Raw genomic sequence first — 144,179 nt, forward strand, 5'->3', positions numbered from 1 at the left:
CTTCCAATGTTTAACACAGACATGTTATCCGCTTTTATGCATAATAATTAATAGGTGTTTCCATAATAATAAACTGAAAGTAATAATTTATCGCATTAGTCATAAGGAATTATTAGTCATAATAACAGGGGCTTCACTTTTCAACTGGAAAGAAATCGCGCTAAAGCAACAGAGTAAATTAAAAAATATATATATACTGATTTTTTCGCGTTTATGAATGCCGAAATTCAAACATTATCTAAACGGATAAGTAACTTGTATAATTTTACCGCCGACGGTTTCGTCGGAGGACCGTCTCAAAATGTATCAGTTTTCGTGAAAATATGCATACTTCTTCATATATTAAATAGAGGGGTGGTCCTTGTCTGAGCAGACATATCTTCATAATCTGATGTCCGATTTTAATAAATGGTACTTTGTTGCAAAGGGCAAGCCAGTACCAAAAGAAAAAAGGCCACGTCAGGTTCGAACCCGTCGGCTAGGGGCCAAGGCCATAGGTCAAATTCCGGTAATTTTCTCAAAATATGAACTTGTCAGAGCAGTCAAGACGGTCCTGAAAGTGCAAGCACTACCTTCACTGAGTCCAGTGACACCATTGGAGCAATTCTCACGGCTCCCCGGGTCGGGTCAGCTTAGTCTTGGCCAGCACCTTACCGTATATAACAAGTTTAATCATTTTCTGATACCTGTCCAGAGCTCTGATGGCCTCATATGGACTTGTAAGCAGCTTAAATGTAAAGCCAAGTCATCTACGAACATATTCATATATATATATGGTATAGGTAGGTACCTGGGATGTAGAGACTCGAACAAGGGTCAAAATCTAACATAGTGTCATTATCAACTGAAATTCAGTATAAATTACAATAATAATAATTTAAAAAAAGTAGGACAGGTATCAGACAATGATCAAACTTTTGTTATATGTGGTAGGATGCTGGCCAAGACTAAGCTGACTCGACCCGGGAAGCCATGAAAATTGCTCCAATGGTGTCATTGGACTCAGTGAAGGTAGTGCTTGGGTTTTCAGGACCGTCTTGACTGCTCTGACAAGTTCATATTTTGAGAATATTACCGGATTTTGACCATGACCCCTAGCCGACCGGATTCGAACCTGACGTGGCCTTTTTTCTCTAGGTACTGGCTTGCCCTTTGCAACAAGGTATCATTTATTAAAATCGGACATCAGGTTATGAAGATATGGCTCCTCAGACAAGGACCACCTCTCTATTTAATATATGAAGAAGTTTGCATATTTTCACGAAAACTGATACATTTTGAGACGGTCCTCCGACGAAACCGTCGGCGGTAAAATTATACAAGTTACATATCCGTTTAGACAATGTTTGAATTTAATTTATAAAAGTTATTTCATTAAAATATCTTGTGTTTGGAACATTCTACAATTATTTGAAGTTAATGAAAACATGGACATTTTACGTACGGAAAAGTACGGAAATACAGCTTTTTATTTTACCCTTTCACCGGTAGACGGGCGACATGCGATACGACATTATGAAAATGTCGCTTCGTATTGTCGAGTGTCACTTCGCGTATGGTGTATCGTTTGGAATTGTCGCGCGTCGACCCTCACCCAAACCCGCGACACGCGACATACGATACGACATCTGGAAAATGTCACTTCGCGTTGTCGAGCGTCGTTTGTGATTATCGCATGTCGTTTGAAAATGTCGCCGTCGCGTTTGCAGGGTCGACACACGACAACGCGAAGTGACATCGCGACAATACGAAGTGACATAGCGACAATGCGATACGACGCTCGACAACGCGAAGTGACATCGCGATATATCGTGCTTTTGAAAGGCGACATTTCAAAGTGGATACCGCGACATTGTCGTTTGGGATTGTCGCCGTCGTTTGCGATTGTCGGGTGTCACTTCGTAATGTCGCTATGTCACTTCGCGTTGTCGTGTGTCGACCCCGCAAACGCGACGTCGACATTATAAATGGCCCCAACAGGATTCCGTAACAAAGTCCAATATCGACGTATCAGAAATAGCACCAGGTCAGCTGAAAGTATGCATTTGTGAAAAAATAGACTGTTGTACCGTTTAAAAATATATGATAAATAAAAACTTATTGAGTTTACTTGCTAGATAACTTGTCGTGTCCCGTTCTGTAACGACGTGACATACATGTAATGTCCTCAAAACGTCGCGTTTTTCGGCAATTACCTACGACCTTTTAAAGTTTGCTAGCAAAATATCCAACGAGAACACACGCCTTTCTTATTTGATAATTTTAAAGTGCACACCCTGCAGCAGACTGTTTCAGAAAATGAAAAACGTTGGCCGCACGGAAAAAATGTTATATAACAAAATGCATAAATTTGGACGTTAATATTTTATAACAATTTCGGCGTGTGTTCATTTGTTTTCATAAAAATGGCGGTCTATAAATGCACTAAATATATCTAGATTTTGTCACATACACTGGAACAGTCAACTCAATGCGCAATCGAAAAAAAGGTGAAATCACCAAACTTTTGATAAAATTATGACAGAAAAACGAGCAATTAACAAGAAAAATCAGGTGCCACCAGATGGCGCTTTTAACTTGAACGCATAAACGTCAAAAACGAAAAATATATATATATTCTGAAAATATAGAGACTGATCTAACTGTGTCAAATTTCATTCTTTTCCGTCAAATTTCTACATTCCGGTCCTAAGGTGCGGATCGACCTTAAACACGGTAAGTGTGTGATAAAAATGAGTTTAGAGTAAAGAGGTGCGTCCATAAGATTCGTCACCGACTGGATCAGCTCAGGTAAAATATCGGTAATTGAAATCGAAAGTAGAAATCAAAATGACTGTTCTTAAAGATTGATATACACAAAAATAAGTAAGTGTTTCATGTAAGCTATTTTAAAACACTATATTTAAGCAAGTTTTCAAACATTTGTAGTGTTAATCTAAATGTGTGAGCTTGTATTTTAACCCAACGACATAAACACGAATGACCTAATTATTTTATAAATACTGTAATAGTTGTCGGCTAATATTTCTATGTATCTACTTTTCCTTTCGTAAATTGAATTGGAACTTGACGTGTGATCGTTATGATAAAGATCTGAATTAATATTTAGAAAACTATGATAAAGACAGATAAAGATGTGATGGTTGATATCTTATCACAATACAGACCATTTTTGACAACTAATTAAATTTAAATTTACATATCCCAAATGAAAACAACAGGGTAACAAACTACTATAACAAACAACTAATCATATACAGTATACCATTACATGCAAATGAGACAAAAGTATACTATATAACAAACCACCATCAAGGTATTATTATTAAAGATCTGAGAATGATCATTATAGCACTCAGATCTCACACTAAGGCCTTAACAAAAAAAAATCTTTGTTTCCGGTAACATGCTCAAAAAAATTAGGGTAGGTAGGTCTGAAATTTTTTTTTTTTTTGATTTTTTTTATTAAGGGAGACTTTTCGGAATTATTTTTTTTTTGGTCAAAAAATGATTACAAATAAGAGGGTTATGCCTTTAGAGCATCAGTAAGTTGATTTCTAACATCACTGGCCATGTTTAAAGCATAAAAAGTGCAGTTTTGCATCTTTTTGTTAAAAAGTAGAAAACAATATTCTCCAAGGCCATAAAAACATTTAGGGTCGGGCCAAAAAATTTAGGGTAGGTCGGGATACCGGAAACAAACAATTTTTTTTACGCCTAATCATAAAAAGCCTACCATTGCAACCCCTTAGTTACAGAATACCGTAATTTCTGTTTGACAATTCACTAAGACAAAGCAGAGTTGACCAGAAATAACTGTTTATTCCTACAAATGTTCCCGTGACATAATTTACCTAGAATTACCTAGGATATTTATGGAAAAAGTCAGATTATTCTCAAGTATTGCAAAGGCAAATATCAAACTCCTACGCAGTGATCTCCCTTGCCCCTACGCAACATTAGCGTAGATCACTGCGTACGAGTTTGGGTAAGTATAATGGTTTACTAATGTTATTCACAATATTTTACGATGTAAAAATGGTATACTAATGATATACAAAAGCAGCGCACAACCATTGTTTACTAGTATAGTTAGTATCATGTTGAGGGTCAAATAGTATACAAAACTTGTAGGCCTAATGCTACACTATAGATATCTACTGTAAAATCATTTAATTTCGTGGGCATGAATTTTCGTGTTTTTGGACAAAACAGCAATTTCGTGGGGATATAAATTCATGGATTTGAACATATTAAAATGAATGGGAATTTTACTTGTTCGTTGGAATTAAATTTCGTTGATTGACACAACCACGAAAACCATGAAAATTAGTTCCCCGCGAATATTAATGATTCCACAGTTTACTAAATCGCATAGAATTACTATAAAACTGATATAGAATTAGTTGTAAAAAATATTTTTCCGGCCGCAGGCAGGCATTGATTTCACCTTCCTTTACTTCTTGTAAATATGGTCATTTAACAACTGATTTCAACTGTAGATTTTGATTGGTGGATAAAAATTCCTACGGCTTTCTAATGGAATAGATACTATTTTCTTAAGGGTAGTGCAGGTGCTTGGAGCTGTATTGTTAGACAGTATAATCCGTTGCAAGACTCCTGTGGAAATAGCTTACGTCATAAAACCGAATCTCCTCGGTTGTGCAACTGCGGCATAGTTCTACTACAAATCTGCCAACTTTGCAACTCTGATACGGAGTGACCTCCCGTAAACGATTTACAGTCAACTCGTTCCCAAGTCAACTGGTCCCCCAATTCTGGCCATTCCGTATCCCTTTTCGATTTCAAAAAATGGTCATTTCGTCCCCCACTTTCCGTCCGTGTGTCCGTGTTCTTGTCTAGGCTGTAACTCTGCCATCCATAAAGGGATTTTGAAATAACTTGGCATAAATGTTAACCATAATGAGACGACGCAGGATTCAGACCCTTGGCACCAAAGTCAAGGTCACACTTAGAGACCAAAGCTTAACAGGGTCAGTTTCGTGTCCGGTCCATAACTCTGCCATCCATGAAGGGATTTTAAATTGACATGGCAGATATGTTTACCATAATGAGATGATGTGTCATGCGAAAGACTCAAATCCCTAGCTCAAAGGTCAAGGCCACACTGAAGTCAAAGTTAACAGGTGTCCGATTCATAACTCTGCCATTCATAAAGGGATTTTGAAAATACTCGGCATAAATGTTCCCCATAATGAGACGATGTGTCATACGCAAGGCTCCTCTTGCTGTACGGTCAAGGTCACACTTAGAGGTTAAATGGTAACATGGTTTGTTTCTTGTCCAATCCATAACTCTGACATCGATGAAGGAGTTTTAAAATTAGTTGGCATAAATGTTCTCAATAATGAGATGGCATGTCATGCGCAACACACAGACCCCTAGCTCCACTAGCTCCAGGGTCAAGGTCACACTTAGAAGTGTCTTTCTCCTGTCTGGTCCATAGCTCTGCCTTTTATCAAGGGATTTGAAAACAATTGGACACAAATGATAACCATATTTAGAAAATGTGTTGCTCTTATGACCCGGGTCTCTCAGGTCAAGGTCACAAAATTATTCATACCTAAACCTATCCTTGCATATTTTGCGCAGACAACTGTGGCTTTCTTGGGCAAGCTTCGGGGGCATTTGTCACTAATAGTGACAGCTCTTGTTAGTCTTACTTTTGGGTCAAAGTTTCCTAGAGTATGAATAATATAATAATGATGTAAAATATGTGTTCTGTGAAATATGTTCTACATGAAAACATTTTTTTTTACTACATTTTGTTTTGCTTTATAAATACCCGATCATATGTTCATATGTAAAAGTACACAGTGCATGAACGTTTCGTAGCTTAAAGTGTGCATTGACAAATGCGGCCGTGTATCATTTTTAAAGGTACTTCTTGTTTTTGTTTGGTTAGCATTAAAATGGCTGCAGAAAGACTCTCCACATCAATCAGAGACGGTTCGGATGCGGACTTTGACTACACATGTACGCCGTGTGGGGAAGACCATATAAGGGAGGAAGCTGTAAAGTACTGTCCGGAATGCGAGGAGTATCTGTGTGCAAAATGTACCAACCAGCATGGCCGGAGAAAAGCTACTCTTTCACATAAACTACAAGACAAAGACGTCACTAAACGAGTGTCTATAATAACTATAGCTACAAAATGTCGTTACCATATAAACAGAGACATTGAGATGTACTGCGAAACCCATGATATGGTCTATTGTACGAAGTGCATAGCAAAGGAACATAGGTACAACCTCTACTTTGTTTTACTCCTGTAGTCGCATCGCTCATTGTACCCCCCGAACAATGCAGTTGTAAGGGGTTTATACTGGTTTCAGGTTGTCTGTCTGTCTGTCCGTCTGTATTTGCAGAGTTGTGGGACTTTGTTTTTGTTACTATCCTAAAAACATAGAATCTGCATAAATTATGCAATATTGTGCGCGCCTAATATCCCGAACCACTGCACACAATTTAATGAAATTTCACACAAGTGATAAGTAGTAACCCTAATTATGCATAATCACGTAAAGTTCTTTCAGAAAAATGCAGAGTTACGGGACTTTTTTGTTTCTTTACTATATACATACAGTTTGCATATGCAATCTTGTGCGCGCCAAATCTCCCGAACCCTTGCAAACAATTTACTGAGACTTCACACAAGTGATCAGTACCAGCCCTAGTTGTGCAAGATGCATGTAACGTTCTTGTAGACAATTTTTCTGTAGAGTTACGAGACTTTGTATTTTGTTACTATACTATATACATACAGTTTGCATATGCAATATTGTACATGCCTAATATCCCGAGCCATTGCACACAATTTAATGAAACTTCACACAAGTGATCAGAAGTAACCCTAGTTGTGCATGGTGCATGTTTAGTTCTTTCCGGAAAAAAATGCTGCACAGTTCATTGTATGGGGCTTTGTTTTTAGTTAATATACTATATACATACAGTCTGCATATATAAATTTGGGCGCGCCAAATCTCCCGAACCCTTGCAGCACACAATTTGATTAAACTTCACATAAGTGGTCAGTACCAAACCTAGTTGTGCATGGTGCATGTTACGTTTATTTAGATAATTTTTCTGCAGAGTTATGGGATTTCGTTCTTTGTTACTATACTGTATGCATACAGTCTGCATATGCAATATTGTGCGCACCTAATCTCCCAAACCTTTGCACAAAATTTAATGAAACTTCACAAGTAATCAGTACTAACCCTAGTTGTGCATGGTGCATTTATGAATGTCAGTATCTTTTTAATTCGCTTGAGCACAAAGTGGTCGGAGTGAACTATTGTGACAGCTCGTCGTCCGTCCGTCTGTCCATCCGTCCGTCTACATTTTCCTCTAAAACCTATACTCTGGAGCCTTGTCGTGGAAGATAATGAATCTTCGTCTATTTGTGCCTTAGGTATTTGTTTCTCAAAAGACTTAAAAATCGTAGAGCGGGTCCGGGTCTGGCCGGCCATTGGCAGTAACTGGCCACTGCGCAAAAACATCTTTACGCAATGCCGTTGTAAGGTCTGTTTGCGCAAATACCGAAGCAAATACCGATGGTTTCAGTCCGCCCGCCATTTTAAAAAATTGGAAAATTAAGAATCTTCAATACGATTTCAGTAATTTAACGACAGATTTAATTTTAGCAGGAGTAATTTATCTATATTCAACTTTTGACATGTATGAATTTTATAAAAACTCCAAGGTCGAACAAATGCAGTTTCGAGGAATATAGTTTACTGTCTTGTCGATATCCGTAGACACTTGAGGGAGGCTGTAGATGTTGCAGTGGCAGAGTAAGCCCGACGAAATCTTAACAATTCTTGACAATTCGGACACTTGCAGAAAAAAATATATTTAAGCAAAAAAATTGTTCCAAATAACTTTAAATATTATAATGAATTCTTTGATTAAAAGTTATATTCAGATATATAAATAATTGTTCTAATGTCATAGCAATCAATTGTACTCTGTATATCAATGATTTTTATCTTGGCGATCTCGTTTCGAACCCCACACTGCTGCAGTTTAGCTAAGATATGAACCGAACATGTTATCACATCTACTTTTTGTGTTTTGCTATAAAAATAATTCGTTCTTTGAGATATAAGTCGGCATTTAGATGGTAACCTGTGTCAAAATTGCACATCATATTTCGTGTCAAGAGGATAACTAAAAAAATATTTGGAATATAGGCAGGTGCTGATAAGACGATGTGCAGACTGCAACAATCTACATTACAAATTACCCCCAATTACCCCTACCCACCAATCACCCCCCCCCCCCCCCCCCCCCCCCCCCCCCCCCCAAAAAAAAAAAAAATAATTAAATTCATTCAGTATCATGCCCTTTATTATCCTGTCACCACCACCGCACACACATACCCTGCTTTTCCCCTCTCCCCTCCCAACCACCTCTCCCCCCACCCTCCGCTCTCCTCCCATCGGAACAAAACATCTTTAAATTTTACTTTTTCTTTAAAGTTTGCTTCCGTCCTCTTCTGATATATCCCTTGTATCATATAGGTATATAGCGGAAATTTTAAAAATCTACCTGCCCGACTTCAAAGTACCGGTAATTTCAGACAAAAGTATTGCCGCATGAAATGTGGTCTCTTTCCATATATATATATATATATATATATATATATATATATATATATATATATATATATATATATATTATTGAAACAATAAGTTATTCTTGTCTGAAATAGCAGGCCCAAATTTAAAATAATTTTACACAAATGTTTGTTTTCTCTGGTGCACTTGGTGAAATTTGTTCAGTAATTTTTATTTAATATCTGATTTGTCAATTTTGAAATAGCATGGCCGTAAAGGGTCATGGTCTCTTTTTCCTATATGTATATAATGGAATATTTAAAACGCATGAATAAATTAATTTTAGCTTGTTAAAGGAGAGCAGCATACAACCTAAGATCATAATATTCAATATCTGGATTACTTTTATTAAACGAACTTTTCTTGTCTTTCTCATAATGTGGTTAATATAAAGTGCTCATTTTCACTTGTTTCTTAGGTCGTGTAATGGCGTCAGTGAAATTGAAGACATGCACACATCTCTCGTTCATCAAAAAGTGGTACAGCATTTAGAGATGCAGACGAGAAATATTCAAGAGCGTCTTTTAGCCGTTGATAGGAAAACACAGAAAAACCTGGATAGCCTTGAAGAGCAAAGGGTCGATATACTTGCCAAAATCGAGGAAGTTGAGCAGAACTTGATAGAACATATCCGAAAATTAAAACATGAAGCAATTACCTCTCTTAACAAGGGCTATACTTCGGAGAAAGAAGACCTGAAGTATACTATCAACAAGACGGCAGAAACGAAAAAAGAAATTGAGACTGTAAGTAGCCAGTTGCAGTCATTTACCAGTATGAAGGCAGGACAACAGTTTGTTCAGATGAAACTGATACAACAGACTGTAATTGATGCAGTAAAATTGATTGAAGAACGCGAGGCGACAGGTAGTAAAACTTTAGGTTTTACAGAAAATACAGACTTGAAGACCTCCATTTTGACAGCGACATCTTTAGGACATGTGAAAACAGTAACAGAAAATGAATGTCAAACTGCCAAAAGAATATATAAGATGAAATCAAAGAAGGAGATAAATATCAAAATGAAAAACGACCGTAGAGCGTGTTATATATCTGATGTATGTCAGCTACAGGACGGTACAATCATACTGGCTGACTGCAGTAATTATAAGATTAAGAAGCTTGATGTAAATTACAATATCAAGGATCACTGTAAACTAGAGTATAATTCCGCGGGTATCTGTTGTACTGGTCAGAATGAAGTCGCTGTGAAAATGGGCAACAACAAGGTTCAGTTTATATCAGTCGGCAGTTCATTGTCTAAGCTGAGAGAGATATCTGTAGAAGGTGGAGGCTATTTGGGAATGGCTTACTGTGCTGGAGAGCTGTGGATATCTACCGGAAGTGGTGTCAATGTCTACAGTACATCCGGTACTCTACTGAAAACTATAAGCCAAGATATCAATGGTCGGAATATATTTAAATCGACTCCACGGCATATGGCAGTCAGTGGGGAAACTGTTATCATAACAGACGACAGTGATGGCGCCATCTGTCTGGGAAGAGATTGTACGGTACAAAAAGAACTACGGGATAAAAGGCTTGCCTACACAAAAGGTGTTTGTGTATCTTGAGATGGAACAGTATTTCTGTCTGGATACAATTCAAACAATATTGTGATGTTTGCTAAAAATGGGAAATGTCTCGGAGAGTTGGTAGCCAAAGACTCTGATCTGAAGAATCCAGTTGCGTTGCATTATGACAGCAAAATGAATCGTTTGATCGTAACATGTGCTTCTTCTGACAAAGTAATTATTTTTGATATATCCGACTGATTTTACGTATTCATTTGTACTTCAAAAATTTCAAAGCAACTTAGATCTGTGCTTAATGACATCCAAATAATTACCAAACTAAAGTTCATTCTTGCAACCTACCTGCAAATAGTTTGATGTTAAAATATAACCATTACTGCAGTATATGTATTAAAAATAGTCAAAACTACAAAATAATACAAGTTACTTTTATTTATCACCTTAAATATTGCCATTTGAATACAATCTTATACGGTTTTCAATTTTTCTGAACTACTGGACACGGTAACGTTGTCACTTATGGAGCTTGTGCTGTGTCACACAGAATGTGCGTTTACAAAATTCATATAAATTGTCCGATGCTTCAGATATTAAGCGACATTATTGATCTTTAGTATTCGGCCATTTCGTGCAGCGAATCGGAACGTGTCGGCGAAGCGTGAATTGTAAAAATGAACTGCATATGAAGATTTTAAACATTACATTTCATAAAGAAATCAAACTTAATATTGTGTGCGTTTGTTTTAAATCACCGATTTTGTTTCTTATAATTAAGTACCTGTGCTATGTTTTTGTTTACTGATAAAACATGAAGAAGAGATAAGACTGAAGAAGAATCGAAGAAAGAAAGACAGTGTTGTAGAAGAGAAGTTACACGAACTAATGTAAATGATAAATAAAGTGGAACTTCTTGGGAAAAACAACATGAGGCAGAGATATCTAGACAAGGTTCTGAGAAAGAAAGACAATGCTGTAGATGAGAAGTTGCAGAATTGACAAATATGGTGGAACTACTCTAAATAACAAGAGCTGTCCGTAAGACAGCCAATGCTCGATTATTCGAGTTGTTGTTTAAGAAACAAGAATATAACCCTAATGTTAAATATCTACAGAGTTCAATCCAGTATCTGCATTAGCTTTGGAGATAGTAACTTGAATGCAAAACTTTAACCAGTCCAAAAGGGGCATGATTTGGCCAAAATACATGTCAGGGTTATGGGACTTGATTCTGTTACCTAGTTTTATATTCCCGAAGACACAAGTGTTGCTGTTTTTGTTTTGTTTTTGTTTTTGTTTTGTTTTTTGTGGGTTTGTTTTTTGTTTGTTTGTTTTTTCAAATCAACATCTGCAGTAGTTTTTGATATTATAATTTGCATGCAAAACTTTACCCAGGATTTTATAAGTCCTAAAGGGGGCTAATTTGACCAAAATACATGTCAAAGTTACGGAGCTTGATTCTGTGAGGTTGGTTATTGGCATAGAAGAAGAAAAAATATAAGTTTTAAAGCGATATACGCTTCGAATAGGCAAGCTAAAATGAGGAACTTTTTTGGAGAAAAATCACGTAAAACTAAAATACAAACAGTTCTTTTTGAAATTTTGATGCACAAAATCTGCGTGAAAATATGGATAGGGGAAAATTAAAGACAATACAGTGAAAACGAAGTCGGAGACCCCCGTATTTTTTCGTTTATTTTACAGTAAAATAAATTTATATGATAATTTTAGTGTTTTTGCTCTCTTTTTTTTTTAATCTATGGGACTGTTTTTACGCACTGCTCTGGCATGATTTTTGCATAAAGTAACCTTTCCGTCGGCGAATAGTTAGAGAACATATTTGAAAATTACATCATCGGGCTTGTTATATTAAAAGAAAAATAATTCTTTTTTAATTAAATGGACGCCCCGAAACTAAATTAATCGCCGTAAAAACAGCAACGTCGCAACTATTTAGGGCAAGGCTAAAACGTATTTTTTCGACGCCATTTGCGTAAAAAATGTGCATTTTACCTTTTTAATAATTGTAAATCAGGTAAAGATCAACTTTTGCTTTTATTTAAACATGTTATCAAGGATGCAATTTATTTTTGAAATTCTGCTCATTACGCCTTCTTTACTTTAATACTAATAGTACCAAACCGAAACAGTGACGACATTATATAAATATCGTATGGCAGCCTGTGTGACATTGATATTGTCAACCCGAGGGCAGAATGTCACCCGAGGCGAAAGCCAAGGGCAAACTTCTGGTTACATAAAATCGAAGAAACAAAAAAATATGAAAAAAATAATTTCAAGCAAATAATGATAGGCTAATGATAATGATGATAATATAGAAGTTAAGTTATTTATTCACTTGAGCATTTTTCTTTTATTATTTAATTTTCTGTACATTTATACATATATAGATCTAGTATAATCTATTAATTATTGTATAGGCGTAGAATCTGCGGAGGGTCCTCCCTCCTGAAGTCATGATCCGAGCAAAGGAAATGTCTAAGATTCTCTTGTGCATCTTCCATCCAAATAAAGTACAAGCTCTATCCAGGAAAGAAAAGCTTCACACTCGTCGCAGAGAACTAGGGTATCGCACCCGGATCCCTTGTACCTGAAGTTGTCACCCTGATAGATAGCACCTAGTAACACCAACGCGCTTTTCCAGTCATAATCGTTAATAAAACGAAGAAAATTGGAAACATTACTTTTGAGACAACTTGTTCCGTGCTGCAAATTCACCCTTATAAGTTATTATGCTGGACTGATTCTGCCTTTGCGAACAGTGTAGATTATGATCAGCCTGCACACCCGTTCAGTCTGATCATGATATACACTGTTCGCCATTCAGTCAGTAACTTTGGGAAAGCACCCCTTTTAAGAGTTAATGGTTCTGTACAAATTGTAAGATGATCAAGTTCGTTATAGATCAAAAGGATTTAAAATTACCAAGACAACACATTCTTTACTAGTTTCGACTTTTATGTCTTCGTAAGAAATATAACCGTATAATACAAACGACGTTATAGAAATTTAGCGAGGTAAGTGTAAAACATGTTAAAATATATTTACAAACTTTGGTTTAAACATAGTCTCACGCTTATTTAGAAAGATTATCCAAATCACCAGAGCATGAAAAGAAACTGCTGAAAAATTACTTGCATCGGCGTAGCTCTTATTAGTCTGTACTACACTAATAAAACACAAACAACACCATATGCATGACCAGACGTGAGTGTTTATTAAGGCAATGTAAGCAGCCGGATAATTACAATACATCACAAAATGAAACATTTTTTTTTTTTTTTTTTTTTGGTCACACAGATAATACCATACGTCTCTTGCCTTCAAAACTAGATGAAGAAACAAAACTAGTGTGTAAAAATCATAGCCAATATCTGATTTAATCCGAAGGCACGCTGTCGCGAACTGACTCGCCCAGGAAAAACACAGAGATCAAAACATTTTTTTTTTTTTTTTTTTTTTTTTTATGAAATTTCTCTGAGAAACCTTTGTCCTTTTGTCAAATGTCAGATCACTGAATGTTGGACCCCATTCATAATGCGTATGTAGACGTATGATATCATAATGATATTATAAATCAGTTAAAGTGAGATTTTACATCATTTGCTCAAATACTGAATTTATAGAATACTAGTAAAACAAAATAATAAATGTCAAGATGACTTCATGTATTAATATTTACTTCGTCATTAAATGACCTTGGAATAAGCAAACATGTCTTTGAAACGTATTTCATATTTGTAAGAATTTTTACACAATGCATTGAATATGAAAACTGAAACTAAATATAGATCAAAATGTTAAATATCAAGAAGACTTAATATACACATATTTTGACTTCGCCATTTAATAGATGACGTTGGAGTGTACAAAAATGTCTTTTGAAATGTACTTCGTATTTGAAAAGAAAGAAAAAATCACAATACATTGAATATGAAAACTGAAACTTAATATAGATCAAATCAAACAAAGTCATATTTTCTTTGCAAAGTACATAAGCCTTTATTCTACGGAAAATGATGTTTTAAAAAATATGCAAAAATTTTGCCGCCATGTATTTTAATAACTAACATTAGATCTTCCCCCTTAAATTTTTGAAACAAATTTAACTTGTTCGGAGTCGTCTGGTAGAATGGCCAGTATCTGATTACACATCTATTTATATGTACATACATGTACGCTTCACTGAAAAACCCCGTGCAAAATCCATACTGACCAATATCAATTATCACCCTTTGTAAAGCGTTCCGCGTTCAGACAAATATTTCACGCTATACTTCGAAACGCGTGAAATAAAAAATCTGTACTACACTAATAAAACACAAACAACACCATATGCATGACCAGACGTGAGTGTAGAATTCGAAAAGAGCGGGCTGGTGTTGTTATAAAAATAACTGTTTAGAAACTGCGAGTCTACTCTCTAAAGAATCAGCGACATATCCGTCCTTACTGTTTTCGCTTTTCAACCTACCGTGTCTTTTCCAACAGCGTTCATTTACACCGGAATTTGCAGCTGCTGAAGCGCCACCTGCACGAAGTGAATGCAAACTTAAATTTAAATCTCCAGCAGCTGTGTTTTCTTTAAGTCTAGAAACTATAGTTTCCCTGGCCCTTGTATAACTCAGAGGTTTGTTTTTATATATGAGACGGCTTTTGCCATGCGACCTGAAACAAGGTCTAAACAAAAACTGTTCACTATCAGAAGTTTGACCAGACACATCTAAATAACGCTGAAGCATTGCAAACGGACATGCTGAGGTAGAACCTTTTGAAACGACAACTTCGTTACCGAAACGATATTGGTCAGTTTTGCTTTTGCGAATAAATAAACTGAAATGATCTTCATGAAACTTTACATCATTACAATGAAGATTCCTGATTTCGTCGTACCTTAAAAAGGCTGAAAAACCTAAAAGAATCATGCACAAATCTCTGAGAACAAGAACATCTCTCGTATTTACATGTTTGCTACAAAGCTCTATCAACAACTGTGAAGAAACAGGATCCTTTTTATTTACAGTTCTGTGAGAAATACGTTTCGCAGAATCTAATAAATTCTTCACAAATAAATTGTCTGTTGGATCAGTAAGATTTCTCAATGAATGTGCCCACTTAATGCTATATACTGTCGATGAAATAACATTATCTGAAAATTTTTTATCCAAAAGATCTGTCAAATATAGACACACAATAATTGGAGAGGCAGGTATAGACTGACCTCCTTTTGAACTTGCGAAATGTTCCCATTTTTGAAAATAATGAAAGTACTTCTTAACTGTATTGTCACTCTTAGAGTTCACTAAAAATCCGGCCATTTTATGGGTGAGGTCATCAAAAGATCTGTCTGATAATCCAGTCTTCTCGACTTCACTGGCAATGCATTGCTGCAAGCTCAAACCTGAAGGATAAAAACAATTTCTGTTTCACAAGTTATTCAATTCTTACAGCAACAAAGCCAAACAATAATTGTCTGCCGTCAAAAATCCCGTTTCTACCTTTTCCTCTTTTTGTCAACTTTCCAGGCTGAAAATAAACACAGTCTTTAATAAATATAGCTTGACTTCCGCTCGGAAATAATTCTGGCCAGTATGGCGCAGACTTCCACTGAGGAACTACAATTGTACAGTGACATCTGTCGGCTAATATCTTACGAATACACTTCAAAATCAATCTAGGCGGAGGAACAATCCAGTTGTTCTCTTCAGACCAAATTTGCTTAAATGCATCAACGCCCGTTTTGCCAGGACACCAGTACCTAGAATTAAAATTACTGCATTTTGCGTTGTAATGACAAGCGAAACGATCTACAGAGTGTGGTCCCCATTTTTCGTCTAACGCCCAGAATATAGAATCTAAAATGGACCAGTCGTCACTGTCTGAACATCGACTAAGGTAATCTGCCTCAGAGTTATCTGCCCTTGGCAACCACTTAGGAAATAAAGAAATGTTATTTTCTGAACAGAATTCGTTCACTTTAATGAAACATCTTGCAAATACGGCTTACTACTGCCGATTCGTAAAACTGAGGTTGCATTTTTGTTATCTGTATGTACAATTACTTTTTTATCCTGCAAATTTGTAACATGACTTTTCATCACGCGGTAAACAGACTCTAATTCTCTCCATGTGGAACTCAAAATACTTTCGGAACCTAACAAACTTCCGGTTACTTCGCTATTCTCGCTTTCTTCGATAAAACCACCAAATCCAGCTCCACTGGCGTCAACAAAGACGTTAGCATATTCTACATATCTAGCTTCACTGGCGTCAACAGTGACGTATGCCCGATTAACAGATTTTGTTTCTAAATCATTCATGTTCAGTTTTCTCAAATTATCTTTCCAAAACATTATTTCACATAAGGCGGTAGAACTAACCTGAACTGGGGCGTTCCAGCCTGATCTGGAAGCTACACAATCATACAGTGACCTTGAACGTAACCTAACCGTATCACCTATAGCACTCTGCATAGAAATGAGCTGGCCTATCAAACAAGCTATTTTTCTCACGGGCACAAGAACTGAACCGTTACCAATTTGGTTAATCAAGTCATCAAGCAACTTTTAAGTTCGACAGATTCTATCTTCGGTCACTTTTAGGATACCATCCGACATGTACCATTCATAGCCCAACCAAACCGCATATAAACACGGTAACCAGTGACATTTGTCTTCTGATAATAAAAACCCGAAATTAAGTAAATCTTGCCTTATGAATTTTGCAGTAGTGAAGGCTGTTTCAAAAGTACTTGCTCCTCCCAAACCATCGTCTAGGAATAATACGATTTTGAACCCAATTTCCCTCCATTTTTTAACACAGATTCTTAAAATTTTTGTAAATATAAATCCGGCAGTAGAAATTCCAAATGGTAAAACTTGAAAAACGTAATAACGTTTCACACCGTTTTCCAGCCAAGCAAATCCGAGATACGTCGTATGCTCGGGGAAAATCATTATATGATGATAAGCCCCCTTTATGTCAAAACTGAATAAATAGTCTCCTTTTGAAAATATGTCTCTGGCTACCGAATGATTTTCAAAACAACATTTATACTTAAACAAATCTAAATTCAAGTGCCTACAGTCCAAAACGAGCCTTTTCTTGCCTGAACGATTGATTGCTACAGTAAGTGGATTTATCACCTTCGGCGGTGCTGATACTTCTCGAATACAGCCTTTTGATAATAAACTTTGAATTTCTTTTGAAACGAATGATGCATTATCACGGGCTGATTTATTATTGTTTAATTCTATAGAACTGGACACCTTCTGGAAAGGTAACTTGTAACCGTTCTGAATTATGTCTAAATATATACTCCCCTGCACCGGCATCTTGCCAGTGTTTGAAAGAAGACTTCAGTCTACCAACAGGAGATTCTGCATTTTTCGTCTGCGCTAACTCAGACTTACAATTTTTGTTTAATATTTTGGTATTTTCAGACAATTTTGAACTTAGCAGAAAATCATTTTCTCTCTCCCGGAGTTCAAATCTTTACAGCTAAAAGAACTAACAAAAGTACTTATCTGTACATTCTTGTCCGACTGAGACTCAGTCTGCGCCACACGACAATCAACCCTCCAGTGGCCTGGCTTGCCGCACCGGAAACAAGAACCTGGTTTCCTGTTTGCCGACAGCGTCTGTGGTCTCGTTGATATGGACGCAGTACCGCTGGACTGGTTACCGGGGTTTGTGTAGGGAACGTAACGTCTGCTCCTCGTACGTCTCTCCCGCTGAACTTTACGTTCTGCCTGCATTTGGGCTCTGTATATCTTTTTCTCGTCATCGGAATCGTCTGCCAGTGGGTGAGCTTCGTATTCGTGTACTACTTTCCAACCGTGTTCCGATGAATCAGCGAGCTTAATACATTTTTGACGATGCTGAAGAATATCAATACCTTCGGTAATTTTGCTGATGGCATTATCTGCGGCCTCGTTTGAAGAATCTCTGCTCGCCTCTTTTACAAAACCCTCTGCTCTACGCAATTTGTCTATAACTTGCGAATTAACTTTGTACTGTTGTTCATGTCCCTTTTTCTTAAATACGTAATTATCATGAAGATTTTCTTGAATCACTGAAATCTGTGACTGTGATAATTCCTTCTGGTTATCACTAATCCTTTTCTCAAAAGCCTCAAATTTGCTGTTTATCATTGTCTCTAAGCGCGAAAGCATGGCATTTTCCTCCTCCATTTTATCCGGCTACCACGTGTTATCTAACAAATTTAACTTGTTCGGAGTCGTCTGGTAGAATGACCAGTATCTGATTACACATCTATTTATATGTACATACATGTACGCTTCACTGAAAAACCCCGTGCAAAATCCATACTGACCAATATCAATTATCACCCTTTGTAAAGCGTTCCGCGTTCAGACAAATATTTCACGCTATACTTCGAAACGCGTGAAATAAAAATTATGCACCAATAACTAAAATAAATAATGAATTACATTTCCCCCTTAATCACTGTTGATAATGTGAACTTCGGAATGATAATATAAACGCATAAACTGAATTTTCTAAGATCCAACAAAAATGGAATGTCTGAGTTGTTATACGCCCGTCTCTGAAAGAGCGGGCGTATTATGTGAACACCCGCGGCGCCGAGTCCAAGCATGTCCGCTCTCTAAGTCGAACATTTTTCATCCGATCTGCACCAAACTCGCTCACAATGTTTTGGGGCATAATATCTCGGCCAAGTTCGATAATCATCACAGGCACTGGATTATGGCCCTTTAATTTCTCGAAAAAATCTGCAGATTTAACCTTGTCCGTCCTCTAAGTCGAAAAGTTTTCATCCGATCTTCACCAAACTTTGTGACAATGTTTTAGGTATAATATCTCGGTTAAGTTCGATAATCACCAAAATAGCCCCAGGCACCCTTAGATTTTGACCCTTGAATTACTCGAATTCTGCGAAATTAGCCTTGCCAGTTCAAACAGTTTCAGTTTCAGTCAGTCAATTTCTGATTCCTTTTACTCTATTTGGAAGGTTAACAAGGCGTACAACATCAACATTATTACCTTTGTGATACGTAACTGAATATTAAGACGGGCATATTTGGTGACAGTCTGGCACTCTTGCTTTTATGTTAGCGTCATTTCCCTTTGAATTATCCGTTAGGAGCCGCAATATTACGCTTTGCCACGGAATGGGCGTATATGATGAGTTGCTTTAACAGCACGTGAGCGCGAGAATCTCTCTATTAACATACGTTTTCTCTCCCGTTAAAACAGTCCCAAAAACTGACCGAACAGCAGTTTTAAAATAGAACACAGAAATAATTCATATATCAAAACAGTGTTTTTACGCTATATGGCGGTTTTAACACGATAGGTGGTTATTCGTCGAGTGTAATAATTTCACGAGGGCGTAGCCCGAGTGAATTATTTCTAACGACGTATAAACGACGGAGTGTATATATGGTGTTAAAACACGGCTTTGCGACCCCAAATGGTAGGTCGTCACACTCCTTTGTTTATGCACGTCCAGACCGGAAATGGTAATACGTCTTGTGGAATAGTTCAATCATCTTGCAAATTTCATGTGTCCTGGAAGCTGAGTAAAGTGTATAAATTTGACCCTTATTCTTTTATCAGATACTTGCACTAGCGAATTTAGAGGGGGCGCACCCGCCCCTCTAAAATCGCCGGAGCATAGGTAATTTGTCCTTTTTTCTGGGTAAATTAAGTACAAAATATGCATTTTTTTCTCGCTCGCTACGCTCGCGTACATCCTGTCTATTATTTCAAATAAAATTTATAAAATATGCATTTTTATCGCTCGCTGCGCTCGCATAGATAATTTATCTTTTGTTCTAGATCAGAAATTTGCATTTTTTTACGTAAAACGTAATTTGTCTTCTATTCTGGGTGGAGAAAAAATTAAAATCTGGATTTTTTTCTCTATAACATAGGTACTTTTTCTTTTTAAGATCTGGGTGAAAAATATGCATTCTTTCTCGCTTGCTATGCTCGCACATTTAAAATACGCACGAGCTTCTATGAAGCTCTTTACTTTTATGTTAAAAGTTCTAGGTAAACCCTCCCAAAAAATCCTCATTATTCGCGCAAAGAAATTCCGAGATAATTTTTTCATGACAATTCATAAAACATGACAATAAATAGCATTTTATTTGTGTTGATTTTGTCACAAAACATGTCACCTCAGAACGCCCAGACTGCACCAGATGGATCCACTGTTTTCCAAATTTGTCTGGGGAAGCATGCCACCGAACACCTTTCCCCCCCCCCCCCCACCTCTACACTACAAATATTTTACGCCCCCTCTAACACCAAATCCTGTAGTATCCGCCCCTGACTTGCGTTCTATTATTATTAATATTTCTTATGTTCCATCTATTTTCAAATCTGTAAATACATGTATGTCTTTTTTAACATTTCAGTGACGACGACGACGGTTACGAAGCGGATGATGAAGGTTCCGAATGTTCACTTATACCGTCTCCACCAAAAGTTGCACCACCCCATGTAACCTTCACTTTCTCTAAACCAGAAGTACCTGTAACACTTTTGAAATCTGATGGTCAACATATTTCAACTGGTATGCATTCTTTCCGGAACAAAATATTTTTTCAATTCTCAATTTTTTCTTAGTCTAGTTTTCTATGGAATGCCGCAATGTCACAGGATGAAAGATATGTGCAATCAGCCTGGGCACGAACCCATGACCCAACGCTTTCAGGGCTTGTCCTTTACTGGCTTAGCTTTCACACAAATTATCCACTTTTTTGTAATCAATAAGAGAAATATGAACATTCCTTCAAGTGTTAATAAGTTCTTTTTTTTTCAAAAAAACTGTAAATGTTTTTATCTAAAATTATGTGGTCACTTGCTAAAGTTTCTTTTCTTAATTCATTGAACATACTTTACTCAACTTTGATAATCGGTCACTTCAGTTATAAAACGGATGTATAAACATATAAAAATAAATGATCAATTATACTATGATTGTATTTCATATCTTTCATGTCTAAAAGTGTCTTTTCTTTCAACTTAAACATCACAGACTTAGAACCATTTGAACACCACATTCAGTTCAGCCAAAATTACAATATCATTACGTAACTTATACGCCCGAAGTTCGAATCGAATACAGTCTATGTAATATAATGGATTTTTGTCCTTATTTATTTATTTTATCGATTATTTGAAACTCCTAGATGACCGATTACGAAAGCAGAATAGTGTGTTATGTATTAAGGAAACAATCCCTTTATTTTTCAAATTAGAACAAAAAGGTAAGTATTCAGAGATCTGACTTTTCAGACATTCATTTGCCACCTATTCAGAATCAAGAAGGGCTTACTTATGAAGAATATGTAGAGTTGTTATATATCTTAATTCATATTCAATATTTCAGGTCCTAACAATAACAATAACACAGCAATCTTTGACCAGGAGCGTGGCGAGAAACGAAAGCTTGATGAAAATGGAAGTAACACGCCTACGCCCAAACAACAGAAAAGATATCATGTGCATGGGGGTTATATCATGGGGGTAAAACGTGAGGTTCAAGGGGAGTATTCGGTGGAAGACATTAAACGCTTGAAGCTGTCACCGGAAGAGGACAGTGAGACACGGTCACATGAAAATATGCATTTGCTTTCAAACAGCTTGTCTGGCACAGAAAGAGGCAATGATTTAAACATCACTTATAGTGCTGCCTCCTTTGTCTCTTCTGTGTCATTGCCGACTTCTTCAGATGGGAATGCGCCTTACAAAAATACCAAAACTGAAAACGCTGATAAAAATAACATATCTGAAAACGAGGCAACTTCCTGTCCATCACGCTGTCAGTGCAACGTTATTGTGAGCTCTTTTGTGCGATATCTACGAGAAGAGGCTAACTGCAAGGTTTATGCTACGCATGATGCCGTTTCCCGCGAATGTGATCATCCAAAATGGTAGGTATATATGTCAGTCGTGCCGTACTCATTCCATATTTTGCTATGATCATTTTATACAATCTGTTTTCAATATTTTCGTTTTGGTGTACGATGTAAATTGAATCAACCATTAGATTTTTTGTATCATTTTACTGTTTCGGTTTCCGTTCTATCGTATGTCCATATTTTTTTGATTTTTCAGTTTTACCATATATATTTATTTTCTATAACCTGGTTTATTTATTGTTAATATTTACATTCCGTTCTATATTGGTATAATTATTAGATTCACCACATTATTTTCTATACTATAATGTTTCATTCTACTTAATTTTAATATCGCAATGATATATAGACCAAGCGTATTATTTTATCAATTATTTTAATATTCATTCTATTATATTTTGTAATGAGGAACTGATTTACCGTATTATTTTATTCTCGACTGTATTTGTCAAATTGATGATAAAATAGGATTGTTATAATACTAGCCCGATCTAGGATGCTGTTTTCGGCTCGAGTGGATTTTTGCCAGATCGGATCTCACGAGGCCAAGTTGTCCCAGATCTAGCTACTGTTATAATGACCCTTTTATTAATATATATCTCTACCTTTTGTGGTCGCATTTTGTCCTTCGTCCGTCGTCCGTCCGTCGTTCGTTCACAGTTTCTTGTGAACACGATAGAGACCACACTTTGCAATTAATTTTAATCAAACTTGCAAACAACTTGTATTGGCATAATATCTCGGTTCTTTTCGGAAACTGGCCAGATCCCATCATGGGTTCCAGAGTTATGGCCCCTTAAAGGGCCAAAATTTGCTAATTTTGCTTGTGAACACCATAGAGACCACATTTTGCAATCAACTTTAAATTAATCAAACTTGCATACAACCTGTATTGGCATAATATCTCGGTTCCATTTGAAAACTAGCCAGTTCCCGTCATGGGTTTCAGAGTTTTTGGCCCTTAAACTTTAAAGGGCAAAAATTTGCTAATTTTGGCTTGTGAACACCATAGAGACCACAATTTGAAATCAACTTTAATCAAACTTGCACACAACTTGTATTGGCATAATATCTTGGGTCCTTTCGAAAACTGGCTATATCCCATCATGGGTTCCAGAGTTATGGCCCCTTAAATGGCCAAAATTTGCTATTATGGCTTTTGCAGCCATATAGAGATTTTATTTATTGTTTGATTTGATACAAACTTATAAAATATCTTCAACAACAATAAATCTTGGATTCCATGATGAAACTGTCAGATCCAATCATATGTTCCGGAGTTATGGCCCCTGATTGACCCCCAGAAAGAGACAAAATTTGTTAATTTTTACCTTGTGATTGTTTGTTGTTTTTTGGGTTTAACGCCGTTTTTCAACAGTATTTCAGTCATGTAACGGCGGGCAGTTAACCTAACCAGTATTCCTGGATTCTGTACCAGTACAAACCTGTTCTCCGCAAGTAACTGCCAACTTCCCCACATGAACCAGAGGTGGAGGACTAATGATTTCAGACTCAATGTCCTTTATCAAATAGTCACGGAGAACATACGCCCCGCCCGAGGATCGAACTCGCGACCCCGAGATCCGTAGACCAACGCTCTTACCTACTGAGCTAAGCGGGCGGGCTTTTTACCTTGTGAACACGATTTGATGACATTTTATATTTGATTTTAGCCACACTTACACACAACTTAAGTAACAATAACATCTCAGTTTCTTTCGAAAACCGGCTAGATTCCATCATAGGTTCTGGAGTTACTGTTCCTGAAAGCGGCAAAATTTTCTATTTTGGCGGTTTCAGCCATATAGAGGTTTCATTTATGATTTGATTTGAAACAAACTTGCACAGAATGATTATCTTGATGATTTCTAGGCCTGGATCGAACTGAGTCATGTTGGATCAAGAACAAGGTCATAAGGTCGAATCAAAGGAAAAGCTTGTTAACAACCTAGAGGCAACATTTTTGACCCTGTCTTCATAAAACGTGGTCAGAATGTTTATCATGATAATTTCTAGGTCAGGTTCGAAACTGGGTTATATGGGGTCAAAAACTAGGTTACCCGATCAAGTCAAAAGAAAAGCTTGTGAACACTCTCGAGACCCGCATTTATGGTCCCATCTTCATGAAACTTGGTCAGAATTTTTATCTTGATGATTTCTAGGCTAAGTTTGAAACTGGGTCATATGGGGTCAATAACTAAGTCACCCGGTCAAATCAGAGGAAAAGCTTGTTAACACTCTTGTTCATCTGATGTGCATGAAACTTAGTCAGAATGTTTGTGTGCATGAAATATCGTAGGAATTTTTATCTGAGTCATGTAGGGTCAAAAACTAGGTCACCAGGTCAAATCAAAGAATAAACTTGTTTACACTCAAGTGGCCATGTTTTTTGGTCCAATCTTATTGAAAAAAAATCAGAATATTTGTCTCAACAAAATCACTAGTTAAAACGTGTTTACTCTGTGATTGTGTGTTACTCAGGTGAGCACCTTGTTTTTTTTATTTTGTTATTGAACGAATATTTCAATGTTTATCGATATTAAAATGTAACTAAGTGTACATTTTTTATGTGTGCTATTCATAGAAGGTGACGCATATTAATGAAAGTCGTCTGACAGCATACAATACAAAAGGTACAATACGGACTTTTTCCTGTATATTCATTACAAGCCGTTTTTACGAAATTTATATAGGTATATAATAAAGTGAATAATTGTATTTTTTGTTGTCAACGTTTTCACCGTAGGTTTGTATTTCTACACTCTTCTAATGTAATAACGAGACTTCTTATTTTCTTACAATTTTCAGCGAGGCTCGGTCACAAAAAATCAGCGAACTAACCATGTCTGACAGTTCTTCCTCCTCCGTCGCTTCTGTGTCATTGCCGGCCATTTCAGTCAACAGTGTAGACCTGAGTGCGCCTGTCAACTTAATACCGGAGCCTATTGTGAGCACTTTTGTTCAATATCTACGAGAACAGGCAAAGTGCAAGGTTTTTGACGCATTTACCCGCAAGTCTGATAATTTGGAAGAGTGGGTTTATATATCAGTCGAGCCACAACAAACTTTCGATATTTTGCCATGTTGATTTTGTTTTTCGTTTATTATCCATTTTTATTTTCTCTCTCTCTTTTTTTTTTTTTTTGTTTGTTTGTTTGTTTGTGTGTTGTTTTATTTTTCATTCTACTGTATTTCGAATTAACAAACTTTTAATGGCATTAGACTTTTTTTTCTATTTATTTTACTGTTTACGTTTTCGTTGTAAAGAGTTTCGATCTGATAATTAGAATTTTTGGTTTTATTTCATTTTCAAAATTTTCAGTTCTACCGTATTTCGGTATGATTAGAGCTTTTATTTGGAAAAAGTGTTTTAAGATAAATAATATAACAAATTTTGCTATAAGTATTGGATTATTCTCTAAATTTTCGTTCCACTGTACATAACTCGTATTGATAATTTTAATCACCGTATTTCGGATTAACCCAAATTTGATTTTTCGCATTTTTACTGCTTACGTTTTCATTCTTAGACTAATGTATTTTATTCTGGTTATGTGATTTTTGGTTATATTTTATTTTCAAAATGTTCAGTTCTATCGTATTTTTGTATGATTATTTCAAATGATTTCTTTTATTTTGACAAATTGTTGTTAATATAATCATTCTTACGTGTAATTATTTCCCCCCAAAATTTTCTTCCGTTCGAAGCTCGATGCAATAATCTAATTTTTCCTCTTATCTAACATTTTATGCCCCACCCCTCCCACACACACACCAAAAGAATCTTTCGACAGTTTGCTTAATTTAGCCTTTTCGATATAATCAATTGATCTTTCAAATCAAAATCTCTTCTTTTCATTTTCATTCTATTGCATTTTAATGTTATAATCTGGTTCTTTATATAGTTTTCAAATCATTTTTTTAGGATTTTTAATTACCATCTGCTTTGATGATTGATTATTTGATTTTGATTTTGTCCTAGACGTTTTAATCATCATACAAAATAAATTTTCAAACCGTAATTGTGTACATATTTAACACATGTACAATGTAGTTTTTTATCGTTAAAGAAGATTTTTTTTAATCAGTTAAAAGGGGCTTTTTAAACAAAGCTTTGTAGAAACTGATACTCCAAAAAAGATATTATTTCCTGTGATCTCCAAAACAGATGATAATACTCTTCACACTCGGCCATTTATTTAAATCCTAGGCAAAATCTCATCCAAACTGAAGACCTCCAGTCCTGTTGTTCTCCCAGGCAAAGTCTCCTCCAAACTGAAGAGCTCCGATCCTGTTCCTTTCCGAGCAAAGTCTCCTCCAAACTGAAGAGCTCCAGTCCTGTTCTTCTCCCAGGCAAGATCTCTTCCAAACTGAAGAGTTCCAGCCCTGTTCTTCTCCAAGGCAAAGCCTCCTCCAAACTGAAGAGCTCCGATCCTGTTCCTTTCCCCGCCAAAGTCTCGTCCATACTGAAGAGCTCCAGGCCTGTTCTTCTCCCAGGCGAAGTCTTCTCCAAACTGAAGAGCTCCGATCCTACTCCTTTTCAAGCATAGTCTCTTCCAAACTGAAGAGCTCAGATCCAGTTCCTTTAGGTTAGAGACCACCAATTGTTTTCCCATAGACTTACATTGTAACATTATGGCGTGTACGGCCTTCCATACATCGAAACATGTATATCTAATTACAAGTTTTTCAAGAACTATCCTAGTTCTACCAAAATATCGGACGAAAAACATATGAATAGTGATACTTTATTTAAGTAATTTTCGTGTGAATGAGATGACCCCCTGTTTACATCATTGACATGGCGGGAGAAATTCGTTTGATAAAACTTTTTTTCAATACACATAAAATGTAGCAAATTTTGTCAAAATGTATAATAAAATACTGTAAATGCAGTGAAAAACTATCAATTTTGAAAAAATAATCACTTCCAGGGTTTGTTTACATGACTGACCAATCAGAACGCACAGACGTTACCTTATTCCCAGGTATACACTTACCTCATTCCCAGTAAGTTCCCTGTACTTTTTTGAATTGGTGGTCTCTGACCTATAGATGAATGTTTCGTATCACATTTTCCAATTTTACAGTGATATTGTGAAACATGATCCTATACCAGATGTCTTACAAAGTTTCATCAAGAAATGTTCAGTTTTATGAAAGATATGGACAGTTTAGTGAGGTCACCCCCTGTCGATTTATATGCCCAAACTCGGTCCCTGTCGTCGTCAAATTGCAATTTTTCGTAAAAATTTCACTTATCTGCATTTGATTTGACTTGGAAGCTGAAATACGATTCATTCCGTAAAAAATAGAAATAAGGTCTAATAATTTTGATAATTCTCTAACATTACAGAGAAAAAAATGATCCATTTTCGCCCAAAAGCTCAGATAAAAATGGGCACACCTGTTAAAAAAAAGAGGCCAAAATTTAACAAAAATCAAATTTCACGCTTATTTTTGCACGAAAACGTCTTTCTACATCATTTACAACAGATGTGTGGCCATTTACATTACCTGTGATTGCTTCCGACGAAAGTCATGTTTTAGCTCTATTATAGGTTAGAGACCACCAATTGTTTTCCCATAGACTTACATTGTAACATTATGGCGTGTACGGCCTTCCATACATCGAAACATGTATATCTAATTACAAGTTTTTCAAGAACTATCCTAGTTCTACCAAAATATCGGACGAAAAACATATGAATAGTGATACTTTATTTAAGTAATTTTCGTGTGAATGAGATGACCCCCTGTTTACATCATTGACATGGCGGGAGAAATTCGTTTGATAAAACTTTTTTTCAATACACATAAAATGTAGCAAATTTTGTCAAAAATACTGTAAATGCAGTGAAAAACTATCAATTTTGAAAAAATAATCACTTCCTGGGTTTGTTTACATGACTGACCAATCAGAACGCACAGACGTTACCTTATTCCCAGGTATACACTTACTTCATTCCCAGTAAGTTCCCTGTACTTTTTTGAATTGGTGGTCTCTGACCTATACAAGGCATAATCTCCTCCAAACTGAAGAGCTCCGATCCTGTTCCTTTCCCAGGCAAAGCCTCCTCCAAATTGAAGAGCTCCAAACCCGGGCAAAATCTTCTCCAAACTGAAGAGCTCCTGTCCTGTTCCTTTCCTAGGCAAAGTCTCCTCCAAATTGAAAAGCCCCAGTCCTGTTCTTCTCCCAGGCAAGGTCTCCTCCAAACTGAAGAGCTCCAATCCTGTTCTTCTCCCAGGCAAGGTCTCTTCCAAACTGAAGAGCTCCAGTTCTGTTCTTCTCTAAGGCAAAGTCTCCTCCAAACTGAAGAGCTCCGATCCTGTTCCTTTTCCCGGCAAAGTCTCATCCATACTGAAGGGCTCCAGTCCTGTTCTTCTCCCAGGTAAATTCTTCTCCAAACTGAAGAGCTCCGATTCTGCTCCTTTCCAGGCAAAGTCTCTTCCAAACTGAAGAGCTTCGATCCTGTTCCTTTTCCAGGCAAAGTCTCCTCCAAACTGAAGAGCTCCTATCCTGTTCCTTTCCCAGGCAAAGCCTCCTCCAAATTGAAGAGCTCCAATCCTGTTCTTCTCCAAGGCAAAGTCTCTTCCAAACTGGAGAGTTCCGAATTAGTTCCTTTACCAGACAAAATCTCCTCCAAACTGAAGAGCTCCGATCCTGTTCCTTTTCCGGGCCAAATCTCCTCCAAACTGATGAGCTCCTATCCTGTTCCTTTCCGAGGCAAAGTCTCCTCCAAATTGAAAAGCTCCAGTTCTGTTCTTCTCCCAGGCAAGGTCTCCTCCAAACTAAAGAGCTCCAATCCTGTTCTTCTCCCAGGCCAAGTCCCCTACAAACTGAAGAGCTCCCCCCTGTTCTTCCAACTGTCCATTGACCAGATTCAGCTATAACATACAAATTCTACCACCCGATTAAACAACTGCTTTAGATTCCTTCGTCTTTAGGAAATCCCTCAAACTCCCACACAATCTCTCCTTGATTTGACTTTGATTAATTGCTAATTCCTTCAGCCACATGTTTAAATTTTTGACTACCTTCATTTGTCGGAAATAAGCATTCATGTGATACACAGCTTATTCACAACTTCATTAATGACATGGCTGCTAACTATGCTTGGATAGCCAGTTTTCTACTCTATCCTTCAGAACAAGTAGTCATAAGTGATACTACTAGATAAATATCTTCCGTGACATATTCTTGGCGCTCCTCTTCTTCTTTTTCTTTTTCTTCTTCTTTCTTGTCTTCTTTTCTTCTTACCTTTGTCTTTTTCATCTTCTTCTACTATTTCTTCTTCCGTTTCTTCTTCTTCTCTTTCTTTTTCTTCTTTTTCTTCTCCAGTACATCAAAACTTCCCATCTGAAAGCATAAAGTTCTTCTTTTTTGCAAATAACTGTCTGTTGTACATGCCAATGATGAGCCAGGATGACCCCAGGTAGCGCTACTAATGAAACGTATATGGCACTTGTCTTTTTTAATTCTTACAACATTCCTGATACCAGTTCCCACCTCATTCCCTAACACCATCTTGTAAATGAAATTATTCTCGTTTTGAATGTGTCAGTCTGTGGTTTGGGAAAGCATGATATATTACTGTTACTGTTTTTGCATATGCACGGTATCATTTTGTCCACGATGAAGATGATATCAATGTACAGTTGAAAGTCGATATATCTCGAAAACGTTTTCAAGTCCCGTCCTGAGAAAAAAAACGTACACAAAATATCATTTTATGTCGAATTTCGGATATCTCGAAGTAAAACTCTCGATTCCTTGGGATTCGAAATGCCGAATTTCGATTGTATCTTATATGTCAATTTAGTGACGATGAATATATACATTTAATTATTATAAAATACCTAGATATTCAAGAATTTATTTTAGTCTATTTGCAGTTAAATTTTCAACTTTTAAAAACAGACTACGGGGTGTTACATATCAAAGTCCACAACATGGCTCAATATTTATCGGTAACATTTTGTATTACCAATATATATAAAGTCGTATTCCTAGGTAGTTGTTTTGATATTCATTATATCTGTCATCTGGGTACAAAGAATAATTGATTCCTTCTTGAGAATGCAGATAGTAAGGCAAAATTATGAACTTTAGAAAGGATGAGAACTAGAATATCTTTAGGTATTTTAAAATAACTAAGAACAAAAAAAAATCCCCAATCTTAGTGTCCAACCGCTGTGAAAGTACAAAGTTTTTCTGAGAAAAGATATGCTGGTTTAAATGATCTTGTAAGAGAATGTCAATTTGAGGAACGTTTAGTTTTAGTCGATGAATTTATTTATTTTGTGGGTTTAACGTTGCACCGACACAAGGTCATATGGCGACTTTCCGGATAAAAATGTGTTGGCGGAGGAAGACCCCAGGTGCCCCTCTGTGCATTATATCATCACGAGCGGGCACCTGGGTAAACCCAACGACCTTCCGTAAGACAGCTGAACGGCTTTCTCACATGCAGAATGTAACACCCCGAGTGGGCCTTGTACCAACATCGGTGTCATCGGGGCAAGTGATTGTAAGTCAGCGACCTTAATCAATCGGCCACGGAGGCCCCAATTTTAGTCGAATTTCATTGTCCGTAAGGTACACAGAGCCAGAATGTGTGCAGATATATCTAATATCAGACATAGCAACTGATAGTTAAATACAATGTCGCAAATGTCCGGCATACGAAAGCTCTGAGATGACTCGTGATCACGAGATGCTAAAGCGGTCCCCATTCGAGAAATGAAATACCATCTCGTAATTAAGGGTTAGTCATCTCCTGACCTTGAAATAGTATCTGAATCCATATATCAGTATCTCTTTGCCATAAGAAAAAAGAATTCAGTCTTACAGACGACTTACTAACTCCTTTGAACGACTTGCCGAGTCCTACGGACGACTTACTAACTCCTTAAAACGACTTGCTGAGTCCTACGGACGACTTACTTATACCAATTCCAGTGTCAAAAGGAAACCCTTACTGATTGGTTACAAGGTTAGTCTTTAAGTCGTCTATGAGTCAGTAAATGTACAGTACCGGGTGGCTGTATCAAAAGCGACTGTTGCTTGCTGTTACGCTACAATACAAGAAGTACCTCACTGAAATTATACAGTCTCATAATTGTATGCTAGAATACCATTACATAGAACATACATTTGTTTAGTTTCATATCCAATTTATTGTCTGTTATAGCAATAAATGTAACATCAGATAATTAGGCATAGCTTTTATTCGATCCGTCCGTTATATCATAAATTCAACTCGCCATACTCAAATGTCATATGGTGAACTTTAGCATAAACAGAAGCTTATTCTCACTATGTAAGTGGCAAGTAAAAGTGGAATGAAACTTGTAAGAAAGGACCTGTTTATTACATTTTATTTCTTTAGTTTCTAAACTGTATTGCCGATTTAAGAGTGCTTCTCTCACAGTTTATGAGTGTTCAATAAGTCTTCAAATATCAACTGTTTAATTGATTTTATTGTGAGGAAAGGCCTTCAAGAGACAGTAATCGGGGAAAAAACATGAAACAGCTAAGCTAGATTCTGTAATAATTGAAAGTGTTTGCATTTGCATGAGGTATATATATTGTGCAAACTCCGCTAAGGAAATAATACTTAAATTCGAGTTTACCAAAAATGTATAACATAGTTCGCCTTTCGAACACTTCTGGCATATGATCGATAAGCAGGTGTATTTATTCAGCGGAGAAAGTCCTTTGCGAGCTTGATTTTCTGATGTACACATGCGTATAGTGTTGTGACAAAATTGGACAAAAAACTTGTTATGCAAAATGCCATTGCACATCTGAACAGAATGACTTATCCGGGCGTTACATGTTGATTTCGAAGTCATTCAAGGGTCATTACTCTTCAAACTTTTGCAAAATACATTGTAGTGATTTCCCTTGATCTTCTTGGCAAAGTATTTATCAGAGTGTCAGAGCTTTAAAATTGAGGATGAATATTTCAAAGATAGTTACAATTACTACATAATGTAGTTTCATACTTTTAAGATTGTTTCTGTGTTGACAGTCAATAAATTCCAACAAGATAAACATATAACGATCATATACTACATATTTTTATAGATATACTTGTTGTTGTTCCGTTACTAACTGAATTATGAAACAATAAGTCTTGAAGTGTTTGGATTTAATAAAGAATGATTACATGTAAATATCTACTGTGTGAAATATGTTTATCGCGAGCTTACTTAGGCAATATCATAAAAGACGACCAAAATTATAGCTTATCCCCTTGGGTTCTATTGGCAACTTTTCAATTCGCTTTGCATTCGGCTTTTGGGGTTAAATGTTCAGTATGACAGGAACCACTTAATTCATTCGAGAAATAGCAAAATTTCCATTTAATTCCACTTCCTGGACTAAACCAAAGTATTAATAATGCCAAGTGCTGCCATAATAAGTTTAATTAATACCACATTTCTTGGATTACTAGTGTATGGCAAAAGGACACATATTTAATAAACACACAAGACAAAGTCTAGTTTAAGAAATCTATTTTAATCTTTCACTCACGTTCATAACAACAAAGATCTAGTATATACTTTATCAATCAATAAACTTCTACAGTCACAAAAGACTATTTAATACACAAGGTCTGCAGTTTCCTTCAATGAAAATATGTGTCAGTTTTGTCAGAAAATTTCGAAATCTACATATGAGCCACGCCATGAAAAAACCAACATAATGCGTTTTCGACCAGCATGGATCCAGACCAGCCTGCGCATTCGCGCAGTCTGGTCAGGATCCATGCTGTTCGCTTTCAAAGCCTATTGCAATGTGAGAAACCATTAGCGAACAGCATGGATCCTGACCAGACTGCGCGGATGCGCAGGATGGTCTGGATCCATGCTGGTCGAAAACGCACTATGTTGGTTTTCTCATGGCGTGGCTCATATAATACTGTCCCAAATAAAATTTCTGAAATCGATTTTTTCAAGATGAGATCCAATCCAAGAAGAAGTGTTTAATCTAAAGTGTAAACTAGCAAAGCAAAGAAATAGCTGATAACCCTGTATTAAGAAAACAAGCACTTTTTTCATTAAAATGATTGTTATCCGAAAAATGAATACATAAACATGAACTACTTGAACAAAATACATCTCATCGGTATATCACGACATAACAATAACGAAACAAAGAATTACAATAATGACTTTTACCATAAGAATATCGAACATACAATAAGAATAACGACATATTCAATAACAATAGCAAATTTTAGAATATGAATGACACGACATTGAATAACAATAACAAAGATACAATAATAACAACATACATATATAATTTAGCAACGTTTGATATGCCATAGTCCTCTTTCCACTTTGTTACAGGTACCAGGGAGAAAGGCGAGACTGAGAACACGACGAGCGAAAACCACAACGCGAACAGAGGAAATAGCGAGATTTTAACGCGCTGTCAGCGGCTCGTTAAAAATCTCGCCTTTTCGCCTTGTCGCCCAAGACAAAGTGAAAAGGCGATGACCCGCAAATATCAGAAATCTCGCCGAAGTTGGGAGAAGTTAGCAAACATAGTTTTCAGCGTAAGCTCATCTGTGCATAGCCTAATGGTACTTAGCAAATATTTGTTTTTGTTTATAAAATTGTGTCGTCACATTGATCAACTACGAAGCAGAAACAATGCCTCGAATACAATTATTATTTTAAAAGTAACAAATGTTTGTCTTTGTTTATACGAACGCAGTTTACCCATTTCCGGACCAATTAGTATGGTTTCACCATCAAGTAAATATTACTTAATCCTTTATATTATATGTAGTTAAAAGCATCAATATTTTTAACAGTGATATATAGAAGTGCTGATATTCAGTTATAAGAATAATTATATAAGAAAGGCTCACGAACAGGACAATGTCTAAATAAGAACGCTTATCATTAGACTTGTTGTTAGAACAATGTGCCAACAGATTGCCGATATAAGACACAATTTATCAACTGCTATTGACACCATTTTCCACGTCACAGGCCGACCTTCATCACTGACTTTGATGCGTTCTTGGGATGAATTGTCCAAACAATCTTTAGAATTGTCATTTGGCATCTGGTAATGTTCGTTTGATTTTGCGTTAACGCAACCAGCTTTGACAAAAGGCTTTAAGACCGCCGGTATACGGATATGACAGCTTGTCTCGCGATGAAAGAGATGTAAAGAGATAATTGTGAATATGATGGTGAGGGCGCTTCCAAGAAGTTGCAGACTTACGTAAACACTTAAAAAGGCGACTTCATCAGAGGATTCTGGCATCGAACTGTTAATAGTTGTCAAGAAAACAGCAAGAATGAGAAATACTGATATGGACAAAGTAACCCTCTCACCGCTTGTTTCGGAAGCAAAAATGAAACAATATTCAAAATAACGGTAAACAGAACCGGAAAAATAATGTTCATGATGTGATACAGAGACTTACGTTGAAGTTTCAAAACGAACTGAACAGTGTCAAAGTAATCAGTACCATAGGTTCTCTTTACGCTTTTTACTTCACTTCCGGTTAGATACCACTCACCACTTTCTGTAAAATCCCTCATATCCGGTTTCTTTTGTGAGCTGTTTAAAACAAGGACAGATGTCATAAGGCTCCAGGAAGCGAACGCAAATTCACATTTCTGTTTATCGAAAGGAAACTTTGCGATCGAAATTTTGCATGTAACTGTATATAACTTGTAAAGCCAGATGGTTACCAAGCCATCACTTTTCACATCAGCTTTTCCATCACCTTGCCCTAACTCAGTCAGTTGATCAGAAGTGTCAGTCAATACAACGTCCGGAATCCATATATCAGCAATTTTAATACTTATTCTAGTTATTCCTCGGTATTTTACAGGATCCCATGTGAGAAAGGCATATTTCCATTTCATTTCCAGATAAGCCTTGATCGTAATAGTTTGTGCTTTCTCATCAATGTTGTCAATAGACATCAAATACATATCGAGTGTAACGTTGACTGGCACAGATTTATTTTCTTGAGGCATAACATTTGGATTATAGTCCAAAAACAAATCCTTGTGCAGGTTTACTTCAGGTATATTCAAGCATCGTGTTTGCACCCAACAATGTAAAAACATAACAGTCAGTATCATATTTGTAATGACGCTTGCCAATGCCTTTTTGCCTCCTATTCTAACTGTTAAGTATTTTACTCGATTTATTGTCCCACAAAGTTACAACACCTAGTCATTATATGATGAAAATTAAAGAGAAAGCCTGCAACATACGGGGCGCTTGTCATGATTTACGTTATCATGTGAAAAGTTGACTTTCAGTTGGCCTGTGATTACGTCGGTATTGACAGTCAGACAGACAATGGAAGCTTTTAATGTATTCTTTAAAGTTGGCCGGAAATAAGTGCATCGATTATAGTAGGAATTATTGTAACCTACGTCACGGGTACCTGAAGGGCGGAATTAACATGTTTAGATATAGGCCATTTTAATGAATCCAAAATCTTAAAATCATAGTGCAATTAATTTTAATTCTTATAACATCTTTGCGTTGCATCTTTGGATTTTCTATTTCTTATCTGTCTAGTCGCAGTAGGGTCGTTCCACGACTTCTGCGCTCTATGATTTGGACATACTTGTTTCAAAAGTGTTTAAATCCTTTGAACTGAGCCTACATCAGTATATGTTAGATCCATCTTACAGGTGCCCATGACGCACATCTTACGTTAAACTTTTCTAACGCTTAAGGTGGAATGCGCCCCAAATTTTTTTTTGCCGAATTTCGTCCTGAAATTTATACTGTATAAAATTTCAAGATATATGCGATTGAGCTGCGGTTTTACTTTGTCGCCATATTGTTCATTGCTATTGTGTCACAAACATGGCCCCTGACGTCACTTTTCGTGTCACGCCCAGTTCCGGGTGCTTTTGGCATTTTTCCATTTCTGCGCTCTGAATGTCATATCAATGAAAAATACAAAATAATTGTCACTTTGCATTCAGAAAAGGCTACTGGTATGAAATTCAGCGAATTAAGATTTATGCCTAGGATGTGAGAGACGATATTGTGACGTCAGAACGGAAAAACTCACATCAAGTTTTGTAACAAATTTTGCCTTAAAATCCAGTTTATAAAAAATCAACTCGGTAAAAAAATGTATAATTTTTTATGATGTTGTTTCGCAGTGTGTGTATGTCTAGTAGACACATAAATACGTAGGGTTCGCCGACTTTAATTTTTCAATATTTGTCGATATTTTACCCCTACCCCATTAAGGAATGACACGTTTAATAGTCATTTTTTAACAAAATAATCTAAAGAACATGCGAAGCTGCATGTATTAACGGTAAATTCGGAATGAATTGATGAAATGAATCGATATGAAAGTATTGAGAGACATATGGTGATATTTGCTAAGAAAGCGTTAAAGAAAAAGTCGAAATTTTTAAAAACATGTAAGAACATTCAGGTGATTACGGACATATTCCGAAAAGAAGAATTGTAGATATGAAATATCTTAATGAGACGTTTGATAAAGGTGTAAATTACGTAAACGACATTTCGCATCTAAGGATATTATCGAAAAAAAAACTTTTGATCATTGGTTAATCAACATGTATATGTATTATGTGTGTTGGTTCCTTGATATGACTTAAAATTATTTAAATTCAAGTGTTCAGACTGTGAACTCGAAACTACAGTTTCTACATCTATACCCAGGGCATCCGGAGGAACAGATATGGCTTTTACTTTTTCCGTACTTCTTAAATCTGAAAGCTGCAACTAGTGAGTGTTTTATGAAATATTTTCTAGTATTCATTATTAAGAGCTTGTAACTGCACTTGATCAGAAGTTTCCCGCCAAGAAATAAATTATTTGCATCGGAGCAGCAGCTGTGCTTGATTGTAATAAAAAGACACTGTCTCATGAGTAAGTTCTTTGCGCCTGACCAGCTGCAATTCTTTATAATCATCTGAAGATCATTTTTTAAGAATAAAGTCTGTTCGCTGGACTAGCTACTTTGCCTTACTATGACCTCACTTTCTGTGTATCTTTGTCTCTCTTGTGCGGAATGTCGGGACTTTGATCGCTAGTCGTTTCCCAAGGATATAAAAAATGATACCAGTTGCTCAGCATTATGCGTATAGAACAGACTCTTCTCTCAACTCGAAATCTCGCACGAATGAGATGTGGAGATTGATGTCTAAACTGGTAGAATTTGTTTCATGGTTCACAATAAATTAGTCCGTGTAAAAAAATATTAATTTCATATAAGATAGAGGATCTGGTATACTATTTTCGTACTGATTATACATGTGAAATAGAGCAAATGTCCGACATGCGTCGATAAATATTTCTGGTAAAATCAGGCAATCCCTCATATCATAAAATAACATATAAATGCAATTTCTAAATGTTTAAAACATGTTTAAGTAACAATTTTCACGAAATTAAATTATCAACTGACCGCTTATTAGCTTTTTTTACAAAGCTAAGTTAGCATTTTGCATTAGACTGAGAAGATTAGTAACAGAAGCGACATCTATTCTTCAAGCTTCGAATTTGCATTTTGAAACTATCAATAGAAATAACAAAATGGATAGTAAAAAGTGGATATATTGTCCATAAGTATTGACCTGCCCCTCAGTAGAGAAATAACTGCTGCGTAAGTATTCTTAATGATTTAAAAAAAAATATCGCATATGCATGTAGCTGCGGGGACAAAACGATTAGCCATCAGTCTCGGAGTTATGGGTTGTATTCCTCAGTCTAACATCTTTTTTATTTTTTTTTTTTTTTCAAATTTCTCTACAAATTTTACAAGCCGGAAAATTAATACACTTATCTATTTATTTTTATGGTTCATTTATTGAAAGAAATATACTTGTGTTCAAGATATTTTGTAGTAAGTGTCGAATAAAATCTTTAGAGGTATCTTAGATAAAAAGATAAGTTACTCCCAAAAATATATACTACAAGAGAAAACAACTAGATTTCGTGAAAATCGTTGCAAAAAAAAACATTGTAAGAATAAAAGCAAATACGGTAACACTTCATTTTATTGAATTTAAAAAAATGGTCTGCGGAAATTTCGTACCCGTGGTAACGTGCGTGGAAGTCAGACGGTTAACTATAAAGGTTATTTGTGTAATTATAGATCTTTTCAGGATACAATATTGCGTAAAGTAACGAAAACGTCCGAAAATATCAGCGAAGATTGATGAGTGTCAGGTCAAATACTTACGGACAATTGTACAATAAAAACATTTTGTCAAAGGTGTTTCCTTTCACTAGTACATGGCATCTGAAGTTGAGATCGCATATATCGTAAAAAATTCTTATAATAAATTATACATCTCGTTTTTAACACGAACGTGAGTTGTGTAGGTTGAAACACATTCTTGTTTACTCTAACGTCATATAGCCACAAACCATGTGGGGATGAGGGTAAAGTTTTGTTATATTGCGAAAAATTAAAGTCGGTGACCCCTAAGTATTTATATGTCTACTAGACGTACACACACTGCGAAACAACATACCAAAATTATACGTTTTTTTAACGAGCGATTTTTAATAAACTGAATTTTAAGGCAAAATTCTTAGCAAAACTTGGTGTGATTTTTTCCGTTCTGACGTCACAAAAGCATCACTGACGTTCTAAGCGTCAATTTCATTTCACTGAATTTTATACCATTGAGTAGTATTTTCTGGTTGCAAAATGAACATTATCTTGCATTTTTCATTTATATAACATTCAGAGCGCAGGAAAGGAAAAATGCCGAAAACACTCGGAACTCGGCATTGCACGAAAAGTAACATCAGGGGCCATGTTTGTGACACAATAGCAAAAAACACGAACAATATGGCGAAAACGTAAAACCGGAACTCAATCGCAAATATCCTGAATTTTGTACAGTATAGATTTCAGGACAATATTCGGCAAAAAATTGGGGCGCATTCCACCTTAACTGGAAACGTGAACAGCTACCTGACCTGACGACTAGTTCTTTATTTCACTTAGCGCATCGTATTTATGTTCAGTGCTGACTGAATCTACTCTTTGTAACCATCTAGGATCCAAGTATGTGGGGAGTGTGAGCATTTTTGAAGCACTTTTAAATATCAAGAATTATTGTTGAAATCTTGGCAAAGCTCGCTGTCTTCGCCTCGCCTTTCGTCTGCTGCTAAAAGGGCAAATATAAAAGATTCAGTGTAAGTTATATTTCACTGGTACTGCCTGTTAGTGAGTTCATACTCGTCAGTGAAATTTGGGATGTTCTAACTGAATAAAAATGTTGGAGAAATTAGATTTTTTTTTCTTTACAAGAAACTTGCCGTTAGCTAACAAAGTCAATACACCGATAATCCGGAGTACTCCGAACATTTCATTGGAACAAAATTGTTCCAGTTCACGAAATGTAGTCGGGTAAAGAATAAGGGTACACTTACACTGCCTAGCTATAGCTTCTGCTGTTATAGTGAAGTTGTAGAGTGTCTGCCTTAAGTCTGTCTTAAGGGCCGAAGTTCGAGTCCCGGTCAGAGCTTAAATATTTGCGTTCTGTTACAGCATGTATTTGAAAGTTATCGGACTGTTCCAGATGTTCTACAGATTTTGCAAAAATTGTAATGGACCATTGTTTAGCAATCCAGATCACTGCTGAAAGTGAAATGAAATACACCCAAAATAGAAAATTTCCAGTGCTTAGTATGTACCTTAGATGTTTCTGCTCTACATGTCCAAGAAGAGTTACATTTCCTTGATCACAAAATTTTCTTTTATGTGAAAAATATTAAATGCTCATAACTGTGCACTTTTAGTTAAAATATTATAAACATTTCTACTTTTTGAGAAATATATGGACATTTGCTTTTTAATTTCATAACTGAGCTTTAGAAAATAAGTTCTGTTTCGATATAATTACACTTAGTGCAATCATATGGTGGAAAAAGCATCAAACCTGGTAGGTAGTGAGGATATGGTGTCTTATATGTATTCAAAACGAAAGGAAGTTGGAAAATATCAAAATGTCGAACATTATTCAAAATAGCCGCCATTCATATAAAATATGAAAAAAAGTGAGAATCTAACACCCTCAGTAAATCGGGCGACATTAATAGACCCCTACCCCCTCCACCCCACCCCACATAAAGGACAAAGTCCAACAGGGAAAGCCAGATTCAAAGAACGTAGCATTTCAGACAGTTTCTATGTCTACTATTGAATTAAACATTTTTGTACAAAAGGCATGGATAGAAGAACTCTCACAGTGCCTAGAAACTTCAAGAAAAACAAAAAATGATCACGAAGAAACTACAGAACATTAGAAGATGATACTAGAAACATACTAAATCAAATCACGTTGCGTTACAAGTTAATTTCGTTCAGTGAACTCAAGATGGTTGCTCTAGTTTTCATATATCAAGGTTAAAATCTTTGTCTTTACACTGTGTCTTTTGATCTTAGCTCCCTATTTTGGAATCCTGATGTACGGTGATTCACAACAAACGCAATTACCGAGGTGAAAAACTTCTATAGAATCTACCAAAATACTATCAGATGTCAAGTTCCTATCGCCGTGGCTCATTGTTTTGAGTCAATTAAAGGCTCATATTCTAAATGAAGGTCAAGAACCCAATTTGGTAATATATCTATAACACATTTATTTTGACGATGTTGACTCATCGGCAGCCAGGCAGATTCTGATCTCTTCGTGGCGCCGCACTCATATTTATAAGCTTCTTTCCAACTGTAATTAGTGAGCGGTCAATGATTATAACAAAATCAAGCTTCTAAATACAATGTTAAGTGATATGCTTAGTTTGTACTTATTGTGTGTATATGTCATAATAAGACCCTTAAAATATCGGTGATACCGTACCAACAGATAGAACTTTCTTCTTTTTTCCTGTAGTGCTGTATTGAGTTACACTTACTATATGGCTGCACTAACTTCCCAGTTTAGGATCACGTTTGTTTTCGATATGAATTCCATTCCATATTTTCTTGACTGTTCGTCTTGCAACCACACATTTACTGCTTCCTGTCAACTGGCGATGAGAAAGACTTTACTGTTAAATATACCCAATCTCACCCCTGACACCTAAAATTTAGCAATATTTAGTCAGTAAATATGCATTTTTAGAAAAAAAATACACCCTAAACAGAAGAATTTAAATATTTTTAGTTTTTCTACACTTTCTCTGCAAAATTTCACTGAAATTGTCTTTTTCTATCATAATCTGACCAAACTAACCCATTTACAGCCAAATCTAAACAAGTTTCAATGTTTACTCCTGCTCAGCTTCTAGTTTACATTCTACCAATTCAATTCCTTCTTAAAGTTTATTTCATATAAACAATGAAATATTCAGACCTCATGTTCAGCACTTTAAAGCATTTCAATGATATGAAAACTATATATGGTCATTTAGTATGACATGTCTTCTTGTCAAAAATAGAAAAATATTGACATGTTATATTACATATAAAAAAAATCTGTTCTGAGAAACATCACCCTCTAAAAATGCTCCCATGAAAATAGCCGTTTAGCAATTACGCGTATATAAACATTTTTTCAAAGAATAAAACTTATACCTGGAAATTCACAATGAAAACGGTCTAGATCTTTTCTCAATACAATAAGAAATAAAACTAAGCCACAATTATACATGTCACATCCTCATATGACGCATTATACCGCATGGAACTACATTTTGGACTACGTACTTCACATGTAACACTGAGTATTATTATTATTATTATACCAGATTTATATAGCGCCCTTTTCATGATCAATTTCACGTTCAAAGGCGCTTTACATAGATCAAATGCAGCCACACAGGGCGCATAATTCATCCTCTACTAGTACAGACACAGAGCGATCTGACCAGACGGACAGAGTGAGACAAAGCCCCCACGACAGAGAGATCAGAAATCAGATACAGGCTTGTCCGGCTAACTTAGCCTAGCTCGTTGCGAATAGACAGCCTGGTTCTTTAACGTGCCCAGTGTATAGCACTGACACACGCAAGGATTGCCTGGGTTCCTGACCAGTACACCTCTAGTTGGGTGGGAAACACTGAAAAGCGTTTCTGAACATTCCCGAGTAGCTGCCGGGGATCGAACCCCCGACCTCAGGATTGGAAGGCCAGTGTGCAAACCACTGAGCTATCCGTCCACCCATGATCACTTCCTGTTTGGTGTAATCAGTCCTTAAAGTAAGTAGGACCTTTCATTTGGATTACTCTGTTGTTATCGCTATGCTATTTGTAACAATATGGTGTAAATAAAGCTAAGATATTGATCTTCATGACTATTAATTTAATAATGTCTTCAGCTACATATTCTATAAACACACAAGTGTCTTAATTTTGACAATCAAGACATTTAATTTAACAAATATGCAAGATATCTCACACCTTAGAACTGAGATATAAAACAGCGATAAAGTCAGAGGATTCCAAATGATGGGACCAACTTACAATTTTATTATCTTGGACATAATCCAGTATGGGAGACAATTTGAAACTGACTAAAGTCCCTTATTTCTTCAAGCAAAATATATACTTCACTATTTTATGTTTTATAAAAAATCATGAAATTTATTATCCCGTGCTTCTTGAAGTTGGGGGCCTCCGTGGCCAGGTGGTTAAGGTCGCTGACTTAGAATCACTTGCCCCTCACCGATGTGGGTTCGAGCCTCATTCGGGGCGTTGAATTCTTCATGTGAGGAAGCCATCTAGCTGGCTTACGGAAGGTCGGTGGATCTACCCAGGTGCCCACTCGTGATGAAATAATGCACGAAGTGGCACCTGGGGTCTTCTTCCACCATCAAAGCTGGAAAGTCGCCATATGACCTATACTTGTGTCGGTGCGACGTTAAACCCAACAAAAACAAAATAAACTTCTTGAAGATATCACCGGTCTTTCATATTGCGAAAGATAACTAAACCATGTTTGCTTACTTTATCTGTGTTTGAACTTTGCTCGTGGCTGACACGCAAATCGTTATCATTTTAAGTTGTTCCGCGTTTCGAAAGAATTTCGTCGCGAAGTAGTGATGTTCTTTAAAACATTACCACTTTTTACTTTCTTTTCTATATTTCTTGTTTCGTGTAAATGCAAGAATTTGACTATAGAGGAATGTCTCACAAAGATTGAAAAACTGGATGAAAGACTCCAAAATCTGGAGAGTATTTCAAGCGGTAAGAATGCCTTCTTTGTTTGTATTAGAAAAAGTAACACAGTGTAGAGATAGACCCTAAATTTTTCAATGATAGTATTACATTAAATGAAGTCTAGTTATTAATTTCCAAGTCCTTGAAATAACCAAAAATGATTTCACAAAGGTGAAGTTTATGATAGTTTTGTTAATATCAATAACAGAAGTTTTAATTTTTAATTTAAAGTTGTGATCCACAAAGAATGGCAACTCCTGCCTTGGGCTAGTACTTATAAGTAGAGACCTATTAGTTTACTTCCCTTGCAATTACACATTTAAGTGGAAATTGAAAACTGTTTCAGACACAATATTATACTTTTTTACACAACAAAATCATTAAGGATTTATTCATTTGTGTTTGATTTACCCCTCAAGACATGGTTCCTATGATTCTGTCAACTTATATATGGTAAAAAATTAACTTTTAACAAGCCAATAATAAAATGAAGTACCAGTAGGTAAATAATAGTGCAGATAATACAGTTTTGCTTGTATCAAAATGTCACAATAGATCCACTTTTGTAATACAGAACACCTGGTAGGATTAGTAAAGGTGCAATTATATTGATCTCTATTTCCTATGCCTACACAGTGACAGTGTAAATATAGATATGAACAATGTAGGGTATATTACGGTGTTCCGTTTGGACCATCGCGCTTTGTATTTCGTGAATGTCGAAATCACGAAACTACGATGATGGAAGTTGAAACCACATAATTTATGAACGCTATAATAATAATAATAATAATAATAATAATAACTTTATTTAAAGAGGAAAATATATTTGGCTATAGCCAGTCTAACATATGGTCCTCTAACATAATAATGTAAAATATCATCCTAATATATACAGTGAAGTGAAAGACATGAATAAAAATAATGTATTATGAACAAATTAATTCTTAGAACAACTTGAATTTGCTATATGTCGCAATAGTTTGTACCACTGTAATATAATGTCACAACAAAAGAAGAAGAAAAAAGTGAACAAAAGTAAGTTTAACAGTCTTTACAATTTAGATATTACTTAAAATAATTTTGTACCAGAGATAAAATTAAAATGCATGTATCCATAACGATCAACTTAAAAACACGATCGATGTCGTAAGTTATTCGTCAAGGAAATAAAATTTGTTATGCTTTGCGCTCGTTTGCTTGATTTTAAGATATAAGGTGTGATTCCGATTTTACAAGCCTCCACAGACAATGAAGCTCGCAACAAAAGATGAAAAGTTTAGTAAGAGCACATTCTGAAAGGTAGAGTTGTATTTCTGAGTGTAGAATTTTTAGTGTGTGGGGGAAGGGAGGGGTCAAGGTGAAGAAGAAACAATACTGAGAAACACAATTAACTGGAAATAACATATATCGAAGCATGGGGGATGGTTGTGGAGAAATGAGATACTAAGACACAATCAGGAAACACAAGCAAATAAAAAATAGCGACATTTACTAGCGGTGGTTGCGACATTTAACGTCAAAGTTGCGACATTTAAAAGTGGTTGCGACATTTTGCAGTTGTGTAACATTTAATGGTGTCACACTGTTTATTATAATAACAGGATGGAGAAGAATAGTTCCTGTTAGTTACTACTGATGTAGTCTTATAACATCTTATTTATTCGCAAGAATAACATGTCTTATTTATTCGCAAGAAATAAAACTTGATTTAATTGATGGCATTTTGAATTGAAAAAAAGACGTATACTTTACGACTGGTGCAACCTTTATAAACGTTGCATAATATATAGTTGTAAACAGATACGGAAAAAAGTGTTCTACACTTTTTATTTGCAACAGATTCCCGCAGTATGTTACTACCATCCGGTGGATCAGTCCATTCTAAAGTAGCATTTTATACACAACTGTCTAAAGATGTCGATCACCTTGGCAACCATCAAACTATTGTATTTGATACCGTTACTACTAATATTGGAGGCGGGTAAGTTAAGATTCTATTTATTCCTGTTATTTTTTTTTTATGAAAGTCACAAGGCAGTTGAATGTGACTTCCCGGTTTGAATGAGGGAGGAAAATCTTATATGCACCGAAAGGCGTTCATTAAAGCATAAGCATACACCTGGGTACAATTGTCAACCTTCCAAATCAAGCGGGCTTTTCCCTTTAGGCGGCTACATTAGTTCTGCAGTTTTATTTTATGCTCTTCAGTGAAATACTATTTCAAACAGTGAAAATATCATTTTTATTTTTCACTGGTACGGAACTACACTTGAATGCGAAAGAATATGAATTATAAATGATAGACAATTCCTAGCAAAATATACTTCAGTAAAGGTATAGATGTATAATAAATATTTACATTCTATCATAATATAATGTAAAAGAAATCAGGAAACGTAATAGAACTATTTACATTTGTTCTGCAAAGATATGCTGACGTCACGATATTATGACGTCATGATGCGATGCACGAGACGTTGAGCGGACAAACTGGATATATTTTATTTAAAACCATTAAAAATGCATAAAATAAATAGAAACAAATATCCTCTATAAAGTCACCGTTACATTCTTTGATTGTTGCTGGTACATCTATATACTATAAGAATCTTTCGCTGGTTGAAGGTATGGATGGAAAGATCTGGCTCCAGGGTAACTGTTTCGGCGGTAACGAGACTCTGCCGAGTTACCGCAAAACAGTTACCAGAGAGCAAGATATTTCCATCAGCACCTTCTACCGGTGACAGATGCTTTTCCTTGCATACCGTATTCTTTAAGTAGCGTAAATTCATACGAGAAAATCCTGTCTGGCATGCAAGAAAACTTTGTAAGACCATATACCCAGTCATATTCGATAAAACATATCAATAGGGGTTATCTAAGGCATATATACACCTACGTATTCAATAATCTATCCGCCCTTTACCCTTTATAAAATAAATGTTACATTTGCATACACGCAGCAAATGTTTTTCAAGAATTTCAAGTTGACAATAATGTGTATTTTCCATCATTATTTAGGTACAATCCGGCCGATGGAATATTTACGGCCCCAGTCACAGGGACATACGTGTTTTTCTGGCTGAATACTAATAGAGATCGTAGTTCTATGGACACTGAGCTAGTGAAAAACGCTGTTGTTGTTGGAAAATCGTTTTCAGATGCATACCAACATCTGGATTATGCAGCGTCTTCCAACACAGCTGTTTTGCAAACCACAAGAGGTATTTTAGTTTATTAATGCCGAATAGCTATTTATATAAAATTTTATGATTACAGCCGATTGAGGAAATTGATGCAATAATTAATTATTACTGTGAGACTTTCTGTTAAAAAGGAAGATACGCAGGGTATATATGTAACTAACTAAACAAATTAGACAGAAATTTGAAGATTGTTTGGGGGTTGTTACAGGTTTAATTCCTTTTATAGTAGCAAATGATTGGTTATAACGGGTAAAAATGCTAATAAAGGAACACAGTCAGTTTTTTTTCATGATCAGATCATTAAATATTACCATCTATCTTAATTTAAGGTAGTGGACCCATAATAGCACTCGGCTTTTTCCGGTCGATTTAGGATTTCTCCGGTTGCTTATGTAAAAATATTTACAGCCAAAGGACGCCGATATAGTTTACGAGAATACGTCATCATACGGAAATTGACAAATTACGGTTCCACTAATCAAGCAATATATATATGCATGTTACAGTTATAGCGTTTATTAATTTTACCAATGGTAGAAGCATTAAATTAGTGTATGACAAAATATGAATAGAGACACCATATTCAGTTAACAGTTAATATATATAAACAAGTACTATTTACTTGAACATTGACCGTATCTTATATTTGTCGAATTATTGAATATTTCTCCAGGAGACGAGATCTGGGTTCGGTCTGGGACTCGGCACAGCAATGTGATCACTGGAGAGTACTTCTCAACGTTTTCTGGCTGGCTCCTGTACGAAGGCTGAATTGAATAGCTTCCTGTCGTCTGCAACACTGTATGTATTATATATACTGAACAAAACAGCTATCCCACAATTTGCTTTTTTGCCAATATCTTAAAATTACTATAAATTATGCATACGTTTAAATCAGTATGTTGTTAATAACAATCATAATTTTAAAAATATGGAAATACGTAAAGATATAACTTTATTCATTTCCCTTTCACGCTCATTTTTTTTTTAAAAATCACAAAATACACGTGCATAAAAGCTATGTTTTGATAAACGGATGAATACAATTTATTAAAATAAACAGATGTATTAATTATTATCTTTTTACGAGGAAATGGTTAAATATCATAAAAGCATCAACTTGGTACGACAACGATTTACGTAAATCCTTACTGGCTATAGAACCGTTGACTTAAAGACGCGCCACAATATAACTGTATTCTTTTTTATCTCGCCTCCTACAAGTTCCTTGCATTTCTGTTGGTCAATAGACGTCAAGAGGAGACCGTACCTACCGGTCCCGTACGATCTTTAGAGGATGCAATAGTAGGACATCCGTACGGACATCGCAGGCAAGTTGTGCGGAGCTCGCAGGGAGCCCGGTCGTACCTAGTACGGTGTTCGCGAGTTCGTACGGCGTTCGCACGGCACTCGAACGGTGGCCGCACGGTGTCCTTGCGAAAAGAATAAATCAGCTCGGCGACGTCTGAAAAATTTGCATTTACAATCGTAGGATATCCGTACGAGCATCGCAGACAAGTCGTACGGAACTCGCAAGGAGCCCGGCCATACCTCGTGCGATGTCCGTTGGCTTCTACGGCGCTCGTAAGGTGTCCCTGCGACAAGAATAAACTAGTTTTGCGATGTCTGAAAAAAATGTACTTTTGTAGCCACTAAGCTTTTAAGACTTTTCACCCCCAACTTCATTAAAGGTATTAAAGAATATCATATAACATGTCATATCTTCTATGAGTTACAATGACGCTCGTACGAGTCAACGATGTCCGTACGGACGCCGTACGATTTTGCCAAAATTCGACTGAAAACCTTCTCGTACGGAGCTCGTAGCGTTCTTGTGACCAGGGTAGAACCCAGATTTTGACATATCAAATGCAGACTGATTTCTTCTGCATAAGAACGCTACTGCTCCACAATGCCCATACACTGGTATCAGCTACGACGTGCAGTATGCTATGTACTTCAGCATTGTGCATGTCGTCTGCAGTGCCGAAAATACACTCTGGTGAGAAGTAGTAACGTTGAGACTTGTGATGTGAAACTGTATTAAAGTCATTCGATTGATTATTTCATCTCTGGAAGTGACACATCCCAGTCATATTCACTCTGGTGAGAAGTAGTAACGTTGAGACTTGTGACGTGAAACTGTATTAAAGTCATTCGATTGATTATTTCATCTCTGGAAGTGACACATCCCAGTCATATTTCTGTCGCTAGATATCTTAAAACAGCTTCTTCTTATTGTAACTGGGCTCAGAATCACAAGCGGATCGTACATATTTGCCTTCCGTGGTAACATTTCTTGTTTTGAGACGAAGCCACCTTTAGGGAAAGTATGGCGTTGAAGGAACAATATCTTTGCGTCAGTATCCCTCCGTAGGCCCGGACTTTTAGTCGTCTTATCTACATCCAGTACTTTCTCTAAAGAGACAAGTTTCCGTAAGCGGTTACTCGTAGAGTTCTAGGACCGGAAGTTATAACCAGCAGACGACATCAGGTTACGAGTCACACGAAAAGAGAAAATAACGTCTGCTTCTGTATCGAAACTGGAAAGAATATTGTCCACATACAGATCTCTCCGTAATTTAGCACTTATCTCGACGGAAGCGTTATCGTCGAGATCGATCTTTCTGTACAATTAGATTGAACTAGATTAGATGAAATAAATAAAGAAATAAAAGAATAAATAAAAAAATAAATTATTAGATTAAATAGTAAATCATAATGTAAGTAAATATATTTTGATAGATTAGCTGTTTTTAGCGTAAGCGTTTCTTGCACATTGAGGGCTGAACGGAAAACTGTCATAAACCCATCTTTGTTTAATTTTAACAAGAGTTACGGCAGGTTTGTGTTAAACCATTAAAGATTTACAGTTTAAACTTTTAAAAAAGAAAACTTCGTTGAAATAAGAAGTATTTTCTAATTTCATTTGAGTGCATCAAAATTTACACATAATCTCTATTGCAAATTAATAAAAGTTAAGCATAATTGAGATTAACTTTTTATCGAAAGTTTGATTCACCTCTCTCATTACAATGTTATGTTGAGATATGTATTCAACACTTGAAAATTTAATTCAATACAAACATATAGAAGTAAAGGATTTAAGATATTATTCAATTCAAAAAAGGAGAAACATATCTCTAACATTAAAAAATATGTCATGACTCAAAATAAGACCGTTATGAAATAAAACATATCCTAGATACTTGTTTAACACGTGTAGTCCTAATTACCGTATAAATGACCTTACTATAAGACTAGTGCACCTAAAACCATTATTAGCTGTACTTTTTACCAGTCTATAAAACATCAAGTAATAAGATATTGATCAAGATTTATTTAAACAAACAATCAAGGCCTTCAAGTGGTTTGTCGTCTAATTGATCACGGCTCAAAGTTCAGATGCGCTGGAATTGAACTAGGAGGAAGTTAGCCTGAGTGGTTTACATTAATATCTAAGCATCTGAACGATGAAATATTTTGATGAAAATTATGGTGGACTTCATCTTTTCAAGTAGTAATGAACTGGACGTCAGGCGGTAATTTGACGTCATAATTGACGTCATGATGCTCTCTGAGCGGTCCACGCATCAACCGTTGTTTATTGTAGATTTGCTCAATTTGTCTGCCAGTTAAACAAAGAAGAAGTTCAAGCTCTATATATTCTGCGATAAACACTGGTTGACGCACGGACCGGTAAGAGAATGTTATGACGTCAAATCAATACAAGACGTTCGGTTCATTTCTGCTCATATATATATGAAACCCAATATACGTTTTATCAAAATATTTTTATGTCCATGTAAGAATGAAAACAATCAAAGCCTTCTTGTGGTTTGTTGTCTAATTTACCACTGTTCATCAGATGCTTGAATATTAAACACTCGAGCTAACGCCCTCTTGGTTCTATTCCTGCGCACCTGAAATCTGAACCGTTATAAATTAGACAACAAACTACTCGAAAGCCTTAGTTATCTTTTAAGTATATATAGCTTGACTTTCTTCATTGTGTAACTGCATGGCAATCAAATCGAGACATGTTTGAATGGTATTTATATTATGTACGTAACGAGAACATCCAATTTTACCATACGATAGGGCCTATAATAAAATTCTCTCAATGGGCTGACAAGCGTCATAAATTTATTTCCTTCCACGAATAGACTCAGTCAAACCGATTCTGTTATTATTTTGTTTGGTTGCGTTCTACGGTTCAAAAGGATATATATCCTCATTTATTGTATTGGTATATATTTAAAATAACATTTTGGGACCTTCTTGAGGAAAGCTGTCTCACTATCTTCACGTTAGAAATCACTTTGTTTATTATGGCTGTGACTAAAAACAGATCTGGTGCGCCTGTGATATATTACAGAATCCAGTAGCCCACTATACCGGTTTAAAGCAATTTGAACGAAAAATATCATAAATGTATATATTTTGTAACCATGGTGATACTTACCCTAACCTCTAGTCAGTATATTATGCATATTATGCATTAAATGCGTGTGGACATGCAAAACAATGCGTAATTTTGCCCTGTACTCCAATTGATAATCATTCCGGGCATGTGCAGAACGGCTGCACCAGATCTGTAATGAATGAGAAACATCCGTTTACTATACAATGTTATACTAGATCTACCATGATTTAAACACGGTCTGAAGTGTGTGATAAAATGAGTTTAGAGTAAAGAGGGTGCGTCCAAAAGATTCTTCACCGACTGGATCCGCTCATGTAAAATATCGGTAATTGAAATCGAAAGTAGAAATCAAAATGACTGTTCTCAAAGATTGATATACACAAAAATAGGTAAGTGTTTCATCTAAGCTTTTTTAAAACACCATAATTAAGCAAGTTTTCAAACATTTGTAGGTGTTAGTCTAAATGCGTGAGCTTGTATTTTAACCCAACGACATAAACATGAATGACCTAATTATTTTATAAATACTGTAATAGTTGTCGGCTAATATTTCTATGTATCTACTTTCCTTTTGTAAATTGAATTGGAACTTGACCTGTTATCATTTTGATAAAGATCTGAATTAATATTTAGAAAACTATGATAAAGACAGATAAAGTCTAGGATGTTAAGGTTGATGTCTTATCACAATACAGACTATTTGTGACAACTAATTAAATTTAATTTACATATCCCAAATGAAAACAGTTAACAGGGTAACAAACTACACTAACAAACAACTAATCGTATACAGTATACCATTACATGCAAATGAGACAAAAGTATGCTATATAACAAACCACCATCAAGGTACTATTATTACAGATCAGAGAATGATCATTTAGCACTCAGATCTCACACTAACCATAAATAGCCTACCACAGCAACATCTTAGTTACCGTAATTTCTGTTTCAATTGACTAAGCCAAAGCAGATATGACCAGAAATAACTGTTTATTCCGACAAATGTTCCCGTGACATAATATACCTAGGATTACCTAGGATATCTGTTGAAAAGATCAGATTATTCTCAAGTATTGCAAGGCAAATATCAAACTCCTACGCAGTGATCTCCCTTGCCGCTACGCTCTTAATAGCCTAGTGCAATCTGACTGAAGTACATCTCCTATTACGCTACGCATAGGATCTGAGAACGACCTATTCATAGCCTCGTTCTGGCGACCCTTTCGCTAGCCAATCAGAGCTTAACTTACAACATTTTGCAAATCTACCTGTAGCCTTGACTTTTGATATTTACAATTCTTATATGGTAGTGTGTCAGATAGCCGGTTAGCGCAGTCGGTAAGCCACTCGCTTTGTAAGCGAGGGGTCCCTAGTTCGAGCCCTGAAAGGGCTACACATTTTTCTTACTCTTTGACATTCGAACAAGTCGTCTGATTGGTTAAAATAAAAATAGCAATACTGGAAATCCAAAATATACAGAAGACGTATGTGAATGGGTCGTTCTCAGATCTTCGTTTAAAAGATCAAGTACTTTAGTCAGATTGTAGCCTAGTGGTAATCAAGATCACTGCGAATGTGTTTAGTGAGTATAATAGGGTTATTATAACAGTAGCCTGATCTGAGATGCAGTATTCGGCTCGAGTGGATTTTGTCAGATCGGATCTTACGAGGCGCGCAAGCGCCGAGTGTGATCCGACCTTGCAAAATCCACGAGAGCCGAATACAAATTCCCAGATCCAGCTACTGTTATAATGACCCTTTTATTATATACCTTTATTATATACCTATATAAATTCTGTAAAAATCGGCTTGTATTTCACAATCAAATATGAACAGACAGACAAAAATTCCGTATTGTACCTTTCGTATTCCGTATTGTACCTTCCGTATTGTATGCTGCCGGACTATTTTCATTAATATGCATGACCCGGCACATTTCTATAAATAGCGCACATAAAAACTTCACTAAGTTCCATTTAATATCGATAAACATTGAAGATTTCGTTCAAGAACAAAACAAGAATCAAAATGGTAAAGGTATATAGTAAAAGGGTCATTATAACAGTAGCTAGATCTGGGACTTTGTATTCGGCTCACGTGGATTTTGCCAGGTCTGATCACACTCGGCGTTTGCGTGCCTCGTGAGATTCGATCTGGCAAAATCCACACGAGCCGAATACTGCATCCCAGATCAAGCTTCTGTTATAATAACCCTATTTTACCATTTGGATTCTTGTTTTGTTCTTGAACGAAATCTTCAATGTTTATCGATATTAAATGGGAACTTAGTGATGTTTTTATGTGCGCTATTTATAGAACTGTGTCAGGTTATGCATATTAATGAAAAAAGTCCAGCAGCATACAATACGGAAGGTACAATACGGAATTTAGAAGGTACAATACGGAATTTTTGTCTGTCTGTTCATATTTAATTGTGAAATACAAGCCGATTTTTTACAGAATTTATATAGGTATATAATAAAATGGTTTACAAATGTTATTCGCAATATTTTACAAAGTGAAATGGTATACTAATAGTATACAATACTTGTAATGCTATACTAATGTAAAATCATTTAATTTCGTTGGCATGAATTTTCTTGGTTTTGGACAAAACTGCAATTTTGTGGGGATATAAATTCATGGATTTGAACATAAAATGAATAGGAATTTTACTTGTGCGTTGGGATTAAATTTCGTGGATTGACTCAACCACGAAATCCATTCACAGTAATCGTATAGAATTGATATAGAATTAGTTGTTTGTTAAATTTTCATTACCCGCCGCAGGCTGGTATTGATTTCACCTTTATTTCTTGTAAATATGGCCATTTAAGAACTCATTAAAACTGTAGATTTTGATTTGTGGATGAAAAATTCCTAAGGTTTCCTAATGGAATAGATAATATTTTCTTGAGGGGTGTGCAGGTGCTTGGAGCTGTATTGTTAGACAGTATAATCTGTTGCAAGACTCCTGTGGAAATAGCTAACGTCATAAAACTGAATCCGCTCGGTCTTGAAACTGCAGCATAGTTCGACTACAAATCTGACAACTTTGCAACTCTGATACGGAGTGATCTCCCGTAAACGATTTACAGTCAACTCGTCCCCAAGTCAACTCGTCCCCCAATTCTGGTCATTCCGAATCCCTTGTCGATTTCAAACTGGTCATTTCGTCCCCCATTTTTCCGTCCGTGCGTCCGTGTTCTTGTCTGGGTTGTAACTATGCCATCCATAAAGGGATTTTAAAATAACTTGGCATAAATGTTCACCATAATGGGCACGTTAAAGTACCAGGCTGTCTATTCGCAACGAGCTAGGCTAAGTTAGCCGGACAAGCCTGTATCTGATTTCTGATCTCTCTGTCGTTGGGGCTTTGTCTCACTCTGTCCCTCTGGTCAGATCGCTCTGTGTCTGTACTAGTAGAGGATGAATTATGCGCCCTATGTGGCTGCATTGAACTATGTAAAGCGCCTTTGAACGTGAAATTGATCATGAAAAGGGCGCTGTATAAATCTGGTATAATAATAATAATAATAATGACACAACGTGTCATGCGCAGGATTAAGACCCCTAGCGCCAAGGTCAATGTCACACTTAGAGACCAAAGGTTAACAGGGTCAGTTTCGTGTCCGGTCCATAACTGCCAATGACAGATGGATGAAGGGATTTTAAAATGACATGGTAGAAATATTTACCATAATGAGGTGATGTGTCATACGAAAGACTCAAACCCCCAGCTCCAAGGTCAGTGTCACACTCTGAAGTCAAAGTTAACAGGTGTCCAGTTCATAACTGCCATTCATCGAGGGATTTTGAAATTACTCGGCATAAATGTTCCCCATAATGAGACGATGTGTCATGCGCAATGCCCCTCTAGCTGTAGGGTCAAAGTCACACTTACAGGTTAAATGGTAACATGGTTTGTTTCTTGTCCAATCCATACCTCTGACATTGATAAAGGGGTTTTAAAATCAGTTTGCATAAATGTTCTCAAGATAGAGATGACAAGGCATGCGCAACACCGAGACCCCTAGCTCCAAGGTCAATGTCACACTTAGAGGTGTATTTTTCCTGTCTTGTCCATAGCTCGAGATCTGCCTTTTATCAAGGGATTTGAAAACAATTGGACACAAATGATAACCATATTGAGAAGACGAGTTACTCTTATGACCCGGGTCTCTCAGGTCAAGGTCACAAAATGATTCATACCTAAACCTATCTTGCATATTTTGCGCAGACAACTGTGGCTTTCTTGAGCAAGCTTCGGGGTAATTTGTCACTAATAGTGAAAGCTCTTGTTAGTCTTACTTTTGTGTCAAAGTTTCTTAGAGTATGATTAATGTGATAATTATGTAAATATGTGTTCTGTAAAATATGTTCTACATAAAAACATGAACATTTTACTACATTTTGTTTTGCTTTATATATACCCGATCGTATTTAAAGTACAGAGTGCATTAACGTGTGCATTGACTTATGCGGCCGTGTATCATTTTTAAAGGTACTTCTTGTTTTTGTTTGGTTGGCATTAATATGGCTGCGGGAAGACCCTCCACATCAATTAGAGACGGTTCGGATGCGGACTTTGACTACACATGCACGCCTTGTGGGGAAGAACATATAAGGGAGGAAGCTGTCAAGTACTGTCCGGAATGCGAGGAGTATCTGTGTGCAAAATGTACCAACCAGCATGGCCGGAGAAAAGCTACTCTTTCACATAAACTACAAGACAAAGACGTCACTAAACGGGTGTCTATGATAACTATAACTACAAAATGTCGTTACCATCCAAACAGAGACCTTGAGATGTACTGTGAAACCCATGATATGGTCTATTGTACGATGTGCATAGCAAAGGAGCATAGGTACAACCTTTATTTTGTTTTACTCCTGTGATGTAATCGCATCGCTCATTGTACCCCCAAACAATGCAGTTGTAAGGGGTTTATACTCGTTTCAGGGTGTCTGTCTGTCTGTCCGTTCGTCTGTATTTTCAGAGTTGTGGGACTTTTTTGTTACTATACTTTATACACAGAATCTGCATAAATTATGCAGTATTGTGCGCCCCTAATATCCCGAACCATTGCACACAATTTAATGAAACTTTACACAAGTGATAAATAGTAACCCTAATTATGCATGATCACGTTAAGTTCTCGCAGAATAATGCGGAGTTACGGGACTTTTTTGTTTCTTTACTATATATACAGTTTGCATATGCAATAGAATCTGCATAAATTATGCAATATTTTGCGCACCTTATATCTCGAACCCTTGCACACAATTTACTGAAACTTCACACAAGTGATCAGTACCAGCCCTAGTTGTGCAAGATGCATGTTACGTTCTTTTAGATAATTTTTCTGCAGAGTTACGAGACTTTGCTTTTTGTTACTATACTAGATTTTTTATATACATACAGTTTGTATATGCAATATTGTACATGCCTAATATCCCGAACCATTGCACACAATTTAATGAAACAAGTGATCAGAAGTAACCCTTGTTGTGCATGGTGCATGTTTAGTTCTTTCCGAAAAACAATGCTATACAGTTATGGGGCTTTGTTTTTAGTTAATGTACTATATACATACAGTCTGCATATATAAACTTGTGCGCGCCAAATCTCCCGAACCCTTGCACACAATTTGATTAAACTTCACATTTATATAAGTGGTCAGTATCAACCCTAGTTGTGCATGGTGCATGTTACGTTTACTTAGATAAATTTTCTGCAGAGTTACGGGACTTTGTTCTTTGTTACCATACTGTATACATACAGTCTGCATATGCAATTTTATGCGCACCTAATCTCCCAAACCTTTGCACAAATTTTAATGAAACTTCACAAGTAATCAGCACTAACCCTATTTGTGCATGGTGCATTTATGAATGTCAATATCTTTTTAACTCGCTTGAGCACAAAGTGGTCGGAGTGAACTATTGTGACAGCTCGTCATCCGTCCGTCTGTTCGTCCGTCTACATTTTCCTCTAAAACTTATACTCTAGAGCCCTGTGGTGGAAGATAATGAATCTTCGTCTATTTGTGCCTTAGGTATTTGTTTCTCAAAAGACTTAAAAATCGTAGAGCGGGTTCGGGTCTGGCCGGCCGTCGGCAGTAACCAGCCACTGCGCAAAAACATCTTTACGCAGTGCCGTTGTTAGGTCTGTTTGCGCAAATACCAAACAAATACCGAAGGTTTCAGTCCGCCTGCCATTTTAAAAAAAATGGAAAATTAACTCTGTAGATCAATGATTTTTAGCTCGACTATTCGAAGAATAAGTAGAGCTATCCTACTCATCACGGCGTTGTCGTCGGCGTCACACTTTGGTTAAGTTTTTCGTACCAGTCCACATTTTGACAAAGTCTTTTGAGATAAAGCTTTGAAACTTTCAACACTTGTTTACCATCATCATGGCCAGTTATAGGCAAGAGCACATAACTTCATCAAGGATTTTGGCTGAATTATGGCCCCTTTTGACTTAGAAATCATGGTTAAGTTTTTCGTACCAGTTCATATTTTGACAAAGTCTTTTAAGATAAAGCTTTGAAACTTTCAACACTTGTTTACCATCACCATGGCCAGTTATAGGCAAGAGTATATAACTCCATCAGGGATTTTGGCTGAATTATGGCCCCTTTCGACTTAGAAATCTTGGTTAAGTTTTCCGTACCAGTTCATATTTAGACAAAGTCTTTTGAGATTAAGCTTTGAAACTTTCAACACTTGTTTACCATCACCATGTCCAGTTATAGGCAAGAGCACATAACTCCATCAAGGATTTTGGCTGAATTATGGCCCTTTTTGACTTAGAAATCTGGGTTAATATTTCGTACCAGTTCATATTTTGACAAAGTCTTTTGAGATAAAGCTTTGAAACTTTCAACACCTGTTTACCATCACCATGTCCAGTTATAGGCAAGAGTACATAACTCCATCAAGGATTTTGGCTGAATTATGGCCCCTTTTGACTTAGAAATCTTGGTTAAGTTTTCCGTACCAGTTCATATTTTTTGTAAAGTGTTTGACATATGGCTTTGAAACTTTTATCACTTGTTTAATATAATAATCTCTATCTGTAGGAAAGAGAATTTTTACATATTAACTCTGTCATCTATTTTGGCTGAATTATGGCCCTCTTTGGACTTTGAAATTGGTTCTGTTTTCATACAAGTCCATGTTTTGTCAAAACTATTTGACATATGGCTTTTAAACTTTGAACACTTGCTTATCATTATGATTTACATCTGTAGGCAAGAGTACATAACTATTTTGACTGAATTATGGCCCTTTTTGGACTTTGAAATTGGCTCATATATTGCCATTTAGTGCAAGACTTATCGAAATCAAAGTAATACAGGAACATTGTTTGTCTAATCTATTTATTTCTTTTGTCTGAATATCCGTGGAAATATTTTGACCCCATTCTTCAATCAATTCTTCGAATAGCCGAGCGCGCTGTCATCAGACAGCTCTTGTTATCTTGGTGATCTCGTTTCGAACCCCACACTGCTGCAGTTTAGCTAAGATATGAACCGAACATGTTATCACATCCGATTTGTGTGTTTTGCTATAAAAATGATTCGTTCTTTGAGATATAAGTCGGCATTTAGATGATAACCGGTGTCAAAATTGCACATCATATTTCGTGTCAAGAGAATAACGGAAAAAAATATTACTTGGAATATAGGCAGGAGGTGATAAGACGATGTGCAGACTGCAACAATCTACATTACAAATTACCACCAATTACCCCTACCCACCAATCCCACCAATCACCCCCCCCCCCCCCCCCACCCCCCCCCCAAAAAAAATCAAATTAATTCAGTGTCATGCCCTTTAATATCCTGTCACCACCACCGCACACACCCTCATTTCCCCCTCTCCACTCCCAACCACCTATCTCCCCCCTCCGCACTCCTCCCATATGAACAAAACATCTTTAAATTTTACCTTTTCTTTAAAGTATGTTTCCATCCTACTCTGATATATCCCTTTATCATATAGGTATATAGCGGAAATTTTAAAGATTTACCTGCACGACTTCAAAGTACCGGTAATTTCAGACAAAAGTATTGCCGCATGAAATGTGGTCTCTTTCCAGATATATAATTATATTATTGAAACAATAAATTATTCTTGTCTGAAATAGCAGACCCAAATTTAAAATAATTTTACGCAGATGTTAGTTTCCTTTAATGCACTTAATATTTGTTCAGTTATTTTTTATTTAATATCTGATTCGTCAATTTTGAAATAGCATGGCCGTAAAGGGTCATGGTCTCTTTTTCCTATATGTATAGAATGGAATATTTAAAACGCAGAAATAAATCAATTTTAGCTTGTTAAGGGAGAGCAGCACACAACCTAAGATTATAATACTAAATATCTGGATTACTTTTCTTGTCTTTCTCATAATGCGATTAATATAAAGTGCTCATTTTCACTTGTTTCTTAGGTCGTGTAATGGCGTCAGTGAAATTGAAGACATGCACACATCTCCCGTTCATCAAAAAGAGGTACAGCATTTAGAAATGCAGACGAGAAATATTCAAGAGCGTCTTATAGCCATTGATAGGAAAACACAGAAAAACCTGGATAGCCTTGAAGAGCAAAGGGTCGATATACTTGCCAAACTCGAGGACGTTGAGCAGAACTTGATAGAACATATCCGAAAATTAAAACATGAAGCAATTACCACTCTTAACAAGGACTATACTTCGGAGAAAGAAGACCTGAAGTATACTATCAACAAGACGGCAGAAACGAAAAAGGAAATTGAGAATGTAAGTAGCCAGTTGCAGACATTTACCAGTATGGAAGCAGGACAACAGTTTGTTCAGATGAAACTGATACAGCAGACTGTAAATGATGCAGTAAAATTGGTTGAAGAAAGCGAGGCGACAGGTAGTAAAGCTTTATGTTTTACAGAAAATACAGATTTGAAGACCTCCATTTTGACAGCGACATCTTTAGGACATATGAATACAGTAACAGAAAATGAACGTCAAACTGTCCAAAGAATATATAAGGTGAAATCAAAGAAGCAGATAAATATCAAAATGCAAAACGACCGTACAACGTGTTATATAGTTGATGTATGTCAGCTACAGGACGGTACGATCATGCTGGCTGATTGCAATAATAAGAAGATTAAGAGGCTTGATATAAATTACAACATCAAAGATCACTGTGACCTAGGGAACTATCCCTTTGGGATCTGCTGTACTGGTCAGAATGAAGTCGCTGTGAAAGTGGTCAACAACAAGGTTCAGTTTATATCAGTCGGCAGTTCATTGTCTAAGCTAAGAGATATATCTATAGAAGGTGGAGTAAGTTGTTATGGAATGGCTTACTTTGCTGGAGAGCTGTGGATATCTACCTTAATTGGTGTCAGTATCTACAGTACATTCGGTAGTCTACGGAAAACCATAAGCCAAGATATCAGCGGTGGGGAAATATTTGAATCGAGCCCTCAAAATATGGCAGTCAGTGGGGAAACGATTATCGTAACAGAGAACAGTGATGGCGCCGTCTGTTTGGGAAAGGATTGTACGGTACAAAGAAAACTGCGGTATAAAAGGCTTGTCAACGTAGAAGGAGTATGTGCATCTAGTGATGGGACTGTATTCCTGTCTGGGTTTGATTCAAACACTATTGTGATGTTTGACAGGAATGGGGAATGCCTCGGAGAATTGGTAGCTAAAGACGCTGATTTGAAGAAGCCAGTTGCGTTGCATTATGACAGCAAAAGGAATTGTTTAATTGCAACATGTGCTCGTTCTGAAAAAGTAATTATTTTTGATATATCCGATTGATTTTACGTATTTTTATTTGTACTTCTAAATTTCAAAGCAACTCAGATCTTTGCCTAAAGACATCTTAATAAATTACCGAACTAAAGTTCATTCTTGGAGTCTATCTATAAATAGTTTGGTCTTCAAATATAATCATTATATATTGGTATTAAGAATAGTCTAAACTACAAAATAAGACGTTTTTATTTATCATCGTAAATTTTACCATCTGAATCCATTTTTTTTCTTACTACTAGACGCATTAACGTTGTCACTTATGAAGCCTGTGCTGTGTCACACAGAATGTACAGCGTGCGTTTATAAAATTCAACTAACCTTACAAAAAGTTGCTTCATAATTGTCCGATGTTTCAGACATTTAGGTCATTATCGAACTTACCATTGTTAAAAGTAGGCATTTCTTAAAATATTTCGTTAAAGCGCTATAACATATTGTGTTCTGATAGACCGGTTGTATTGTTGCACAGTCGACCCCTTAAGAGGTAAGGACGATAATACGATAACACGGTGCAACAACACCACAACAGGAACAGGATATGACAGCACGAAAATACAATCATGCTAAAGTAACACGATGCGACAGCACAATAACACGATGCGATATCACAGCGCGATGCGACAGTACGTCTTTTTGTCTTGTATCATCATGTTACTGTACTATCGAACCGTGTTGTCATGTTGTCGCGGTCGAATATCGCATCATAGCATTGTGCTGTTGTGGTGTCAAGGTCAACAGTACGACGGTACGACATAATATCGCACAATAGCAGATTGTGGTGGTGCAAAAATCATTAATACCGAATACGACGGTACAATTTTAATATCGTTATTAATCTGGTTAGACATGTGTAGTTACAATAACATAGTAGATAAAGTTTGGTTACAAACCTTTAAATACAATTAAATATTACAACAGTAACAGTAATGTTACAACTGGAAGTTAAGGACGTAGACCGATATTCAAATTTAAACAGGTCGTAGATCAACGTTCATATTAAGCCAGAGTCAGCAAACTGGTGATCAACATTCGAAACTGTTCAGGTAGATCAACGTTCATATTAAGCCAGAGTCTGCAAACTGGTGATCAACATTCAAAACTGCTCAGGTCGTAGATCAACAGGTTTTTGTTTATTTGTTCAATAAAGTCAAGTTTAGAACGTGTATCTAGGTCTGCAATTACTGTTCAACAACCGAAAATTCACCCTAAAATTGCGAAAATGAACTGAATATGAAGATTTTAAACATTACTTTCCGTTAATATTATGTGTGTTTTTGTAAAATCACTGATTCGTTTCTTTGAGATATCTTATTAAGTACCTGTGTTATGTTTTTGCTTACTGATAAAACATGAGGAAGAGATAATAAGACTGATGAAAAATCTAAGAGAGAAAGACTGTGTTGTAGAAGAGAAGTTACATGAAGTGGAACTTCTTTATAAAAACTTGAGGCTCCACCTCTGATAATTCATGTGGGGAAGTTGGCAGTTACTTGCGGAGAACAGGTTTGTACTGGTACAGAATCCAGGAACACTGGTTAGGTTAACTGCCCGCCGTTACACGACTGAAATACTGTTGAAAAATGGCGTTAAACCCAAAACAAACAAACAAACAAACAAAAACTTGAGGCAGAGATATCTAGACAGAATAAAGTTCTGAGAAAGAAAGACTATGTTGTGGATGAGAATTTGCAGGAATTAACAGAAATGACAAATATGATGGAACTACTTGAAATACCAAGAGCTGTCCGTAAGACAACCAATGCGCGACTATTCGAGTTGCTGTCCGAGAAACAGGAATATTAACCTAAATGTTAAAAATCTATCGAGTTTCAGTCCAGTATCTGCATTAGTTTTGGAGATAGTAACTTGCATGCAAAACTTTGCCCAGACTAAAAGGGGGCATGATTTGGCCAAAATACATGTCAGGGTTATGGGACTTAATTCTATTACCTAGTTTTATATTCCTGAAGACACAAGTGTTGTTGTTGTTGTTGTTGTTTTCAAATCAACATTTGCAGTAGGTTTGCAGATAATAACTTGCATGCAAAACTTTACCCAGTCCTAAAGGGAGCGTCTAATTTCACCAAAATACATGTCAAAGTTACGGAACCTGATTCTGTGAGGTTGGTTATATTGACCTAGAAGAAAAATAAATTAAGTTTCAAAGCTATATACGCTTCGAACAGGCAAGCTAATATGAGGAGCTTCTTGGAGAAAAACCATGTAATACTAAAATACAAAAATTTCTTTGTGAAATTTTGATGCACAAAATCTACGCGTGAAAATAGGCTCATTTTACAGTAAAATAAATTTATATGATAATTTTAATGTTGTTTTTTTTTTTTTTTTTTTTTTTTTTTGTTGGTTTTTTTTTGTGTTTTTTGTTTCTGTTTTTTTTGTTGTTGTTGTTTTGTTGTTGTTTTTTTTTATCTATGGGACTGTTTTGTTTTTCTTTTTGCTTTGGCATGATTTTTGCATAAAGTAACCTTTCCGTCTTTTTTAGCCCACCATCATGAGATGGTGGGCTATTAAAATCACTCCGTCCGTGGTCCGTCCGTCCGTCCGTCATTCCGTCCGTCCGTCCGTCCGTCCGTCCTTCCGTTAACAATTTCTCGTTATCGCATCTCCTCAGAAACTACTGGGGGGATTTTGACCAAACTTTGTCAGAATGATGTATTGGTACCCTAGTTGTGTCCCCCTGAAAATCAGACTGGTTCAACAATCTATGAGTGAGTTATGGCCTTTTGTTTATTTCTATATTTACATAGATTTATATAGGGAAAAACTTTGAAAACCTTCTTATCCAAAACCACAGAGCCTAGGGCTTTGATATTTGGTTTGAAGCATCATCTAGTGGTCCTCTACCAAGATGATTCAAATTATTTCTCTGGGGTCAAATATGGCCCCGCCCTGGGGGTCACATACTTTATAATGACTTATATAGGGAAAAACTTTGAATAACCCCTTGTCCAAAACCACAGGGCCTAGGGCTTTGATATTTTGTATGTGACATCATCTAGTGGTCTTCAACTACGATTGTTCACATTATACCCCTAGGGTCAAATATAGCCCCACCCTGGGGGTTATATGGTTTACATAGACTTACATAAGGAAAAACTTTGAAAATCTTCTTGTCCAAACCACAAAGCCTAAGGCTTTGATACTTGTAATGTAGCATCATCTAGTGGTTCTCTACCAAGTTTGTTAAAATTATCGCCCTAGGGTCAAAAATGGCCCCGCCCCGGGGGTCACATGGTTCATATAGACTTATATAGGGAAAAGCTTTTAAAATGTTCTTGTCAATAACTAAAACATTCAAATTTGGACCACATGTATATTTGTGAGTGGCAAGATGAACCTTGACACGAGTTGACCTTGATTTTGACCTAGTGACCTACTTTCACATTTCTGTAGCTACAGCCTTCAAATTTGGACCACTTGTATATTTTTGAGTGGCAAGATGAACCTTGACATGAGTTGACCGTGATTTTGACCTAGTGACCTACTTTCACATTTCTGTAGCTACAGCCTTCAAATTTGGACCACATGCATAGTTTTGTGCACTGGAAAAAACTTTGACCTTGATTTTGACCTAGTGACCTACTTTCACATTTTTGAAGGTACAGGCGTCAAATTTGGACCATATGTATAGTTCCGTGTTTCAAAATGAAATTTGACATTGATTTTGCCCTAGTGACCTACTTTCACATTTCTCAAGCTATAGCCTTCAAATTTGGACCACATGCATAGTATGTGTGCCGAAAAAAACTTTGACCTTCACATTGACCTAGTGACCTACTTTCACATTTTTAAGGTACAGGCTTCAAATTTGGACCACATGCATAGTTTTGTATTCCGAAATAAAATTTGACCATGATTTTGACCTAGTGACCTACTTTTACATTTCTCAAGCTACAGCCTTCAAATTTGGACCACTTGCATAGTTTTGTGTACCGAAATGAACTTTGACCTTTACATTGACCTAGTGACCTACTTTCACATTTTTAGGTATAGGCTTCAAATTTGGACCACATGTATAGTTTTGTATTCTGAAATAAAATTTGACCTTGATTTTGACCTAGTGACCTACTTTTACATTTCTCAAGCTATAGCCTTCAAATTTGGACCACATGCATAGTTTTGTGTACCGAAATGAACTTTGACCTTTACATTGACCTAGTGACCTACTTTCACATTTTTGAAGGTACAGGCTTCAAATTTGGACCACATGCATAGTTTTTGTATTCCGAAATAGAATTTGACCTCGATTTTGACCTAGTGACCTACTTTTACATTTCTCAAGCTACAGCCTTCAAATTTGGACCACTTGCGTAGTTTTGTGTACCGAAATGAACTTTGACCTTAAGATTGACCTAGTGACCTACTTTCACATTTCTGTAGCTACAGGCTTCAAATTTAGACCACATGCATAGGATTGTGTACTGAAACAAACTTTGACCTTGACATTGACCTAGTGACCTACTTTCACATTTCTCAAGCTACAGCTTTTGAATTTGGACCACATGCACAGTGTTGTGTACGGAAATGAAATTTGACCTTGAGGTAGTCAATAAGTCTTGAAATTTGGAACACTCAAAAATGGCACATTGGTGGGCGCCAAGATCACTCTGTGATCTCTTGTTAATTAAATGGACGCCCCGAAACTAAATTAATCGCCGTAGAAACGGCAACGTCAGAACTATTTAGGGTAAGGCTAAACGTAATTTTTCGACGCCATTTGCGTAAAAGGTGTGCCTTTTACCTTTTTAATAATTGTAAATCAGGTAAAGATCAACTTTTGCTATTATTTCAACATGTTATCCAGGACGCTAGTTATTTTTGAAATTCCCGCTCATTACGCCTTCTTTTATTTAATAGTACCAAATTGAAACAGTGACGACATTATATTATCATATGGAAGCGTGTGTGACATTGATATTGTCAACCTGAGGGCAGAATGTCACCCGAGGCGTAAGCCAAGCGGTGACATTCTGTTTCGAGAGTTGACAACGTCAGTGTCACACACGCTGCCATATGATATTTATTTTATTTACCGAACAAAATTTAGTACATAAAATGTTTAAAAATGTTTTTAATTAATTAAATTTAACAGTGTCATCTTTAGCGCGGTAATCGCCTGTTTACACATTGAATAGCGACGTCACTACTGTACAAGGGAGGCAATCATATGGCTAGAAATTGAAGCAGTTAATTGCCCTTAATAATTACCGGTATATGACATTCAAAATATCAGCGTGGTCTCATGACCTGACAGTCACTTTCGCTTGGTCACGTGTCAAAAAGGTTGAAAATGTGAAAATGTTTTTGATAGTCAAAATATCTCTTTCTCGGGTAATGGGATTTTATCATTGTAGACAAAAGAGAGGTATGATAAAAATATTACTGCATATATCTCGAAATACTAATAGTAATTGACACACGTGCATCGTATACGAAGTTGTTTAAAATGCGATCAACTAAAACAAATCGCAGCATTGTATTCCATTAACGTCAGAAACAAGCGATGTGAACGTTGACTTTTTATTCATAGTAAAGTAGTTTGTGTCTCTTTGGAAGTACAGAATGAATACGCAGAAGATCTTATTACCTTCAAACTCCCAAACTATGTAGTTTTAGAAGAGCATGTGTTTAAGAACTTTAACTTATTAGTCCTGTGAACAAAACGCATGGACTGAACTCGGACTACATTTAACTCTAGTTGAGACTGATTAAAAGCTGAAAAGTCGCTTGAAAATCAGTATCAATTTAAAATTTAATTTCAAACATGCAATCTAGATATAAATGAGAATTAGTGTTTTTTATTTATTTAAAAATAAAAATAAACGAGCATTTTAAATAAGTTAGAATTGCTAATTCGTGTACGTTCGTAATATTTTTTCGGTGACTTCCGTAACGCCAGCGTCTTGACGTCACAGTTAATCCGATGACAACAGTAACTAAGAAACAGGAACGCACAGTTCAGCAAACACAGAACAGAATTATGGATGAAAATCCGGGAAAAATACAGACAAGAATGAAAATATGAAATCAACTGAACATTCATCAAACCGCAGGTAAGTGGAAAATTTTCTGTACAATAACATATTGCACTTCAATGTAGATATAGAAGACCTAATTAATGACAAAATATCATACCCCGTACTATTGCATGACCCATTAAATCACATTCGGACCCGTCAGTAAAATCTTGCTGGATTATTGAACTGCAAGTACAATGTATGATATACTCATTGGCTAGTTCATGCGAAGGGCTGTATATGAAAAAATAATTTCAAGCAAAAAATGATAATGTTATTTCATGTTAACATGGTCTTGATGTACTGATAAACTGAAATAGCACCCGAGAAGAAGGCAAAATATGAAAAATGGCAAATTCAACCCCGTTCTCCCCAAATAATAATAATATAAGTTATGTTATTTATTCACTTGAGCATTTTTTTTTTCTTTTATTATATCGACAATACACTTCCGTGGAATATACAAATAGATAAAATATGTTTGAAAGTTAACTCAAAAATTGCACTATTGAAAAGGATTGTTTATTTTTTAACAGAGGATATGAAAAAATTATTCTACAATGCACATATTTTGTCTGTTTTTAGACTACTGCTGTACAATTTGGTCTATATGCAGTAAAGACTCATTAAATAAGATGTTTGCACTTCAAGGAAGAGTTGCTAGGATTGTTTTAAATAAAGAACTGCAGACAAATATATCTGAAATGTTAAAAGAACTCGGATGGATGAAATTTTCTGATCCATGCAAATACCATACTGGAGTAATGATATCTAAAACTACAAAAAAAAAAACTGGTACCATCTTACATATCTGATATTTTAACATTTTCCAGCGATGAAATTTATGGCCTTAGATCAGTTGTACAGAATGATATTTTAATATCTAAATGTCGCACGAATTATATGAAAAGTTCATTTGGCTATAGTAGTGCTAAAGTATGGAATATCATTCCACATAATATTCGTTGTGTGGATTCACTTACTTCTTTCAAAAGCAAATACAAAAAATACTTATTAGGATCTGAATAAGCTACAACTTTTTTCTGCAATTGCTATTTATTTATTTTCTTTTAATGGGTGAATGCATATCTGACTGATTTTACTTTTTATGATTGTATACTTATTTTTTTCTAATTAAATGAAGTGTTTGTCAAGAGTGAATGCTGTATTTAAATGTTCATCATTCTAATTCTGTCTTATATTATAATTAGATAATCAGTTTTAATCTAGTTTTGTGTGTTGAACTGTTTTTATTAATATTACAGAAGGCCACATTGAAACTTAAGATATTTAATATGTTCTAACACTGTTGTATATCTTTATGTGTTACCTTCTTTAAATAAAGTTATTATTATTATATTATTATTGTTATTTAATTTTCTGTACATTTATACATGTACAATATAACCTATAAATTATTGTAAAGGCGTAGAATCTGGGATGGGTCCTCCCTCCAGAAGTCATGATTCCAGCAAAGGAAATGTCTAAGATTTGCTTGTACGTCTTCTATCCAAATAATGCATCAGTGCAAACTCTATCCAGGAAAGAAAAGCTTCACACTCGTCGCAAAGATCTAGGACAATCTGACTGAAGTACATCTCCTATTACGCTACGCATAGGATCTGAGAACGACCTATTAATAGCCTCGTTCTGACAACCCTTTCGCTAGCCAATCAGAGCCTAACTTACAACATCTTGCAAATCTACCTGTAGCCTTGACTTTTGATATTTACAATTCTTATGTCGTAATGTATCAGATAGCCGGCTAGCTCAGTCGGAAGGCCACTTGCTTTGTAAGCGAGGGGTCCCGGGTTCGAGCCCTAGAAGGACTGCACATTTTTCTTACTCTTTGACATTCGAACAAGTCGTCTGATTGGATAAAATAAAAATAGCAATACTGGAAATCCAAAATATACAGAAGACGAATGTGAATGGGTCGTTCTCAGATCTTCGTTTAGAAGATCAAGTACTTTAGTCAGATTGAGATCTAGGATATCGCACCCGGATCCTTTTGTACCTGAAGTTGTCACCCTGTTATATAGCACCTAGTAACACCAACGCGCCTTTCCAGTTATAATCGTTAGTAAAACGAAGAAAATTGGAAACATTAATTTTGAGACAACTTTTTCCGTGCTGCAAATTCACCCTTATTACGCTGGACTGATTCTGCCTTTGCGGCCAGTGTAGACCATGATCAGCCTGCACATCCGTTCAGTCTGATCATGATTAGCACTGTTCGCCATTCAGTCAGTATCTTTGGGAAAGCACCCCTTTTAAGAGTTAATTGTTCCGTACAAATTGTAAGATGATCAAGTTGGTTATAGATCAAAAGGATTTAAAGAAGGTTCACTTTTGCACCAAAATGGCCTAAAAATCGAAAGTCTCTAAATTTAGTAAAGAAAATGTTTTCTTTCATCAAATAGTATTATTTTATCAAACTGCACAAAATATGTTAGAATGTATTCATTATATGTGAAAATATCGGACATAGCTGAAAATAATTTTAACATTATGGGTATGGGAAACCTTCAGTTTTTAATCGAATTGTTAAACATATCTGAAATTTTCGTTACGAGCTCAACTGTCGACCACAATAAAAAAAATGACCATAAATTCTGTGAAATAAGCTGGACAAATGGTCAAAATATTTGAGGTCCTTGAGTGTGCTCACTACTAAAAACTTTCCCATAAGACCTAAATATGGTAAAAAAACGCCCGTTTTCCCAAAATTCTGCGGTTTCAGTAATATTCAATGACATGTTGTGAACAAAATAATAAATTTATCTATAAAAACTAAATTCCTTGCAGTAGATAAACATTCTGGTAGTTAACAATATATAGTTTTTTTTGTTTTTTTTTCTGTTTTTTTTTTTCCATATTATAGCCAATTTGAAAATTTTCAAAATTGCATAGGCCATATAAGGCTTAAGGACACTCGTTACAGTTTCGTATTTTTTTTTCTCAATAATAGATTTTGATGAAATGTTTTGTATTAAAAGATCATGTTAAGATGTATTGAAAAATGAAATAAAAGAACTAGGTCACCAGCTTTGTTTCAATTTAATTTACCCCTAGATATGGTGCTATTTTAAACATTTTTCAAAATTTCTGTAATCATAAAATATCTTTCAGTAAAGTACAATAATCAGCATAAATTTGATTATCTAAGCATTTTTATAACGGAAAACAATATATCTATTTGAAACATGCTGAACATGATTTTGTAAAGAAAGGAATACTTGTTCAGCAGACCCAAGGGCTATTTTTGCATATTTTTGTCAGTTTTAAGTTGGTACTCTTGCTATTTTATCGAGTTTCACATAATAGAATTTAATCAAACTCTGCACATACCTTTGGTTATGTCTACCTAATCTAAAACAAACAGAAAATTAAAAGGTCACCATATTAGATTTCGCTTAAATCAAATTACAACGAGTTGGGGTGTGGCGGGCATTTATACAACGCAGGTTGGTACGAGATACTCTTTCAGTGTTTGAGCAAATAACTTAGAAATACATATATAAAATTATCAAACGGCAGATTTCTTAATACGCGGATTTTAAGGTGTTTTGAAGCATTTTGATGGCATAGAACTTTCCGCCCTTTTTTTAACAAAACCTATAGTTTATGAATGTACGGTATGGGTACGGTACGGGATTAGAAACAGCTGTGACTCAATGCATAGTTTGAGCGCTGGTATAAATAACAGACTCCAGTATATGTCGGATTGAAGCAATTTGAACTAAAAGTACTTTAAATGTATATATTTTGTAACCATGGTGATACTTACCCTAACCTTTAGTCAGTATATTATACATTTTGTACATTAAATGCATGCGAACATACAATAATTTGCGAATTTTTGCTGTATGCAACATTAGAAAATCACTTCCGGGCATGCGCAGAAGACCGTACCAAGTCTGCAGTAAGCTACATCGATGAGATATAAGGCTGAACACCACTAAATCCAGCTTTTCTTTATTTCATATAAAATCCACTTACTTCATAACGTTTTTTCGACATTTTCTAGCATATCAGATTTTCAGAGACTTATATTCCCCTAAAGAACTAGGTCGTTACTTTACAAAAACAAAAAGAAAAGGGGGTGTTAACTTTTATATAAGAAAACTACAGTTCGGTAAATACAACCCGCTGAATTTACTACTTTTCGCTTCTTTCAATTTCTCTTTTCGAGACATTAAATTCTTAGGCCGCCATTTTTACCCAGCATGCGATAGAAACATGCTGATTTCAATAGAATGCAAAGTGATACATACTGAAACACGGTAGGGTAAAAGTAAGCATGTTGCTGTCGAGAAAATGCACTAGGAAAGGAGAAAGATTAAGTACTATTTATATTTGGACTACTTGTGATAGACCAGCGGAGGCTTACATTCTATTTGGTAGTGATCAGCCTATAAGAAACACAACCAAATTGACACGGTGTTGGGGTAAATATCGACCCGTCCGGAAAAAACTGTAGCGAGAGCCTTTAAGTGAACTTTGTCCTTACTAAGACAGCACATTCATTACTAGTTTCGACTTCTTCGTGTCTTCGTCAGAAATAACAACGTACAATACAAACGACGTTATAGAAATTTAAACATGTTAAAATATATTAACAAACTTTGGTTTAAACATAGTCTTTCGCGTATGTACAAAGATTATCAAAAGCACAAGAGCATGAAAAGAAACTGCTGAAAAAGTACTTGCATGGGCGCGGCTCTTCTTATTATTATGCACCCATAACTTAAATAAATAATGAATTACATTTTCCACTTGGCCACTGTTGATAATGTGAACTTCGGAATGATGTTATAAACGCATAAACTCAATTTTCTAAGATAAAAAAAAATGGAATGTCTGAGTTGTTATACACCCGTCTCTGAAAGAGCTGGCGTATTATGTGAACACCCGCGGCGCCAAACCAAGCATGTCTGCTCTCTTAGTCGAAAAATTTTCATCCGATCTGCACCAAACTTACTCACAATGTTTATGGACATAATATCTCGGCCAAGTTCGATAATCATCACAGGAACTGGATTATGGCCCTTTATTTTCTCGAAAAAATCTGCGAATTTAGCCTTGTCCGTCCTCTAAGTCGAAAAGTTTTCACCCGGTCTTCACCAAACTTTGTGACAATGTTTTAGGTATAATATCTCGGTTAAGTTCGAAATAACCAAAATAGCCCCAGGCGCTCTTGGATTTTGACCCTTGAATTACTCGAAATCTGCGAAATTAGCCTTGTCAGTTCAAACAGTTTCAGTTTCAGTCAGTCAATTTCTGATTCCCTCTTACTCTATTTGGAAGGTTAACAAGGCGTACAACATCAACATTATTACCTTTATGATACGTAACTGAATATTAAGACGGGCATATTTGGTGACAGTCTGACACTCTTGTGTTTTACGTTAGCGTCATTTCCCTTTGAATTATCCGTTAGGAGCCGCAATAATACGCTTTGCCACGGAATGGGCATATATAATGAGTTGCCTTAACAGCACGTGAGCGCGAGAATCTCTCTGTTAACATACGTTTTCACTCCCGTTAAAACACTCCAAAAACTGACCAAACAGCAGTTTTAAAATAGAATACAGAAATAATTCATATATCAAAACAGTGTTTTGACGCTGTAATGGGGTTTTAACACGATAGGCGGTTATACGTCGAGTGTAATAATTTCACGAGGGCGTAGCGCGAGTGAATTATTTCTAACGACATATATGGAGTGTATAAATGGTGTTAAAACACGACTTTCCGATGAATTATTACGATCCTAATACGTCTTTTATTGTAAAAATTAGTTCAATTGTGATAGAACTGTTTCTTCGCGGATGTAGGACCCCAAATGGTAGGTCGTCACGCTCCTTTGTTTATGCACGCCCGGACCGGAAATGGTAATACCTCTTGTGGAATAGTTCAATCGTCTTGCAAATTTCATGTGTCCTGGAAGCTGAGTAAAGTCTATACATTTGACCCGAAAAGGAAACAGAGGTATCCCGTTATCAGACACTTGCACTAGCGGATTTAGAGGGGGCGCACCCGCCTCTCTAAGATCGCTGGAGCATAGGTAATTTGTCCTTTTTCCGGGTAAATTAAGTATAAAATATGCATTTTTTTTCGCTCGTTACGCTCGCGTTCATACTGGCCATTATTTCGACTGAAAATTATAAGATATGCATTTTTCACGCTCGCTGCGCTCGCATAAATAATTTATCTTTTGTTCTAGATCAGAAATTTGCATTTTTTTACGCAAAACGTAATTTGTCTTCTATTCTGGGTGAAAAAATAAAATCTGGATTTTTTTTTCTCTATAACAGTAGGTAATTTTTCTTTTGATCTGGGTGAAAAAATATGCATTATTTCTCGCTTGCTATGCTCGCACATTTAAAATCCACACGAGCTCCTATGAAGCTCCTTACTTTTATGTTAAAAGTCCTTGATAAACCCTCCCAAAAATCCTCATTAATCGGGCTAAGAAATTCCGAGATAATTATATTCTTGACAATTGATAAAACATGACAATAAATAGCATTTTATTTGTGTTGATTTTGTCACAAAACATGTCCAAGTACCTCAGAACGCCCAGACTGCACTAGATGGATCCACTGTTTTCCAGATTTGTCCGGGGAAGCATGCCACCGAAAACCTCCCCCCCCCACCCCCCAACCCCCCAGTTACACTGCAAATATTTTACGCCCCCTCTAACACCAAATCCTGTAGTATCCGCCCCTGACTTGCGTTCTATTATTATTACTATTTCTTATGTTCCATCTATTTTCAAATCTGTAAATACATGCATGTCTTTTTTAACATTTCAGTGACGACGACGACGGTTACGAGGCGGATGATGAAGGTTCCGAATGTTCACGTATACCGTCTCCACCAAAAGTTGCACCACCCGATGTAACTTTCACTTTCTCTAAACCGGAAGTACCTGTAACACTTTTGAAATCTGATGGTCAACATATTTCAACTGGTATGCATTTTTTCCGGAACAAAATATTTTTTCAATTCTCAATTTTTTCTTAGTCTAGTTTTCTATGGAATGCCGCAATGTCACAGGATGAAAGAAATGTGCAATCAGCCTGGGCACGAACCCATGACCCAACGCTTTCAGGGCTTGTCCTTTACTGGCTTAGCTTTCACACAAATTATCCACTTTTTGTAATCAATAAGAGAAATATGAACAGTTCCTTCAAGTATTAATAAGTTAATTTTTTTTTCAAAAAGCTGTAAATGTTTTTATCTAAAATTATGTGGTCACTTGCTAAAGTTTCTTTTCTTAATTCATTGAACATACATTACTCAAATTTGATAATCGGCCACTTCAATTATAAAACGGATGTACTAACATATAAGAATAAATTTTCAATTATACTATGATTGTATTTTATATCTTAGTAGCAATGTCTAAAAGTGTCTTTCCTTTCAATTTAAACATCACAGACTTAGAACCATTTGAACACCACATTCAGTTCAGCCAAAATTACAATATCATTACGTAACTTATAACCCCAAAGTTCGAATCGAATACAGTCTATGTAATATAATGGTATTTTTGTCCTTAATTATTTATTTTACCGATTATTTGAAACTCCTAGATGACCGATTACGAAAGCAGAATAGTGTGTTATCGAAAACAATCCCTTTATTTTTCAAATTAGAACAAAAAGGTAAGTATTCAGAGATCTGACTTTTCAGACTTTCATTTGCCACCTATTCAGAATCAAGAAGGGCTTACTTATGAAGAATATGTAGAGTTGTTATGTATTTTAATTCATATTTGATATTTCAGGTCCTAATAATAACAATAACACAGCCATCTTTGACCAGGAGCGTGGCGAGAAACGAAAGCTTGATGAAAATGGAAGTAACACGCCTACGCCCAAACAACAGAAAAGATATCATGTGCATGGGGGTCATATCATGGGGGTAAAACGTGAGGTTCAAGGGCAGTATTCGGTGGAAGACTTTAAACGCTTGAAACTGTCACCGGAAGAGGACAGTGAGACACGGTCACATGAAAATATGCATTTGCTTTCCAACAGCTTGTCTGGCACAGAAAGAGGCAATGATTTAAACATCACTTATAGTGCTGCATCCTTTGTCTCTTCAGTGTCATTGCCGACTTCTTCAGATGGGAATGCGCCTTACAAAAATACCAAAACTGAAAACGCTGATAAAAATAACATATCTGAAAACGAGGCAACTTCCTGTCCATCACGCTGCCAGTGCAACGCTATTGTGAGCTCTTTTGTGCGATATCTACGAGAAGAGGCCAACTGCAAGGTTTATGATACGCATGATGCCGTTTCCCGTGAATGTGATCATCCAAAATGGTATATATATAATAATCGTGCCGTACTCATTCTGTATTTTGCTATGATCATTTTATACCAATCTGTTTTCAATATTTTCATTTTGCTGTACGATGTTACGATGTAAATTGGATCAACCATTAGATTTTTTTTATCATTTTACTGTTTCGGGTTTCCGTTCTGTCGTTTGTCCATATTTTTGATTTTTCAGTTTTACCATATATATATATATATTTATTTTCTATAACTTGGTTTATTTATTGTTAATGTTTACATTCCGTTCTATATTGGTATAATTATTGGATTCACCACGTTATTTTCTATACTATAATGTTTCATTCTACTTAATTTTAATTTCGCAATGATATATTATATTATATAGACCAAGCGTATTATTTTATTAATTATTTTAATATTCATTCTATTATATTTTGTAATGAGGAACTGAATTACCGTATTATTTTATTCTCGACTGTATTTGTCAATGTTATAACAGTAGCATGATCTGGGATGCTGTTTTCCGCTCGAGTTGATTTTTGCCAGATCGGATCTCACGAGGGCCGCAAGCGCCAAGTTGTCCCATATCTAGCTACTGTTATAATGACCCTTTTATTAATATATATCTCTACCTTTTTGTTAGCTCACCTGTCACGTAGTGACAGGGTGAGCTTTTGTGCTCGCATTTTGTCCTTCGTCCGTCGTCAGTGTGTCGTCCGTTCATAGTTTCTTGTGAACATGATAGAGACCACATTTTGCAATCAATTTTAATCAAACTTGCAAACAACTTGTATTGGCATAATATCTCGGTTCCTTTCGAAAACTGGCCAGATCCCATCATGGGTTCCAGAGTTATGGCCCCTTAAAGGGCCAAAATTTGCTAATTTTGCTTGTGAACACCATAGAGACCACATTTTGCAATCAACTTTAATCAAACTTGCATACAACCTGTATTGGCATAATATCTCGGTTCCTTTTGAAAATTAGCCAGATCCCATCATGGGTTTCAGAGTTATTGGCCCTTAAAGGGCAACAATTCGCTAATTTTGGCTTGTGAACACGATAGAGACCACAATTTGAAATCAACTTTAATCGAACTTGCACACAACTTGAATTGGCATAATATCTTGGTTTCTATTGAAAACTGGCCATATCCCATCATGGGTTCCAGAGTTATGGCCCCTTAATTGGCCAAAATTTGCTATAATGGCTTTTGCAGCCATATAGAGATTTTATTTATGGTTTGATTTGACACAAACTTACAAAATATCTTCAACAACAATAAATCTTGGATTCCATGATCAATCTGTCAGATCCAATCATAGGTTCCGGAGTTATGGTCCCTGATTGACCCCCAGAAAGAGACAAAATTTGTTAATTTTTACCTTATGAACACGATAGATGACATTTTATATTTGATTTTAGCCACACTTACACACAACTTAAGTAACAATAATATCTCAGTTTCTTTCGAAAACCGGCTAGATTCCATCATAGGTTCTGGAGTTACTGCACCTGAAAGCGGCAAAATTTTCTATTTTGGCGGTTTCAGCCATATAGATGTTTCATTTATGATTTGATTTGATACAAACTTGCACAGAATGATTATCTTGATGATTTCTAGGCCTGGATCGAAACTGGGTCATGTTGGATCAAGAACAAGGTCATAAGGTCAAATCAGAGGAAAAGCTTGTTAACAACCTAGAGGCAACATTTTTGACCCTATCTTCATAAAACTTGGTCAGAATGTTTATCATGATGAATTCTAGGCCAGGTTTGAAACTGGGTCATATGGGGTCAAAAACTAGGTTACCCGATCAAATCAAAAGAAAAGCTTGTTAACACTCTTGTTCATCTGATGTGCATGAAACTTGGTCAGAATGTTTGTGTGCATAAAATATCGTAGGAATTTTTATCTGAGTCAAGTAGGGTAAAAAACTAGGTCACCAGGTCAAATCAAAGAATAAGCTTGTTTACACTCAAGCGGCCATGTTTTCTGGTCCAATCTTAATTGAAATTTTTTCAGAATATTTGTCTCAAAGAAATCACTAGGTAAAACGTGTTTACTCTGTGATTGTGTGTGACTCAGGTGAGCGACTTGTTTTTTATTTTGTTATTGAACGAATTTTTCAATGTTTATCGATATTAAAATGTAACTAAGTGGACTTTTTTATGTGTGCTATTCATAGAAGGTCACGCATATTAATGAAAGTAGTCTGACAGCATACAATACGGACTTTTCCTGTCTTTTCATTACAAGCCGTTTTTTACGAAATTTATATAGGTATATAATAAAGTGAATAATTGTATTTTTTGTTGTCAACGTTTTCACCGTAGGTTGTATTTGTATTTCTACACTCTTCTAATGTAATAACGAGACTTCTTATTTTCTTAAAATTTTCAGCGAGGCTCGGTCACAAAAAGGCAGCGAACTAACCATGTCTGACAGTTCTTCCTCCTCCGTTGCATCTGTGTCATTGCCGGCAATTTCAGTCAACAGTGTAGACCTGAGTGCGCCTGTCAACTTAATACCGGAGCCTATTGTGAGCACTTTTGTGCAATATCTACGAGAACAGGCGAAGTGCAAGGTTTTTGACGCATTTACCCGCAAGTCTGATAATTTGGAAGAGTGGGTTTATATATCAGTCGAGCCACAACAAACTTTCGATATTTTGCCATGTTGATTTTGTTTTTCGTTTATTATCCATTTTTATTTTCTCTCTTTTTTTTTTTTTTGTTTGTTTGTGTGTTGTTTTATTTTTCATTCTACTGTATTTCGAATTAACAAACTTTTAATGGCATTAGACTTTTTTTCTATTTTTTTTTACTGTTTACGTTTTCGTTGTAAAGAATTTCGATCTGATAATTAGAATATGGCACTTGTCTTTTAATTCTTACAACATTCCTGATACCAGTTGCCACCTCATTTCCTAACACCATCTTGTAAATGAAATTATTCTCGTTTTGAATGTGTCAGTCTGTGGTTTGGGAAAGCATGGTACATGTACTGTTACTGTTTCTGCATATGCACGGTATCATTTTGACCACGATGAAGATGATATCAATGTACAGTTGAAAGTCGATATATCAAACTCGCTTGTATACAAATTCCGACTATCTCGAAAACATTTTCAAGTCCCGTCCTTAGAAAAAAAAACGTACACAAAATATCATTTTATGTCGAATTTCGGATATCTCCAAGTAAAACGCTCGATTCCTCGGGATTCGAAATGCCGAATTTCGATTGTATCTTATATGTCAATTTAGTGACGATGAATATATACATTTAATTATTATAAAATACCTAGATATTCAAGAATTTATTTTAGTCTATTTGCAGTTAAATTTTCACCGTCGATAAATCGGGAACTTTTAAAAACAGACTACGGGGTGTTACATATCAAAGTCCACGACATGGCTCAATATTTATCTGTAACGTTTTGCATTACCAATATATGAAGTCGTATTCCTAGGTTGTTGTTTTGATATTCATTATTTCTGTCATCTGGGTACACAGAATAATTGATTCCTTCTTGAGAATGCAGATAGTAAGGCAAAATTATGAAACGTAGAAAGGATGAGAACTAGAATATCTTTAGGCATTTTAAAATAATTAAGAACAAAATCCCCAATCTTACTGTCCAACCGTTGTGAAAGTACAAAGTTTTTCTGAGAAAAGATATGCTGGTTTAAATGATCTTGTAAGAGAATGTCTGCGTCAATTTGAGGAACGTTTAGTTTTAGTCGATGAATTTATTTATTTTGTGGGTTTAACGTTGCACCGACACAAGTATAGGTTATATGGCGACTTCCGGATCAAAATGTGTTGGCGGAGGAAGACCCCAGGTGCCCCTCTGTGCATTATATCATCACGAGCGGGCACCTGGGTAAACCCAACGACCTTCCGTAAGCCAGCTGAACTGCTTCATCACATGCAAAATGTAACACCCCGAATGGGCCTTGTACCAACATCGGTGTCATCGGGGCAAGTGATTGTAAGTCAGCGACCTTAATCAATCGGCCACGGAGGCCCCAATTTTAGTCGAATTTCATTGTCCGTAAGGTACACAGAGCCAGAATGTGTGCAGATATATCTAATATCAGACATAGCAACTGATAGTTAAATACAATGTCGCAAATGTCCGGCATACGAAAGCTCTGAGATGACTCGTGATCACGAGATGCTAAAGCGGTCAGCATTTGAGGAATGAAATACCATCTCGTAATTAAGAGTTAGTCATCTCGTGACCTTGAAATAGTATCTTAATCCATATATCAGTATCTCTTGGCCATAAGAAAAAAGAATTCAGTCTTACAGACGACTTACTAACTATTTGAACGACTTGCTGAGTTCTACGGACGACTTACTAATACTAATTCCAATGTCAAAAGGAAACCCTTACTGATTGGTTACAAGGTTAGTCTTTAAGTCGTGCGTAGGCATTAGTAGATGTACAGCACCGGGTGGCTGTATCAAAAGCAGCGAAATTGATGCTTGCTGCCACGCTACAATACAAGAAGTACCTCACTGAAATTATACAGTCTAATAATTATACACTAGAATACCATTACATAGAACATACATTTGTTTAATTTCATATCCAATTTATTGTCTGTTATAGCAATAAATGTAACATCAGATAATTGGGCATAGCTTTTATTCGGTCCGTCCGTTATATCATAAATTCAACTCGCCATAATCAAATGTCATATGGTGAACTTTAGCATAAACAGAAGCTTATTCTCACTATGTAAGTGGCAAGTAAAAGTGGAATGAAACTTGTTAGATAGGACCTGTTTATTACATTTTATTTCTTTAGTTTCTAAACTGAACTGCCGATTTAAGAGTGCTTCTTCTCTCACAGTTTATGAGTGTTCAATAGGTCTTCAAATATCAACTGTTTAGATGATTTCATTGTGAGGAAAGGCCTTCGAAAGACAGTAATCGGGAAAAAAACATGAAACAGCTAGGCTAGATTCTGTAATAAATGAAAGTGTTTGCATTTTCATGAGGTATATATATTGTGCAAACTCCGCTAAGGAAATAATACTTAAATTCGAGTTTACCAAAAAGGTATAACATAGTTCGCCTTACGAATACTTCTGGCATATGATCGATAAGCAGGTATATTTATTCAGCGGAGAAAGTTCTTTGCGAGCTTGATTTTCGGATGTACATATTTATAGTGTTGTGACAATATTGAACAAAAGAAAACTTGTTATGCAAATTGCCATTGCACATCTGAACAGAATGACTTGTCCTGGCGTTACATGTTGATTCCGAAGTTATTCAAGGGTATTTACTCTTCAAACTTTTGCAAAATACATTATTGTGATTTCCCTTGATATTCTTGGCAAAGTATTTATCAGAGTGTCAGAGCTTTAAAATTGAGGATGAATATTTTAAAAATAGTTACAATTACTATATAATGTAGTTGCTCACTTTTAAGATCATTGTTATTGTGTTGTCAGTCAATAAATTCCAACAAGTTAAATATATAACGATCATACTACATATTTTAACAGTTATACTGATGCTGGTCCGTTACTAACTGAATTATGAAACAGTAAGTCTTGAAGGGTTTGGATTTAATAAAGAATGATTACATGTAAATATCTACTGTGTGAAATCTGTTTTCTCAACATTTCAGTTTATCGAGCTTACTTAGGCAATATCATAAAAGACGACCAAAATTATAGCTAATCCAAACTATGTTTGGCACTTGGGTTCTATTGCTTACTTAATATTAGCTTTGCATTCGGCTTTTGGGGTTAAATATGCAGTATGACAGGAACCACTTAATTCATTCGAGAAATAGCAAAATTTCCATTTAATTCCACTTCCTGGACAAAACCAAAGTATTAACAATGCCAAGTGCTGCCATAATAAGTTTAGTTAATACCACATTACTTGGATTACTAGTGTATGGCAAAAGGACACATATTAAATAAACACACAAGAATAAGTCTAGTTTAAGAAATCTATTTTAATCTTTCACTCACGTTCATAACAATAAAGATCTATATACTTTATCAATCAATAAACTTCTACAGTCACAAAAGACTATTTAATACACAAGGTCTGCAGTTTCCTTCAATGAAAATATGTGTCAGTTTTGTCAGAAAATTTCGAAATCTACATATGAGCCGCGCCATGAAAAAACCAACATAATGCGTTTGCGACCAGCATGGATCCATCGCGCAGTCTGGTCAGGATCCATGCTGTTCGCTTTCAAAGCCTATTGCAATGTGTGAAACCATTAGCGAACAGCATGGATCCTGACCAGACTGCGCGGATGCACTACTTGAAAAAAATACATCTCATCGGTATATCACGACATTGAATAACAATATCAAAGATACAATAACAATAACGAAATAAAGAATAACAATAATGACTTTTACCATAAGAATATCGCACATACAATAAGAATAACGACATATTCAATAACAATAGCAAATTTTAGAATATGAATGACGCGACATTGAATAACAGTAACAAAGATACAATAATAACAACATACATATATAATTTAGCAACGTTTGACATGCCATAGTCCTCTTTCCACTTTGTTACAGGTACAAGGGAGAAAGGCGAGATTGAGAACACGACGAGCGAAAACCACAAGGAAATAGCGAGACTTATAACGCGCTGTCAGCGGCTCGTTAAAAATCTCGCATTTTCGCCTTGTCGCCTGAGACAAAGTGAAAAGGCGACGACCCGCAAATACCCGAAATCTCGCCGAAGTTGGGAGAAATTAGCAAACATATTTTTCAGCGTAAGCTCATCTGTGCATAGCCTAATGGTACTTAACAAATATTTGTTTTTGTTTATAAAATTGTGTCGTCGCATTGATCAACTACGAAGCAGAAACAATGCCTCGAACACAATTATTACTTTAAAAGTAACAAATGTTTGTCTTTTTTATACGAACGCAGTTTACCCATTTCCGGACCAATTAGTACGGTTTCACCATCAAGTAAATATTACGTAATCCTTTTTATTAAAGGTAGTTAAAAGCATCAATAATTTTAACAGTGATATATAGAAGTGCTGATATTCAGTTATAAGTATAATTATATAAGAAAAGCTAACAGGACAATGTCTAACTATGAACGCTTATCATTAGACTTGTTGTTAGAACAATGTGCCAACAGATTGCCGATATAAGACACAATTTATCAACTGCTATTGACACCATTTTCCACGTCACAGGCCGACCTTCATCACTAACTTTGATGCGTTCTTGGGATGGATTGTCCAAACAATCTTTAGAATTGTCATTTGGCATCTGGTAATGTTCGTTTGATTTTGCGTTAACGCAACCAGCTTTGACAAAAGGCTTTAAGACCGCCGGTATACGGATATGACAGCTTGTATCGCGATAAAAGAGATGGAAAGAGATGATTGTGAATATGATGGTGAGGGAGCTTCCAAGAAGTTGCAGACTTACGTAAACACTTAAAAAGGCGACTTCATCAGAGGATTCTGGCATCGAACTGTTAATAGTTGTCAAGAAAACAGCAAGAATGAGAAATACTGATATGGACAAAGTAACTCTCTCACCGCTTGATGATGAGAGAAAAAATGAAACAATATTCAAAATGACGATACACAGCACCGGAAAAAAAATGTTCATGGTGTGATACAGAGACTTACGTTGTAGTTTCAGAACGAAGTGAACAGTGTCAAAGTAATCAGTACCGTAGCTTCTCTTTACACTTTTTACTTCACTTCCGGTAAGATACCACTCCCCACTTTCTGTGAAATCCCTCATATCCGGTTTTCTTTGTGAGCTATTTCAAACAAGAACAGATGTCGTAAGGCTCCAGGAAGCGAACGCAAATTCACATTTCTGTTTATCGAATGGAAACTTTGCGAACGAAATTTTGCATTTAACTGTATATAACTTGTAAAGCCAGATGGTTACCAAGCCATCACTTTTCACATCAGCTTTTACATCACCTTGTCCTAACTCAGTCAGTTTATCAGACGTGTCAGTCAATACAACATCCGGAATCCTTATATCAGTATTTTTAACACTAATTCTAGAAACTCCTGGATATTTTACAGGATCCCATGTGAGAAAGGCATCTCTCCATTTCATTTCCAGATAAGCTTTGATCGTAATTGTTTGTCTTTTCTCGTCAATGTTGTCAACAGACATCAGAAACATATCAAGTGTAACGTTGACTGGCGTCGATTTATTTTCCTGAGGCAAAACATTTGGATTATAGTCCAAAAACAATTTTTTTGCAGGTTTACTTCCGGTATATTCAAACATCCTGTCTGCACCCAACAATGTAAAAACATAACAGTCAGTATCATATTTGTAATGACGCTTGCCATTGCCTTTTTGCCTCCTATTCTTACAGTTGGTTTTCAAATATTTTATTCAATTAATTGTCCCACAAATTTACAATACCCAGTCATTATATGACGAAAATTAAGGAGAAAGCTTGCAACACACGCTTGTCATGAAATGTTGACTTCCAATTGGCCTGTGATTACGTCAATGTTGACAGTCAGACAGACAATGGAAGCTTTTAATGTATTCTTTAAAGTTGGCCTGAAATAAGTGCATCGATTATAATAAGTAATATAGTAATCTACGTCACGGGTACCTTAAGGGCGGATTTAACATGTTTAGATATTAGTGTATTTGCTTAGAGCCATATTTTGGGTCCCGTGCGATTGGAAAAAAAGATTAATGGCGACATATACCAATCTGTTCCGTAACGTCTGCAGTTCATTCTAAGCCATGTCGCCAGTATGAATTCTGCGACTGGACCGAGTTATGACGTCATCAAAATGGCGGCCATTTTTTTAGAAATATAAAATATATTATCATCTTCAAATGATTGATTGAGTTGTTTGTTTTTGTTGCTGAAAGTGAATTTTGTTGTAGTTTATACTGTATTCATACATAATCATTAGCACTATCTTATTTTAAATAAAAGGAACGTCATTTATACAATATTAAAGATATATTATGCCCAAATTTCATATTTGAATATATGAACAATTATCGCATATCATTTATGGAATTATAAAATAACCATGTTTGTGAGTATGAAAGGTGGTGTGTAAGGTTTAAATACTACATACTAATTAATGTGTAAGTAAACACAGTATGAATATATTAAGCTACTAAAACTCTGGAAGTTTGTTTGAAATAAATGTTGTTACTTTACAGACATTTAATTATGATTGCACTATCCACAGTTAGTTCATACATTTTGCCAAAGTAAAGATGTTTAATGAGGATTTACTAGATTAAGATCAATTTGCAATGATGAAATATTTATGTAAATAGGTGAGCATAGTACATCTTTTAAGGGACATGAAATAAAGAAAAAGCTCTATTGAAGTAATTTCTGTGCTGCATCGTAATTATATGTAATTCAAAAATAGAAACCTGTTAACAATTATCTTATACAGTTGAACTTCAATGGCTCGAACTCGGATCTTTCGAATACCCGGGATCGCTCGAACTCTTCGCCCGGTCCCGAATTTATTCCTTCTTTATTCTATATAGTTCTACCTCGGATCGCTCGAACTTCGAAAATTCGAACTCTCGAACTCATTTGGTGGTCCCCTCGGCTCAAATACAGTGATAATTACATCTATTTAGTCGAACAGACAATTTCTCGCCGGAATGGCTTGTGTTTACAAAGTTTTTCACACCTCTGCCTGACATTCGCCAAGCTTCCCCTTTAACCGGCGCGTGCGTAATTTTCACTCGCTTATGTATTTAGCGTCGGTATACGACAAACAAATCAAGCAAAGTGACTTTCGTTCACTGCAATGCTTTAATGGGCTTTGATTAATACGAATAGAATTTTTTAAAATAATTGAGCAATGTTTGTCTTTATTTTTTCTGCATAAAAACGGGAGATCCGATGTCAACTTTCATACTGCTTTAGCTTGGCTGAACAACTTAGTAAAAGGACCCGGAAACGGGGGGATAGCTAAGTTGGCTACTGGAAAGCAAGGAACAACACGAAAATTAGATCCAAAAACTTTAGAAACAAAATATAACGCCATCATCGAATGTGAAAAAGGTCTGAAATCAAAAACAGAAATCGCTAAAATATTTGATGTTCCAAAAACCACGCTCTCTGGCTGGATAAAAAAAGTCAGAGTCGATCAAAGAGGGTTACGCTAAATTTGGTCCAAAACGACGAAATAAGAGAACGGTATTGCGAGTAAACTGACTTATGCCCTATTTCATGTGTCTATTTATAGCCTATGTCTACATGTGACATCATTTAGTACTGTTCTTAAATATTTCTGTGTACATGTCCGTGAATTAATTGTTTGTGTTTTAACGTGTTTATATTTGATAATATTTGTACTGGACTATGATTCATAAAGGTTTGCTATTCATGTCTTTTTGTTTGATGCTGTCTTCACCAAATTCTTATAATTATATTAGTGTTTTATCTGTGGTTATTCGTATCTATTTTCTATTTTGTCATGTTTGAAAATAAATAATAAAGAATATTTCAGCGTTCGTTTTTTATTTATCTGATCATCGTATCATACACACATTTAGGTACAATATGACAATATATTACGATGTAAGGTTTGTAACACATCATGCCCTCGAATTCCCAAATTCAAAATGGCCGCCATTTGGATGGCTCGAACAACGGAAAACTCGAACTAATTTCCACGGGACCCTCGAGTTCGAGCCATCGAAGTTCGACTGTAGTAATAATCTTACATAATTGAAAACAGTAAGATTACTAGTATTGTTGCAAAAGCAATAGAGCCAAATATGACTGAAAATAAACAAACGCCCCTTGTTCTAATTAGAAGTGTTATAATCATTCTTTTAGGAAACAAGAGCACCGCAATGCGGAGCAGTATACGCCCGAAGGTATGACATGTGGCCCAAAGTGTGACCTAGACCTTGAAGCCAGCCATGCACTCTGCATGTTCTCTCGGTGTGGTGAACATTTCATGTCTTTAAAATCCTTCAAGCAGTTCAAGAGTTACACAGCGGACACGAAACAGGAGTCATATTTGTAAACATTTGTGTCAATTTCTTCGAAATCCTTCAAGGGGTTCAAGAATTACAGAGCGGACACGGAATTGCTTACGGACGGACGAACAGACGGACACTGGCGTCATAATATAATACGCCCCCTTCGGGCGTAAAAAAGCTTGTATGTTTTCTGTCAGGACAGGCAATAGCAAATATTAGTTGTTGAAAGAGGCCAGTGCTCTGTGAGTGAAAAATTACAAACGGCGATCAAAAAACCTTACAATATTTCAAATACATGTACGTCTAAATTCGGCAATCAAAATAAAATATGCCAGTCTATTGTCGATGAAACGAATATATAGCAATTCAGTTTTTGGACGGAAAGATTAACAAACCAGAGCTTTCCTCTTAGGGTAAAATGATACTCATCCCTCAGGCTGATACTTAAAGGACCATGATAATCAAGATCTTATTTGGAAGTCCATACCTATTTCATTGCATGTTATCTATGTTGGTTGATTATGGGTCCTTCCGCGGAAAGCAAGAATGACAATTTGAACATGTCAAGGCCAGTCACGTTTCAATCTTGTCACAGAATCTTATGTGCTCGGCCCTTACATGTACGCATACATCCACAAACCTACTGCAACTTTTCGTTGTTATAACTAATAACATTTACAGGTTGCAGCCGGTGTATCATACATTAAACGTCAAGCAGTATAGAACTAAAATACTTCTTACACGGGTTATATATTTATGTAGACTACTCTTAGCCCATTAGAATTAGATAGCTATTAATAACCTTTCTCTCATTAGGTTGGTCTATATTCCAACTTGAAGAAACTTTGTGAATGGTCGCAATATGTTCTTTGCTGTTGACAATTGTGATTTCAAGAAAGACACTTTTGATAGCAAGAATTCTGTCGTAGAACTGTTATGAAAACATTCTCCAAAAATGTTATCAAATGTTGTGCCAGCCCTTGACAATTGACAAAATTATCACAGAACTTTCAGGAGTTCTCAGAATGCCAGGCGATGGCAAATGTTTCCTCACACAATCGTGATACCCATCATGAAAGGTTTCCTTCTCACAAACTGGGCTAAAATGACTGACATTCTAAAATGAAGGTAACAATCCAAACTATGGACATTGGAAAGTTTATTGTTTAAAGACTCCATTATTGTTCAGTAAAGTTTTGAGATCCTATGGAAACTATTAATCCTAACTTTTGAAAGGCTTCTATCAAAATAAAACGTATCTATCGGGAAAGAAACGTTAGAAAAAAAGGTAGGAATTCTAATCATTGCATTTGATTAAGTGCGAAAGTTTAAGGTCATTGTGGAGTTCAACGTGATACAAATGGATGGTCAGCAAAGTGGTACAGTGTTTATTTGTAGCAGAGACATAAAGCACACATAAACAGCTACAGCAGTATTGGAATATGATGATATTGGTATATTTTGATGGTAAAGCATATATCAAACAAATATATTCAACAAGAAAATAATCTGTTGAAATAAAGTGGGTGGGGTAAGATATATTTTTATTGTTTCACATTATTTAATTGTTTATATACTTCCATATTGTTATTACATTGACAACACATATTCTAGGATGGAAAACCAGAGATAATAAGATCAAGTTTTGCTGTGTAATATAAATAATTAATGAATTAAGCAAAGTTATATTTTCATATTTGGCCGCCATTTTGATGACCTCATAGATCGGTCCAGTCGCGTAACTCGGACTGGCGACATGTCTTTTTGTGACACTTAGACATGGTCTAACAGTTTGGTATATGTCGCCATTAATCTTTTTTCCGATCGCACGGGATCCTCGTTCTGAATACACTAAAAAATGAAAACTTCTCATTTGATAAGTGATTTCTTGCATTTCAAAGTCACTGTGAAAATACTTCTGAAACAGAAGGGGCTAGAGTTAGACATCTTTAAAAATACTGCGTTACATGCGATAAAAGTTCTCTATTTTGCTCCAGTCCTACCGTTTAACCTTAAATTGTCACTGAAAAAGCATGAAAATCCTGACTATGAGAGATAAAAGTTCTCTATTTTGCTTTACTCTTTAGATTACATATTGTGGAAGAAATGTAGGTAGGCTAGCGAACTCTGAACAAAACTTAAAACAGTTCCACAGGACTCGACCTTATTATTTTCAATGTTGGAGAATTCTGTCTCATTAAATCCTTAAACTTCAGGCACCCTAGAAAAAAATATATTCATAGTTTTACTTTGTGTTTTATAATTGTTTACTAATAGTTAAACGTTTCTTTTATCAAAATTATTGGTATAATGAATTCTCTACAAACGTTTTGGACAGTGGCCATCACCTTGAAATTTGTCTCCACTTGAGCTTGAGGAAATATCATGAATTATACATAATTCATGAAAAATGACACGATAAAAGTTGTTTAAATTTTGAATACAAGTCTCTTACTGGATACAATATATTGCTGTAACATTGTTTTGAACATTTGAAATATTCACCATTAGGTTGATCATACCTCAACCCTTACTCTGCTAAATTTCTATAATGAACTTTTCCATCTTTCATTTTGGACAGTACCATTAACTGTTAAAAGGGATTCTTATCAAAACAGATACAGACTGAATGGCAAAATGTGCATAATAAATGTGTCCGTGCGTTGATGCACGGTGCGGATGGGATTGGTCTATGGGTGGCGAACACAGATAAGAAAACTGATAAGTAAGGAACAGTACGTCTAAGTACGGGAAAACTGGTGAGAAACGGGGAACAAAAAATACAGGAAGCGAATAAGTACGGATTGGTTCGACGTACTACGTTGAACTACGTTTTTACCGCAGTCACACATACGGCGCGGATAGCTACGTCTAGCCACGGATTGACACGTAGTAATCCGTATCGATCCGTATTGATCAATACCTGAGCCGTACCTTAAAGTAGTAATCCGTATCAATCCGTACGGCTCAGGTACGGATCTGTACGGAGTACTACGTTTCTGTCCGTAGCCAGACGTAGCTATCCGCGCCGTATGTGTGACTGGGGTATTACTGCGCTTGGCAACTTGCTCAGCGCGTGGACGGGTCTGTGGTCGACTACGTTAAACTACGCTTAAGTACGGGACGCCTCCGATACGGATCAATACGTTCAGCTACGGCAAGGTACGTTTCAGTACGGATAACTGCGTTTTAGCACGTTTAACTACAGATGAATACGTTTCAACCACGTTGGACTAAAGTCACGCTCAAATGGCTACGGATCGTTCAAACTTTTGTGCATGTTCAAAAGATGGAGAAACTTGCAAGTTTGAGATAAGTATTGAATACGTTTTGACCAAGTTTTGGTACGGATTGATACGGATTACTACTTTGAGGTACGGCTAAGGTACGGATCGACACGGATTACTATGTTTCTATCCGTGGCTAGACGTAGCTATCTGCGCCGTATGTGTGACTGGGTTATTTAAGAAATAATATATCATGAGTGCCAGGTCAATACTTACGGACAATGACATGGTATGTGCAGGTTACCCCACCGAGTAGGAGGTGTTCATAAATTGAAAATACCCACGCTTGTGCGAATCGTGACACCGAGAGCGCGAAGCGCTTGAGGAGTTACCGCACGACCGCGGGTATTTTCAATTCATGAACACCGATCTAAGAGGTAAGTAACTGACTTATACAACGTCATATTAATTTGTTAGTTTTTATAATTCATTTATCAATAAGTCCTTCCTTCCCCCAGTCAGAAAAAAAAACGATTGTGGGAATTTCTTTAACTTCTGCCGGTAAATTGTTATACGTAAATCTTGTAAAATACATTTTTTATCATGGCAACGTTAACTTTAATTCTGCACTGACACGAATTCTTTCAATAATTCTCACAATAGGTCTCTTGCTGATTGTAGTTACCAAATTGTTTTGAAATATGATAAGTATTTGATAGTTTATTATTTTTTCCAATCAGTTATCACGGCAACCAGAATTCTGCACGGATATATTCTTTTAGTACTTTTCACAGGTCTCTAACTGATCCTTTGTGCCACATTTCTTTGAAATCTGGTAAGCGGTAGAATTTGTAATGAATTATTAAGGTATTGTTTAAGTTGGCAACCGGAATTCTGCATTGACTTGCATTATTTCACTATTTGATAATGATTCTTGAATTACTAATTTGATCAGAGTCACAATCGCAGCTAGTCGAATTTTTATGGCCAAACACATTATGTTAAAATTCGGTTAGGATTGCTTTCGAAATGAAAGGACTAGAGTAAAACAATGTCATATGTTGACGCACGACGCAACGGACATGTACTCTGTGCGATCACAAAAGCTAAAACAAGCATATAATAATTATAATGATTATTTTCTTCTCCTCCTAATTATTATTATAATTATTATTATTGTTATTATTATTATTACTAATAATAATACTTGAGGCCACACATGTGCAGATCCAGCCAATTTTCTGAAGGGGAGGTGTGGGGGGACGGGGAGGGGGTGGAGGGGGGTCCGACCGACCCCTTACTATGGCAAACATGTGTCTTTATACACTAAATAATTCGGTGTGTGTGTGTGTGTTTTAATGGATGTTAGCCGTTTACAAGTACAGGTTTATCAATAACAGGTTAAATAGAAAAGTAGGGTAGGGGGTCCGGGGGCATATGCCCGGAACATTTTAAATTTCAGCATGTAATTCCCTTTAATTTGGGAAGAATAATAAAATTAAGCTTTCAAAAAGGTAAAGAGCTAATTAACATAAATATGAATAACGTCGGGGTCGTATGTAGTAGCAGCCACATACACTTTGAATGCGGTCCTAATGTTGCCTTTTCGAAATCAAAATCGGCTCTTGATACATCTGGTCCTCGATGAAGGGCTAGGGCAAGTTGTTCAAGATCAATTTGACAAACTGGATGAGTTGGTTTTATTTTGCCTTTGTGAAAAACTATACTCACATTAATTACGTACCGTCACTTTTACTTAAGGCTAATTGTCAACCGGCGTTTTGCTTTTTCACAACATGTAACAAGGGATATTAGCTATCTAACCTTGGGAATATTACCGGCATTCACCTACAGTCTTAGAACTTTTCGAAAGTGAAATGGGCTGTTGATGTGTTTGGTCCTCGGAGTTGGGCTAGGTTAGGTTTATGGAGGTGGATTTTTTTGAAAGTTGTTAAAACTGGATGAGTTGGGTTTGTTTTAAGTTTGAATGTGATTAAACTATAATCGCATTAATGATGTACCGTCGGTTTTACTTGAGGACGAGTATCAACTGGCGTTTTGTTTTTCTCATAACACGTACTAATGGGCACTACTTATCAGACCTTGTTAAAATCACTGGCATTCACCTAACGTCTTGTACATTTTAGGTAAGGGTTAGGGCTTTGGGTATTTTTGAAAGTTGAATGGTATGTTGTTTACTGCACAGCATTGGGCAAATTACTGTGACAATCGATCTTGTTGGTTGACATAACATATCATAGCATAACATAACAAGCACATGTTCAGATTCAGTTTTATTCAATTCACTAATATGTATCAACATCAGTTTAGCCACGCGTGCCAATAGCTTTATAAATGTCCCCGAAACACGTTGCGTTTCTTCTAGGCGTTTGATAAAACACAAACGGTGGCATAGGCCTGTAATGTTTCTTATGATCGACTTCCTCATGAACCTGTCCGTTATCCCATTATCGACAAACGACAGTAGAAACGTTGCATTAGCCACAATCCAATAGACCCGTTCATTCCTCGCGACAAAGGTTTTGAGTTCATCTCTCCACAGTTGTATGTTCATAATAGTCTATCACAAGTATCAAGAATCTAGTATCATATTTCGACAAAGCTGTCTCGTAATTCACAAACAGGATTCGACAAGTCCGTAATGAACAGCACATGTTGATGTTCGATGTCGTCGTCTGAAAGAAATCCATACAGTTGTTCTTCCAAATAACTCTGGTGACATCTGCTGAGCAACAATGTATGCTCTGTCTCGTTGTAATTCTTATTTTCGTCATCTTCGTTTCTTAATAGCATATCCAGAGTTCGAGATCTCTGTCTCAGTGTTTCAATGCTAATAATGTTCACTTTCATCTCGCCAAATTGTTGAGAAGAATTATTTTGCATCTTGACAGTTTGAGAGCTGAAGATATAATGAAGCTCAAGTGCCGATTTCCCCGATACTGTACCGAAAAATAACTTTTTCAATCTTCTGCTTTCTGATTGGTCAGTACAAAGTAGGCGTGGTTTAAATGCCACATTCTGATTGGTCAAAACATTTTAGCTAGATATGGTTTCGGATATCCTTGAGGGGCCATTTCGTATGTTGGTTTATGTATTTTAAAGGCAAATATATTCAAATGGATTTTTTGTTGTTCGTAGAACATATTTGGGCCAGGGAGAGTATATTTGAAAATTCCACAAATATGCGCTGATACCAGTGCGGAGAAAAAGTGATAATAAATTCTTTTTTGACAAATTCCAGGGAAGTGTTGAGCGAACATATTGTATATTCTTAGCACTTCATCGTGTGACATTTTAAGCGTGATAAATCCGTTATTTCTATGATGATGTTGATGAAAACGAGTAAAACACCGGTTCAGGGCACCTTGCCCTACCGGTACCGTATTATTCACAAATGACTGACCTAAAACAGATGTATATCGGCAGGGCTCCAGATAATTTTCTTGGCCTATGAGTATTTACTCATCATAATTTTTGTGAATGAGTAAGATGGTAAAATCTGAAATTGACTAGGAGTAATTTTACTCCTGAGAATTTGTAAATGTGAAAAACCAGAAATCAGTTTTATAACATATTTGTTGGGTGTAACCCCCATGAATTTGTTCCCTTGCAGTTCACTACGGTTTCAATATTCAGCATTCAAGTTTTGGCTTCTTTTTTTTTCTCCCTTGGCATGCATTTGCTTCACCCTCGCTACTGAACCAAATAGAATATTTAATATATCTTTAACTATGTTTTGGGGATCATTTTAGTTGATTTAAAGAATGCGTAGTGTTTGTTCACTATTTACATTCATAGAAAGAGACATTTTTGTTGTTTACTCTGCACTAGAAGTTGCTATTTTAAATCGACACCGCTTTAAAATACACTATTGTACCATCCATATTAATTCCCATCTATTTGATTTATGCACGCATTGAGTGTATAATAACATTTAACCTAGGTGTATAGAGTACCATTCAATGCGTGTGTTTGTTCAAAGTGGAGGAATTAATGCCAACCGTTCTCTGTTACGTAAAGCATCCAGACGATTCAGATTTTGTTTACGCTAGTAAAAAGACGTTGCGAGCGTTTCTGCAATTTCATATACGTTTTTATACGTATAAAAATTATCAGACATGTGTATATGCATTATTTCAAAGCGTAATTTACGCTAATACGCATTTTATCTGGAGCCCTGATATCGTATAAGTTCTTTCTTCTGCGGGCTTAATATACAGTATATATTTTTTTTCCAAAAATGTGGTAGTATTAAATTTCTGCGTACTTTACTTTTGTGGTGTCTGTCTTCTCACGTTGATGGGATCTATTTCTGCGGTTCTGTATTCACCGATTGTTTCATTAATTTCAAACCGGATTATAATGGCGGCTTGTATTTTCTGCGAATTTCAAATATGCAGTCTTATTGTCTTGTGCAGAAAATGCAGAAGATTAATTTCTCAAGCGCCTAGAGAATTGTTGCAGGTTATTTTATACACTTAACAAAATTCCTAATTGGTCAGTTTATATTATATTACTATTTTGTTAATAAGGCATGTATTTACACGAAATTTCACATACCGACATTTGAATAGATACTGCAGCTGATTATTGATTTATTTTTTGCCGACTCACGGCCAGCGGAAACCGCATTAGGCGTTTTGACCAATATTGCATATTTTGCACGTGCAGAGCATGCACACCAATATGCACTTGTTAGTGAACATTTTTGGCATTACTGACAAAAGTCCTACTAGAAAAACACATTTCATTGTGAAATTGACACAAGGGCAACGCGCCCGGGCTGTAGGAATTTTACAACAAAACTCAAAATCGGTCATTTCAATGAATTGTCCTTGGGTTAAATTTTGCCAAAAGAGCGCGGATGATAGATAATCAACGATTGAAGGTTCTTGTAAACGGAAATAAGGTTAAAAATGGAAATAACCATCAAAGTAACAGCTACAAACAAATTGTATCAAAATTCTTTTGAAATTGCAAAAATAATTACACACGTGTCGTAAATGTGTCCCGGCTAGCAATATTTCGACAGCTCGATCGCGTTGCTTTTGTGTCAGTTTCACCATGATATGTGTTTTTCTAGTAGGACTTTCGTCAGTAGTGCCAAAAGTGTAAACGAATACGTGCATGTTGGTGCGCATGCCCTGCACGTGCAAAAAATGCAATGTTAGTCAAAACGCCTAATGCGGTTACTTTGGCTGTGAGTCGCCAAAAATAAATCAATAATTAGCTGGAGTACCTATTCAAATGTCGGTATGTGAAATTTCATGTGAATACGTGCATTATTAACAAAATAGTAATAAAATATAAACTGACCAATTAGGAATTTTGTTAGGTGTACAAACAGACACGGAAAAGGTACTTATACGATATTTTTAACGCATGAATATTTGTGACCAGACGTAAATAATGTTGGGAAAATAAAGTGCCTCAAAACCGTTTTTTTTTTCACAAATTTGAGCTAAATCTGGATGGATGGATGAATGAATGACAGTTTCCATACCGTTTAAGTTCCGTTACCTCATGTACGATTTTAGACCCGGCCGTTTGGAAAATGGATTCAAGCATATATTTATTTTACACAAGAATTACTTGTATGAAGGAATCCATAGTTTTATAAACACCATTAACAACAAGTTGAATATAAATGCCTTTAAAGTATATCTACCTGTTTCATTCTAAATATGTACCCGGGTCAAATACCAAACTGGACCCTGCCACTTGATTTTGCAATTAATAAAATTGAGAGTTTTTCTAGTTTCTGAACTTTTGTATATCTTTTTGCAAATTAAACCAGTCTGAGATAAATATGTTTTCAATAGCATGAAAAAATGTCTGTATAAGAGCGTCTAAACTTGCCTACCCTCACGCGCAAAATGAGCCAAAATTTACAATTTGTCTCTATGAGATAAAGAATGTAAAGTAAATCTGTTTTTATAGGTTTCTAGCGTAATTTAATATATTTCGTCATTAGGAATGATATAAGGACAGTTCGCATCATTTTGCGAAAATGAAATGTCCCATCTCCCTATTTGCATATTTTATGAGGTCCACACACTCTAAACGTCCCCTGAATGACGAAATGCCAAATATGCGCTATGATGGTTTAAAATATAAAAATGAATCTTTTACGTTACTAAGTTGAAGAATTTTTTAAAAAAAAAAAAAAAAAAACAACAATTTTGCTGCTGTGACGTCAATTAGCGTTTGTAGTCCCCAGAAATTTTAAAATATCAAACAAACGGTTCTTAACTATATACAAACGCGCAAAATATTTCACTTATAATTTTGCTATTTAAGCAAGTTTTACTGGTTTTAACTTCTATATATCATTCGCAAATTAAACCAGATGCAAGTGTTTTCAATAGCACGATAAGATGTCTGTATGTGAGAGTCTAAACTTGCCCACCCCTCATGCATAAAATGAGCCAAAAACTAAAATTTGTCGCTATGAGACAAAAATGTAAATGTTTTAATCATTTTCTGGCGTGATTTAACGTATAATGATATATGGGCATTTTCGCATCATTTTGAAAAAATAAAATGTCCCCATCCTCTAAATAATAAAAATGATGCTTTTACGGTACTATTGTACTATTTAATTGACCTGTCAAAACATGTTCCCGACTTTCATGTTAATCTTATATAGGCTCGAACAGAAAATAAGGAAAGCCGGGTCCATGTTTTGACAGGTCAAATAAATTGTACAATAAAACACTGTTAATGGTGGTAGAGTTAAACAGACATGTCTCAATATTGGATTTTTTTATGATTTTTTTTTTCGCACTGGTATCAGTGTTATTTTTGGAATATTCAAACTTACTGCCCCTTGCTCAAATAAGTGATTTTTTTTTCGAAAAAAAAATATAATAATTTGAGCTTTGTTGGTTGATTTTAGATATCTCGGGAAATTTGGACAGGTCTGTCTCTTGGGAACAATGTCCAAGCATTCATTCATTTTTCACAACATTTACTAATTCGTGGGAATCCCCTTTTCAAAAAGCATCATAGATAATCAGTTGAATACAAAATCTTATAACAAACATCTGGCTCTTGTATTCAAGTAACAATACAAGTAACAATACAAAATCGGCCATTTCTACTTACGAAACCTGATTTTTATGTACATGTTTTTCATGTCAGTTCGAAAATAACAGAATGATTAATTTTCCTCATGAAAGGAAAGCTTTTTCTCTCTTCGGTCAGAACTGTCAATACCTGATGGGTTGGGAAATATATGAAACTGTTCGCTGCATACCACTTTGAGGTAGTTTGGCTTCAAACATGTTCCACATTAACTGTGGGTAATCAAATGCCGATTATGTCTTTTCAGAGCATTTCAGACAAGACTGATAAACCTTGCAATCATTTCCCTAGGGAATATCTCCAGAACTGACTGGCTTTTGACTCCTGTGCAACTACATAATATTGTTTATAAAATTAAAGTTTTAATATCTTTGTTTATTTTCAGTCTAGTGTCTAGTTAATGGCTTAAAGAATTTATTTTGCTTTGCTTTATATTATTTGACAATACAATGATATATGATTTATAGCACACTTGTTGCAGTTCCACTTTAAATACCAAAGTTGGATATCATATGTTCCGGTAGTTATTATCTTGATTTGAATTGTTTCAGTAAAAGAAATATTATAAGGAACAAACATCCAATTAGGATTAGCCAGGTATAATACAAGAAATAATGAAACGAAATAAGTACCTAAAAAGTAATAAGAAATCATTTTTATTAAGGATACAATTCGAAATGATGATAGATTATATACATTTTACACTGTCAGTGTTGATTTAGGACGATCCATCGGAATGTTTATTTACACACGGATATGAACATTATACCATGGGAAATCGTAGCACATAATATTTAGACTCAAGTCGGAAACACTATCCTGAAACGATTATTTTTCGTGTTAAACCTTGTGCTTCCACTGATAATAACCAGGATGTTTATTTACAAGATTCTTATCATTACTTCAAACCAACGGACACTAGCCTATGTTCCCAAAATGTAAACAAAAAAAAAGAAAATCAACTGAAATTTATTTTGTAAATTAGGGCGCCAATATAAATTGAATTCATAAGAAAGTGCTAACTACAATAAACGCACTGGAAAGCTATTTCGGATAAAATACATCGGTTTTAGCGGACATTATTTATGCAGAATTACAGGAAATCGTTATTTGTTCTGGTCGTTTCTGAGCATGGATATTTTTCGGAAGGTTTGTATCCCTACATGTATATGTAATTAGATACTTTTTCTAGTAAATTTAGAAGAAAAGTTTGTTTTCCGTAAAATATTTTAAAATGAAGTATGTATCACTTAGTTATTTAAATGTTCATTATTTATTTGTACTGATCTGTTGTTCAAAAAGTGGGACTAATAATTATTAGCTTTCATTTAGTAAAAATTCATTGCTAGGACGCTGTATTTGTTACTTTGTGATTTGTGAAAGGTGTACTGTTAAATTTCAGAGTTCGCATGCTAGTTCCCACATACTGGATTCAGATTCATTGGTAATGGAGGCCTTGTGTACTATGCAATACAAAGGTAAGAAATTACAACTAGTGATCGTTTGATGCAAATAAGAATTGTACTTGTATAACAATTTCAAATAAAGAAATAAAGAAAATATGGAGAAAAAAATGAATTAAAATATTTTGTACCATAGCTTCATTTATTTTCGGATCTAAAAAAAAAATTCTAGTGCCTAAATTTACTAATTAACTAGATATATTAACAGTGTATGTAAAGATCATACCAGAGAAAACAATATTGCCTTGTTAGCTATATACAACACTTACAAACCGATTTTATCACTGCTATTAGAAGTTAACATAAAGTGATAAAATCAAATATATATTGTGTTTCATCCATAGTAAAAGTTACAGTGTATGGTTTTTAATCTAATTCAAAGTACTGTTAAATCAATGTATGCATTAATTTGGCAATATTATGTTTACATAGACTATAAGAGCGGTTGTTGATATTTTCAAATTTGGTTGCGTTATCTATTATGCCTTATCTGAAATGTTAACACAGTATAATGTATTATGAATGTACAAATAATTTGAGATTATAGAAAAATCTTTTAAATGTAAACAATGAAAACAAGAAATATATGTATAACATAGTGTTTCTGTCAATCTGCAAAATTCATTTTAAAAATCTAAGACAAACATCCGATAAGAAGTATGTCTTTATTTTGGAAACAAAAATTCACCATAAACTCTTGGTGTTTTCTAACATCTTTCTAAATTTTTCACATACTTCTAGAATAGAGTGTTATAAAATACTAGAATAAAATGGATGTATTTTATTTTCTCGTTTGCGCAGAAATTCAATGAAGAATATCTCAATTTACATTCTTTTCAAACAATAGACATATTTTAGTAAAGAACTTGGCGTCTAATGAAAACATCAAGCATACTTCCTGAAATATGGAAGAAAAAAAGATGGCGTAGTTTGATAATATTGAAATCTTGATATATGTGTTTTGTTTAGAAATACGATATGATTAAAATACACATGCGGCAGCTTCATATGTATTTGGTGTAGTTCAATACAGTTGCCGATAACACAAGAGTCAATAAATTACTGGAGCATGTAATACAAGAGTTGTAAAAATGATTACTCAACTGAATTTATTCATCTCAGATTTAAATGTATAGTCCAGTTTTTCTATTACAAGATCTAAAAAACATACATGGTACAAAAATATAGCTGCTGTCTTCAAAACCAATTTCTTCAAGAATTTTATACAAAAGTCAAAGGATATTTCCTGTATTGAACACGAAGCTATACATGTATTTTTAATAATATATTGATGTGAGTATTCTGTTCTAATTGTATTATAATCATTATTGCAGAAAACTACATTCATGTGTCAACATTTGCTGTTATTAACAGGGATATACACAGACCATTGTGGATTATAAATAAAAGTAAGTAAAATGTCTTCCTCCTTTATATTACAGATTCTGTTGATTCACTTTTGTCCAATAATAACTTGACATTCACAAATTTTATTCAGGTGTATAATAAATGATTAAAAAATGGTGTTTAGTCATTTTATTCAAAACGTTAATAGCGAGTTCGAAGAACAGGCCCGAAGGGCCTGCTCGAGAATCGAGCTTTACGGTAACGCAAGTATACTTCCACACTTGGTGATGGATTTGAAAAGTTTCGTCGGAAGTTCTTAAAAAGCGCACCCTAACGGATAGGTGCTCACAGGAAGTACTTCTTTCCGGAGTGAATACAGAACTTCATTCAATTGCTAAAAAAATATTCATCACTCAATAATAATGAAAGAATGCTTTCCAGTTGTTTGAAAAAAAATATTATTTTCATTTAAAAGATCAAGCATCGGCCAGAAAATGAAAAAAATGTCATTAATAAGCAGAAAGAAAACGGGAACGCGGTAATGACGTCACCGTGACACCGGCTTCCCATAATTTTTGCAACGTATGATATTCACTGTTACAGGTATGGTGACACTAAATGTAGACTTTTTCAAGTGAATGGGTTCTCCTGAATACTTGTGAGTAGGGGATAGTTTCTTTGTGACAAATAAATGATGCATATTATTTTTAGCTAAATCCGATTTCTTTGAGCTCGCTTTGAGGCTTTGCCTTATTTCATATTACTTCTGTAATAGCGAGCTCGAAGAGCAGGCCCAAAGGGCCTGCTCGAGAATCGAGCTTTACGGTAACGCAAGTATACTTTCACACTTGGTGATGGATTTGAAAAGTTTCGTCGGAAGTTTTAAAAAAGCGCACCCTAGCGGACTGGTGCTCACAGGAAGTACTTCTTTCCGGAGTGAATACAGAACTTCTTTCAATTGTTAAAAATTATTCATCACTCAACAAGAATGAAAGAATGATTTCCAGTTGTTTGAAAAAAATATTATTTGCATTTAAAAGATCAAGCATCGGCCAGAAAATGGAAACAATGTCATTAATAAGCAGAAAGAAACGGGAACGCGGTAATGACGTCACCGTGACACCGGCTCCCATAAATTTTGCAACGTATGATATTCACTGTTATAGGCATGGTGACACTAAATGTAGACTTTTTTCAAGCGAATAGGTTCTCCTGAATTCTTGTGACTAGTGAATAGTTTGTATGTGACAAATAAATGATGCATAATATTTTTAGATAAATCCGATTTCTTTGAGCTCGCTTTGAGGCTTTGCCTTAGTTCATATTAATACTTTAAAGCTGGTTTTGAACAATAAACTGCTCCGAAAATTTCTTTCACAATTTATACAATAAATGTTTGCATTTATAGAATGAAAGTGTGATAGGTGGTAGAAAATCATGCAGTCATATATTAAGAAACCAGGAATTCTCAAGCGTATAAATTGTCTTTATGTATATATATATATATAAGGGCTAAGGTATGTATTTTGTAAGTAACTACTTTTCTTTTAAAAACTCATATTTAATATTATGTTTTTATTACTTTCAGGTTGGATCTTTAAAAGCGACCACGTTACCTAACTGGAATAGTGTTTTCAAGTAGATGTATTTTCGTATTACTTTGAATATTACAAATATATGGACATTTGTTTTCGTAATGTGAAATGATAACGTTTCTCGAAAATGTAAGGTCAGAAACATTCAATAATTACATTCTAACCATATCAAGTTGTGTAAGATGTGCAAACAGTGACAAAAAAAAACCATGATGGAATATATTGAAAATCTTGTAATCTTTCACAATTTGTAATTATTTCTATGATGACTAATGGCAATACATGCAAACAACATGTATTTTGTCTGTTTTCAGAAAGTTAAATGCAAAAGGACTTGTATTCTATTTCACACAGTATCAGTTACCTTGGACATTCAGTTTTCTGATACTTATCAGAATTTTACCCGTTATATTGGCTTTCCTTTCCTTTTTTTTTTCTTTATTCAATGACATATACATGTATAATTACATAACACAGTGCTTAACACAGTGTTTGAATTCTGACACCAACAGCAATACTCATCTTTTCATCAGATTTCAGAATGTCTAGAATTTTGAGTGCAATGTTATCACTCATTTTATTTATCTGATTTAAGATAGATTCATACAATATCAACATAGGCCGCTTGTAACGGCTTATCGGAATTCGGATAGCAACATTGACACACATTATTTATTTCCTCTGTTTATAGTTATATAATTCAGATAGTAAAGTCAATGCTGTTTTTTCTACTGCCTGCTCTCAAATGGTGTTTATCTGAATTTTGATAGCAAACGCAACGCACAGTTTCTCTACTGTTCGGCTCCAGATCGTTTTATGCTATGGCTTAGGCGAATTCGGATAACAACGATAATACATACACAAGATCTATTTCATATATTCCTGATGAGATGCAAAACTTATAGTTATTTCAATTCAAATAGCAAAGCCAATGCTAGGTTTTTTGAACTGCATAATTGCTTATCTGAATTTGGATAGCAAAAACGAAACACAATTTTTATTCTGTCCAACTTTAGATAGTCAATATTGTATGGACTTGTCTGAATTCGGATAATAATACAAACTCACAATTTGGTCAAGTGTATTTACTTGTTCGTTTAATAATCAGGTACAAGGTTTCTTTCGTAAATTATCGTATTTGGTAAAGTGTATATTAGCTTAGGACAGTGTAGAATATTGGATTTAATCTGACAATATTTTGTATTTGTATATTAATATAAAATGAATTGAAGTTAATCAAAGTCTGCCTTTTATCTGTTTTCAGATAGAGCAGTTTTCTTATACATATTTAGATTTGTGGTTTCCTGTTCCCTGCTCGAGGTGTCTTGTATTATATTCATGATCATTAAAGTTATGAAACATTTACTTGTTCTTTTTGTGACTTTTTGATAAGTTCTCGATAAATCAAGCATTTTGACAGTTTGGAAACTGTCAAATACAATTGCAACGTGTTATCAGTAGTAGCTAACAGGAACTATTCTTCTCCATTCTGTTATTATAATAAACAGTGTGACACCTTTAAATGTCACACCACTGCTAAATTTCGCAACCACCGTTAAATGTCGCAACTTTGACGTTAAATGCCGCAACCACCGCTAGTAAATGCCGCTATTTCTTATTTACTTGTTTTTCCTGATTGTGTCTTAGTATCTCACCCCTTCACAACCACCCCCCATGCTTCGATATATGTTATTTCCAGTTAATTGTGTTTTTCAGTATTGTTTCTTCTTCACCTTGACCCTCCCTCCCCCTACACACACTAAAAATTCCACACTCAGAAATACAACTCCACCTTTTAGAATGTGCTCTTACTAAACTTTTCATTTTTTGTTGCGAGCTTCATTGTCTGTTGAGGCTTGTAAAATCGGAAACACATCTTATATCTTAAAATCATGCAAACGAGCGCAAAGCATAACAAATTTTATTTCCTTGATTAATAACTTACGACATCGTGTTTTTAAGTTGATCGTTTTCGATACATACATTTTAATTTTATCTCGGGTACAAAATTATTTTAAGTAATATCTAAATTATAAAGACTGTTGAACTTACTTTTGTTCTCCTTTTTCTTCTTCTTTTGACATTATATTACAGTGGTTCAAACTATTGCGACATATAGCAAATTCAGGTTGTTCTAAGAATTAATTTGTTCATAATACATTATTTTTATTCATGTCTTTCACTTCACTGTATATATTAGGATGAATTTTTACATTATTATGTTAGAGGAACATAATTTATTATGTTAGACTGGCTCAAATATGTTATCCTCTTTAAATAAAGTTATTATTATTATTATTATTATTATTATTATTATTATTATAGCGTTCATAAATTATGTGGTTTCAACTTCCATCATCGTAGTTTTGTGATTTCGACATTCACGAAATACAAAGCGCGATGGTCCAAACGGAACACCGAAATATACCCTACATTGTTCATATCTATATTTACATTGTGTTACTTTTTCTAATACAAACAAAGAAGGCATACTTACCTCTTGAAATACTCTCAAGGTTTTGGAGTCTTTCATCCAGTTTTTCAATCTTTGTGAGACATTCCTCTATAGTCAAATTCTTGCATTTACACGAAACAAGAAATATAGAAAAGAAAGTAAAAAGTGGTAATGTTTTAAAGAACATCACTACTTCGCGACGAAACTCTTTCGAAACGCGGAACAACTTAAAATGATAACGATTTGCGTGTCAGCCGCGAGCAAAGTTCAAACACAGATAAAGTAAACAAACATGGTTTAGTTATCTTTCGCAATATGAAAGACCGGTGATATCTTCAAGAAGTTTATTTTGTTTTTGTTGGGTTTAACGTCGCACCGACACAAGTATAGGTCATATGGCGCCTTTCCAGCTTTGATGGTGGAAGAAGACCCCAGGTGCCCCTTCGTGCATTATTTCATCACGAGTGGGCACCTGGGTAGATCCACCGACCTTCCGTAAGCCAGCTAGATGGCTTCCTCACATGAAGAATTCAACGCCCCGAATGAGGCTCGAACCCACATCGGTGATTCTAAGTCAGCGACCTTAACCACCTGGCCACGGATGCCCCAATCTTCAAGAAGTACGGGATAATAAATTTCATGATCTTTTATAAAACATAAAATAGTGAAGTATATATTTTGCTTGAAGAAATAAGGGACTTTAGTCAGTTTTAAATTGTCTCCCATATTGGATTATGTCCAAGAGTTGGTCCCATCTTTTGGAATCCTCTGACTTTATCGCTGTTTTATATCTCAGTTCTAAGGTGTGAGATATCTTGCATATTTGTTAATAAATGTCTTGAAGTACGTAGTCCAAAATGTAGTTTCATGCGGTATAATGAATCATATGAGGATGTGACAGTTATAACTGTGGCTTAGTTTTTAACCAGGTTTTCAACGAAAACCTGAGTTATTAGATTGGGGTATGTCGTTGGTCGGGCGGGCGGGCGGCGGCGTCAAACTGGTGTTTCCGGTCAATAACTTTTGTTTCGGTAAAGTTATTTGAATAAAACTTGGTATGTATGTAGCTTATATCAAGACAAAGGCTGGGATTGATTTTGGGGTTTCTGGGGTCAAGGTCAAGGTCACTGTTACTTAAAATAGAAAAAGGGTTTCCGGTCAATAACTTAACTTAGGAATGAGCTATCATGATGAAACTTGGTGTATAGAAAACTTATATAAAGTTGTAGCCTGGGATTGATTTTGGAGTTTCTGGGATCAAGGTCAAGGTCATTGTTACTAAAAAAAGGGTTAGGTTAGGGTTAGGGTTAGGGTTTTAGGGTTAGGGTTAGGGTTAGGGTTGTGCTTTAAAGTGGTGCACTGTGATTCAGTATACATTTTTATTCTTATGAAAAGTGTTGAAAACCTGGTTTCGTGGCATTGCCGCGTTTCTTATATTGCTTATTGTATTGAGAAAAGATCTAGACCATTTTCATTGTGAATTTCCAGGTATAAGCTTTATTCTTTGAAAAATGTTTATTTACGCGTAATTGCTAAACGGCTATTTTAATGGGAGCATTTTTAGAGGGTGATGTTTCTCAGAAAAGATCATTTTTTTATATGTAACATAACATGTCAATATTTTTCTATTTTTGACAAGAAGACATGTCATACTAAATGACCATATATGGTTTTCATATCATTGAAATGCTGTAAAGTGCTGAACATGAGGTCTGAATATTTCATTGTTTATATGAAATAAAGAATGAATTGAATTGGTAGAATGTAAGTTGAGCAGGGGTAAACATTGAAACTTGTTTAGATGTGGCTGTAAATGGGTTAGTTTGGTCAGATTATGATAGAAAAAGACAATTTCAGCGCAATTTTGCAGAGAAAGTGTAGAAAAACTAAAAGTATTTCAATTTTTCTGTTTAGGGTGTATTTTTTTTCTTCTAAAAATGCATATTTACTGACTAAATATTGCTAAATTTTAGGTGTCAGAGGTGAGATTGGGTATATTTAACAGTAAAGTCTTTCTCATCGCCAGTTGACAGGAAGCAGTAAATGTGTGGTTGCAAGACGAACAAGAAAATATGGAATGGAATTCATATCGAAAACAAACGTGATCCTAAACTGGGAAGTTAGTGCAGCCATATGGTAAGTGTAACTCAATACAGCAGCCATATGGTGAGTGTAACTCAATACAGCAGCCATATGTTGAGTGTAACTCAATACAGCAGCCATATGTTGAGTGTAACTCAATACAGCAGCCATATGGTGAGTGTAACTCAATACAGCAGCCATATGGTGAGTGTAACTCAATACAGCAGCCATATGGTGAGTGTAACTCAATACAGCAGCCAAATCTTAAGTGTAACTCAATACAGCAGCCATATGTTGAGTGTAACTCAATACAGCAGCCATATGTTGAGTGTAACTCAATACAGCAGCCATATGTTGAGTGTAACTCAATACAGCAGCCATATGTTGAGTGTAACTCAATACAGCAGCCATATGTTGAGTGTAACTCAATACAGCAGCCATATGTTGAGTGTAACTCAATACAGCAGCCATATGTTGAGTGTAACCCAATACAGCAGCCATATGTTGAGTGTAACTCAATACAGCACTACAGGAAAAACAACCTGCTCATGTCCTGTCTCTCACTCAGTGATAGTTGATTAAATAGTTTGACTCAATCATATTCGCACCACTATTTTGACTTACTTTTGAGCCACATTTAGACGATAAACTTAAAAGAAATACACTTTAATCCCAAGAGAAGAAAGTTCTATCTGTTGGTACGGTATCACCGATATTTTAAGGATCTTATTATGACATATACACACAATAAGTACAAAGTAAGCATTTCACTTATCATTGTATTTAGAAGCTTGATTTTGTTATAATCATTGACCGCTCACTAATTACAGTTGGAAAGAAGCTTATGAATATGAGTACAGCGCCACGAAGAGATCAGAATCTGCCTGGCTGCCGATGAGTCAACATCGTCAAAATAAAATTAATGTGTTATAGATATATTACCAAATTGGGTTCTTGACCTTCATTTAGAATCTGAGCCTTAAATTGACTCAAAACAATGAGCCACGGCGATAGGAACTTGACATCTGATAGTATTTTGGTAGATTCTATAGAAGTTTTTCACAGCGGTAATTGCGTTTGTTGTGAATCACCGTACATCAGGATTCCAAAATAGGGAGCTAAGATCAAAAGACACAGTATAAAGACAAAGACTTTAACCTTGATATATGACAACTAGAGCAACCATCTTGAGTTCACTGAACGAAATTAACTTGTAACGCAACGTGATTTGATTTAGTATGTTTCTAGTATCATCTTCTAATGTTCTGTAGTTTCTTCGTGATCATTTTTTGTTTTTCTTGAAGTTTCTAGGCTCTGTGAGAGTTCTTCTATCCATGCCTTTTGTACAAAAATGTTTAATTCAATAGTAGATATAGAAAGTGTTTGAAATGCTACGTTCTTTGAATCTGGCTTTCCCTGTTGGACTTTGTCCTTTATGTGGGGTGGGGTGGAGGGGGTAGGGGTCTATTAATGTCGCCAGATTTACTGAGGGTGTTAGATTCTCACTTTCCTTCAAATTTTTATATGAATGGCGTCTATTTTGAATAATGTCCGACATTTTGATTTTTTTCCAACTTCCTTTCGTTTTGAATACATATAAGACACCATATCCTCACTACCTACCCGGTTTGATGCTTTTTCCACCATATGATTGCACTAAGAGTAATTATATCGAAACAGAACTTATTTTCTAAAACTCAGTTATGAAATTAAAAAGCAAATGTCCATATATTTCTCAAAAAGTAGAAATGTTTATAATATTTTTACTAAAAGTGCACAGTTATGAGCATTTAATATTTTTCACATAAAAGAAAATTTTGTGATCAAGGAAATGTAACTCTTCTTGGACATGTAGAGCAGAAACATCTAAGGTACATACTAAGCACTGGAAATTTTCTATTTTGGGTGTATTTCATTTCACTTTCAGCAGTGATCTGGATTGCGAAACAATGGTCCATTACAATTTTTGCAAAATCTGTAGAACATCTGGAACAGTCCGCTAACTTTCAAATACATGCTGTAACAGAACGCAAATATTTAAGCTCTGACCGGGACTCGAACTTCGGAACTTAAGACTTAAGGCAGACACTCTACAACTTCACTATAACAGCAGAGGCTATAGCTAGGCAGTATAAGTGTACCCTTATTCTTTACCCGACTACATTTCGTGAACTGGAACAATTTTGTTCCAATGAAATGTTCGGAGTACTCCGGATTATCGGTGTATTGACTTTGTTAGCTAACGGCAAGTTTCTTGTAAAGAAAGAAAATCTAATTTCTCCAACATTTTTATCCGGTTAAAACATCACAAATTTCACTGACGAGTATGAACTCACTAACTGGCAGTACCAGTGAAATATAACTTGCACTGAATCCTTTATATTTGCCCTTTTAGCAGCAGACGAAAGGCGAGGTGAAGACAGCGAGCTTTGCCAAGATTTCAACAATAATTCGTGATATTTAAAAGTGCTTCAAAAATGCACACACTCCCCACACACTCGGATCCTAGATGGTTACAAAGAGTAGATTCAGTCAGCACTGAACATATATACGATGCGCTAAGTGAAATAAAGGACTAGTCGTCGGGTCAAGTAGCTGTTGACGCTTCCAGTTAATTGCGGATAATGGAGAATTTCGAGCTTATAGTGGTGGCATGTTTAAAACAACACATATTAGCATTTATTAGACCACTTTCAATTACTTCGCAAACCTTAGATGGTGATCCATTAAGTGTGCACAATAAAGCCATAATTTTGTTAGCATTTGGCAAGTCGTTTCGAAAGATATTTGACAGATCTGTGAAAGTACCTTAATAAATAAATATATCACATTATTACAAAAGCCACAAATTGTTGGTAGACAACGGTTAAGAGTAAATGCCAGCAAAAACACAACAATGACTAATCACTTTATGATGAATCATTTTCCTCTTGCTAGACGACATGATGCAGCATCTTCGGCTTCGTTTTCCAAAAAAAAAAAAAAAAAAAGGTTGACATATTACATGGTACCTATCTCCTTCCAGGAAATCAGAACTATCAAACGGGAGAACCCCCAAAACAAAATCAAAAGGGGAGCGCTTTTGTTTCTTTTCTGTTTTTGTTTTTCTTTTTTTTCTCATGACTTAGCAATGGAAATTCAATTTTAGATAGAACTTTGTGGAAACACATAACTGATAACATGTCATGTCTCTCCATGAAGGGTTTGAGCTTTGTGATGTAAATTATTTCCCAAACATTAATGCGATATTGCGGGCTGTGTTTGACTGTTAGATCCTGCTCGTATGAACGAAGATTCAGTACTTTTAAAAATGACTTAAAATTTGGACAAGATCGACATTGAAAGACAATCTACTTATAATAATGGTTTGGCCCTAAATTTCATTAACAGAGATAGATCTACACCAATTGATAATATGGAAATTTGTTCAGTTATGGAACTCTCCTGGACATAGAAGAATTGCTCTACAAAATTATACTTCATAGAAGAAGAAGAAGAAGAAGAAGAAGAAGAATTTATAAGACTCTAAACTATAACAATATGCAATCATATATACAAGTATAATTAAAGGTTACTTTATAATTAATTATCTATATACATGCAGGTGGATCGACATCTTATTAGAATCTATTAAGATTATTAGAATCTTGTTGTCTCTAAACACTTTCTCCTACATATACAGTAACTAAGCACATAACATGATCATATGAGGAATAAACTATATAATAATAAATCACATTGTTCTATCGCCCATATACACATATTTTTCCGCTGGGGGAGGGGAAGGGGTACTTTTGGTTAAAGTATCTGTAGTCTTATTTATATTAAATACAGAGTTGATTTTGACTAAAGACTTTGTCGGTCACACTAACAATTACTAAGGTTATTCATTACGAAGCAACTAAGTTGTCAATGACCTTTCTAACCAGGGTCATTTCCAATTAATAAGGTTTGTATTACAAGAGAAAGGGAAGTAAAGGGGATGAAAGTTCTTTATGTTTTGGAATATAGTAAGGTAAGTTATTAATTTAACTACTGCATTTTGAAACAAATAATCTTCATTCCCGCTTCTGAACCTTTTCATTTTTTAACCGTTCAAAATTTTCTTTAGATTATTAATTCTATACGTAACCCTGGCTTAACCTGTGGAAATATGTGTTCTCCTGTCAATGCTTCTGCTCATAACTATTTGCATGTCTTCAATTAAAAAGGGTTCCAAGAATGATTCCAAAGCAAGCCAAGAAATGGCAATTTTAAACAGTTTTTTCGTTCGGAAGATCTAACTGAAACCAAGTAATTCAAATGTGTTATCAAACAAGTATCTAAAAGGGGTTTCAACATATTTTGGATACACTTCCTCTTACATGTTTTTCTAAAACCGATCTTCTTAAAGTTAAGTTTATAACGCTGTTCCCTGCCTGCTGTTCATTGGCACCTGCAATTAACAACCCAGACGTGTCGTTTTTAAACGCAGTATTTACAGGACTCCCCATCAAAGAACAACCGAACGTTTAAATAGGATGCATGCAGCTTCCATGTGAAATATTTTTATGATACACTGTCTGTTCAGTATCATGGTGGTTCGTTTATGCAATGCCGTGCTGTTATCAAAGCACCACCTCTAGAAAATCAACACAACAGCCCGATAAATCATTTTGTCAAGTTGGCGCCCCGCCAGCCAGTACAAGGACATGAAAAATGTTAGCCGACATAACAGAAGTTTTTATCGGTCATGTTAATTTCGGTCATTTTGTCGTGTCCTCGTGCTGTCGGGTAACACCCCTTGACATTACGAGGACAGGACAAAGAACTATTCTGTCGTATTGTCGTACTGTCATGCTGGCGAGGGGCGCCACGCGACAACATGACAAATTATTAATCGTTGCTACGCTTTCCTGTTGACATGCACAGAGGGCCATATGTATGCCACCATGAAAATCATAAAATAACTGTGTTCGTCTACCGCATTAGATAAAATATAAATAATACTATCTTGGCTCATTGAGGCATAAAGCGATGTGTACTTTGCGTTTAGGTCAATTAATGGAAATCGTATTGTGTAATATAATTGCGATTGTCAACGATAAATCAAATTGTCATTACTCGGTATTCCTCTATCACGATAGAACGATGACGCGACAAAATGCTACTTTGCCGTGTCCTCGTGTTGTCTCGTGGCGCACCAGCAAGACCAAATCGGGTACCAGCACAATAGAAAAGAAATATGCTGGCGGAGGCGCTAACACAATAGCACATGGCAGAAACGAGCCATGATATTTTTGATAAATGTTGCGACAGGCTAGACCTACGTCTAGGTTAGGTTAAATTACAGACCAGGGACGTTTTTGAATTTTTTAATCAAAACACTTATATCAAAGGATTCTATATGACGTTAATAATTTCTTTGATAAATATATCAATATATACATTAATATATACCTCGAACAAGTAAAATTTACATTCGAGTGAAAATCCTTGTGTATAGGATCAAATTTGCATGTCTTCAAATCAAAGACTGTGCCGTATTTGTAATTTGTATTTATTTATCATAAGAATATCAGTTTCGATTTGTTTAGGAAAAGAATGTTCAGTATAATGAACACTGCATTTGAACGAAAGTACGATGATATTACAAGAATCTTTCTCTGTTGAAGGCGCGGATGGACATATCTGGCTCGAGAAAACGGTTTATGCGGTAACGAGGCTCAGCTGAATAAACCGCAAAACAGTTACCCGAGAGCAAAAATTTAGCACCTTCATTTAGTAATAGCTTCTTTCGCTTTCAAACGTATAATTCAATTAAAAGAAGAAATAAAATAAGACACATGCCTTTCTTTTAAGCACTATTATTTTCTTATAGCAGTTTATGAATTCACGCATTCATTCATGAATTACAGCACAAGAGTTATCTTACACATCCCGGGGCGTACGACGAGTTTTTTTTTCAGCAACAGCAAAACCTCGGGAATATCCTGCCTGGTATTAAAAAAAGTACAATGCAATTCTAAATTTTGAATTTGTTGGTTTGTCATTCATAAACATGCATTTTTAATTTCTAATTTTAGCAGTAAATGTTGAATTCATAGTGTATGTAATTATCTTTACACAGAACAAACAACCGCGCAGGCCCCAGAAAGAGCTCGTACGGGCATCGCACAGATTTGGAAAACTGCGAGGCTTGCTGATGCTCGCATTACTATCGCAGGGGACTCGCACGGTCAACGAACGATATTAAGGACACCGTGAGGAAAACGTGCGATGTCCGCACGGGGCTCGTGCAGGGCGTTACGATCAGCTGAAAATGGACATTTTTTTCAGACGTCGCCAAACTTATCTGCGATGTCCGTACGAATATCCTACGATTGAAAATTGATTATTTTTTCCAGACGTCGCCGAGCTGATTTATCCTTGTCGCGCGTACACCCAACGAGTACTGTACTAAGTACGGCCGGGCTCCTTGCGAGCTCCGCACGACTTGTCTGCTATGTACGTACGGATATCCTACAGCGTACGGGACCCGTAAATACTGTGACCAGACGCTACGATTGTACAGAGACCGTAAGTATTCTAAAATTGGTAGATTCGTACGAGTGTTTTAAACCGTACGGACATCGTACGGTTTTGTGACCGAGGCATTAAACAGTTGCATGTCTTGTCTGTCCGTAGATAAATTTTGGTTCGCAGTTATCTTAGTCTATTAACTGTTAAAATTGTTAAATTAGAGTTTTGGTTCATTTTACAAAGTACAGAGTGACACACATACATTCCTTCTAAAAAATAAACAATTAAATCAATATTAATCCAATATGACAGAAATGCTGATTATTATATTATTAACTAATAAGTTGGCTTACATATGAAGTATATGATTATAGATTTTATTGTCAGCTTATCAATATTTGCACAAGTGACTGACTTCTCGACAGTTTGAATATCCTATCTAAAATTTACATGTTTGAGGGGTATGCACAAGAATCTCAAAATTTGTGCATTGCATTGTTTTCCTCATTACAATATCATATTTACGTATATTTTGATTCGCGAACTTCTAGGTTGTACTCTTGGAAAGATGTGGCAACTTAGAGAGCATAGTGACTAGACTAACCAATGATGTAGAATTGTGAACAGTGCTAAATGGGCTATACATTTTTATACACTGGCCACCAAATATTTGTCATGAAATTTGAATACAGTGCAACAAAATTAGTACCGTTGGAGTCTAGGTAACGTTCTTTAATTCTACAGCGGCAACACCGACGGTATTAAAGCCATCGGTTGGATGATTTCAACGCTCAATGTACTAGCACAATGACATATGTCTACCTGTTAAAGAGTTTCTTTTGAATTCTTAACTGTGTTTTTATATTTCAATTAGGAAGCAAAATAACATGGTAAGGTTTATCAAAATAACAATGCACTAATCAACAATTGAAGGGCATATTCCTGGAGATTGCATACGACATTGTGCATTACGGTTTGTTTGAAATCGGTTCAAATGATCTATCAAATTTTTTTTTTAAATACTATACATACATCGCAAAGTAATGAGACATAAATTCTAAAATATTTACACGTGTAACATAAATTTTTAACATTTCAAGCAGACATATATTGTACATTATACAATTAAATGCATTAATATTTGCATAGTTATGAAGCATCTGGTGTTAAACTTCACTCGTCTTCTTCATGTTTCAGGAGATAACGCAAAAGGTGTTGTCTCTGAAGAACATGTTCGTCTTCAATTTCGATGATATGATCTTTTGGGAACCAGCCTTCCTCTAGATCTTCGAGTCTTTCTCCGTAGTACATACCTGAAAATGATGTTAATATATCAATTTAAATTTCGAAGGCAAAATCACACATGTTTTTATGTGAAGCAAGTCTGTTATGAGATTAAACACAGAAAAATGTCATCAAGAATATCATATACATCCGAAATTTTAAAGAAACATCTGTCAAATGACCATTATTAGACTCTATATCTACTTCCGTTATATTCTAAGCATTGATGTTTAATAAAACATTCGAAAAATAAATATATTATGATTTCTAGCATAGTAATAGTAATTAACTCCTTTTTTTCAATTGGCGTTGAGTTGACAAAATTCAGAACCAAGTTAAAATATACTCCTAAAAACCCAATTCTCGACAATTACAAAAACCTAAGCAGAACCTTAGCATTCATCTATAGAACTTTTCTGTACGTACATGCACAATATACTTTCGTGTATACTAAAACTATGAACGACATTCAAGTTTAAATATCACCATCAATACAATATGAATCCTTTGTATATAATAATGTTAAGTGACAATCACTTGAAAGAATCCAGAAGAATAATATGAAGAACATACGCTCTATTCAAAGATACTTTTAATTCATTTGTCATGATATAGTAGCGCCAAATTAAGTAACAATCAAACTAAAAGAAACATATAAGCGTGTACTCAGACAAGGAGAATTACCATGAAGTCACCAACGGAGAAGAACAGAATATAATTATTAAAGCAATTAATCCAATGTTTGGGAATTGCATTTCACTAAGTCACTCATTATTATGATTAAATAGAAAAGCTATAGAGCTTGACCACCAAACATGTGCGTTCCAATGTCAGAAATAAGAACATCTTAACAAACAAAGGGGATTTGTAAGAAAGCTTGTATTATATTCTCAAAGGTACTGCAAATTGGTGTGATATTTATAACTTATTAGCTTGGTATCACGAACTATGCAGGAGTTCAGCAACGGCAATATTGCGTGACGTCATGCGTGCACTATTATTCGCGCATCGGTTTCGATCTTTTTATTTTTATCAATATAATGTAAAAGATATTTCGTTCATTAGCCTCTGGTCAGTAAAATTGAAAATTTCGCCGTAAATCAATGTTGCGGCGCGACGACTCATTTTAATGGCTTCTAATGAGACGGTGTGGCACAGAAAATATTGACGTCTTAGATGCCGTTGTAAATACGGAGATATTGAATAGGTTATAAGTGATTTTATCAGTATTTGCTTTAAAATTCATAAACAATCACAAAACTGATTAAGAACAATTGGTGCAGTAAATGAGTGCAGGAATCAACACAACTTTTACAATAATGAGTACTCTTGTCTGGATGAATTATATTATTAATTATATTCTGTTTTTCGTTTAGTCTTGATCTTCACTTTGGAAAGGTCTTTGTGTACTTCAGCCTCGGTTTCTTTATGTACTTGCCTAGTACCTTTTATCTGCATTTTCTAGTGCATGTTTGGTGGTGTTTTCTATTTTGTCGGTATGTTTTAAAGATTGTTATATTTAATCACATACGCTAAGTTACTTTAATATTTATTTATAATGATTATAATCATAAAGTCACAGCCTTATCGTTCCTCAATTCTCATCATTGTAAGATTTAGACTGTAAGGGTTTATGTTTTTGATGGACCTTTATTTGTAAGGAGATGCATTTGTGAAAGTCTTTCTTTATGAGGGTCTCTCACGTCTTGTACTCTGGTCCAACATTTCATACATACCTTCGCGAGACATTTTAAAAGTGGAGAGTTTATGCATTTTACACCAATTTACCTGTACTTTCATTCTTTTTTGTTACTCTCACTTCGTCTAATTCCTCTAATGACAGCTCGTCATCATCCTGAGCAGTGTATTTCTCAATACACTGTACTAGAGGAGAGTCTGAAAATTCCACAGTGATAGTTTTTAATAAAAGTGCTTGGGTACGCGGAGCAATGCTGGCAATAAAATAGTACTGAATATTGTTTTATCTTAATTAGCATCACTCGTTATTGCTGTACCCTAATTCAATAACTTTAATATCATTACTCAACATATAAATCGGATTTTCAGTTACTTGAAACGTTTCATTACGAACGCATAATCATAAATAATATAAAACATTTCGTTTTTACAATTCTAGGAAATATTATTTATGATTTACCTAGATCTGTATAAATCCTTTGATCATCCTCATCTCCTGCAATGGGTGCTATTATTTCCATCCAGTTGTCTTTGTCAGTACTTTAAGATATTATTTGTCAACATACAACCATTTTACTATTACAATTTGGAGTATGTGGGTCATTGCAATATGGGCTATATTTACATCGAATGACTCAATAATTAACTTTAATGGAAACGTGTCTTTATTGGTCAAAGACTATGCCTTTGGAAATATTAACTGTCGTGGTTACGAGGACTGAAATTGTTAACATCTTTGCATGATAAAATATTTGGATAAATTACGTATTTTCAAATAGTATAAATTCAAGAACGAATATAAATCTTTTTTAAATAAAATGTTCAGTGTGTATTGTAAGAGTTTTACAACTGAACGGCGAAAGAAGAATATCCGCTGTTGTTACGTTAAGCGTAATGCATTTTTAAAAGAGAGAAAATAATTCAAAGATGAGATTAACAAGATTATTTCGCTAATTTACATGCACTTATTTTCTATCAAAACATTTAGACTGATTAAATAACTTTATGCGTACGCAGTCTCAGAAAACCACGTCCTAGTTAATTTCGGATGAATCGGATTTTAGACACTTCTGGAGTTTATCAAAAAATAATTATCATACGTTCACTATAGAAAACCAATTATTGGAGTTCATTAATCATTGCAGTCATTGCTTAGGTGCAATTTCCAATGCTTCAAAATCCTTTAGAATATTGTAATTTGATATAAGAACAAGCAGTTAAAAATAAATACATACTTGTCCTTGCAAGAAAGTATCCATTCCACATTTTTCTTTTCATGATTTTCCAAAATAATCAGACGAAGCAAAAACTTGTCATGCCCTTTTGGTATATCACATGGCAGCATTTTCTTGAATCTTTCATCTTTGATGTTAAGTATGCTTTCAGCTTTGAAAGCAAGCAATTTGCAGTAGTCAAGGACTGTATAAACATGCCTGTAACAGAAATGAAAATGATCTGATATACGAACATACAGGAGTTTCGGTTTGACAATTGTATCTATTTCAAGCAAATTTGCCAGAATTGATATGGTTTTATGTTAAATATAAAGTTCAGTTTAAGAAATTTGTTGTTAATATGTAATGAATAAATTAAGATTCCTCATACAATTAGGGCATTTTCCGTAGCGACTTTTTATATGACAAAGCGGTCCTAGTATATTAAAATTATATTTTAAGATGAATTCATTTTCTTTACTTGGTATTATGTTTCATAAATAATACGGCGGATAAACAAACACAGAATAAATACGGCCTTTTTTAAAATCATGTTAAATTTCATTGGAAAGTGTACGTGGAATAAGATGTGTCTCTTTATACAAAACAAGTAAAGTAACTTGAAACTCGTGTACATAAAAAAGGATATAACAAAATGCTATGGTGGCTGAACCTTTCCCTATTAAGTGACTAAATGATACTTAAGGTCTTTATTTAGTTATCTCTTGAGAAGAAATACTGTTGAACAGAACAGTCACACTTTACTGGACGGAACAAACGGACAAGAGTGAATTGCGAAGGAATCTAAATATCAAGCCAAATGCAGATTCTCGGTCCTTGCTAATGAATATTCATTACTTGTAGTACATTTGATAGGAGTCACATGTTTAGTCGTCAGCTGACTGCTTAGGCAATGTATTATACATTCATGTGTAACTAGATGCCAATCTGAATTATGCTTATATCTGAGTTTCAGCTACGTTTTGTCGGTAACTGTTTCATGTTGGGCGATAATTATGGTCTTTAATGTATGATTATCAACCTTTTAACAGTTTAAGAACTTTCATCTGCATGTGTATATAAGCATGTGTTATCAACAAATAAGTGTTTGTAGGTATGTAATCTTAAGCAGTATGGTTTTGCTTGTACAAACATTCATCTCGGACGACATGTACGAGTATGTTTGTAGACTCATATGATGGATTAAGGTTCATTAGTGTCCATCACGTTTTGTATATACACACAGAGAAACAAGGTACATTCTTTCTTGTTTGCTTTGCAACTCTGATTGCAGTCAACATATTGTCATATGCTCGTGTTAATGGGAAAAATAGTATTACACATGTATATGAGCGTTGTTGAAGTCCCGAGGGTGTATGCTTTTTTCTACATTAGATACAGAAGCTTATAAAATGCATATCGTAGCTTATTGAATGCAGAGTTAAAGTACGTGCAAACTGAAACCTTTATACAATTATATCAATGATTGCAGTCCATCATTAACACGGTTTCCACGAAAATAAAACTAAAACGGAAAATATCGCAATGACTCCACAAGATTCGACAGGCAGCTCCAAATTTCATATTATTTTTTTCCACCAGTGAAAGAAAACTATAATTCAAGTTAATCTTTAAAAGCCCTAGAAAAGCTTTTGGATTGCATAAACTTTATGATTTGTAATTATTTTTTCGACTTTTCCATGTTATGAGATTCATCTATATAACTATTCTATTTATCTACTTTTCAATAATTTTGGTTCGGATAGTTGGGTAACAAAAAGGACTTTCATGCTAAAAAGTTTGGTTAAAAGTGGTTTTACACTTACACTTGGCGTTATTTTTATCAATTGCAAGGTGAATGTCAACAAAATGCATATTGTAGAGGGCACAAAATTTGTTTTATTACATATTTAGTCGAACAAGACCTTAATAAAGTCAAATTCTATTATAAGCGATTCTGTGTCCTCAATATATAGGTCATACAGTCCGCCAGTAACATTTGCGCTCTCTGCAGGATACGTTGCTGAGTTGGCCACATTATTACGCTAGTTTTTAGAGTTTTGCCGAAGTGAATAAAGACGTTAAAGCACCGACTTCTTTATTTACAAAATAAAAAATAAAACAACAAAGATATATAAATATTCTCGACTAATCTTGTATGTTTTGTACATTTTCGGTTTAGGACAAAAGCTCACGCGTTGTAAAATAATCCAATCGGTAGATTTTACATATTTGAAAATGCATACAGCTTTTGCGGCTTGTCAAATATAATACAGTCCATCAAAAGATCCGTTGGAAGCATAGAGCACAACCAAACAAAATAGTTGCAGTCTCCGTTTGACACACACTCTTTATGAGAGGTAATGAAATATGTATTACTCGATCCACACACTAGCACAGGCTTTAGCGGAAGTCTATTATAACGGAACCGAAATGCATTCCATGATTTCAAAGGACGAGAAATCAAAGTAAATATTCATTATACATCATAATAACAATTATATGTTTTGCTCTCTTTCACTCTAATTCCTATACTTCAGATGTTTTTGGGTCGGTTACCAGTCTTGTCTAAGGTGCTGTGGAAATGGTTTGTATTGTAAGAATGCGTCTTTGTTGCAAATATGCCTTCAACAGACTTTGTAATACCCTTTCTGTTTAATATACAACATTTTATCAGGTTTTAGAATGCTCTTTTTCAACATAATATTGACATTTCGTTGTTAACGAAGTTTGCAGCACATGGGACGGACTTACTTTTATACTGCTTTAAAAAATGATCATGTTAATCTTATTGTCAACTTCTCATGAAGGTAGGGTAAAATTTATATGGTAAGATTTAGAAAAAAAAAGTGCATTTTGGAGGTTTTTCTAGCAATAACATCTGCGGAACTGTTTATACTCAAAGTGAAATAATAAAGGATATACTCTGATTTGACATAGGTTGATCAAACATTATATTACAGAAAGCTAATCGAAAATTACTAACATCAAAACGAAACTTTATAGTTTAACAGTCTGGCGGAGAGCCGAAAGAGCAATTTAACGCCACAACAAAATTGGCATATCCAAAATTATTTAGCAGCTTTTCTTTCTTTCGTTTAATATCTAATAGCATTAAAGTAATGACTTCCAGAGCATAGAAAACGTAAAAATGCGAAAAATATTTCTGCGTTGCTAAGTTACAACTAAAACAGAACAAGAGTGGCAGACTGTCACAAAATACGCCCGTTATCGAATTTGGCCATAATCCAAGAGTGCCTGGGGCGATTTGGCTGGTTATCAAACTTGAGCCGAGATATTTTGCCCACAAACATTGTCAGCAAGTTTGTTGAAGATTGGATGAAAACTGTTCGACTTAGAAAGCAGGCATTGCTAGGCTACATTCGTAATTTTTCAAGTAATGCAAGGGACATAATCCAAGAGTGCCTTGGGTGATTTTGCTGGTTATCGAACTTGGCCGAAATATTTTGCTCACAGAATTGTCAGCAAGTTTGGTGAAGATCGAATGACAACTGTTTGACATAGAGGGCGGACAAGGCTAAATTTGCAGATTTTCGAGTACTTCAAGGGCCATAACTCAAGGGTGCTCTGGGATTTTGCTGGTTATCGAACCTGGCCGAGATAGTATGCCCACAAACATTGTCACTAAGTTTGGTGAAGATCGGGTGAAAACTGTTTGACTCAGATGGCGGACAAGGCTAAATTTGCAGATTTTGAGTAATTCAAGGGCCATAACTCAAGAGAGCCTAGAGCGATTTTGCTGGTTATCAAACTTGAACGAGATGTTATGCCCACAAATATTGTCACCAAATTTGGCGAAGATCGGATGAAAACCGTTTGACTTAGAAAACGGACATGCTTTTGGACGCCGACCGCCCGCCCGCCGCTCGCTAGCACGCCACTGGAGTTCACATAATACGTCCCGCTCTTTCAGAGACGGGCGTATAAAAAAGGTGAAAACAACATGTCACCTAACATTACATAAATGTAAATGTTGCAGGCTTGTATTGATTGAGACTGTTCATGGACGGTTGTGAAAATGCAAGGTTCCATTCATGCCCTTTTTCCCCGGGTTGAGCAGAGCAACATTTATACATGTTATAAGAGCAAAATACAATCTAGAGACATCCGCAGATGTGTTCAAACAAAGATATACATGGAAACTTGAATGATAAACGAAGTGCAATTCCATTAAAAGCGGCGTATGATCCTAAACTAGAAAATTATAGACAGTACAAAGTTAAAACAGAAATTAATTAAGAGGGGGTGGGGATCTGCGGATATGGAACTTGCTCATCACAGGAACTGCCAAAGGACAATATCAAAAAGCAGGCACCATATCCAAAGGGTGATTAAATAATGCCAAAAGCTATTTATCTAGGAGTAGTGGAGCCAGCCTGGCCGTAATGTTCAAGCTAAAACATTAGAGCACTAGCATAACATAAATATCGTGCCGAATGATCTGAAAAAAATCAAAATATAAAAGCTCTGATATAAAGTACGAGGAGACATTGTACGGCCGCTACGCGACACAAACAACACTGTGGTAATGATAAACAGTAAAAGTGAAACAACACAGGGCGCCCACCAAGACATAAATGAAAATTTTGCAGCTTCGCTTCGACTGAGCTAAGTGATAAGTAGATATATTATTTCTTTTTATATCTTTTCACCTAAAACTCGTTCTCTAGCAAAGGATTTTGCACAACATTAAAAATAGTTAATATACTTTAAATAGCTATTTTCTAAACAAACAATATTGATATTAGCCAAAAACTGCTTGTTAAATGTACTTGTGATGTTATCTCACCCTTTCTTTTTCATTTTCTTTGTGAGCACAGCTATATCATTGAAAATGTACAGGTGTAGCACTTCCAACTGGGCTTTTCCGCCTTTTCCATTGACTATTCTTGTTACATCTTCATCCCGAACAAGATACCTTGATTTCTCGTCTATTGGAATTATCTTTATTCCCTGAAGGAATATTGATAAGAGGATTTAAATCTTAGTGAGTTTTAAATAACAAGTAAATCAGAAATGAAATAGCGATATTCATGACTTCGCTAACAGTTTCGAAACCAACAACAGTGTTTAAATGAGACCAATAAAAGAAAACACTTATCCTTTATAAAATGTAATAATTTCTAACTTCAAGTTAACTTTTTACAAAAATGAACTTTAATGACATCAGCACAAAGACTCTCTGCACTTACCTTCAAAATTCAAAAACTATTCTGTACAAAAATTATCACAAGTATATTTTTTAAAGGTATCCGAAATTTACCTGATGTAGATATAAATGTATCGCAATTAATTACTTTGAATGAATGAATGAATTCTTGGGAAACAATGTCTTTGTTACAAGTTTTTCAGTGAATTATCGAAATTTAAGAGTGAAATATATCTGATATTTTCACATTGAAAAGTATCAAATATATAATATCAAATATATTTTTCACTGGTGAAAAAAGAAAAAGAAAAGTTAATTCAAATCGTGAAATTAAATTTCAATCTTACACGGAAACAAATATCATCCCCTATGTGTAAGTTATTAATTTAAAAAAAAAATCTAGTAATAGATATGTTTTGTATGCGACTTAACAAATTTTAAACAGGTGTTTGAATCCAGATAGCTGTTACAATTTATTTTTCGTAAGTTTTAGATTGCTATCTGGCCGTGGGTAATGTTCATAAATCAATGAGATATGCGTCCTCTTAAATCGGTTACAAAACTGTTAAATTCAATCTGAATTAAATATGATTAACGACGATGTATGTCATACATGATAGTAAACGTGTTGAATATGTGTTTGATAGTATTGCAACAGTCGCATATATAACACTAAGATAGTATATCGGAATAAATGACAGGCAACTCTACCTTGTCTGGAAACTCTATTTCTTTAGCTGCACGTTTTGTGCCTTCTTCTCCTTGTTTCATTAAAGCTGCTCTATTGCACCTCTTATTAACCTACTCATAAAATTCAATAAGAAGTGAATTGAAATCCATCAAAATTAATGACTGTGAGATACGATGAAATATGAACAGTCAATTTTCATACTTGCATATTAAAATAATAATACTAAAAATTCCGCCATAGAGCCATTCAGTATTTAATCTACAATTTTTAAAACAATTTGCCTGATCATGTAAATCTTACACTACTGTATGATTATGTTAAAGAGCGTGACCGCAATTTTATTGCTTGATCAGTTATACTAGCGAGGGAATAGCTTTCTTCTTCCAACTAACATCAGTAGCACCGTTATGACCATATACCGTTTACTTGAATATTTGTACAAGTTAGGTACGTAAAAAATAATATGTGTACTCAAAAACATATTGCAAATATAGCAACATTTGATAACTCATAGGTTCTTGTGCTATTTAAACAACCTTTCTAACTTATGTATTTATGTTAATATACATTCTACATATTAAGTGCTATGACATTGGCGCAAGAAATAAGGTAAGGTCTCAAATGTGTTATAAGTATCGGAACTTTGACATCAGAAGCAGTAGTACATATTAGCAAATTTGTCAAAGATCATAAGTCCATAGCTGGCCATTATCAAAAGTCCTTGTATCACAATTTAAATAAAAGAGTCCTAAAGCAATTTGACCTCTAATGCATAGCAAATGTTAAAGACAGTCAACCATGTGTTATCAGGTCAACCCTGTGTTTTAGTTCACCCTGTGTTATACGCTCCGCTTTGCCAATTGACGAACAATTTAAAGACCTTGCGGATAAACATATTTTGTCGCTAATTACAATGATTGTTCTGCAGTGTGTTTAAACTTAAATGTTTAGTTGACGACAAAGGGTGATGGCCGATCAAGTAAGCTCATCACTTAAAACTTCCTTGGTACGAATGCTAATATACATTAGAAAATAGCTATTTACAAAATCTTATGATTCTAAGGCAAATTTAAGGAAAATGCTAACAAATAGAAAACTAATTAAAATCAGACTATTACAGTTTGTGGAATGATTAAACTTCAAAGGCCCTTTATAATGTTAATTTACAGAAACTATAAAAGATAAAAAGGGTAAACAACACCCCCAACAACTATAACCTTAACTTCCGAATATGATAAATAGTATTCATAATGATAATGATTAATAAAATATTACATTTGCAATATTTTTGAGCGCACGAACGGCATCTTTTTTCATGTCATCACTCTTCCCTTTCTTGTCTGTGGTCCTTTTATGCACTGAATCTGTCAGCAAACGAAGACGTGTAATTCTCTGCATGGGCAGAAGTAGAAAAGAAGGCATTTTCATATTCTGACATGCAGGGAGCTCCTCTAACTGTTTCAGCGCTTTATCAAAGTCATCTGAATTCTGCCTGTAAATATGTATTTAAATCATTTGATATTCCAGTCATATCATTTTACATACAAGAAACAAAACTTCCATTTTGTTTCTTTCCTCTTCCTCCCATCGCCCATTTGCACTTACGGCTACTCTTTTTTACTATGAATGAAGTTAGGTACCCACCACATTTTTTTTTGCCACCGGCCGTCCCTAAGCGATCGATGCCCAGCTGTGTTTCTTTCCTGTTTGTTTGCTCTCTCTCTCTCCCTCTCTCTCTCTCTCTCTCTCTCTCTCTCTCTCTTCGTGTTCGCGTACGTGCGCATGCGTGTGCACTGTTGTTGTTTGCAGTGTAATGGGACCGATTGTGTTTGGGTTTTCCTATTGTACGTTTGATAAGTATATTTCAAATACACGCCCATTCAGCGATAACTTACATTGTAACTGCTAGCCAAAGTCTCAGAATGGATAAGGTAGAGCTTAACATGAAATTGTGTACATTTCTGTATTTTTATTACCACAGTATCGCAAGAGAATACAATGCAAAATGTCAACAAAGGTTCAATTTTTTATGAGCATATTCACATTTATAAAGTTATAATTGATCGTTTTAAAATAGCATTAGTGTAAAGTGTGAACCAAATACAAAAAAAAAAGCAAGCGTAGCGACTAGAATACATAGCAAATCGTCTTATTGGCTGAACAGTATTTTTTCTTGCCGAAACGAAGCACAAGATCAGCTGATGCATATCTCATATGAAAACATAATAACTTAGATATTTTACAACATTTAAATCTAGTTAAATTTTATCTGCGTATGCATACATATCTAACAGTGTTATAATTAATAGACATACTATTCAGTGAAAATTTATATTGACAGTTCTTTAAGATGTACTTTTTTTCTAATAAGTTTTGTTCATTGTTTATCTGTGTTTAAATTAACCCATTTTATTAACTTTGCTGTATTTGGTCATCCCCTGTCACAACCTGGGAAAAATAGATCAGCATATTTTAGGTACGTAGATAAATATTTTGATCAAAGAACAAAAGTTATGCATGTAAATGCAAATAAACCATTCATAACACTACCTCAATTCTTGTATTGTTCTGCTTTGTACATGCTGAGTACTACAGTAGTCAACGTAACACTTAAAATTTTGCTTGGCATGGTCGGCCACAATTTTACAAACATCAGACAAGTAAACATCTCTCTTCCAGTTGGATTCTAATTCTTTCAGAAATCTGTAATAATTAATAAGAAAACATTAGTATTGCTTTCTTGTACATTGGTATGATATGGGAATTTATTGAAAATGATATATATACTAAACCCAACAAAAACAAAATAAATTCATACAGGTTTTATTAACTATCACAAGAGTAACCTTTAAGTGCCGTGTGGCGGCTGTAAAAAGTCTCTGCGTTCTTTGACTAACTGTTGTTATATTTTCTGGTTCTTTGAGATCATGGAATGCATTTAATTTTACTACAATCTAATTTCGCTTAGCCAGTGCTTCCTAAGGATCTTTTTACAAATTTATTGTCAAATTTCGATTTATTAAAAATCTCCATCATGGTTGGAAAGGCAGGTATGAACAGTATTATTTAAAATACCTCAAAGATCTAAGTATTTTAAGTATCAAGTATTAAGTACTCACTGAAAATCATTATTTGAAATAATCAGTGACTGTCGTAAATGTTTCGAACAAAGCTGTCATGCCCAAACTCAGATTGACCATCTTTAGGGTCATGCACATAAACTGATACTATGTCTACAAATCATAGACAGTCGTTTGGACCATATTAGTGATGTAAACTTGTGTGTTTGATTCTTGCATAATCGACAAGTATTTCTAAAAATGATTACCGGCTTAGAATACAAAAATGTAATAGTAAAAATAGGTTTAATATGTTAAATGAAAACAAAATGTCACTTTATAAAGACGCAACTATGTTCAATTGAGACAACACCTTTCGTGTCTTTATAACATGTCCTACAACGCTAAACAAGAGGGTAAGTGACTTGTATGGCCTTACCTTTCACTTGTTTCTCGTATTTCAGCTATGTTTGAAAAGATTAAATCATGTGTCTGTTTGTCAACCATAGACTGAGTCGATGATTCATGACAGAACATGTCGGACTCCATAAACACATTTATGAGAACATTGATGCTTTTCAAATACGACGCTTCTGATGTAATTATTTCAAATTTTGTCTGCAAATAAATGAATATGTGTATTAATTGTGACATGATAAATTTGGGCCTAGTTCGAAAAATGACTCCATTGCATTACTCGATTGTGTAGAAATTTCGGTATGTTTTACATACATGTATTGAAATTTGTAACGGGTTTAGAAAAATATATTATTATTCAACTTAATCACCCTGATGCTACTAAGATGAAGTATAGGAGAGCCGTGACGTCACGCATTAACACCTGTTTAGCTGGTGGTTGGCAAAACAAATGTTTTCACATCGTTAATAACTTTTTTGCTCATTTATGGATTTTGAAAATTCAAAAAAGTTTTGAAATGCTTTCGATTTTCATATTTTCTTATTTAAAAATCTTTTTAAAATGAATGCCCATTTTAAATGACATAATTTTTTATGATTTTAATAGCAGCGTAACGATGCTCTAAACTTTTAGAAAACACACTGTAAGTTAAGCGTTCATAATTAATACATTTTATTTCGAAATAATAATCAAAAGTAATCAATAAATTGCTTGTTTTATATCCTTTCCATTGATTAAGAAATTATTGATATCATTTGTGTTTTAAGAAAGTTTAAGCCGTTAGAAAAACATCACTGTTTACAAAAAAAACATGGACGCTCGGTGTCTGCCCACCCGGTCTTTGTCTTATCAGTTCTAAAAATAGAAACTACAACGGATTTGTTTACAAACACGGTCTCTCCCATATTGCCAAAATATCAAGTATCGACTATCTAACATAAGCATATTCAAGTTCGTTTCTTTGTATGATGGATTCTGTGTCAAACACAATGTTATTTAACGGCACCAGATAACAATCATTATACTCGTAGTATTATGATGAAAGACATTATGCCAATATATTTATAAAATTCAAATGTTTAGAATTTACAAACAAGAGAATGTCTTACATGGCAGGAAAAATAACGACTTTATAATCCTGTTGTATATTACAATTAATGATAATGCTGGTAGACCTTCATTTACACTGTCCTGTAACTTTGATATATGATATGCTATTCTTTATTTGTAATAAGCCATTTATGGCCCATGAACAAAGCATCAATATACAACGTACTGAGAACATTGGTAATACAGTGAGTCCCATTATGCAATATATAAAATACAACACATTATGCAATATATAAAATACAACACAAATCTAGCATTTGTTGGAAAGACAAATTTACATATGAATCAACGTATTTTTGTTTAGACATCTCATATTATTCGTTAATTTTATGACATTAAAACTTGGCAATTCATGCAATTAATCTTCTCCGGCACTTTTGAAATTAAACATTAGAGAACACCTTAAAGTTTCTTCTTTCGAACGCCTTAAAAACATATGTTGATAGTTTTCTTACTTCGTATTCATTTGTAGAATTCATCAACTCAGTACATTTAACATAATTTGGCAAATGCCAGAAATATTTCTTAAGTATTGTTTCCTTAAATATTAAATAAAGTGAGCATTCTATGACAAAATGATATTCGTCTTCTAAACACTTAAATATTGTACATTTTCTATCATCAAATGGAGTTCTTTGAGGCTTTTTCCATCTACCACATTCTACTTCAAGTCTATTAGATGACATTCTTAATTTCGATAATGCAATGCTATATTTAGTAACATTTGTGATATTCAAATACGGTTTTGATTAAAAAAATGCAATAGATCTATAAAACAGAGCTCTGGACGATTCATTTAAACTTGCTTGCCAATCTTGTACAAAATTGCCTGTTAAACGTTGTTTTACAATTGAAAGAAAAATGTTTACAACTCCAACACCTTGATTAATCCACACTTCATAGAAACAAAGTTTTGATAATAAGAATTGTATTTTGGTCACCCAGTTTGTCCTGTTTGGATAAACATCTGAATCTGTTATTAACATCTTATATGCAACTTTTATATATTTTGTATCCGGACTACGGCAAAATTTTAACCAATATCTAATTATAGATAAAAAAAGTCTAAACTTAAATTCTACCAGTTTCTCCATATACAAAAGTGTTCTGAGTGCATGGTTTCACACCTAGAATGCGGTCACAAAAATTCATGTGTACTCGTTCTATTTTCAAGTCTTTATTAAAGCCCCAACCTTCTGAGGAGTAGTTTAAAATTGGTGCTATTAATTTATCAAATAGTTCTAACAAATTTATTTAGCTGAAATATTGCCTTTAGAGTTGTCCCGATAGCATATTATCAGTTTCATTGTAAGCTCCTCCGATCGTGAGTATATCAACTAGATATTTAAACTGTGTTACTATTTCTAACTGGGTATCATTGTAATAAAATTGTAAGTTTTGTGGAAGCCACCACCTCTATATCATTGAGATACATACTTAAAAGAAAGGGAGATAAACACTCCTCTTGTCTAACTCCTACAAAAACACGAAAAACTGTCACTGACAGTATTCATTAGCTTTACTTTTCATTTAACACATTCGTACATTGCCTAAATGAAATCTAAAATTTTTCCTCTAATACCAAATTTTATTAATTTATACCATAAAATATCCCTCACTACAAAATCAAAGGCTTTCGTAAAGTCGACGAAAGCACAATACAAGTTTTCATTATTACATAGACAATGTGAAATAAGAGCATTTAAAACAAATATATTGTCTACCGTACTCATCTCTTTACGAAAACCTGCATGCGCTTCAATGTATACACTGTAATTTTCGGCCCAGTTATTTAGCCTATTGTTCAAAATTCGCAAGAAGAGCTTGCCTAATACACTAAGAAGAGTAATGCCTCTGTAATTACTTGGATTCTTGTCATCTCCACTTTTAAAAATAGGGACAATCAAACCCTCACTCCAAGAATCTGGAAAATAACACAGTCATACACGTATTAAACAAGGACTTCGGACACTATCATATGCTTCTAGCCTATATTTTGAAGGCAAAATTCCCATTAAGTATTTAAACAATACCCAAATCGTTTCGAGTCAATGATAAACCAATGTGTTAGTTAACTTATTACAGCAGAAACTGGTTTGTATCTGTTCCTATCAAGATGTTTTTCTTATTTTATCTAGGCCAGGGTATATTTTCTTGGTAAAATAAAATGTTTAATTTTCGTAAAAGTATAATGTCATCACTTTACGGAAGTTTTTAATATATGAATTCCAGTCGAATAAAGTGACAAAATCATTTTATTTAAGGAAAAAAATAACACTTTAAGATTAAAATCCTATAAATAAATAAAAAATAGAACGATATTTTCGCAAACAACCTGTACTTGATTTATCTATACACTGTTCGTAATGTAAAGTTATTGATGCATTACGTGTGTGAATAGGTGTACATGTATAAGTGACCGGTCGGTTTTATTACAGTGGTTCAGGTAGTTATTTAAGTACATGTACATGTCTGTATAGTTTTGTTATAAGTGATGGCAGATAGTTCTGTGCTGCATAACATTAATACTAAGAAAAGGCACTCGTCTTATCAAGGCCGTAGGGTTGGTTCTTGTTTGGGATAAGTACCAGTAGCATAGATAACATTTGAGCCGCGCCATGAGAAAACCAACAGATGGCATATATAAATACGGCTAGACACGAAAACAAACTAAAAGGTCCAGCCGAGTTTCAGGTGGATTTTTATGCAGAGACCTGGATACATTTTTATTACATGTTTAAGCCAAATGAGCCGTGCCATGAGAAAACCAACATAGTGCAATTGCGACCAGCATGGATCCAGACCACGCATCTGCGCAGAATAGTCAGGATCCGTGCTGTTCGCTAACGGTTGGTCTAATTCCGATAGGCTTTGAAAGTGGACAGCATGGATCCTGACCAGACTGCGCAGATGCGCAGACTAGTCTGAACCATGATGGTCGCAAAGCCACTGTATTGGTTTTCTCCTGGCACGGCTCATATGGCTTAAACATGTAATAAAAATGTATCCAGGTCTCTGCATAAAAATCTGAAACTCGGCTGATATGACCTGCCATGAAGCTACTGTTCTTGACCTATGCATCACGGGCATATCAATCAGAAATGAAAAATATATAAGAAATACAAAAAAATAATAAAAACAAAATGGAAAACAAATTACATCCTCATCGATAGTGGCGTGCGCGTCGTGCGTGGGGGGAGAGGGGGTGGGGGGGGGGGGGGCATGCAGAAGATTACCGGGTGTGTTGCAAGTATGTTAAAGCATATATTTGTCAATCTACTGCAACAAACAACCAGGATAACCCAATGAAAATTTAACCCAACGAATAATAATGAATTCACAGTATTTGCTTCTTTCACTACTTTACATGTATAAAAAAGCCTATGTGTACCCTTTCAAACATTTGTATAGTATTTGAGTTACAAACAGATGTAAAAATATGTGACTATCAATTTATTAAAAATGAATATAAAAAGTATTGGTTACTTTACATTTGGGAACACCCTGTAGTTATATTTTTTGTTTAAAAGTACTGTTCCACCCCTTGCATCAACACAATAATCACATAAAATGTGTATAATTAATATCTACATATGCTGGTCAAATATGGTTTTGATGCACGGGTGGGAACAATGTTGTATAAAGCAAAACACTTTTTATATCTATATAACAGGGTACGTAATTATATTTAGAAACAAAAGTCACTGTTCTATGAAACAAATATTGAAAATTAGACTTTAAGAAATAATCGCAAATATGTATTTTGATGGCATATGTAATTAAATACTTATTTCTTAGTAGTTAATTTTTCACTCTTGGAGTAGGCAAATTCATATAGAAAGTGTCTTAAGTCCTTTGAATAAGTATCGAAGTAAATAATCGATACCATGTATGAGAAATTCATTAAATAAAAGATCTGACCCTCCACTCGAATTTAACTTTAATTGCTTGACAGACAAAGTTATTTCTTCTTCTGAAATTTCAATATCTAATTTATCAAATATTACCTGAAATTCACCCTTTATATATCTGTCTTTAAAGTTAAATACATCTTCATCGGCCGGATAAAATCCATCATTTGGATTATTAATTGCTTTGAAATACCTAGCAAAAACATCTGCAGACAGCGATTTTGGATAGCTTGAAAATGAAAATTGCTTTAATAATTTCCAATATTTTCTAGCATTAGATTCCTAGCCTCTAATAATTCATTAGTGTCCTGTCTACGATATTCAAACCTTTTAGTTCTTATAGTGCGTTTAAAATCTGACCGCGCATTACACATCGTCTTTCTGTTACGCTCACTTTTGTTATTGATATAAACATTTAAACATACATAAAAGCGATCTCTTTTACTTGCACATTCTTCATAAAAAAAAAAAACATTTTTGGTTACAGCTGGCAGACTGTTTACTCTTTGTATCATTAAATTTTCTCTGAAACAAAGATGAGCAAACCATATCCATAACTGATGTAAAATTTGATAAATTTGAGTCAATATCAGACTTATCCGACAGTATATTAAGACTTTGAGCAAGGTTTCTTATTTGATCTTGTATAGTGTCATCCTGAATAACGTTTAAACGTATTCCTCTGATTGCTGTCCCCTGTATATGTAAAATTGATAAAATCTGAATTAACATCATTTATAACGCTTTCAGTTTCATCATTACATGCAACTATGCTAAATAATACCGCACAGTGATCTGACAAAATATTTGGATCGCATATTTCAAACCTATGAACTAACGATAGTAAATGCTCACTTGTGATTACATAGTCAACAATGCTAGAGTCTTGAGAGCCAACAGATGTATACTTTCCCATATTTTTATCTTTACCCACCCGTCCGTTAAGTATACGTAACCCGGACTCCTTGCAAAAATCAATAAGTAATAATCCATTTTGATTACATATAGTGTCTCGTGTAACACGGGTTAGGAACTGTCTGGTATGTAATCATCCGGCGGAATATTTATATGCATGTCTATAGAATCTAAATCACCAAAATCAGTTGTTTTACCAATTCTGCTATTCATATCCTCTAAAATCATGAAGTAACAATTATTGTTAGTGATACTCTGAATTTTTACCATAGTTTCCAATATTCTATAATAAATATTAGCGTCTGTATAAACTTCTCGAGAACTGCCTTTAGGAGTCATATATTAACATAAACACATAAATAGATATTGTTTCATATTATATAAAACACCGTCAAATTTTAACCAAATAATATCGTTCTTGTCTGTGTCATAAAGTGAAACATGATTACCTAAAGTGCTTTTAACATAACAGGTAATTCCACCAGAGTTCCTTTTACTACTAGACAGATATATGCCGGGGATTATGACTGGGGTTTGCGCTTAAACTTAAAGCTATCCACTGACCGTTCTGAGCCAAAGCGGTGCATAAATGAACTGCTATTGGCTTTTGTTTCTTCTAGATCTCTATTTTCTTTAAATTAGCGAAAATCAAAACCTGCACGTTGTTTGAGCGTTTAATGAAGACGAAACTCCTTTATGTATTTTGATCCTGTGTAGATGTCTATGCATGAACAAAATTATTTTGTTCTATTATTTGATTTTGCTTAATTGCTCTAATGTTATCAAAATAATTTTATATACCTGTGAGAATAATCATAAAAGTACTATTTGAAACAGGAGTATTCTCAACAAAATGTCGGAGGGTGTTAGAACTTTTGTTTACTACATTAAGCATGGTCTTACTAACCACATATAAACTAGAATTGTGTCCACAGGACTCGTATGACCTACATACTACGCAGTGTAATATCAAGGTTCTTCAGCTATGCAACTTTGAATACATTCCTTCTTCAAAGAGTATGTGGAGTTGAACATACAAATTTCTTCACTGAAATTAAAAAAGCGCCATTACACTGGTCCAAAATCGTCACTGCCAATCCTTTATGGTCATATTCAGATAAATTTGTGCATTTGCGCAAAATTGAATCCATTTCTTCAAGAAGTGTATGAGGAGTTGAACACATAAAATTTCTTCACTATAGCCTTTTTTTGTGAAATTAAGAAAGTGCCATAATTCTAGAAAAATAACCTATTTATGGTCATCTTCAATTCAAGGTCCTTCTTCTGTGAACTTTCAAGCAAATCCTTTCAATAGTGTTTGAGAAGTTGGACACACAAGATCTATATTCTATAGAGCAAAACTAGCAAAGAACAATAACTGCGGTAAAAAGGTACTTTCCTTTATGGCTGTCTGCACATCGAGCTTGATAATCTGTGAACGATTGAAGCTAATCAGGCGAATAGCGTGGGATGAGTTGGACACACCAGAGGGACGTACATACAGACGGACAGAACGAATGCCAAATGCCCCCTACGCGTACTTCAATGTGGGGTTTAAAAATATTTCATTTTGTGATGTCAATTGATTTGATGTTTGTTGTTTGTTGTTGTATGTTTTCTGAAAACATTTGATTTGAAGTAATACGAGGGTTGTTCTAAAAGGTATGACACTAGCCGCAAAACTTTATTATAGCTGAATAGATCGAAATCAAGAGAAAGGTCTGCTTTAACCTTTAAACTAATAACATATACAAGTGAATATATTCACAGTAGTTTTGAAACCTGTGCACCACAGTAAAACTGCAAGACGAATTATGAACATTAAATTGTACAATGCGTGTAGATCATAACAGTTAACAAGCGTGTGAAGTTTCAATACATTCCCGTTAGTAGAAACTGAGATACTAGCTTACTTACAACACATAACCTAAACTTTCTAAGTTAAAAAGGGGCATAGGCATTGCTTTATATAAATGCTAAAATTCTTTATAGAGTTTTGAAACCTGCACTCTGCAATTTAGATCACCACAGTAATGAAATGTGTGTAGAGTTTTACTTTATTCCCATCAGTAAATACTATGATGCCAGTTTATTCATTAGTACAAAACTTAGACAGAATCGTTCAGTTGAGAAAGGCACATAAATATATTCAAAATAAAATTATGAAACCCGTGTACTGCATGCACTTAAGATCATCAGAGTGAAGAAGTGTGTAAACTGTTAGCGATACTAAGATACCAACTTACTAACCAAACAAGAAAAATCTTTAAAAATGATTGTCGGCGAATTGTAATAAGGAAAGAAGTTTATGAATTTTTCATCTAACATTCATCTTTCTTCTAACATTTTTCAAATTGCAAAACTAAACATCGCACTTTAACAATTTAAATGATTCTCTTTTAATTTTTCGCAAAGGTTTCGTAGGGTTGCAATTTTGTTTCGTTTATCCTTAGACGAATAATTACAGCAGTAGTTTGATGAATATTCATGAAATGGTTCATGAGAAGAGGTCATTAAACGTGTTTATATTTTTAGCTAAATTGGTCCCTATCCCCATTGGTAACAAAATAGCAGGAGACCTTACGATCTTGTTACACATCGAGTTTGATAAAAATCCATTACATTTTAGTGGTTAATGCGAAGAACGGCATATCTACTTTTAGCTATAGTGGTCCCTAATAGGGCCCAAGTTCCTATATAAATAAAATTTGGAAGAGGACCTTATAATGATGCTCCAGACCAAGTATGACAAAGATCCACCAAGCTGTTCATGAGACGCTGTATAAAGGCATTTCTAGTTTTAGCTCTAGCAGCCCCTAAAAGGGGTTAAATGTCCCAGCTGAACATAGTTGGCTGCGGGCCTAACAAAGATGCTACAAATCAAGTTTGATTAGAATACATGAGAAAAAATAAATTAAAGGATTCTTTTATTTATTATTCTTATTTATTTCTAAAATAGGCAAACTGATCCCGCTTTAACAAATGCATATTCGCTATTCATATATCTTTGGACAATGACGTCACACCTATAAAAAGTGAAAGTCAAGCAAAACTTACAATTGTAATTATTTCAATATTTCTTTTCATAAGCAAAGTTTGACCGTAGTCATATCACATAGATAAACTGTATGCAGCGTACCTTCATTTCAGTGTAATGAGATTCAGTCATTATATAGCATATATATAATGAAACAGATTTCAACTGAGTTAAATATTTGTATACCATACTAAAGAAAAATATTCATATATAATAAATCAGTTAAATAATTTATAACAAATATAATTATCAAAGCAAACAAGAACTCATTTTAATATGCAATCTGAAAAAGTCATAAAAGAAAGAAACATTTTCATATACAGACGACAATTGTAACAAGGAAAATCTTTTAAAAAGCACTTCTCTACATAAAAGACTCTTATCACACCCTTATTCATGTGATACGCAGACCATATTCAGCTCTTTCTTTAATTTGATATATGTTGGTATTTGAACAGGTTTTTATCATATTTATTAAACTTACTTATCATTTTGAGATATATCAATATTCTTGCTAAATATACTGAGCCAAAGTTAGCTTTAAAACTGTGAACAGCGTCGTTTAGGATAAACGCTTTGTCTACATTTCACTCAGCGTAGCACAATCAACAGAGTGAAAGAAATTGACACCCTCGTCCAATCAGGCAGAGTGTTGCATAAATCTTCCATTTTGATAAATTATTTATAATGCGTTATCAAGTAGTTTGATTTGCAAACTGAAGTCACGTGGCATAGGTAACGAAAACGAATTTAGACGGCGTCGCCGAAAAATGCTGAGTCGGAAAACTGGACATTACCTTGCGAAAAAATGTAAAAGGAGTTATGGATTATGAGATACCAGCTTACATACACAACTTAACGATATTTCGGATAGTCGAGCAAAAAACTACTACACTATATGATTTTCTTACCTCCAGTAAATGTCTCTCTGTTGGCGTTATTGATTTCAGAACACCACTTTTGATTACCTGTAATTATGGAACAAAATCTTGTAACAGAAATAGCTAGGCAAAATGTAATGCACATTCTAACATGGCTCGATTTTATTGCGTGTTAAACAAAGATGGAACAAGCTATGTTTATTCTCGTTTACGCGCGGACCGTTATTAATTATGGCGTGATACTGAAGCATGACGTCCAGTTCATTACTACTCGGATAAATGATATCCAGCATAATTTTTATCAAAACATTTTAATGAGCATGTAAGAATGAGACCAATTAAGGCCTTCTTACGGTTTATTGTCTAATTTACCACGATTTATCTTTCAGATGTTTGGATATTTAACCACCACTAAAGCCTTCTTAGCTCAATTCCTGCACATTTGAACTCTGAATCGTGATAAATCAGTTGACAAACGACTCGAAGGCCTTGTTTATTGGATAATTAAAGAACAACGCCTGTTTTCTGTAACACCGCATTTATTATATATATTTATATAATTATATTATATTTCAATGGAAAACTTTTGATGGATTAGCTAGTTCTAAGCTTGCCAATGGCTTGCAAAGAAAGCAAGGTAAAATTTTCCTCTGCATTTTAACGATTCGGTCTTTTTCATTAATTTCAAAAAATATCTTATCGCAATGCCGATTCGCTGAGACAGGCCGAAATAAATCCTCAAGTAGGTACAATTATTATAAAAATTTTAGTTTAGTAGGATTTTATAAGGTAATAAAAACCCTCGTAAATTTGATCTTTCTATACTTGAAACGAAACCATGTTGCGCAATTTTCTGATAATGCACTGAAAACAAAATGGTGAAGAGCATACCTCAGGAGTTTCTCCCCACAATTTTCCAAGAACTTTGTTCATTTTGTCACGACGAATCACACAATGTGATACTGCTCTCCTTTCCGTTTCATCATATTTGTCTCCTCCTGATTCACCAACAGGTTCGTAATAGCTATCTTCTTCTAACTCTTAAGAGTTTAAAAAAGATGAATTAACGTTTTACTAGATACTCATACTACACATTAGTCAATACAATGCCTTGGATAGAAAATAAATTAACTTTTACTTAGTATTCGTATTGCTTATCAATCAACACAATGTCTTGGATCAAAATTGAATAAATACTGTACTAGGTATTCTTACAATTTATCGGTCGCGAAATCATGTGTTACAGATATTGCAGCGTTTCATCAAACGTTTACCACGTAAAGGATTTATTGAAACAATTTACAATTGAAAAATTTATTTATTTATTTGGGTTTTACGGCGCACCAACATAGTATACAATGTAGGTTAAATGGCGCCAAACAGGACTACAAATTTTGGTTTCACATCTCCTTTACATCGAAATAAAAACATGAGGTATGGAATCAAAATTTGCATACCTGCTGGAATCACAGAGTTACAGCAAAACCAAGTGTTAAGACCCTATTAGTCGCCTCTTACGATCATGCAAGGTTAAGGCAGTGGTTTCAATTCTTTTCATACATAGATCGTCCCAGAACCACATGGGACTGTCTGATGTATACATATTAAATGTATAACTGGTACTGTTTTTCAGATTTTTCAGATTACGGAGAATGTTATACGGGAAATACGGAAAATAAACAGATTGAATAATTAAAGATCTCCTGTCAAAATCCCAGCCTTTATTACGGACACCATTGGCGATACAAATAACGGATGTCATTTATAGTAAAATCTCTTGGTCTTTATCAAGGATTTTCAACTTTGAAGAACAATCGATGGGCGATAGAAGTCTTCAGAAAAATATATCGAAGGAAGTTGCACTGTCGTAGAAGTTGTGCTTATTAGTGACAGTAAATGGAAATACCTTCGTCATTTGCTAATTAAAGCCCTGGCAACAAAATAATATGGACGTACAAAGGAGGTACTAATTGCACAGATAGATACAACTGGTTTTCAAGGAATAAGAATAGATTGTTATCAAAATATGGTAAATTGGCAATCTTTATTTTGACTGGCACATATGACTTCACAAATAAAGAGAAGAAATACATTCATTTGAAACCAGATCGATTTCCCGCTTTTAACAACACTTTGCAGAAGTTCAAAGAGCTGTGTGTAAGTAATCCAAACATTAAGTTGTCATTTCTGCAAGTGCCTCATTATTCAGTTGAAACCTGGAATAACTTGAAGAGACGTGAAGGCCCTAGTGTCTTCAATGACGATGATGCCAAGTTAAAAGAATTGATTGATCGAGGAAATTTATTTATCGAGGCATATAATTCAGAGTTGAATTCATATAAACCAAAGTTCAATGAAGACTTTCGTAGAAGTAGAAATAAGATGGTTGTGCTGCAAGATATTCATTGAATTTGAATTTACTTCTAAATGGGATTCATCCAAAGGCCGATCTTGCAAAATCTTGGTTGAAAACCTTGTGTAGCAAAATTTCAAGAGACTGTATTCATGTTTCAGAACATTTCTTGTGTTGGCAGGGAATGCCCAGCCACACTGTGTAGTGTGTACTTAGTTTGTAGGACAATTATTTTCGTGTAGGCAGGGAATACCCAGCCACGCCACACTACTGTCTTTTATCTGTCATATACTTTATATAGGTCTTGATTAGTACAATTTATTTTAAAATGTCTGACATTGCTGAATCTAAGGAGTCGCTAGCCATTAAGGTGACTGATACTGTACAGTTATGTTCTAGTTCAAAAGAACGTACACAAACTTAAAAGGGTTTACAGTATCAAAGAGATTCATATGAGAAAAGATTTAAAGGGACTGTTTAAGCATGGCGAAGTTGCGCAGGCAAAATTTCAGTAATGCTGACACACGAAACAAATATTCAGGTCATACGCGATGGTACGGATGATCTTGATGTCCGTTTATTAAAAACGTTAAGGCAGTTTATGAGAATTTAACCGAATTATATGAATCTTATTAAATTGAGCATGTTTGATATTTTTGAAAGGTTGGAAGTTAATTAGGAATTTATGTTGCTGATAGAATTATAGATAAGCAGTATGAGAACAGGTCGCATAATTCAATGCGTTCTTCACAAAATAAGTCAAAATTATATAAAGGTTCACGGGCATCCAAGGTGTCGAAAAGGTCAGATGCTATTGCTGAGGCAGCTGCTTTAAAAACAAAATTAAAGTTTATTGATGTTGAGAATAGGGCTAAGGCTGAACTTGAAAGGATTGTTACGAAAAAAAGAATTAGCAATGGCTCAAGCTAAAATTGATGTTGAGGAAATTCTTGAAACTGATAATGATAGTCGTGATAGTCTGAAATTCTCAGTGGATGACCAAAGTTCTAGGAAACAAATATTGACAATTCCTAATTACCCTGATTATACTAAAGACTATGTTGAAGCTCATATGTCCGTTTGGAGGAACAAAATAAATTCTTTACAGCTTACAGATGATTTTCTTGATGACATTGTTAAGCCACAGGTTAATTTAACGTCAGTTGACACCCCAGTGCTTCACAAATGGTTGGTCCTGGTTCTTTATTGAACCCGTTGGCTGCTTCTTTTGCCAGTTTCAGAATGCAACATTTAAAGCGTCGCTTGAGTAAAGATAAGTTGTTTCATACTCAGTATTGTTCCTTTATGCATGAAATGATCAGCAATGGTTATGCTGAAGAAGTGCCAGATTCTTGTATTGAATCCGTTGGAAGTAGGGTATGGTACATACAACATGACGGTGTCTTTCACCCGAAAAAGCCGGAAAAATAAGGGTAGTTTACGATTGCAGCGCCGAGTACATGGGCGGGTCTTGCAGGGTCCAGATCTTAATAATGCATTGGTTGGTGTTATTTGTTGTTTCCAAAAGGATTACATTCCAGTCATGTGTGATATTGGTAAAATTGTTCTTTCAGTTTCCGGTATCCCCAGTTCAACGGGATTTTCTGTATTTCTTATGGTGGGAAAATGGTGATCTTAACACAGCATCTGTAGAGTACAGAATGTGTGTACAAATATACTCCTCTTTGGTGCAGCTTCTTCGCCTGGCTTAGGAAATTTTGGCACGGAGCAATAAGTCTCATAACAAGGACTAAGGAAATATTGAGTAGAGGTGGATTACGGTTACACAAGTTCTTGTTCAGTTCTAAGAGTGTACTTGACCAGAGTACCCCCAGTAGATAGAGCTCAGGGTCTTGCAAATGTTGACATTCATTATGACACCCTTCAAATAGAAAGAGTAGTAGGTGTTAAGTTGAGTGTAGAGTCAGATAGTTTCCAGTTTAGAATTACTCTTTCTGATTAGCCACTTACAAGAAGAGATGTGCTTTCTACGGTTAATTCCATATATGACCCCCTTGGATTCATTTCCCGAGTGGTTTTAGTGGGGAAGCAAATACTGCAACACCTCTCTGCAGATCATACCGACTGGTATGAGCCTATACCAGAACATTTAAGGTAAAAATAGGAAAAGTGAAGGACAGATATTTTTCATTTAAAGGGATTGAACATTAGAAGGTGATTTGGCAACATTGTCTCACCAATGTGCATCATTTTTCGGACGTTAGTCAGTTTGGCTATGGCCAGTGCTTATATTTAAAGCTTGAAGACGACAAACAGCAGGTTCACTGCTCTTTGGTTATGAGTAAATCCAGAGTTGCCCCTCTTAAGACCATATCCATTCCCCGCTTAGAGTTTCTGCCAAAATTAATGACCAGATTCAAAGAGAGTTAGATTTCCCATATGTTGTTAATTATTACTGGACAGATAGCAAAGAAGTTTTAGATTATATATCTAATGATTCTCGCCGTTTTCAAATCTTTGTAGCGAATTGGCTGCAAATGATCTACAACCATACCGAACTCATTCAGTGGGGGTACGTTGATACAAAGGCAAATCCAGCTGACATTGCATCGCTTGGTGTTTCTGTTGATTAGTAGTTGAATCAATCTAAATGGTTTTCTGGTCCATGCTTTCTGTGGCAATTGGAGTTACCTACCATTTTCAGCAGCGAAATTTAATTACAAGCTGATGATAGGGAGTTGAGAAAGAGTTTGAGCATTCAAACTAGTACGAGGTTTTCAGATCACAAGGTTTTCGAATATTTTAGTTATTTTTCTATTTGGGACCGTTTTAGAAAGGCTGTTGCCTTGTGTTTGTTGTAAGTTAGTAACTTAAACACAGCCTCAAATGTTCTCACATCTAGTCAATCCAATAAGGTTGCTGTATATCACAAGGACTGTATGTCATTATCTGTTAGTCAATTAGAGAAGGCAGAACATGCTTTTGTACAGATAGTGGAGTCAGAACATTTCAGTAAAGAAATACAATTATCGAAGGGTAGGCAGGGCAAATCTGCATAGATTTATCAAACAGGCAAGCAATACGTGAACGTAAAGCTGTTCTCAGAAGCAAGTCAACTCTTTACCGTCTTGACCCATTTTTGGATCAGAGTGATATCCTTCGGGTAGGTGATCGGTTACAGCATTCTAAGGTGACCTCCCTAAGAAACCCTGTTATTCTGCCATGTGACTAATCTTATAATTAGACACTTCCATAATCGAGTAAACCATCAAGGTCGTGGAATGATCAGTAATGAGATTAGGGCAAATGGGTATTGGATTGTCAGTATTTGCTCTACAGTCTACCGTTTGATATACTGTTGCGTTGTATATCGTAAGCTACGTGAATGGATACTCACAAGCACAAAAAATGGCAAATTTATCCGAAGACATACTAGACGCGGCACTATCCTTCACGTACTGCGGTGTGGACTATTTTGGACCATGGTACATTCGTGAAGGTCGTAAAGATCTAAAACGTTATTGAGTGATTTTCACATGTTTGTCTTTCAGAGCTGTTCACTTGGAAGTTGCTAATTCTCATAACATAGATTCATTTATTAATGCATTGCGTAGGTTTATTGCAATAAGAGGTCCTGTTAGAGAGCTTAGGTCAGATTGTGGTAGTAAATTTATCGGAGCAGAACGTGAGTTAAGGGAGTCATTAGCAGAGATGGACGTCAGTAACGTTGAAAGGTTTCTTTTATCTGAAGGTCGTGATTATATTGAATTCACAATCTCCCGCAAGTCACATGGATGGTTTGTGGAAGAGACAAATTTTGTTCTGTTCGAAGTGCCCTTGCATTTTTGCAATATCAACATGGTCAACAGATGACGAAAGCCTTCGTACGTTTTTGTGTGAAATGAGCGCAATCATTAATAGTCGTCCTCTGTCAACTCAAAGTTTAAATGCTGCCAAATCTGTTGCACCCTTAACGCCAAACCACTTATTTATGCTGAATTCTTAACTCTTTTAACCTCCACCTGGAAACTTTCAAAGAAACGATCTGTATTGTAGAAGACGTTGGCGATGTATTCAGTACTTGGCAAACGAGTTTTGGTCTCGGTGTCGAAAAGAATATGTTCAAAATTTTCGAGTAAGGCAATAGAGGGTTCGTCCAGTTCCCAACTACTGTATTGGAGAAACTGTACTGATTGTGGATGAATGTTTGCCAAGAAATCAATGGCGGATGGGTAAGATAACTGAGGCTATTACTGATGATTACGGACTTGTAGTGAAGGTTAGATTACTGATTGGTACTAGAGTTTTAGACAGTAAGGATTGCAGAAAGGAATTCGTTATCTATCTCGAAAGGCCAAATCACAAACTTGTATTGTTGTATAATCTGGAGTGATTCCCCGTCGGGAGCCAAATGTATCGAAATAAGATATAGACATTGTTGAATGTTTTCTGGGTACATCATGAAAATTAGAAAAAATATTTCGGGGAGCTATATAACGGTATGGGACGGTTGTTTACTCTACCCAGAATCGAAAGTGTTACCTCCCTTGAAATTGCACACAAGTCGCCATTTGTAAACGTATGAAAAACGTTTGGTCAATGCCGGGAAATGGATAAGATTAAGGGCATATTTTACCGGTTCCTTGGGGAAAGGCGGCACGGAGGTAAACATTTGTCTACCCAAATAATAATTCATTTATTTACCTAAGAATCTAAGCTACTATTAGACATTTTATAAGTTTATAAGGTTTTCTGTATAAGCAGAAATTTTCCCGATGGTTTAAATTTCGCTACATTTGCGAGGCTATACGTATCGCCAAAATTAATCCTCGCGAAAATATTCAGCATTAGTATAATCTAAATTCATGTAGGATACAAATTTTACAACTTCGCGAGTATTAAACCTCGTGAACATACTCAAAATTTAAGAGTCGCGAAATTTTGACCCAGTGAAAATATGTGCTTTTACAGTACCTTAAATGCCGCATTAGTCGCGAAATCATGTATTACAGTTATTGCACCGTTTCATCAAAGGTTTACCATGTAAAGGATTTATTGAAACATGTACAATGTCAAAGTCTAATGTATTCAGTTTTTCGGAGAATGTTATACGGAGAATACATACGAAAAATAAACAGATTAAATAATTAAAGGCCTCCTGTTGAAATCCCTGCTTTATTTACTGACCCAATTGAACAGTGGCAATACAAATAACGGATGCCATTTATAAATAATATATCTTGAATCAAAAATGAATTAACTTTTTACTAGTAAGTATTCTTACTTTGTATCATTCAACACGATGTTCTGGATCGAGAATGAATTAAAGTTTTACTAAAAATTCCTACTGTTTATCTATCAACAAAATGTTTTCGATCAAAAATGGATTATCTTCTTTTAAATATTCTTTCTTTATCAGTCACGAAATGTCTCAGATCGAAAATGAATCAACTTTTTACTAAATATTCTTACTGCTTGTCAGTCAACACTTTGTCTTGAATCGAGAAGAAATTAACTTTGGAATCTTACAAGTATGCAAAGTAACAATGACTGAATTAGGTGAATATGAGTTTATTTATTATTTTTAAGACATTTCACTTGGTTGTTTGGAAAAGATCATATTCCCTAATTTGCAAATGCAACTTAAACATTTGCCCCTCAGTGCTTGTTTTACAAAAGAAACATTTGAAACGCGATGCATAATCATTTCAGTTTGTACATTTTGTAAATATTATCATGCAAAAAAAAGTATACTCTGCGTATTAAAAAAGGACAAGTTTACATTTCCAACAAATATCAATTACAAAGGCAATCAGTTGAAATGGAACTTTCAACGGAAACCGTGCGTTCAAGTAAAATACTTTCAGCAAATGCAACTTAAATTGAGCAAGTTTCTATATCAGTAAATTGAAAGGCGTGTTAATGTAAATGAATTCTTTAATTCATTGATTGCCAAATAATTAGCGGGTAGTAAAAGAGATTAAATATTCGGATACCACCTTTTATTTCCACTTGAAATATCAGTTTATTAAAGAATTGTTGTGTTCGATAGTTAATACTTGATATGCCGTATGCTTTTAGAAGTCCAAACTAACAGTAGTATTAGAAATACCGATTTTGGCGTTTTGACCTCGTATGACCCCCCCTGACCCCTTGTCCCTATTCTATAAGTGGACTTTAACCTTGCCCTAAACTTAAAATATTAACTTAGTACCCTTGATACCCTAAAAATCTTTTAAATCTTTAGTTAAACCGAATGAAAACCTTTGGTTTAACCAAAAAAGATTTAATCTTTGGTCCAGACTGACCAATGCCTGCCAATTTAAAAAATAAGAAAAAAACAGGTTTTCATAGTACTAACTATTATACCGCAGTTAAACAGACGATTTATTATCACATTCCTTTTATCAGCTGTTATTGTTGATATTGACAAACTTGAAAATGACACCGGTGTCGATAAATAGTTTTTGTTGAAACAGTTTATTGAGAATTACGCTGTAATTCATGAACCATTAAACGTATAGATTATATCTTTGTAATTTGATGACGCACGGCGTTTACAATTGGTATTATAAGTTAAACAGACGATTTATTGCATTCCTTTTAAGA

General features: G+C 35.2%; 7 protein-coding genes, 2 long non-coding RNA genes and 1 pseudogene across 9 annotated transcripts; 7 read left to right on the forward strand and 3 right to left on the reverse strand.

Moving 5' to 3' along the window:
• The first annotated feature begins 2,784 nt into the window (after positions 1-2,784).
• Positions 2,785-10,790, forward strand: LOC128547338 (uncharacterized). Its single transcript, XM_053519743.1, has 3 exons — positions 2,785-2,865; positions 5,927-6,265; positions 9,061-10,790. Exons 2-3 carry the CDS (start codon positions 5,934-5,936, stop codon positions 10,214-10,216), a joined length of 1,488 nt encoding a protein of 495 aa, XP_053375718.1. The 5' UTR covers positions 2,785-2,865; positions 5,927-5,933; the 3' UTR covers positions 10,217-10,790.
• An 8,862-nt stretch (positions 10,791-19,652) lies between these two features.
• On the forward strand, positions 19,653-25,456 carry LOC128547542 (uncharacterized). Its single transcript, XM_053520524.1, has 5 exons — positions 19,653-19,701; positions 20,134-20,236; positions 20,605-20,762; positions 21,582-22,125; positions 24,922-25,456. Exons 1-5 carry the CDS (start codon positions 19,653-19,655, stop codon positions 25,199-25,201), a joined length of 1,134 nt encoding a protein of 377 aa, XP_053376499.1. The 3' UTR covers positions 25,202-25,456.
• Positions 25,457-29,398: 3,942 nt separating this feature from the next.
• LOC128547543 (acetylcholine receptor subunit alpha-1-B-like) lies at positions 29,399-35,133 on the reverse strand (annotated as a pseudogene).
• A 7,972-nt stretch (positions 35,134-43,105) lies between these two features.
• Positions 43,106-47,607, forward strand: LOC128547340 (C1q-related factor-like). The gene is made up of 4 exons (XM_053519745.1): positions 43,106-43,309; positions 45,125-45,266; positions 46,307-46,509; positions 47,165-47,607. The coding sequence occupies exons 1-4, from the start codon at positions 43,165-43,167 to the stop codon at positions 47,260-47,262; spliced, it is 588 nt and encodes a 195-aa protein (XP_053375720.1). The 5' UTR covers positions 43,106-43,164; the 3' UTR covers positions 47,263-47,607.
• Positions 47,608-51,119: 3,512 nt separating this feature from the next.
• On the forward strand, positions 51,120-60,829 carry LOC128547339 (uncharacterized). The gene is made up of 3 exons (XM_053519744.1): positions 51,120-51,306; positions 55,425-55,788; positions 59,385-60,829. Exons 2-3 carry the CDS (start codon positions 55,457-55,459, stop codon positions 60,742-60,744), a joined length of 1,692 nt encoding a protein of 563 aa, XP_053375719.1. The 5' UTR covers positions 51,120-51,306; positions 55,425-55,456; the 3' UTR covers positions 60,745-60,829.
• A 5,851-nt stretch (positions 60,830-66,680) lies between these two features.
• Positions 66,681-78,155, forward strand: LOC123534577 (uncharacterized). The gene is made up of 4 exons (XM_045316875.2): positions 66,681-66,815; positions 73,601-73,758; positions 74,578-75,121; positions 77,502-78,155. The coding sequence occupies exons 1-4, from the start codon at positions 66,784-66,786 to the stop codon at positions 77,779-77,781; spliced, it is 1,014 nt and encodes a 337-aa protein (XP_045172810.2). The 5' UTR covers positions 66,681-66,783; the 3' UTR covers positions 77,782-78,155.
• A 4,744-nt stretch (positions 78,156-82,899) lies between these two features.
• Positions 82,900-83,382, reverse strand: LOC128547544 (acetylcholine receptor subunit alpha-1-B-like). The gene has a single exon (XM_053520525.1). The coding sequence runs from the start codon at positions 83,380-83,382 to the stop codon at positions 82,900-82,902; it is 483 nt and encodes a 160-aa protein (XP_053376500.1).
• Positions 83,383-96,838: 13,456 nt separating this feature from the next.
• Positions 96,839-101,246, forward strand: LOC128547341 (uncharacterized). The gene is made up of 4 exons (XR_008366461.1): positions 96,839-97,574; positions 97,828-97,903; positions 99,223-99,297; positions 100,824-101,246. It is a non-coding gene; the product is annotated as an uncharacterized LOC128547341 (long non-coding RNA).
• A 2,773-nt stretch (positions 101,247-104,019) lies between these two features.
• On the forward strand, positions 104,020-105,945 carry LOC128547545 (uncharacterized). The gene is made up of 2 exons (XM_053520526.1): positions 104,020-104,088; positions 105,442-105,945. The coding sequence occupies exons 1-2, from the start codon at positions 104,020-104,022 to the stop codon at positions 105,943-105,945; spliced, it is 573 nt and encodes a 190-aa protein (XP_053376501.1).
• An 18,530-nt stretch (positions 105,946-124,475) lies between these two features.
• LOC128547121 (uncharacterized) lies at positions 124,476-125,593 on the reverse strand. Its single transcript, XR_008366326.1, has 2 exons — positions 125,424-125,593; positions 124,476-124,628 (listed from the first exon to the last, which is right to left on the reverse strand). It is a non-coding gene; the product is annotated as an uncharacterized LOC128547121 (long non-coding RNA).
• Between the last annotated feature and the right edge of the window lie 18,586 nt (positions 125,594-144,179).

This window comes from Mercenaria mercenaria, chromosome 12, assembly GCF_021730395.1.
Source record: "Mercenaria mercenaria strain notata chromosome 12, MADL_Memer_1, whole genome shotgun sequence".
Lineage (NCBI taxonomy): Eukaryota > Metazoa > Mollusca > Bivalvia > Venerida > Veneridae > Mercenaria > Mercenaria mercenaria.

Coding starts and splice junctions, on each gene's coding strand:
- LOC128547338 (XM_053519743.1), top strand. CDS start 5,934: ATGGCTGCAGAAAGACTCTCCACATCAATCAGAGACGGTTCGGATGCG. Junction 6,266..9,060: donor TGCATAGCAAAGGAACATAG/GTACAACCTCTA, acceptor CTTGTTTCTTAG/GTCGTGTAATGGCGTCAGTG.
- LOC128547542 (XM_053520524.1), top strand. CDS start 19,653: ATGGTAGGTCGTCACACTCCTTTGTTTATGCACGTCCAGACCGGAAAT. Junction 19,702..20,133: donor GCACGTCCAGACCGGAAATG/GTAATACGTCTT, acceptor TTTCTTTTTAAG/ATCTGGGTGAAAAATATGCA. Junction 20,763..21,581: donor TGGTCAACATATTTCAACTG/GTATGCATTCTT, acceptor TCAATATTTCAG/GTCCTAACAATAACAATAAC.
- LOC128547340 (XM_053519745.1), top strand. CDS start 43,165: ATGTTCTTTAAAACATTACCACTTTTTACTTTCTTTTCTATATTTCTT. Junction 45,267..46,306: donor ACTACTAATATTGGAGGCGG/GTAAGTTAAGAT, acceptor ATCATTATTTAG/GTACAATCCGGCCGATGGAA. Junction 46,510..47,164: donor TGTTTTGCAAACCACAAGAG/GTATTTTAGTTT, acceptor ATATTTCTCCAG/GAGACGAGATCTGGGTTCGG.
- LOC128547339 (XM_053519744.1), top strand. CDS start 55,457: ATGGCTGCGGGAAGACCCTCCACATCAATTAGAGACGGTTCGGATGCG. Junction 55,789..59,384: donor TGCATAGCAAAGGAGCATAG/GTACAACCTTTA, acceptor CTTGTTTCTTAG/GTCGTGTAATGGCGTCAGTG.
- LOC123534577 (XM_045316875.2), top strand. CDS start 66,784: ATGAAATCAACTGAACATTCATCAAACCGCAG. Junction 66,816..73,600: donor GAACATTCATCAAACCGCAG/GTAAGTGGAAAA, acceptor TTAACATTTCAG/TGACGACGACGACGGTTACG. Junction 75,122..77,501: donor GAATGTGATCATCCAAAATG/GTATATATATAA, acceptor TAAAATTTTCAG/CGAGGCTCGGTCACAAAAAG.
- LOC128547544 (XM_053520525.1), bottom strand. CDS start 83,382: ATGTTTGAATATACCGGAAGTAAACCTGCAAAAAAATTGTTTTTGGAC.
- LOC128547545 (XM_053520526.1), top strand. CDS start 104,020: ATGTCCAAGAGTTGGTCCCATCTTTTGGAATCCTCTGACTTTATCGCT. Junction 104,089..105,441: donor TTTTATATCTCAGTTCTAAG/GTGTGAGATATC, acceptor AACTCAATACAG/CAGCCATATGGTGAGTGTAA.